The following is a 144,179-nucleotide window of genomic DNA, read 5'->3' as shown; positions in this document are numbered from 1 at the left end:
TGCAGGCAGGCAGGATTATGTAGCTATTATTATGTGCAGCAAGATGATTGAAAGCCTAGGAGACCTTCTTTTAGCAGGTCAGCCCCAGTGGTGCCAGAGGTGTCCATAGGGATTCACATGCAAATAGCCTTAGAAACGACTGATGGGGATGAAGCAGGGGAGAGAGGAATTGCTGTTGACATGGCAAGGTCCCACATATCCATGAGAATAAAGACAGCATAAGAATTGTACACATTTAGACCTTAGCATTATTCATACCCATCACCTCTCGCTATTGTAGGGAAGCAAACCACAGCCAGTGATTCAGCAACACAGGCCCTGCATGCACAGCACTCCTGCTGAATGCAAATGCAACAAACAATGACTAATTTCTGTTCAGCTTTGTGCTCATTCTCCTTGGGAGAGAAACTGGCTGTTCCACTCACACAGCATAAGTGAAATATTTTCTTCTGTTCAACACTTAGGAGTGCAACCAACATTTTTAAATTGTTCTGCTCTTGCTACAGCCACTATTCACAGCTACAGGAATACAAGGATAAACAAGCAAGGGATCCTGTTTTGTAGAGAGACACACTTAAAAGAACATTAGTTCAGTCAATTTTCTTCCCTTATGACAGACATTCCTTGGGATGTCTTGAGGTGTATCCTTTACAAATGTTAAGCCTTTATTATAAACCTTGACCACAGATATAGTGGGGGATTTCCTGGCTTTTTGGCTAATTTAATAAATACCTGTGGTGGGCAAAACTAAATGTTTGCTGCCAAATGCTAATAAGGAGCAAAGGACGTTGATTGAAAGGGAGTGCAAAGTAGCTGAACAAAGGCAGGGACTAATGGGGAATCCCAAATTGGAAATAACATTTACACTGTTTTTCCACATTTAATCAAGAAATCTACATGGGTACTACGATATCATCAATAATTTGAAGCCTTCAGAAAGAGACATCTGGCATCAAGTTAAATATTCCTGCCTATCTCAGCCATGAGAACCAAGATGCCTGTAGGAAATGCAGGGTGAAATTTTAAAGCTGATCATAATGGTCTAACTGGTGTTCACACCTTCTGAGCCCCTCCTGAATCCCACAGCAAAGTCTGGTGTACTTTTTTTGTTTATGCTAATGCAGGAGTCAAGAGGCTGCTAAGGCATTTTGTTTCCCTTTAGCATTCAGCAGGCTCTCCCTCTGCCTTCTTGATCGAGCAGCAGTTCATGTTAAATCAGAGGAACACTACAGTAAAATTCACCCTTGGGACAGGTATAGGAAAACCAAGCGAGAGCATCCAAGAGAGCTCTGGAAAGGACAGAGTGAAATGAAAAGGCATTTGGATATCTAGAATGGAAATCCAAAAATGGAAGCTGTAAATATACTATAACTACAAGTGTATATCTTCAGTTTACAGCTCTAAAAAAACCTCAGCAAAGTTGACCTGATCTATGAGATCCCATTTCTTCTGCAAAAAAACTTCATATAGAAAATTCAGAGGCAAACAAAAGCAGTAAAAACCACCAAACAACTGCCATATTTGATTTGGAAAAAAAAAAAAAATCATGCCAGAGGCAGATAAAATATCAGTTTCCAAATAAAATAAGACAGAAAGCAATTATTTTTCATAGCCACTAGGAACAGGAAAACAAGAATGCTAGCTTAATTTCCAATAAAATTAAATACTAGAGTGAATTCTGAAGGCACTGAGAAAGGGTTGGAACACAAAGTTAAGACTAGCTAGGGAGACTGGAAAATCATTCCTGAAGGTTTTCAAGAGCAGACACCAGCAGAATGTGTTCTAAGGAGGGCTGAGTACACTTGACCTCGCACTAGCACAGATTAATTGGTCCCTGGCATTCCCCCCAGCACACAGCTCCAGACTTTGTTGAACAGACAGAATAGGAACTGTCTTATCTAAAGAACAAAGCAAGTTTCTGTTCTTCCTTTTTCTTCAAGGAACACAATATGCCTACCTCTGCTATCAGGTTATCTTTGAAAGCAGTCAGCAAACTATGGCTACTTTCAACGTTGCTGCTGAAGAAGGGAACAGAAATTTCTGCTGTAATTTGAAGTCATTTTCTACCACACGCTCCTCCTCATTAATCAACAGAGAGCTTCAGTGCACACTCATACCATAAATTTCAACTCCTTTTTGCAAACTTTGTGGAGAAACCTTGTGAAACACTCAAGTAGTTTGTTTTAAATAAGGTGTGGCTCTTTAGCAAGTTCAGCAAAAGAAATCATGAAAAAAGAATCGGTAAATTTCAGTTTTGCTCCACGCAGCTGGCCCAGGGACTGGGGTGTCATCTCTGACATGGATATGAAAACTTAGTGGAGGAAGGATCACACACAAAAAAAATTTAAGTAGTTTTAGCTTTCTTTCATGAAGCTAATCACAAACCTACAGTTTATTAAAAAACAACAACAATAGTACTGTTTGTCCTGCAAGCAGCAAGGAAGGAGCAACAGAAATAGTTTATACTATCTTGACTAACTGTATTTGGGAGGGAAGTTCAGGCCCACAGTGAAGATAAACAGCTCTATTCTAAGCTCATTATTTGTAAGCATAAAAAGGAATCTAAGTCATTCATTTTCTGTCTCTTTTATACACTTTGAAGTTACCCACACCATTTTGGCCTGTGTAGAGTGGTATCCTGCAGACCTCTTTGTATGTGCATAGCATTCCAAATGACTTCTTCATTACAAAATTCATTTTCTGTCTCATCCAAACCAGACCTTTCAAGTTATTCTTCCAACAGGACTTAAGATATAACATGACTGAAGTTATTCAGCAAAACTTGCACATTCCTTGCTGCATATATCAGGGTCACCAAGAACATTTGCTTTCCCTTTTTGCATGGTTGCTGCAAGCAGATTTCCCAGAACTTTCCTGAATAACAAGTGTTACCTGTTGATTTCATCCCTTTTCCTGCTGTTTTCCCTTTGCACTGACCTCCTGCCCTGTCACTCACAGCTGGTGTGCATTTCTTTTGGAGTTTCAGCTCTGTGCCAGCTCGTTTCCCTATGTTAGGAGTCAGCCTTCCAAAAAGTCCTTCCTTCTCCTGCCTTCCATGTCCTACTACACCTTCATTTCAATCCCACATCTGTCCCACCACTGGCACAAAGCATACCAAACATGTTCAATACACAAATCACAGCAACCCACTTTATAAAGTTCCAGAGTAATTAATATTTTTAAGAATCTTCTCTGCAACGAGAAAGAAAAGCACACATGAAAAAAATCCACTTACTTCCAAAGATTCCTGAATTCCAGTCTTTGTGGTTTTAGAAATTTATTAACATTGGAGATTTTTTATATTTGACTTAAATCACTGAAACTCACCATAATACTAAAACATTTGTTTTATAGGTTTATGTGGTGAAACACCTTCTGTGCCAAACAAGGCTTCTACTCTGCTGTAAACACGGCCCTGCTAGGCAGCAGATCCACTCTGTGGATTGTTTTCAGTTCAGTAAGCATCAGGAAAGTCAGTACTCTGACAGGATCAACTCTACTCTGATCCAAATGGCATCAATCTGTCCCAGCCTTAAAAAGTGGAGAGGTCAGTGACCTGGTAGAAAGAATGCTAAAACAAATGTCATGACTAATTAATTAATTGATGAAGAAATTTATAGCAGGGGAGTGAAGGATGTCAAGTACACAAATTATCCAGTTCCCATGTGAAGGGGGACATGCAACACCTTAACTGCAAGTCCCCTTCAATATAGGCAAGTTTTAGCATGATGCATTCATATTTCTCATGAGTATCCTCAAAAATAAATTAACATTTATCCTTTGGAAATAGGAAAGAACTGCTTTGTTCCTGCACACCTGTCTCTAGCATATATCTGCTGTCAACACACCGGATGTATAAGGTTTTTATTTTTAACCATAAGCCTAAGGTGGCAATGGATGCTTTCAGAATGATGGGCAAACAGCATTCCATTCCTAGGGGAGCGGCCACCTCTCCTAACAGGGCTCTGGATAATTCAATACCTGGCCCTGTAATTAATAGGGAAAAGAGGTGAAAGACTATCCTTTCCATCTGAGCCAGTCTAGGAACTGGTAACTCATGATGCCTGCATTGAGTGAGGGTTTCTGTTGACAGGTATTAGCCAAGAACTCTTTGGCATGCAGGCATGAGTGCCAGGAGCATGCCTGAACTTGAAGAGAGGGTTGCCAATAGTAATTCAGGACTAATTTATTTACATCTACACCTCTCTGGAAGAAAATAAGAGATTATCACTTAAATGATGCTGCTTCACTTGAAATCAACAAACCTGCTTTGGGCAAAGAGGCTTGCAAAGCTTCATAGTAAAAACAAAAGAAAGAATTCACATTCCTCTACTGTGCCAGCAATGAATACAAATAAAGGCAAAAAAAAAAAAATACCCCAAAACAGAATAAAGTTGGAAGATCTTCTAAGTCTGAACTGCTGCCATCCTACATTTAGAATGAATCATTAGTTTCACCTAGGAAGAGTTTAAGAGTTTTGTTATGCACACTAAACTCAATCTCACATGGAGGTCTTGGGGAGACTTAAGCTTTGTGTTCCCTCATGCTTGACATCCTAGCAGTGACCCAGATGCCTGAACAAGCTAATATGGCCACACTATTGCTCCTGCTCATTTAAAAGAAAATGCTTTAACAGAGCTTCCACCAAGAACAAGACTCAAACCCCGTTTCAGAAATGAAGCTCTCTTGCATTTCCAGCATGGGGTACAAGCTCTGGGCTTCTCCTTCACTCTCAGCAGGGTGCTGCCGTGATGCTGAGCAGGAGGCCCCCCAGCACACCCTGCTGCACTTTGTGCAGGGCTGTTTACACCCAGCATGCCAGCTCTGATCATTTTGCAGCAAGTTGAGGAACATACATTTCCCTTCAAGCCCCAGCTACTATATGTGTTGGGTTGAAAAACCCCAGCAACCCTCTAACAGTGTATTTCAGGTTTACTGCATCATCCAGGTGAGGGAGATGCACTGAAACCGTGCAAAGCTCTTGGGTTGCCAACAGTACAATTACCAGACAAAAGACAAACGTTGTGCTAATTACGTGTTCCCTGACTCGGGAAGTTGCAGCTTTAAGGACAAAACCCAAACAGCCAATGACTCAGCAGGACAAGCTTCCTGCCAGCACACAAGAGCTGGTTTTCCTTAGGACCCTGTGCTTTAAATGGTCCTGTCCCTTCACCTTCAACTCTGAAATGTTCAGCTCATGAACCATCAGGGAAAAATTTAACCTAAGCCAATCACATACACTTGAAAAGGCACATTTGTTTGCTAGGTAAATGGTATATGCCTTGTGCTAGGCTGTTCATTCACTGGCTTTACAGGATCTTATTCTTTGACTCAGAAAAAATCATTCCTGTTAGCAGAGAACAGCATTTAGCAAGAATGACTACACTTCATACAGGAGATAAGTAGATCTTCTGACAGGCCAACTGACATGAAAACAAGTAATAAATTTGCTGCAAAATTAAGTCCCTCTGGATGCAGTGCCTGAGCACATTTGCTTTGTAATTTATTTTGCTAATGCATACAGAATTATTCAAGCTTCAAGATTAAGAAGTGAGGTTATTTGTTTGTTATTCTCATTACACCTGTCTTGATATTCTTTTCATGAAACAAAGTTCCTAAGGTGTTGATTCATTAATTCTTACTCAACTATCTCATGGTAGCACTCTGGGGAGTATGGTCAGGTACAGAGTCCATGGATCCCATATCAGTGTTTGGAATGGGGGAAAGCACAGTGCAGCTCAGACTACACATTTTCATGAAATTCCTAACTCAGTTTTTCTGGTCACACAGCAAAGAAAAATGATGTCTTCTGCCACAGTTCCTATGTATTCTTCCCTGTGTTTCTGAGATGCAGAGCAGAAAACAGGGGGGAAAATAAAATAAAAATGCTCCAAGCTACTGCCTCAGCACCTTAATAAAAGGGAATAAACCAATAAAAGGCAAATAAAAAGTAAACACACTTCAATGAAGTCTGCAAAAACTTTTCAGTTTGAGCCTCAGGGGTTTGTTTGCATGTATATTTTATAAAGAGATGGCAGAGTAAGTTTGTCCACGTGGACATTCAGAGTAAATTAAAAGCAAATACTGAAGATCATTTAGGAAAAGCAAATTTTGATGCAGTAATCCCAATATGTATAGGACTTCCCATAGTTACCTTATCCAAAACTGAAGCCTCAGACTACATGAACAGCCCTGCTGAAAGGGACAGTGAAAGCAAGTCAAGTGTTTTTCTGGAGTATTATCTAACACTGAACACTCTTGCCCAGCTACCCATGTGATTTATCTGTCTGATCATAACAGCTCAGCTTTCAAATATCAAAGGTTTTCAAATCATTCTTAGGAAAGCAGCAGCAGCAGACCAAGGCCTTTTCTATAAAGTCAGAGAAAATACCTTTGGGAATAAATGATCTTTCCATGGAAAGCTGCTCAGAAACCATTCCAAAGAAGGAGCCCCATACTTTGAGGCTTGCAGCCTGGCTCTGTGCAGCCAGAAGCAGATCAAAACCAGTGACACCAAAAGGACTCTGATGGCAATGATTACTGTTGTGTGGGGCCAGACCACCAACTGAAGCAGTTTTAAGGGCCAGGAGAGAGAGATGAGACACAGAAGCTGAATCCCAGTGCTGCAGCACAGCCCTGCTCAGGTGCTCCTGCCAGAATTTTCATCTGTGTATTCCTCCCCACCTCCTCTTGTTTCCCTGTGTAAGAAAGGGACAGGATTATGCAGTGAGCTCTCTCCTGGCTGCAGGGATGGCTAGAAGAGGTAGTGTGCACCAGGCAGATCCAGCACAGGGCAGCAAGGGCAGGAGCTCCTGGGCTCCATCAGCAAGTTCACACAAGTGCACTGTCCAAAAGTGCCGTACACAGAGCTCTTCAGCCACAGCAGCACTTCTGACAACCAGGATTTCACCAGCACCATGTCTGGCTGAACACTGGGAAAGGCTTTCAGCAAAACCCTGCTGGAGTGGCACTATCAGCAGTGGCCTCTCAAGGGAGCACACTGACCTCCAAACTTATAGTACTGTCATTCAGACCCTATGGTCCTACTCAGGTGAGTTAGCAAATTGCCCTCTTCAGGTGACTACAAAAGAAAAAAGGGATTTTTTTGGTATTTTTTAAAAAAATAAACATCTTTCTACAAGTATTAAATTGAAAACATGTTTCTATGGCGAGGGCTGCTCTTAAAAAAAAAAAAAAAAAACCTCCATTAATTCTTTATCAAAAGAAAACATTTTCCAGGCACGCCCGAGATATTGCAGAAAAAAAAACCCTTACTTATCTACACAAATATAGCAGGAGGCCAGACTCAGGAGTAGAAAACATAATTCTATGAAGAGAAAACTGTGCATTAGAGGATTAGAGATACCTATAGCCCTTATAAATTGCAAGTATGTAAGAATATATTCAGCCTCCTGAGGTTTCCAGGTAGCAGAAAACAACTGAAGCTATGCAAATCATTTTGGAGCCGCCCTTGATATACATTAGTCCTCAATGCAGCACTGCTAATTCCATTCTGCTCTAATAATAAATTCTCTTCAGAGACTTTAACTTTCCATAGAAAATTAATCAAAATGTAATATGTATTCAGACTCCTGGTAGCATGTTTGCATATGTGAGATTAGGCATACCAAGATCCTGCAAAATAAAAGAAACCAGCGAGTTTGGAAATGAGCACGTGTCTGTGTTACAATCCATTTGAGACAGACTTAGAATGAAAGCTAAAAAATTTGCTACACTACAACTTTCCATATGCATTGAATTGGTGTGTTTGTTCATTTTGCTCATCAAAACATCCCCTAAATTTGATCTTTCAGAGGGTGCAAGCACTGTCATTGACACCCATTAAAAAAGAGAAAAATGAGGGAACAGTCTCCACACCACAAAAAAACTAGAAAGGGAAAAAATAAAAAATAAAAAAGGAAAGAAAAGCCAAACTCCTTCTCTAGGAAAATCCAGAGCAGTTAAATAAAAGATTTCTAGTATAAGAGAAAGTGAAAGCTATCAGGTATAGCTATGCCATGGTTTAACCACAGCTGGCAACTAAGCACCCCACAGCTGCTCGCTCAATACCATCAGTGGGATGGAGGAAAGAGAACTAGAAGGGTAAAAGTGAGAAAACTCATGGGTTTGTATAGGAACAGATTAATAACTGAAATAAAATGAAAACAACTAATTATAACAAAATGAAGACAACAAAGAGAGACAAACAAAGCCCAAGAAATAAAATGAGAGATGCAAATGAAAACAATCACTCAGCACCAACACACCAATACCCAGCCAGTCCCTCAGCAGTGGCTCCCCAATCAACCTTCCCCCAGTTTTATTGCCAAGCATGATGCCATGCAGTATGGGATACTCCTGTGGTCATTTGGGTCAGCTGTCCTGGCCATGCCCCCTCCCAAATCCTTGTGCATCTCCAGCTGCTCAGTGCTGGGATGGGAAGCAGAAGCAGCCTTGGCTCAGTGTAGGAACTGAAAGATCCCAGAATAATCACTCCATACTGACCTACTACATACAAATAGCTCCATACCAACCACTATGGGGGAAACTGACCCCAGCCAGAACCAGCACCAGCTATCCAATATTAACAACTGTGCCTATCTTGCCTCATAGACCCATTTTTGCACTTTTCATGAAACTGCCTCCCTCTACACATATATAAACACATTCAAACTATATCATCTGTCAAGAATTCAGCTATCTGTACTTCCCTCAGTTTGACTTTTCTGATAACTATAACAAGGATGCTGACACGTAACCAAAAACAAACAGCCACAAAATCCCCTCCGACCTTCAAGCCATCCTTTGAATTTGACACTGAAGAACAGGTGGGAACTTTGGCTGACACATGCCCCAAATAGTCCATCTTCAGCCATAAGGAACATCTGCCTCACACCTGCATTAGGTGGGAGGCAGTGCCCTTAGGAAAACAAATAGGGCAACAGGGGAAAGTGAAAAATTAACTCATGAGCAGAGGTTTACATTAAAGCAATTTTTTTTTCTTCCAGAGCTACAAGAAGTATTAGAAGAGTCTTTATATTTTCCCTGTGATATCTGGCATTGGCTACTGTCCATCTCAAAAATACGTAGGAGAGAAGCAAAAAGATATATCCTAAGAAGTCCTCACCAAAACCAGAAAGAGACCTTGGGAAAAAGTTACAGACACAGAGAACAACAGACTGTGTGTGGGGCGGAAAGGCTGAAGGTCACAAAGTAATTTCAGAAGAAAAAAAAGAAAATAAAAGAAAGAAGCAAATAGCTGATCGTCATTGAGCAGCACTAAAGAGCAGCTAACAGCTTCTGGAGGCACCTCTGGCAGAGAGCAGTGCTGCCCCAGGGCAATGGACACGAGAGCTGACCGGGGACTTGTGCGCTGCTGCAGAAGCCTGGAGCCCCCTCCCTGCCTGCAAGCAATCAACAAAGCAAAAAGGCGCTCTGGCAAAAGCCTGCATCTGGGATGCTGTGCCTGACTGCCACCCCCAGCCCGTGGCTTTGGGCTCGAGGGAGTCTGTGGGAGGGAAGCACGCATCCCTTCCCTTAGAAACACCCACTGCCCGCTTCGTGGAGACACTATTCTGAACACACTATCTGATAGGAGCAACCATTTCCTCGGGTTCTATCCTTACCTCTTCACTCCGACAAAACTGAGGTCACTTTTAGGTTATCCATAACTCTATAGAAAACGTCTTTTGCAATACTCTAACCTCTTTTTTAGCCAGATGCCTCACCACTGAACACCTATAACCCAGGGCTATTGAAGAGTACATTATCACAACAGACAAATAACCACTTTGACCTATCCTTCTTATCCACTTACTGGAATGATTAAAAAAACAAAGATGGATAACACACTCTAGGCTTGGCTCACTCAAAGTATAGAATAGTATGATAAGGATTAGTACAGTCTACAAGAAGCTAATGTTGAATTTGTAACAGTCTAATTAGCTGCAGCTTCAGCCTTGTGAGGATAAGTAATCTAATAAACATCATAACAGCTGCAGAACAGCAGAGCTACCCTGACTAGGAACCATCCTGCTCAAACTAAATCCTGCTCAGAGAAAATTGAGTGTTGCATTGAATGCAATTAGCTGCCTCTTGATACTGGTTTTAATGAAAAAATGACAGCTGCTAATCCATCGAGTAAATCTTCACATTTTCAGCTTTCAAAGACCCAGGACTTCGTCAAGCTTGAACTCACAGTCTTTCCTCCCCACATCCACCCTCCACATCTCCTCCAGCAGTGATAGGTTTGAGAATCTGTCTTTACAACTTCCCTGAATAATAGCTAGCAGGGCTGGGTTCAAGAGCAGGGTATGTTTTTGACCAAAGAACTAAAACAGAGAGAAATACATAATTTTCTGTGCCTACACCTTCCACGGACACATCTTGCTATCATTGCAAGTTGGGTGTGCTCTTATTTTATTCAACATGAAGAGATAACAGTAAGATCCTCTGTTGGTTGCAATTGATAAAGTTCTGAAGATACTGCACAAGCTCTGTCAGGCTAAAATTGTTTATAAAATCCCAGCATAAAATAAGAGTAGATATCCAGTCCAACCTCTGTTAAAGTCAGGGAAAGTCCCCTGCTCACATCAGTAATTTTAGAAATAGATCCTACTGTGAAGACAGTAAAGAGACTAAGCAGAGTACAGTGAGGGAGTGTTCAAGTGTAGGATCTAAGGTCAACTGATTTTGAACACAAGTTTAAACGAGTTTACTTGTCATAAACATCACCCATCAAACCCTTTGCTAAAGAACATCTGCCTAGATTTGCAGTTCTGTGCTGCTGGAGCCCTGCTCTGGTCTGTGCAGCCCTGTGGTCTATGGGCCTGTGCTTGCAGCTCATGCTGCTCTCAGACAGCTTTCCTGAGCACAGCTCACTGCTGCTGTCTTGCATAATACACTGCTGGGAGGGAATACTGCTGCAGCTTGATTTTTATTAACACACAGATCTCAGCTGAGAATTGAGTGACACAGGGCTAACTCGTTACTGATTAAAACTTAGGAAACAAATTATGAGCTCAAAGTAAATTATTAAAAAATAAAACCCCACTAAACCTAATATTACATCCTAGACAGTTGGAAACTCTTAGCTGGAGACACTGAAAAGTATCCAGCATTGAGAAAACAAACAAACAAAGCATTTTCCACCTTCAAAGCCCTTATACCATTAGTGAAGAGACTTTTCAGCTGCTCAAGCAGATAAGATGCTAGATAAACTTATATTTTAGGAAATTGAAAAATTTTTACTCCACAGTTTTTCACAGTACTGGACTAAAAGAGGAAATTAATTCCCTTATGCTTTCTATTTTTGTTGGCATATCCAAGGCCTAAGGTTGTGTATTTAATCAGACATTATGAGACCTGCACCCTCCTAGAACAGCAGCTAGAGACAAAGCAGAAATTACTGGAGTGCCTTATAGTGTTTGAATTATCTTATGTCATTAGGCAAATGAATTGAGGACTTTCTGTCAAGATTATCTGATGAGGCAAAAAAATCCACAACAGAGCCTTATTCCTGTAGGAGCTCCACAGCTGTCTGAAGTATATTCCTACAAAAGGGACTTTTATACAGACTATTCTTACACAGCTGCTTTCAAGGATGTAGTCAAGATTCCTAGGTTTATCAAGCCAATGCTCAAAAACCTGATGGGTACCAGGTGCAGAGTATACATTACAGCACATATGGACTCCTCGTGGTGAATTATTGATACCTAAAGGTTTTACCTCACTGATTCCCATAGCCTCAGCCATTTTTTAAATACATCCTGTGTTGCTAGAGCTGGCCTGCAGTTTGGCATTGGTGAGAAAACAATACACACTCTCTGACGAACACGTACTAAATTAGTTAATATTGTCACTGTTTATACAAGGCTGTATTTGTGCTGCTGTATGTGCTAGCACTCAGACTGTGAATAACCCTAATCTGTTTCAAATTCAATTACTTAGAGACTTTGCAAAATGCTGCTTATCAGGCATTAATACTTCCCTATTCTTGCTTCAACACCTGCGTCACAGCTTAGAAAAGAGCAAGCTGAGCCAGAGAAAGTGAGAGTCACGTGGGGCTGCAAAAGTCCCACGGGACTACCTCTTAAGTCTTCATTCTCCATCCCAAATCCTGGTTTGTTCAGCCTTAGGAGATCCCTCAAACATTTGAAATACCACAGGGGCTTTCCTAATTAACCCTTGGTTATATGATTATACATAATAAGAACCTGAAGGCTTCATTTCTCTTAATTCAGACACCTTCAGGGAGACCCAAATTCCATTTCTCTCTTCCAGGAGCTGCTGGCAGATACTAGATAATGACTCCTCTCTCTCTCATCTAGCTCTTGTTGGACCTGCCAAGAGCAAACTGCTGCTTTGCAATCCAAACAGGTCTCTCACAAGGGCAGAACAGGCCCATGAGAGAAAAGAAAAAAGAGCTAGAAAGAACTATATATGAAGTTCTTTTGTTTGTGTGTTTGGTTTGGGCTTGGATTTTTTTTTTTTTTTTTTTTGGTGAGGGGGTGGTGGTGGTGGTATTGGTTTGGGGTTTTTTTGGAAGAAGTAACATCTCCCTACCACTCCTGTGACTTTACCATCCATGCCTTTCTGAGGAGGGAATGCATAGGAAATAAGAAGTCCTAGAGCTATCTGTGCTGTGGACTAGACCAGCTAATTAAACCTTATAGACACTTAGAACTGCTCTAAACACACTATCTGATAGGATTTTACTTATTGCACTTACAGCAAACTTTCCTGGCCAAAAAAGAAATCAAAGACATCATTAAAAGGAGCATCAGAGGCAATTTGGTTACAGCAAGACACTACTGATGGATCAATTGCCTCTAGAACAAGTTGCTATCCCCACACTCAGTGAGCAGAGTCTCAATGAGACAAAGCCAGCAGAAAAAGAAATCCGATTGTTTCAGACACAAACAGCTCTGCTCCTTCCTAAGAAAACCTAACTAAAGACAAAGGCTCAGTTTTACTGGTAGATAATGAAACACATTCAGAATCAACTGCCAGAAGCAAAAGTTACTTTTCTTGTCAGGATTAGGAAAAGCATTAGTAAAATCAAGGTCATTCATTAGGGTGGTAAAACAGCAGCAATATCATGAATGTGGGATATGACTGCTTGAAGAGCAGTCAAAACTCATTCTTCCCCACTGGAGTAATCCCTGAGAGGAAAAGAATTGGGTTGTATGTCAGCAGCATGAGCAGCTGGAAACTATGAGGTACATCCCTAACAGTTACATTTTACATCAATTAAACACCTTTCATCCAAACCATCTTACAAAAGGATGAAAGAATTACCATCATTTTACAGAGAACTGAGGAGAAGTGAGGAATGAAGACTTGGTGTATAACTCACTCTCACTCGGATGGCAGACAGGGATCTGTTTGCACTGCATACTGCAGGCTTCTGCCAAGGGGATGAGAGTTTTTTCAGTTCATGTGCCATGCTGGAGAAGAAGTGCCTGCATGAGCATGTCAGGACAGCACCAAGCCCAGCCCAGCAGAGAAAGCCTTTCACCATGACTTTGTAGCCTCAGGCATGGCCCTACCTCACCTAACATGGTCACCTGGCTTTAAACCAGAAAGTACAGGCAGGTTTGTGCTCATGTGTGCCTTTGTGTCAGATGCTGGAGGAGGAAGGGAAAAAGAGATTTACAAGCCTGACTCTATAGAAATTAGAAATTAATGACAGCTTGACTACTAAGTCAGTAAAAGCCAGATGTTCACCACAGAGCTGTGACTCACATTAACAGTACCCAAAGTCACTTTGTGCTGTAACATGCAATAGGCAGAGACAAATTTCCCATTGCACAACCTCAGCCACACCAGAGCCCAAGAACAGCTTAGGTGTTAGTCCTCTAGCATAAAAAATTGCCAGTGGCAAGGGTCCTTCTCAGTTTTGTTCCAGACTCAACAAATATGCACCTGCACTGTTATACCAGCAAGGTTATTTTAATTTAGAAAGTCAACTGGTGCTCAAATGGACTGACCCACTTAGAATGCAAAAGGCAGATCAAGTTTATTGAGTAAGAATGTGCTGTAAGAAAAAAAGCTTTCTAGAGCTTTCTGAGAGAAACTCCTGGGTAATTATCAAGGGAGGTAGATGTTCTGCTGCTCAGGAAGCTGAGCCCATTATAAAGGAAAAGAAGTCCACTAAACATAATAAAAGGCTATTGTTAAAAGTCGCTGTGTAAAAACAAAATGAAAGCATCAGGTCACAGGGTAGGAGGAGTGGCTCAAGCACCTGGTCCCTACTAGGAATGCTATTTCCTAAGAATTTGCAACTATACACTCAAAATGAAGACACTCAGATGAACTATCCTTTTCTGATAACCTTCTGTTATAGTCTGGATAATTCCAATTAATTTTTTCCTACAATTCCCTTCACATCAACAACTTTTTTTTTTTTTGTTACATTGAATTGTGTCACCAAAATATCTAATTTTAAAAAATGCACCACCACTGGTCAGAGAATAGATGTGAGATCTTGGCATCAGTGCTTAACCTTGATTTGCACTGACACCAGGAAAGAGTTCAAAGCTGCTCTAATGCAATTTACAAACAAGAACTCCGTTGTGGTTAACCCACTGTGTGAAAAGAGGCTGCTGTCCTCAAAAGAATAATGTTATCTGAGAGAGGTATGGCGACACAGCCAAAAACTAACACAGACAGACATTGTTAATTGTATCAACTTTCTGCTAGACTGCAACAATCTGGAAAATATGTCCCTATTGGCCCAAATATTTTTGAGCCATACTAAACTTCCCCCACTATGAACAAGAGCAAAAAGTATTTCTATCCCAATAAAGGGTGGGATTAGATTATTATTTGCTTACAGAATCTTTCATATCCCAAACTAGCTGCAGACCCATAAAAACAAGCCCACATTTTCAGAAGGCAAAGACAAAACACACCACTGCTGCTATGTATCCCTGCCAGGGAGAAGAGTGTTTGTGATTCCAAGGGCAACAAAGGCTTTTTGTCCGGGCACCCTGTGCATTTTGCCACGTGTGCTATTTGGAACGACACATTTCAGAGCAGTTCAGAGATGCCACGGCCCATCACATCATCCTGAGTCACCTTGACATTTCTGATTATGCATTGAGATGATAGCCTCAGGGCTATAAACCTGCTTTTTAATACATTATTAATGATAATGGCTGTTAGAGACTGCACAGTCCTAATGCCTTGCTTCCCTCTCTGAAATCTAACCAAAGTATTGTGTACACATAACACAATTACATGCTTTATATTAGGTGTTTCAGAGACTCGAGTGTCTCAGCACTACCTGGTGCCTGCACAGCAAAGTGTGCCTCAGGTTCCCAGTTCCCCTTGCTCTAGGAACCAAAGGACAAGGGAGCTAACACAAAGGCACCAGGACTATATCGTCTAATACAGATCTTGGATGGGTTTGTTGCTTCAGTTAGCCCTGCAGTTGCAGAAATAATCTAGGCAATGTACCTATTCAACTTCTAGAACAATATGTTTGCTCATCTCTCAAATTGTACACAGAATGGAAAAGTAATATTAATAGACAATAAGGAAGCTTAGCTTGGTTAAAAAAAAAAAAACCAAAACAAAATCAAAATAAAAAATACCCTGTCTGAAGATTGCCACCAGAGTCACTGGTGGTTTGCAAAGACAGCAAACTGTGCTGGAGCTTCATTTTCTTTGCATGAACAGCAAGCTCTGAACATATCCTCTGATCTTTCCACTGACCTAAAAGATGTCCTTCTTAAGGGCTGTATCCACACAAAGAGCAGAAGGACTGTGTAGTTTATCCTAAAATTTTGGTCCCACGTGACGTTGTGCCCACACACCTCACCCTAATTCTACTGATGAAAAAAGCTTGAAAATAACCTCTTCCCTGTAAGAAAATCAACAGTACTGCTGTTGACTCTTCTAAGGCTCTTCTAGCCCACCACGTTTTCCTCAGCTTCCCTGTTCATGAGGAGGAGCAGGGAAGCAGTCCTCAGTGTGCTTTGCTTAGCTGAGGACAGTGATACGCATCTGTTTGATGTGGAACTTCCTCTAATGACCTGCCTAATTACGTACGGAAGCCAATACACAGCTGAGTTTGGGTTGGTTCTGGTTGTCTTAAGGACTACACTAAACCAAGGTCAGAAATTTCACATACATCCCTTTTTCTCAGTACGTTAGTCCAACCTACTTGTTACAGGCTGAAAGTCCGAAAGTCTTCCATTATCTCCAGGAAGCCGGTGCTATCTGAATATTAGCAGCGTTACACGGATATTCATCTCATGCTCCGATAACATTGTTATCTCCCCAGCTCCTCGCTGCAGAAACAGGCGCTCCCGCTCCTGCTCAGCTTTGCACATCAAAGGCAAAGCGACAATAGCGCAGCTTTGAAGGAATGCCCGAGCTGGCCAAGGTTCAGAGCCATGAGCAGACAGACAGACAGACAGAGTGTTCTGTTGTTCTGTTTATCCGTGCGGGGCCGCTCTGACTCAGCGCAGCGCGCTGGGAAAGGAAACGCGCTCCCACCTCCGAACCCCACCAAGGCCACGCTTGCCCTGCTCCACGCTGTCACAGCAGAGGAGGAAAGGGGCACTGCCAGGATGAAGAAAAAAAAATAAAAATTTAGACAAGGTCAGGGAGGAGGAAGGAAAAAAAAACAACCCAAACCACTTGGAAGAAAAACATTATATAGCATCAATGCACTTGACTCTTTCTTTGACCTCATGCTGACGCTCGTCTTGCACAATTCAGAGGAGCGAGCGGAGGCACACACGGTCCCTCCCCCTGCAGGGAGCTCGGCAGGGCCATGGGAACCCAGCCAGCCCCGGGACCCGCCCCGAGCCCTGGGCAGCTGCAGCCGGCAGGGCCCGACGGGAGGGGCAGCCCCGCGCAGTCCCCCAGATACACGCGTGTGTGTGTGTGTGTGTGTGTATGTGTGTGTGTGTGTGTATGTGTGTGTGTGTGTGTATGTGTGTGTGTGTGTGTGTATGTGTGTGTGTGTGTGTGTGAGTGTGTGTGTGTGTGTATGTGTGTGTGTGTGTGTGTGAGTGTGTGAGTGTGTGAGTGTGTGTGAGTGTGTGTGAGTGTGTGTTTGCATATGCACGTGTACGCACCATTGTTTGTAAACTACCTTTGAAGACCTCTGAGCCACCAACACCACAAGTTCATTCCTTCGGTGTGCTTTAAACAGATGCCAGAGGTCAGGAATATGAAGTTGAAATATGAAGTTCTCCCGTGTTATTTCAGAAAGTCTCATTTCACTTTTAGACAGGTTTTCAGATATTCAGCTATGTTTTCTTCCCACTAAAGTACAGTATTTTTTTACATATGTTATGCAAGCAGAACAGAGACATGACTTTGAAAGCAAGAAAAAAAAATCCAAAACAAAATGGAAACATTAAATGAGAGCATAACCACACATTTCCTGCTGCCTGCTTGTGTTTTACTGAGAACACCACTTCTCAGGTCTGGCTAATCAGCATTCATCAGTAAAACAAGATATCAGGGGGCAGTGAGAGCCCTAGAGGTGTTTATCTTCCTCTTCTCTGAACCGTGAAGCTTTTCAGAGAGTATTTTCACAAGACAAGAGAATTGTTCATGAGTATCTTGTAGATCAGCAGTGTGATTTGGGAGCGACTGCCAAAAAGCACAAAGGACAACAGAAATGCTGCATCTCTCAGGATTCTCTAGCCTTTCCCTATCTGTCCACTTGAGATCATTGTGACTTTTTCTTTTGTCCCATATCAAAAAAGAATGGCCTGTTAATAGGTAACAAGAATCTGGAAAGATTTTTGCAATGCTATAAATAGCCAGAGCCGTTCTCCAGCCAGCAAAAGCAGGCCTGTGTTTATACCCAGAGAATGTAGACAGAGGAAGATAATGGTTTGTTTTGTTTAAGGTGGAATGGCTTTGGCAGTGAACAGTTGCATTGTTACTAATTTTATACAGTTAAATATGACAATAAAGTCTTCAGAGTACATTTCAAGGGAGTTACAACACAGACTTGAACACGTCTGAAATAGAGCTTGTATATGCAATCATCAACAAACACACGTAGATAGAGCCACAGTGACTAACACTGACAGGGTGCTTCTTTTATTTGCTTGGTTCTGCTGGGGCACACGACAGAATGGTGAGTTTCTGAACCTTGTGTTCATGCAAGAATCTTGCAGAGCTCGGTTGGATTAGCACATTGCACATATTTACACTGGAGTAACGTTACCTGCTTGTAAGTCTGCTTCTGCATAATGCCCAGCTTCCTCTACTTCAAACCACTCTTGTTCTAGTCCATTCACCCCTCCATAAATGCTTGGCACAGTTTCAGTTCTCCTCCCTCTCCCTTTTCTTTTTTTAATAGGCTTTGTCAAGTCTGCTCCTAAATCTTCCTGTTTCACTTTGTTTCAGGGTCATAGGTGAGGTGGTTGAAATTAAACAAAAGAAAACCCAGGAGTTACAGGTCAGTTGCTTTTAGGTAAGACTCATGAACTCAGAAACAAGGAGTTGCAGCTCAGATAACAGCACACTTCACGTAAACTATGCTCGCTTCCTGAAAGGAAGGGGACACACAGTACTCTCCCTGCAGCTCCAGGACTTCTTGCCATAGTCCCAGCTTTGACGAGCTCTCTCTCTCTCCCCAGAGATCCAAACTGGCCAGCTCTGCAGCGTGCAGCATGCCTAAGGCCTGTAAAAATGATTATATAATACTGCAGTACAATACTCTGGAGAAGGCAAGAAAAACACCACCAACCACACCAGAAGTCTGTTGCCAGAAACAGCCCATAATGAAATACCACTCAGTGATTTGCCCCCAAACTGCTGCTGTTGGGAGACAGCCCCTGCTCTCTGGTGCAGTGCCTTGCCTGCCCCAGAGGGGCTGTGCAAGCCTCCTGCATCCCAGCCCAATCCAGGCACATACTGTGGATCCAGACTTGGACATCAGCTATCCCCTCCTCACTTCCATCTGACAAGCCACACACCCTAATCTCCTACACAACCAGAGTACAGTGGCATCAGACTAACAAAATTTGGGGGCTAATCTAAAGCAATGTTACAGTTTAAGATTTAAATTCAATCCTCTTAATCCATTTTATACACAAACATAAACTATACCTTGCCCTGCTATGTGTGTGTGTACTCACTCATCAGTGCATGCAGCTCTTGAAATGTACATTCAGGAAGGTGTACTGTGATTAGAGTAGCCCTAGTTAGAAACCTCAGTGGTTAACTCTGCAGGAACACATGCACATTAGCTGAGGAGTAGCATTGGGTTAGTGCAGCTACACGGTTTCTCCTCAGAGCTGACATGACCTGTGCTGCACCATGTGGACATCAGCCACCACAGAGCTCAACAGAAACTCTGAGCTTCACTTCCAAGACTGGGCACACCCATGTGTTGGCAGGTTGATGAGGGCAAAGTACATACAGATAAAAAGGCTCTCCTACTGGGGGGTGCAAACTTCAAGGGTACTTGGCAAAAGTCAGTAAAACAAAGTCACATAACTAAAAAAAATCTTTAACTTCATAAAGATTAGTGTTCATTAAATCTTACTCTGGAACACTTTAAGGCAGTGATTGCTTGTACATATGCCACCACTTATTCAAATCCATTTTCCACAAATCAGAAGTAAAGCGGTCAGATGTACAAGAGATAAAAAACATCTTTTGCTTTTGTTACTCTGGCTGAGATGCCACTCTGAAAATAAAAAGATAGGAAAAAGAATAATCAAAAATCACAGTTGGTGGCTAAAATTTAATTTATGTTTCCAAATGGAGGTCCAGAATATTACTTAGGTTTGAAGAAAAAAAAATTAAAAAGAAGGGAAAAATAAAGCTCTGGACAATACATTTTCTTTTCGAGGAATCCTTAATCAAGCATTTTCCTTTGGTTTTGACAGTGTTCAGAGGGCTTGCAGTATTGAGCCCGAAATTACTCCCTCACTAAGCATTACATCAGCAGTAATTTGTACTCTTACTCTAAGATTTCTAGTTTGTTATCCTACTAGGGATGACAAAGCAGGTCAGCAGGCATGACTAAGGGCAGCAGATGCTAGACATAATACACTCCTGGCTAGAAACTGCCATAAATGGCACACACCAATGTTTAATAAAAATATTGCTTCAACATGGGAAAGTACAACACTAAACTAACATGACTTTCCAATAACAAAGCCATACACTGCAGACACTGCCACTGTAGCTCATATGACATGGGTAAAGTTCACCTGAACTTTTTCAGTGGTTTCATCCATTCTGTGTTGAAGCAACATCTTTTTGAAAGCAGGTTAATTATAGCAGGATTTGACAAGATTTTAAAAAGGACAGAAGACAACTGTGTGGGCAAAAAGCAATTTAAACCAAACACCACCCACCTACACACTGCAGGGAGACCTGTGCAGGCAAGAACTCATGGAACCAGATCTCAAGTACCAATCCAGGACAAGAAGCCAGTTGAAAACAAATCTGACTCCATCCACTTATTTTAGCTCCAAACTAACATTGTGTGTGACCAGTTCATTACTGCATGCTGGTTTTAGTTCACTGATTTTCAGAATTAATGTGAAATGGAAAGATTCTCCCACAAGCCCAGTAGCCATCTGGTGCTATTGCTGTACTTCATGAAAAATTCATTGCCTTTTTATCATAGTCAGCTATTTCAGTGATTGTAGAGATTTATGTTTTTAAGCAGAATATTTTATTCACTATTGATGTTTGCAAATCTGCTTCAGCATCACAGTTCAACAGATTATGTTCTTTCTGGCTTCATCCTGGGGATTTCTAGCAGCCTTGAAGGCAGCAGAAGCTGTAAAAAAGTCAGTTTTAGTAATAGATTTATAAAATGGACGTCACAGTGTTGTCTGTTTTCCCAGGCTAAATAAAGCTAAACTCAGTGCCAGTGAAACATGCTCAAGCACTAAGAGCCTCATTACAGCTCCAAGCTCTCATTCAGCCATTCATCTCCAACAGAGCTATCTGTCAAGTAACACACAACTGAGTTTGATATTCATTCTAGCTCAGAGAAATTTTATTTTTCTTCCTTTATGCTCTACTTGCAGGAGATTCTGCAGCCAGAAGCATTTCAGCAGGCTGTACAGAGACCAAAACCAAGGTAGTGGGTTAAGGAGTGCACAGGCTAAACCCCTTCTCCTGAGAGAAGCATCAGCAGTGCAGTCATTGCTTCCTGGACTCCGAACCAGTCATGGGGAGCTTGGCTGGAACACCCGACCTTCCTCCTGCCCTGTACCACACCAGTAGGAGCTGCCTGGGCTGTGGCTTCTGAAGCCCTTGAAATTGGGCTTTTTCTTCCCTGCTCCTTCAGGCTAACAGGAATAAGGCCAAAAGAATTCAGATAATGTAGCCCAACAATTCCTTTAATCAGAACAAATGCTTGTGAGAGTTGGCAACACCTGAAGAGTGGGCGTAGAATACACCCCCAACAATTCAATGCACAACAGGCTGCAATAGGAAATAGCTACTAAAACTGAAAAGGAAGTGAGTGAATATTCATAAGTTCTCATCAAAAATAAGATTACCTTTAGCAGTCCCTTTACATACCCACAAATCCCACACAGTACTTCTGTCTCAAGCACTGCAAGTTACCTCAGCCCTGGGTATTCATATATGCTGTCAAGGTATTATTTCTGAGTTTTAACCTTAAAAGTATTTCTTTTACTGAAGCAAAGTCCCAAGCAGGTATTTTACTTTGTTAGCTTTGAAAAAAACTAAACTCATCTGTGAATGAGTCAGTGAAATGTCACAAAAGCACACCAAAAGAAGAAGGTTTAAGGAAACATGAACAATGCCAGTGTACATGGAGGGTCCTAGAGAAGCTGAAGCTGCCTCAGAGCCAAAATTAATAAAAAAAGTGTAAGAGGAAGCAACAAGGTCTTCTCCTGGCACAGAGTCATAAAAAGAAATTTTATAGAAAATGTGTTTTTGTTGCTGAGTGGGCTGGGGGAACTTGGTGCTAACAGAAGCAGAAAAGGCCTTGAAAGGCCAGAAGAGGTGAGGTTTGATCTCTGGCCTTTCTGGTTCCTCTGCCCAATGCAAGTGCCTGGGAGAGCAGACTGAAAATCTGTCTGGTCCAATGGGCCCATGTGGCACATGAGGCCAGTGAGACTGCTGGCCAGCACCACTGAGATGCCATCCTCAATTGCCTTCAAAGGCCATGGCACTTCTAGGAGGGCCCAATTACTTTAGAAATGCAAAAAGGTCAGATTCCTCTTCAAAAAGGATTGTACTGGGAAATCACAGACTTCATCACAGTCCCTGAAAGACTGTGGAGCAAGTCTTCAAAGCCATTTCTAAGCACAATAAAAATGAGAAGGTCATGGAGAACTGGCAACGGGGAGTTACCAAAAGGAAATAAATGCTCAACTGATATGATCTCTTTCTATGAGGAAAAAGGTGCCTTTAAACAAAGAGTAGTAGATATCCTTTAGCTTGGCTCTCCCAAAGCTTTCCCAACAGTCTCCCTCAGTATCCATACCAGCCAGGTCAGTCCTGTGGAATGAATGGTTGGCATATCAGGGAAGTAGAGAACTGCAGGACCATTAACTGGGCTCAAAGAGTCATCAGAAGCCCTTGAGTCTCATGGGGAGGGGTCAAAGCAAAGATGGCCAAACATTAGCCCAGGGTACCCCTTCATATTATCTCAATCCTTTGAGATTACAGAATAGTTGGGATTAGAAGGGATGTCTGGAGATCATTTTGTCCAAGTCCCCTGCCAAGGTAGAGTCATCTGGAGCAGGTTACAGGGGAATGCATCCAGGTGAGGTATGAATATCTCCAGAAAGGGAGACTCCATAACCTATCTGGGCAGCCTTTTCCAGTGCTCTGCCATCCTCAGTGTAAAGTAGCTCTTTCTCATGTTATGGTGGAACTTCTTGTGTTTTATTGGTTTTGTATTTTAGAGATAGTCACAGCTTGATTGGGCAAGGCTCTGAGCAGCGGTACCCAACTTCAGAGCTGGCTGTGCTTTTAGGAGCTGGACCGTGCATCCTGCAAGAGTTTGATTCAAGGATCAGGAATGCCAAGATCCTGGCTTTTTTTGTCCAAAGATCAAGAAGATACCCCAGCACAACCTCACATGAAGTTTCTTTCACCTAAAGAAGGGAAGAAATAACTTGAAGTAATATTTTCAGAGGCACTCTGTTCTCCCTACTTGTCGTTTACTTTTTGAGATAAACTCCAGTGTGTTGGAGAGTTTAAGCAGAATCCACAAACATGCAGAAGAGATTATACTGCCAAGTTCAAAAGAGTAAACTATGCAAACTGCAGAACAGCTTGAACTTTTAGCTTTCCTGCACTACAGATGATTGCACAGCCAGGCTCTAGCTGCTCTGTTGAGCTGGCTTTGCAGGAACTACCTACATGCCTAAACAAACAGTAATAGTAGAGACGTAAGAGCTCCCCTGCCTGTCATTCCAATAAGATCACCTGACAATGCACTTACAGGCAAGCCAGTCAGCCAAACAAATCATTAACTTGAAGTTTCAAGTAGCATGGAAGAGACTTTCTGCTTTCAGCACAGTTCTTTCCTGGTCAGGGCAGAAAGAGACCACGGCCTCTCTACACACACAGCAGCCTTCACACAATAACATTACTGCCAACTGCAATGGCATAAGGCAGGTGGCTGCTTTAGTTATTGCTTTAGGCTGCTGATAAACCATTTCCCAGGGGAGGGACTGCAGACACTGCACCTGCATGAATTCTCACCGACTACTAACACCTCTTTCCAAAGTTAAAAGCATTAGCACAGAAGTGAACATCAACAGAACTTAATGAAATCTCTCATTTTCTTCCTGTACATCCTCTGGAATTGCCTTACCCACTCCAGTCTCCAAGACAAAAACCTAAGAGTAAAGAGGCTTCAGTATGGTTGTCTAAGGCATTTTCATTTTGTGGCAAAAAAAAAAAAAAAACAACCCCAAAAAACTAATATAATATTCAAATCACTTTATTCCCATTAGGATAGGTCTCATTTAGATGTTAGCAGTAGGAAACCTCAGAAGGCAGAGTAGCCCCCACGTTTTGTTTCATTACCAGTATGATGTAGTTCCATCCCACTTCTGAAGGATGGATATCTTACATGAGCCCATACAGCACACCAGTATCTGCTCACTGCTCTCTTCTTCCCATTTTCTATCATCCTGTATTCCTCTAATTCCTAGCCTTTTCATGAAATTACAAGGCTGAGTATTGACATTTTGGTCTGTGTTTGCATAGCCCATGCACAATTATGTGCAGATCCCTAAATAGGTCTTAAGTACAATGTTCCTACAAATTAGACCAGTTACATCAACTAACTGGGACAACACTGGTCCTGTTTCAAGTTCTAATATACTTGCAGTCTCAATTGTAAGAACAAAGACTCCAGTGATTACATGAATTGCAATAAAATCATATTCCCACACTCTGCACCTGAACTTCTCTCTCAAACAAAGGCAAACAGTCCGGCTTCAAGAAGTGAAACCAAATACAGTCAGTGGCCAACTAAGGACAAGAGATTTCACTCAAAAACCCCTCCAAAGGAAAACTAATCCTAATTCTCATGAGCCTGAGAGTGCTGTCTCCATCAGTGCCAGCCATGGTTGCTCATTAGTATTCCCAGTGCTCGACAAGTTTGGTTAATAGCCTAAAGCTCGATCTGTGATAGGCAGTATGTACTTAACAAGGAGATAGCCCACAGGCTTCAGGGGATTGCTGATTTCTGCTCATGCTGTAGCAGGCCCACAGACTTAATACAGATGGAAGGAAGGAGATAGGATGTGGTTCTCCTTAGCTTACACAAGAGAGTCTTTCTGCTTAGAGGGCATAGAATAAGAATCTGAGTCAACATTTGCTGAAAGGGGTGGAAAGGCTCCCATCCTTTTTTGCTCACCGTTTTTCTCCTTGTCTCCATTTCTAATTCAAGGCTTAGTGCAAGCATACGCAAATGAGCAAAATACATATTTTTGGCCACTTACATTAAATCAGACCCAGTTCAGTTTTGGCTTCTTCAGTTTAGTTCAATCTGTTATCATATTGCTCTGGTTGAGAAAATCAGTTAAATAGCTTTTTGCTTGCTGTAGGTAGATATTTCAGGCATCTAGCTCATTTTTAAAAAGAACATTTTTTAGAAAACACCCCCTCTGCACACACAATTTGTTCATAATATATTTTTAAGTTTGTCACAAGAAAGCATCTTCCAGTGCAATAAATTTAAACTTTCACTTTGAAAGGGTCTTAGCTAAATTGAGACTGTTCACAAAAAGATAAATATAGGTTTTAAGATAAACACATTCCTACTAGAACATTCAGTCACAGTGTTACTGTAGTAACAGTCATACATACTTGCACCTCCTCACAGCTAAGGAAAAATAAGAGATGGATGACTGTCAGGCAAGTGCTGAAGCAGAGATCTCGGATCACATCCAAAAAGTGGTCATATCAGCTGAGGTGGCACTAAGAAGTGTGACTGATATTTCAATAACTCACTTTGGTTTTCATTAAGCAAGGAATGCTGATTAACATAATTCAGCTGCCAGGTTTAGTGAGCTAAGTTGCTCCAGAATCATTTCCTCAACCTAGAGCTGCCCCAGCACACAGTGCTGGACACCATTTGTAGTCATTTGCATCAGACAGAGCAAATAGGAGTCCAAGGCTCCTGCTACAAGTAGTCCAGAGCCTACTGCATGTTCAGATACAAAGAAAAGACAGATTTCCTCAGAATTCAATTTAATTTCGGCAACAAAGGCTATATACTATTACCTGTCTGTCTGGAGCAAACTAACCAGAATTAGCTATTTCATCTACACTGACCAAGTGTGCAATGCCCACAGTTTTTCTAGAAGTCCAGCTTCATTATTTAGTTTTGTTCAGGCTCCTTACAGGCCCCATTTGCCTTTGAAACATGCAGTGCTTGGTCTGTATAGAGCAGACCTGGGCTATTATAGCTGCCTGACCTAGTCCTGTGATACTGATGAAAGGACTTTGCCTTTGCTGTACCCTGGCATGTGCCAGAACAGACACAGTATGGGGGCAAAGTGTCCATCATTTCCTCCCAGGTGTGCCAGAGTCACCCCAAGCACAATCCAGAGGGTGATAACAGACTTGGGCAACAAATGAGTCTTGGAGGCAAGCCCCAAGCCCACTGTACACAGCCAGGAAGGCATGTGGTGGAGGTAGAGCAGCGACATCAAGACAGTAACACATCAAGGGAGCAAGTCTTTGTAGTCACCTTGGCAGATGACAGGCTAAAGATGTTGGAAGGAAAGAGATAACTTTTAAGGCACTGACAAAGGCTCCTCCATACATGCAAGTGGCTATAGCAGTGCTAACAAATGCACCAGCATTGGCCCCATATGCCTTCACAAACTTTGGAAGGAAAGAGACTTCCAGATAACATCTAGTTTCAAGCATAAGTGACAATCTTCCCTTTGAAATTAATCTTTTCTAACTGATTATCTCCATTAGTTTATATGATCAGATTCAGATTATGTAGGATGAGAAAGACCCACTAAGATCACAGACATACATACCCCAAGATAGACTAGTAAAACTGGAAGATCCTTCCTTATCTGCAACTTCATGTTATGAGTAAAGGTTTTTTTATTGTGGTATAATGCTTTAACTTCACTTACCTCCCCAGCAAAATTATACCAGCACAAGCATTTTTGTCTGTTGTGATCACATCCACAACACCAGCACACATAAAAACAACGCCAAAGTGTCATTCTGCATCAATGCTTTGCCAGCTGAAATTTCAAAGACGGAAGCACAAAGTCCAGCATGTAAGAGATATAACTACATCCTTGTTGGATCTTCCTTTTTGATACCCATTACACCCATCAGAGAATGATTGCTGGAGAAAAGATTACAAAAAGAACAGGTGTATGAAATACTAACAGTGCAATGATAAGACTACAGCTGGGGACAGAGAGCAGGCAAGTCTCCCACGAGAAGGAGAGAGGGAGATATTCCCAAAGGCACTACTGATCCCTTACATTTGATCTTATCCCCCACATCACAATCTATGCATTGTTTTTGGCAAGAGGACAGGTAGATGGGGAACAATTTAACTTCTCTATCAGTGGGATGGTTTGGCATGGTACAAGAGGCACGTATCCTCACACCTACAAAGTTGGAGGGCTTAGCAGAACCACCCTGTTTGCTTAACAAAGTGACGTAAGCCACACAACCACACAAGCACAGCCTTTGTTCTTTCCTCCAGCTATCCCGGTTTTGCCTCAATGCCCTCCTACTAATTTTGAAGTCTAGCCCAGTAGTCTGCAAACCTTAAAGCAGGTACTGCATCTTTTTAATGCCCAGATGTGTTCTGACTAGGAACCAAGGGTAGCTAATCATAATAAACCTGAATTTAATTGTTGACAACTAGAATGTCCCTAGAAATGCCATGTGTAACATATATATGGTTTACCATTAATAAATTCTGCTTTAGGAGGCTGAGCATATTAGGGAAATGATCATGCCCTACAAAGTATATATGAATATCTATTTATACCAAACCATTAACAGATGGTGTTGTACTACCATAAGTTCAATTCCTAATAGAGATGGTTTATAGATAAAAATGATGAAGCCTCCTATTGAAGTGCTGAGGACACGCTACTCTTGTTAACAGGATTATGGCATCTATTAGTCAATTCCATTGAGGATAAATTCCTGATTTCTGAAGTGTGACAGAAAAAACAACTACCTCATACAAAACAGACTAAGCAGAACATAACAGATATTTACCTGTACATCACAAAACACACAATTAAGGTAAGGAGAATCATACCAGTTCTTTTTTTTATTATTATTATATATCTCAGCAGGCTTGTTTTCAGAAATTTCAAGATCTTTTGTCATTCTGCTATCCAAACAGACACAGAAATCACAACACAGTCAGCCAGATTTAAAGGCAAACCACATTCCTCAGCTAAGACTGTTTTGTCTTTAGATAATACAGCAGAACATCACTATTTTATTTTTTTTTTGTCTAAGTAAATTTAGAAAAGGCAAGACTGGGTGGAAGCCTATGAGGGACCAAATATGAGCTGTGATTGTATTTATAAGACAATGAATACATTACTACTATTTTCTTGTATTAGCCCAGGTGTCTGGCCTGATGGGCAGCACCAGACAGGCAGCACCAGAGAAGGCAAGTGGCTGAGCCCCAAGCTGACTGGGCAGGGCACAGAGGGATGCTATGGGTGGCAGACAATTCCCCCAGGGAATTCCTTAGCCAGGGGAGGCTAAGGAACATGCAGCATCCAACAGGGACAGCCCAAGCTCATAGTGCTGTCACAACAAGTTGTTAATTTAGAAGGGAATGAAAAGGCTGAAACTTCCTTAAGTACACACCCACCCATCTTTAAACCCTAATAAATCCCCACACAGGAAGTGAGCCGATGGTTTACCGCAACAGAGGGAGCTCCTCTGCGTAAGCCCCAGTTTATGCAGTCACCAGAGATAGAGAGGCCTCAACAGTGAGTCACCAGTTCCCATGGGTCAGATGTGACCAGCAGGACAGACAGACGCTCTCTGTCTGCCAGAGCACCTCCTGGTGCTGGAGTGAGAGCACCCAAGGCGCTCAAACCACCTGGAGGTAGCAGCTCCCAGGCAGCAGTTTGACCCAGCTGCAGCAGCCTTGCAGTACGCGGCTCTTTTCCAGCCCCAGGAGCAGCCACTGCTGCCTCTGCCTCATGGGCTGCCCCTCCAGCTAGGGAAGGAAGAGAATGGCAAAGCTCTGGTGCCAGGGGAGATCAATTGCACCCTCCTCTCCTGGATTACTAGGTGATCTAATTACTAATCAAAGAATTTGACAGAGGAACAGTAGCCAACACTGTCATTACTGCATCTTTTAAAGAGTTATTTATATCCATCTCAAAAGAAGCTACAGCTCACTTTAATCTGAAAGGAAAATAAACACCATCTGAGCCAAAGAAATAATGTCTCACTTCAAACATTCAATTCAAAAACTTAAGGAAACTGGAAGTAAAAATGACATTTTGCTTTATTATCACCATAGGCTTTCATACACATCTAAAATTCTCTAGCCAAGACCTGAGTTGAAGCTGCCAGTAGACAATATCTACTAGATTTTACAAATATCACTTCATAAACTGAATGAAAATAATTTCACATCAGAATTTAAACTGCAATATTATTTAATTTTTCAGAAACTTAGAGTCTTTACTTTGAGAATGAAAAAAATGCCACCAGTACGCTGCACAGTGATATGACAGAAGAAAAATATCAAAACAATATTCATAAGAAACTTTTTTAGATTAAGGCAGACACTGTTAAGAACTAAGGTTCATCTCTTACTTCTGCTTAGAACAATTCCAGCTCATTACTTCCATGATGACAGCCAGTGAGACCAATGAAACCTGTCTAGTCTAGGAAGGCTTCCAAGTCAGTAACATTTTTTTTCAGCTTTTACAAAGGAACAAAGTACCATTTCATTGAAATATGTTTTGTGCACGTTGTTACTACTCAGCAAACATCAAGGCCTTGATTTCATGACCCAGAATTCTTCAGCAGCAGCACTAGTTTAAGGTACTCCCACTATTCATTCCTATCTTCTCCACATGACTCCCTCCCTCCAGTTGTACTGGCATGGAGTCCAGCCAGCTGCAGTCTGAATTGAGAAACTGGCAGATAACCCAGGAATTTCACAGAAGCCAGATCAGCTCACTGAGGGCCACAATACAGCTGCACAGGTAACGGTGCCAGCACAGCTACAGCATGCAAATCAACATTTTTATTGAATGCTTCATACCAAAGAGCCAAAGAATCCAGTTGTTTACATTTCTGAAAAACTTTTAAACTCTTCTGCTTCATCCTACACATATTCACAAGTCAGAGATTCCATTTACAAAATAAAACCTAGCCTTAATACTGAGTTTAAGAAATAAATACACCATAATCCAAAGATTGAATAAACCTCCCAAGTTACTTTTAAAGACCATTAAAACCATTGATAAGGAAATGCTAATACTAGAAATAACACCCTTAAAAGATGGCAAACTTTGGTTACAGGATTGTCTTTACCCAGACAGTATTCCCTGGGAGAAGCAGCACTCCATTGGATTATATCCCTTTTGCTTTATCACAGGGAAAAATGTAGAGACTGTTAATATTTGGAATCCACAGACAAGTTTGTAAGAAGAGACACTGAAGTAACTTGCCACAAAAAGACCATTCACATGTGACAAACCACAGAAATGGCACTGTGTTGTGTCGAAGCACTAGGAAAAGGTGTCAAGTACACACTGCCCAGACCAGACCTCTCCACATGCCTTGGATAAGCAGTGAGTAAGAACAGATCCATCTCCTGCTCTTACAGAGAATGCGGAGCTCACAGATAAGATCTGTAAATGTTTCAGCCAGAAGCTGCAATAGGACCCACTGTTCAGGGCAAGGCTTGGCACTGCATTTCCAAAGGAAGTGCTTTGCTCCAGTTGATTATGAGAAGGGCAGAGGGGCAGGGAGGGGGAAGGGAAGGCTGGCTTGTCCCTGCCAGATATCTCTAGCTGAACACCTTCCAAAGTGAGAACAGTTTATTGTCATTTGCAAATATACCCCAAACAACAGAGTAAGACCCACACGGAGCTGGTCTCCAGCCCTGCCTGCTGAGGAGCTGGGCAGAAGCATCACACCAAATACCCCATCCCAGCTCCTGGTAGCGCCTGGAACACCTCAGACTCCTGAGTCCCACACCCGAGGTGTGGCTGTTCCACGGGAGCAGAGGACTCTGGACCGCCGGGTTTCCTGCAGCACGTGGGCTGTGGCCGCACATGGAGCACTGCGCTCCAGGCACACACGGGACTGCCAGGAGACCCAGGCCATGCTGGGGAAAGGCAGGACAGCCTGGTGTTACCTGGTGTCAGAACCCAGGACATTCCTCTGACTGGAGGACTCGAGACCCTGGCAGGTTTTCACCAAAGACACCCGTGCCTTCGATTTTAACCCATGGAAACAATTACCAACTTCCTGTGAGGAGTTACAAGCCAGAAGGGTTTGAGTAGAATGATAGTGAATTTATCAAAGCGTGAAGAAAAGTAGAATTCTGGGGTTTTAAAATGGGGGTTCAGGAGGCAAGATGGAGGGATTTGGGCATGTCCTGTCCTTCCTCCTGCTTCTTCTTAGCCTCCGTCTTCTGCTGTGATGGTGGTGCTTTTGGGTTGGTTTAGAGTAGAGACAAACTGTCTAACATAGGTGATAGGTATTGGAAAATTATTGTAAATAAAGTACACATAGTTTTTAGTATAAAAAGATAACACCGCCCCGAGGGCGGTCAGTGTGCCACAAACCTGCTGAACAGACCTCAGCAGGTCAGAAAAAGAATGTAATAGATAAGGAAAAATAAACAACCTTAAAAAGCAGAATCAGCGCATCTCAGCTTCTTCTTCAGTCGCTGGGCTGGGAAAAAAGAGACTTTCTAACACCTCGGGGTCATCTCGACCTCAGAGACCCTGCCAACCTGGGATTTACCCTGGGAAAGGGCAGCACTGCCGGCCCTGTCACCCAGAGGGACTTCCTTAGGATCCCTACTCTCCCCATTTTCCCTGGAGGAAAGCATACACATCCATTTGTAACCAAAGCCTGCCCAAACACCTACCAGCCAAAGAGTTGCCAGTGAAAGTATCCAAAAGGGAATCACAAGGAATAGCCACTGCTTTTTCCATATTAACCTCAGCAAAAAATAATCATTTCACCAAACCAGCACAAAGAGAAAGAGAGCACCATGGTGCCCAGGAAAGTCATAATCAGCTCAAATCACCAGCAGTGATGCCACCCTACCAATAGTTCATGCCAGAGTGTCTGTAATCCCTTTGCCCAGGAGGCTTGTGAGCAGCATGGCACATTTTGGAGCTCACAGGTCGGATGAAGCCTGTGGGTGCTCAGCCAGAGGGGAGCATTGCTCTGCAGGCCAGAGACACCCACACTGACAGTCTCTACCTCTAGACACCCTGACAGCTGACCACAGAAACACAGCAAAAGGCTCTTTAAACACAGTAACAACAAATTAATCACTAAACTCCCCATCAAAATATTTCTCAAGAGATCCTATCCTGGTTTTCCATTCCTTATGGAAGAGTAGCAAGGTCACTGCAAATACTCTCAGCGTTCTCTTTGAGCTTTAAAAGGCAAGAAAGAGGGAGAAAATTCAGAGTTCTGCTTGGATATGGGGGTAGGGTTTAAATCGAGCTTGTCAGAGTTGCAGTACAGTACATGGATGGAAATGCATTAGAGTCCAACACCAGCCCTGCAGGGGACAGGAGTCTGAGACGTAAGGGGGAATACAAAATTGGATCCTCACTCACAGGTGACCTGCTGCTGGCACTGAAAGAACTTTTAATTGCTCTGAAAGAACTTTTAATTGCTCAGAACACACTGTTTGGGGGAGTCCCACCACGGAGCTGGGTAAGGCAGGCTCGCAGAACTCAAGCCATGCCAGAGTTTGTTAAAAGGAGGGTTTCTGGCTGCCTGTAACAAGCTCTGGCTTTGCAACAAAAGTAACCTAACACCTCCATCAGCTCAGCACGCTGGAAAAAAGCAGCTCTCCTGTGCTTGCCACCAAGCTCACCACCAGCCCTGTTCCAAACTGCATCCATGGAGCTTTACTGCTGAACTAAACGGCTTGATAGAAAGAGTACAACTCTAGCTCACTTGGAGCAATGAACAAACCCCTACCAAAAAAAAAAACAAAAAAAACCAAACACACAAAAAACCCCAAAACCAAACCACAAACCAAAAAAAAAAAAAAAAACCCCAACAAAACAAAACAAAAAACACCTCACCAAAAATGCCCCAGCAAAAAACCCACAGCCCTCACTCTATGAAATGTTACTATTACCAAACAAAACTTAGAGTCACTTGTTAGGTGAAGGGTTTTTTGGGCTTTTAGGGTGTTTTTGGTGTTTTTGTTTTTTTAATTGGTTGGCTTTGTTTTTTTTTTTTTTAATTTTCTTTTTAATTCACTTTCTTTTTTTTAGGGTGGGGGGAAGGAAGGGGACGGTTGTTGTTGCTTTTTTTTAACAATAATTCCCAAAAATTGTCACATCTTTTTGCAGACTGTATTTTTTTGACTGGGTTAAGTCTTTGCTCCCACATCTCTACTTTCATTTTGCAACAATTAAAACATGCTAAAAATAAAAAAAAAAAAAATCAATGGCCCAACAATCTCTATTTTAGAAATGTGATGAACGCTTGCTGGGTTCAAATCGTAAGGAAAAAACAACTCCTAAGCACTCTATTCAAAACATCCAAGTGCAGCCTTGTTGGTCCTCTAGTTCTCTGCAGGGATATAACCCCTGCACCACTCTCCTCTTCTTCAGAACTGAAAACTCTTTGAATGCCGGTGCAACCACTTACTAATGCTGAATTTGCTATGCTATGCATTATTAATTCACTGCCCCAGGCCTGAGAAGCAATAGATAAAGGTTTTCTAAGCACATCTGCAGTGGAAGAGAGAAGGAGAGCTAACAGGAACAATGCAGGTTTCTAACAGGAGACTCAGTTGAGTTTCGATGTCTTCACAACCCAGTTTAATCCACACAATACACAGAGGGAACAGGATGTTTAGGGAAGCAGATAATATCTGCTTTGGAGACTATGTACAGTTATTTTCTCACTAGAGATAACTGATAGGGTGTCATAGCACCTGGTCTCACATCAGAGATAAGCCCCCAGGAGGTACACCCTCACTGTGCTTTCACATGATGATAGGATGATTTAGGGGATGCAGAAATCCCCATAAGCCTGCACAACTGCTTTCTTTTAAGATCAAGCAATCACTTCAACAAAGCAAAGTCTCACGCTTTCCCCAAGCCTACAAGAATACACAGTGTGCTCCATTTAGTCATTTGCTAAACCTCATAACACCATACCCTAAAATCTCTACTTTTAAGGTATCCTTCTCCCTCTACCCCAGCTTCCAGCATTCCAGCTGAGTTATATGTAATGAGAAATGAGTTCTATGTAATTCCAGAGTATCATCTGTAGTGGATTTTCAACCTTTCAGACAACAAGAAGTTTGACCATTATGGATACATTAGAAAATATTAAACTACCACAACTTTCACAACTAGGGACAGGGAAGCCCCCTTTTCATATCCCCTCCAAAGTTAGGGATTTCTCACAAGAAAGGCTTTCAGTTACTCATACCTTATTAGACAGAAGGAATCTGGAGGCACCACAGCAGGTTATGGAGCTTATGGAGCTCTCTACTCAATACTGTCTCTATGCTCGGGTCAGCCCTAAAGACCAGCTACAAACTTTCCTTCAGCACCTCCCTCTCACCCTTTAATGATTTCAGGCTGATTGCCAGGAGCCTTTCTGTGGTCACACCAGAGCAATTGCAACTCCCAACATGTGCAGAAGCAGGTGCAAATGCTGCTAGACTCAATTACTGTATCAATGAGTAGGTGGGGATCTACTTGCATTTCCAAAAAAAAAAAAAAAAGAAAAAGAAAAAGAAGAAAGTTTAATACTTAAAAGTTTTTCTAGATGATTTTCCAGACAATAGTTATGTTGCACAATTATACAGCCTTATCTCCCACCCACTGAATTTGATGGAAAATTTACCTTTGCATGTACAAGTAGCTTTACTGAGACACTGTAAGAGGAAGTAATTTGGTTTATAATTTCTCTAACAAAATATCTGGACTGTGAAATGTAGTGTTCATGGTAAATAAAACGTTTCACTGCACTTTGGAAAATAGATACTATTTCATATCCTGGTCTTTGTATATTCCTCTACAAAGAGTGTTGCCATTGGCCAACACCTAGAAGCACTGGGGTGGGTTTGCTAAGCTCAGCTGCCGTGGATTGACACAGATTTCAAATGGCAGACACCTGCATTTTCCAGCAGAGGAGCTGGCACAGAATTGGGGCTATCATTTCAGATATAAATATAGACAGTTGGTGTAAAAGGCAGGTGTCTATATTTGACTTAATCAGTTTATGCTCTCTGTAGAGCAGAGAGAGAAACAAGCCACAGCACAGGATGATTTAGCTGACCTCCCTCAGCACTCCTGAACTAATATGAATCACACCCTAGACAAACATGTTTCTTCCCATTAATTCTAAAAAGACCTAGAGATGCCTAAATTGAAAAAGAATACTTCATTTTTATAGCTGTATTATTAAGTGTCTTGAATCCTGACTGCTGTGCCTGTGTTATACTAAAAGCACAGCATTTCTTCAGCAAGGATATTATAGATGTGGTAAGCTTCCCACAGGTAAATAAGAGAAAGAAATCAGGTTGAGTGGAACAATTCTCTAAAACTGACCCTAAGTGCTTGAAGTGAGCAAGGATTTTCCAACACAAAGTAGATAATTATGGCCATCCCACTGAAAATGGGATTTGAATGGAAGGAGGAAAAAAAAAAAAAAAGTGGTTTGTTTTTGTTTTTTAACTCTAAAGTTTTTGTACCTATTATAAAATTGGCTGGGCAAAGAGAGACTGAAGAGTATGTCTAGTCTTCTGAGCAGATCAGTGCTCCTTGGTGAGGAAGAGTGCTCTGTGCAGGCGTGGACGTGCAGATGAAATGGATGCAGAGGAAGAATAAAGTATTGCAGATTCAAACAGTTGGATCCTTCACCCCCTGTGCAGAGGCTTAAGTGAGTCCATAAGGAAAGAGCCAGAAGTGATTTAGGTCAGACTAAAGCTATGATTAATACAGGATTTCTGTACTAGTTCTGCCTTTAAGAAAAAATAGACATCTATGCAAGATACCATACCGAGGCAAGCTATGCCCTTAGTGACTCTCAGGATAATTTCAGGGTTTTCTAGGAGCGAGCAAACATCAAAAGATTCAATACTTCTATTGAGACTAGAGCCTGCTCCTTTTTTTTTTTTTATTAATGTTTAGAAAACAGCCTGGAAATTTTACAATCATGGGGTTTTTTTCCACAAGATGGAGAAAAACCTGCATTTGATTTACTTCAACATCACCACTGTAAATGTACTTTGTAAAGGAGAGGACTTCAAATTATTAATTAAAAAAAACAAAGGAAAAGCATGTTCATCTTTCTGTTCTCTGCACATGTTCAGTTTTACAACTGTTACTGCACAGAAATAGCTCTACTGACACTGATGAGAGAATTTCACTTGCTGTGAGTGAGCTCTGCAAGTCTGTATGATGTGTGTAGGCCTGATTTGCAAATGCTAACTATTGTGACTTAAAAAAAAATTTCAAAGGTTTCCATTTGAAGCTGCAAGTTCAAACCATTTCATTTCATAAACAAAACTAACTTTGAGATAGAAGTAGCAAAACACAAACTTCTTTTTTGTTTATTTACATTCCCCTCTTATATATATATATTTTTTTATTTAATGTGGTAAAAGGCAAAATAAAAGAGTACCCTGTGCCAAGTTTCAAACACGTATGAAATTTCAAGGCTTATTATGTTATTAAGCTTCTGAAATAAGGATTTGTATTTATAAAAAAAGTGCTGACACAACCTGCACTCTGAGCAGTGGTAATGCCACCACCAAGAGCACGGTTCCCATGCAATGTGAACAGCCCCAGATCTCCTTAGCCTAATAAAATGAAGGATTTAAAACAGAGGAAATAATTTCCAAGAATCATATTTCTGCTGTCATGTTTGCAGTCACATTTGGGTTTGAAAGATGGGAAAACACAAATCTATTTATATGTTCTCAAGTTACACCCACAAAACAGGATCCCAGAGAATTCTCACAAACAGGGTTTGCAAGAATACAGCAGAAGTGTGTGTAGGTAGATGTGGGTGACTGGATGGATTATGTATGTAATCAACATGTAAAGCTCTGTAATACTGGAAATAATAAATTGTTGTGAAGGGGTAAGGGTGGAAAGTGCATTTTACATGGATTATCTGCCCTAGTTCCTGTTCTTATTTTTGGAAAGCAATCAGCTCTTCGTGAGAACTCAGCACCACGCTGAGCCACCCTGGGGCTTTTCATGGCCCAGCCCTTCACTTTGCATTATCATCTGTTAGCAGCCACATCCTGTGCAGACTGATTCATTACAGCCAAGAAAGGCTGAGAGAACAGGAGACCCTCTGAACCCTGAGGTCTGAAATCACACTATCATACTTCTCTCAGTGCACTATATGAAATAAAGCTACTTTTTCAAAGGCATTGCCACTCATTTTGGTAATTATTCCAAATAAAAGCTTATTTTAAGACAATATGTTATTTTAACTCAAGATCCTTGCAAATCACTGTTAACTCATATGCCTGATTTGGAAGACCATATGTTCATCCCAATTTAATTTAGACATAAAACCAAATAATTTTGACCACTTTTGCTTAATAGCTATGGTCAAACTCAAACAAAAATCAGGTAATCATAAACTGAACTCATATACTGATACTGATAGTATATTCATACTGCTTATGAATATTTATTCATTGATGTATATGAAGTACATTATTATTTTCAACTATGGTAATATTTTTGTTTTCTGTGAAGCTGAGTGCATGCAGTCAGAGATAATAAAGTATGTTGAACTTGTATTTTTAAACTCTAAAATGTATTACTTTTGAAACAGTATGATTTCCTGATGCATAACTAATAAACACAAATATGTTGCAAGTCAATTGAAAAATCTGAATTAGTGTCACAGTTTATTACTTTCCTTTTCACTGTATTTCTAAATATCCTAATATCTCACAGCAGTTTTAAGCATGTATTTAAATGTAAGAGCAACTACGAGATTGTTGCTTTACACATAGATGAAGACACTTCAGAGATAAAATGACCAATGGATAGAGGCTGGGCTGGATGTACTAATCTTCAGTCTTAAACTTCCAGTTTCCTGCATTAACTCTGTGACTTTAATTTAAATTCTTTGATGTATTTGTTTTAAAGTTGCAATGCACACCTGAGTCTTTGTATAGAATTTTTTCTGCCTCCTCTCATGTTTACAGCAATAGCAGGACAAAAATTAACTCTGTTCATAAGCCAGTTCTGTGACAGAGTGGCAGAAACACAATTGCTGAACCATGTAGAAACACAGCTTGCTGGTACCAGTGCTACCACAGCAAGCAGTGAGGGATGTGTATTGATGTGGCAATAGGAGAGCTGTCAGAAAGCATCAGTGTGGGCACAGTCCATGAATCCCATTTGTCTCCTGTGTAACATGACTTATTACAGCTAAATTACAGTGACTTTAAATGGACAAGTCAATTTTCTAAGCTAATTAAAATCAGGGAGGCTAGTACTTCTAAGGTTAGCAAAATTCAGCATAATCAAGAACAATGGAATATATATATATATATCTGATTTAAAAAAAAATTCATTGGCTGGAGTTCAAGGGGAACAGTGCTACTAATAATCCATAGATTGCCATTTTACTGTATCCCTTATAACAGGAACCAAATAAGTATAAACTGTTTGCAGAGACATGGATATGTTTCCCAAAGAATCAAGGTTCTATTAGAAACTAAATTGACCACAGAAACACCTCAAAACAGCTGAAAACATACATCATAGAAATATATATATATATTCAGAAATACTGTGGAGACTTTACACCTTTTGTCTGCAAACTGTTTAAGGCATCTTAGAGGTCATCATGCAACTGGTGTCAAGAGAACAGCAGCCCATGCTTCAACAGCATACAATAATTCTAAGATCAGCATAGTTCAGCTAATGCTAGAAACAAGAGGATATTTTTAGAAAATTTCCCTCTTAAAGGTCACCTTCATCCCCTTAAGCCTGCTTTACAAAAAGACTGGTTTTACCTAACCCAAGTCATTAAAGCAGAGGTGAACACTCTTGATCCTCTCCATTCACAAACTCATCCTTTTGATGCCCAATTCATTCATGTTCTAATATCAAAACAACCTGTTAAAGCTTACAAGGCAAATGACACTGAAACAGGAAAGGGATGAAGATGTTATGCTCCAAAGGAAATCATCCTAAATTACCATTCATAAACTGGTAACAGAAGATAAGTGGCTACAGGGTTGGCTCTGGACCACATGTAGGGTCTGAGGTATCAGGCTTCACACCTTTACTTTGTCTGACCTAAATTCTACCATTCTGGTATTTTTAGAAAGAACCTTGAAATGCAGCAGCTTGTGAGCCAGCCAGGAGCCCTCAGCACGTTTAACAAGGCTCAACAGCCCTGCTAACTTTCTCTTATGTCAATTGAGATTAATGCAGTGATTAGGTGACTTTCTTAAATGAGGTATTGTTTCATTTCAGCAATAGGAAAGCTACAGTGTATAAAATAATAAAGACTTTGAACCAATTAAGCAGTCTAAAATCATATCTATTTCCCTAGGGTTCAATGTGTCTTTAAAAGCTAGGAAATCACAACAGTTTCAAATCCTCTCTCCCTCCACACACCCCACAGCCAACAACTGTACTTGACCTTCTCCTTTCTAACTATTCTGTCATCTTTAGCTCTTAATTCTAGTGGAGCAGCTGTGTAAATATAGCCAGAACTAAGAAACCATAATCTTCAAAGCTCAGGGATTATTCTCTCTTACTTTCCTGAGCTTTTTGCAAGTAGGTATTTAGCCTGGAAGTACTGTCTAGCCTCCCTGCCTACTTTTTCGCCTTAGATTTTGGGTTTGCCTTTGAGTAAAATCAGTATGTGACTACTCAGTCCCACGGGGAGCAGGCAGGCAGCATCACCCACCCACCCACCCAGAGGCTCTGGGCTCATTCCCAGCCAGCACCAACAGAATGGGACACTGGCAGGGAGGAAACTGAAGTCCTTCATGTGCTGTGTGGGTCTTTGGTCAGCTAGATCTACAAAACTGCAATTTTTCTTTTTTTTAAGATGGTTTAAGAAGACTGACTAATGGTTTGAAGAAGGGCAAGGCACCAGCTATGTATTGGTGCTTTATTTTGTTCTCAGACAGGCAGGATGACTGTGGGAGCCCACATGACAACCCCCAGCACTAGCCTGCTGTGAAGCCAGGCTGTGTATTCCCCTTCAGTTTATTCACACAGCTCTGCAGTCTCATAGTGCTCCTAAAAATAATCACAGCCTGCAGAGCAGCATGAGGGGCAGGCCTTCACATATACCTATGTCAGTCAGGATTTAAAAAAAAAAAAAAAAAAAAAAGAGCTTTCCTCAACCCCCAGACTAAACAAACAGCACCCTACACATCCCTCCCAGCAGCAACAAGGGTTGTTTTGGCTTGGGGACACAAATCTATCAGAGCAGACTGTAAACTGTGACCCTCTCAAAAGATGAGTCACCCAGCAGTAAAGTGAAAACACTGATCCTAAAAGCACTGATTCATGCCTAGATTTCTCTCAGAAGTTAGGCAGCATTATGAGCACACATTTGCCAGCCTTCATGCACTGCAATCTGACAACTGACTCACAACTGCATGTTAGGACTAGTGCCCTATATGTGGGGGATGCAGGTCGACTGTGTTTTACACACTCTGCCTTACCAAGGCCTTTGTAGCATCAATTTGTAGTATCTAAATCCTCCTTCCATGTCAAGAATGACACTCACCTCTCAAAAAGTTTCAGCCAGACACTAATTAACACTCTGCTATTAGTAAATAAATGATCCAAGATACAGAAAACATCCCCCAAGGAGACAAAACTGCTTCACTCAGACCGGCTGAGGTCCAGAAGGGCTTAGCTAGCCCCCACCTGACTGCTTCCAGCTCCTTGATGGTCTGTGACCACAAAGTCCTGGGTAATGAACTCCTGCAGGCCCAGAGTGCTCTGTAAAGGCTACAGAAGCACCCAAGTCAGGCTGGGAAGCATGGGCTGGCTCTGGGTATTGCTTTCCACAGAAAGGATCAATCGTGTCTCACTAAAACATGAAAATTTGAAGAGCAAAATGTTTCACTTTTTTTTTTCTTTTTTCCCAAATATAAATGCACATTCAGTACAGTGCAACTTAAAAGTGATCTGAGAACCTGGAGCCTCATCATCCCATTTTTCCTAGTTGAAACAGTCTGATGCTCACACACAGCTATGCAGCTAGAAATCAGAGACCTGAAGGCTGGTTAACTGTGATTGTGTATAAATAGCTGAGGCAATGCTATGCAAACTTTCATGAGCTAAAACAAGTGACAAGGTGACAAGACCTTATAGCTTGTTCAATAGCACCGATTCAGATGCAATTCCTTACCTCCTCAGAGAAGCAGGTTAAGATAGTCACCTGAAATCCTGCAGAACACAGCGTTCATCTGTAGCCCTTTGAGCAAAAAGCATTTTCAATTTAAGATTTGTAACTCCAGCATTGTAACAACATGACACCTGCTTATTCAGCTACTCTGAAGATTTTCTTACACATACCAGTATTTAGGCCAGAACCAACAATTCATCATATGGAAAAACGTGATCCACACCTGGCAGGACCGTGCCAGCAGCAACTCAATCAGTTCAGATGCTGAATGCTCTCCTGCAATCACTGTTTTGTTCATAGTTCACAAAACACTTTCAGAGGTAAAGCTACCACATTTGTATACTGTACTCTCAGGACTGTCACTGTAAAATTCCAGCAAAACAGTTGTAATACAGATAAAGGCATAGCTTGAATTTAAAAATCATCCCCTAGAGTCTTCTACTTCCAAGTCCATATTAACACAGTATAACCATGACATTTCAGAAACAGTACTCTCCACCTTCTCTCACTTTTCCCTCCAGAGTGCTAGAGTACAGATCTGTCAAGTCTTTGTAATTAAAATCATTCACTGCTGTTTTTATGCATAGAAGAGTTGAGAGAGACTGCCACCAGATAAAACACTAGGATGTTTAATATGCAAAACAAAACACAGTTGTTTTTTTTCAAGCAGTATGCCTTTTCAACTATTCCCAACAGAAGCCTCATGAGTACTGAAAATGGAGCAATTTGTATTTGGTATCAGTTTGTTTACCTGGTACAAAGAGCCAGCTTGCCATCTCACCTTCCTCAGCCCAGGAGCACAGTGCATCCAATAGGAAGGAAAGTATTAGCCAGATTATACCAGTTATACACCAAATTCGTAGGACTCAGCATCACTAATACAGCTTTTTCCTCAGGACTAAGAGTAACCAACATTTTGATGTGCCATCAGTTACACAAACAAAAATGAAAATATCAGGGTTTTGAGAGAGAGTATTCTGGTATCTGGGTGTTCTGGTTCAAACTTAAGCCATTTTCATTTGCAGGCTAAACAAAGTTTTTCTTGTCTACGCTTGGGTCCTGAAACTAATTAGAAGCTTGCCATATTAACACATTCTACTCATTGCTGTAACTTCCCAGAAGAAAATTCACCCAAGGCTTAACTGCAGATGAATTCCTCAGATAGCTTCAGATACACAAGGCTAAAGACATTAAATCAAGTACCACCTGAGAGTACATGTGATGTATGCAACATTGCCTATTTAGTGTTGCACGTATCACAAAACAGGCTCAGCTCTATACAAGATGTTTCAAATTGTGCAAGAGCCATCACTTTGGAAGAGTCATGGCAGCAGGTATTTCTTCCATGAATATAAAGACATACCATTGATCCAAAGTTTTCAATGAGATAACTCCAGTTTCTAACACTGTGACATTTATAAGCCTCACCACATTTTAAGACTGGTTATTCAACAGAAATACTGATTTGAATAATAGTAGAACTATGTGCACAGAGATTGATAAGAAAGTACCACTGCAGCACAAGAAGTCAGACACCTTCTCTCTGCAGGCTTGTTTTCAATTGTTTATTGAGGTTTAAGAAGTCATCCACATTTCTATAAATATAGACATTACTTGAGTAAGTGACTTACAATGTCACCAGTGCAGGTACATATATAACCAACATACAAAAGCTCCACTGGAAGCTACTTCAGTTTATTCAAAAAGGACCAAGATGTCATAAAAAAAACAAACAGCTGTCACTTTCAGTTATAGAAGACACTAAAGTGCATTTTTGGTTATCTCCTGGTCGAACAGCTGCTGGTTAAAAAGCTTGATTTTTTTTTTTAACATAGCTAAATTACATTGATTGACATTCGGTTTGTAGCTGTCATCCTCCTGATACATGGCAGCAGGTAAGAAAAATGTATTACTTTGCTGGTTGAGAGGAGGAAATTGATTTTGCTAGTTTCTACTTTTTTTTTCTTAGTCTGGTATTTCCAACAAAAGTTTAAAGATAATCTAACATTCTGATGAATTTCTACAGCACCACTAAAGTTAGTCTTAAAAATCCAGGCTCTGCTTTAGCCCTTTTAATTGCTAACCAAGTATCTAAAAAGTCACTTGAAGCTCTGTACCAGTAAGAAAAACTACCCTCCCTTTTCTGTCAAGCACTATCCTGCCCAGTTAACACTGCACACTCTGTAAACAAGAACAGCTTAAAGCATAATTAAAGCAGAACACAGGCCCATCTTGAAAATCTTCTTCCCCCTTTCCCTCCCCCCCGCCCCCACCCCTGGTAGTGTCTAATGTTTGAGTGTATAAAGCATTATTACATTCCTAACCACAAAATACTGTAAGAGTCACAACAAAAAAAAAGCATACGTTGAAAGTGACATAGCAATACTGCTTTAATAAAATGGGATATTTTGGGGAGATACAAGATGTGCTCTGCTAATTATAACTCCATCTTTACCTCATTATAAGTATGTTATATTGCCAGGAAAGTCACCAATAGGGCAAAGAATGCTGCACTGGTTAGAACCACAGCAGCCAGAGTTGTTCTTTATAGCTCCTTTACTGCAATTCACTGACTTTTGATACTAGGAGGACATAAAACTCACCATTCAGAAATAAATTACTAATTTTGAGTAACAGTTTAAACCTGATTAGCACTGTATAATGATGAATGGCTACTTCTAAAAAATAAGAACCTTATATACCAAAAAACATGCTATATGTTGAGAAATCACTTTTTCATGCTCCATCGTGTTGTTTACAGTTTTTACTTGTCAAAGTCTTTCTTTTACCAGTTGAAGAATCCACAGCACTTAAAATTTCAAGTGTTTGAACTGAACGTGATTCAATTTCAAAAAGTGCCAAATTAAAAAAAAAACCTACACATGTAGCCAAGCTTTCATAAAAATCCTCAAACAAGGTAAAAAACCAGCCTCAACAAAATTATGGGTTACTAGCTTCATACATGTTTTTAAAGCTGTATAATGTTCACCTAAGCACTCCACTTACGAGCATTAGAAATTTAAAAATACAGAACACCTTCAATGCAAATTGCTTGCAGAGGGCACCCTCAAACATATGACTACAACACTAAGCAGAAAACCCTCGTTTTATTTGGCTATTTAGACATCCATGTCACATATACCCACCCATCCATTTCCTGATAGCATTACATCATCTATTAGGGCTTCTGAAATAATACAGAGCCAAAAAACTCAGAAGAAACTAGTTAAAAAAAAATAAAAATCCACAACTGCACAGCCTTCCTGTACACAGTAAGGTTGTGCAACTGATTGTTCAACGTAACTAAGCTTAACGGCATCCAAACAGGCAGGCCTGGCTTTGGAAGCTGTCTTACGTCAAATTTTGACCATGTAACTACTCTAAAATAGAAAGGTCAAAAAAGAACTCATCTCTTCTTTTTCTGCTGCCTCAACATTTTCCTTCGCTTAATTATCATATCATGTAGTTTCTCTAGTCCCTCTTTAAGTCCGTCTCCAATGATTGCACAGGTAGGCTGCAAATGCCAGGGCGTTGAAGAACTCAGCTCACTCATTGCTAACATTTTCTCTATTTCAGAAAGGGAGAGAGAGTTCCTCAGGTCCTGCTTGTTAGCAATGATAAGGACAGGTACTCCTTGATTCTCAGATATCCTAGTAATCTTATGTAGTTCTGTTTTGGCCTCCTCCATCCTCTCAACGTCGACGGAGTCCACCACAAACACGATGCCATCGGTGCACCTTGTGTACGACTTCCACAGCGGCCTCAGCTTCTCCTGGCCGCCCACATCCCAGAAGTGGAAAGTGACCGTCTTCGAGTTGCCTAGCGTCACTTTGATTTTCTCCGTATTAAATCCTTTAGTGGGGACAGTGTTGACGAACTCATTGAACTGCAGTCTGTAGAGCACCGTCGTCTTCCCAGCGCAGTCCAGCCCCAGGATGACGATGTGAAAGCTCTGGAAGGAAGGCAGGCTGGAGAGGATCGGCGTCTGGTCCGAGAGTCCATTCCCCATTGCCAAAGGGAAGGTGAGAGCAGGCTGCCACGAGCAGAGGCGGCTCCCGCGGCTGCGCTCGGATCCTGCCAACGACACAAGCGGCCTTAGAGCCCGCTCCGCCGGCGCTGCGCGCCCGCAACGCGCCGGCCACGGCGCCGCCGCCCCGACTGCGGGGGCGGCCGCGGGCAGCGCGACGCGGAACGCCACACGTCCCCCGCCCCGCCCGGAGGCTGCGGCCGCTCCCGGCACTGCGGCTCGCCCGGCACCTGCGCCCCTGCCGCCCCTCGCCGCGCCCCAAGCCTACCGCGGCTCCCTCAGCGCGGGGAGGGGCGCGCTGCCCGCCACCCCATGGCCACGCGCCGCCGCTGCTTCCGCGGCCGCTTCGCTGCGGCTCCCGCTGCTTCTCCCGCAGTCGCTGCTGCTGCCGCTACTGCTGCGGCTCCAGCTCCGGCTCCGGCTCCGGCTCCCACAGTCGCTGCTGCTGCTGCTGCTGCTGCTGCTGCTCCCGCTCAGCTCCCGCGTCTCCCGCTGCTGCCGCCGCAGCCTGCTCGACTCTCCCCTGCATCTGGTGGCGGGGCGCCTCCCAGCGCGCGCCTAGCCCCGCGCGCCCCTCCCCGCGCCCTCCCATTGGCCAGGCCGCGCTCGTGGGGCGGGGACCGAGCCGCGCTCCCCCTCGCCCATTGGCCGGCGGCGCCGGCCGCTCATGGAGAACCCGAGTATCGTACCGTCCGCAGCCGAGCGCTTCGGGCCGCAGGAAGGGGCCGCTCCCCGCCCACGCCCTGCCTTGAACAGCCCCCGCTCCTCCTCCTCCCCCCCCCCCGAGGCGGAGCCGCTGCCTCACGCGGCCCGTTCGGGGCAGGCCGGCGCGGCCGCGCCCTCCGCCTACGGCAGCCCCCCGCCCCGCGGCGGGCGGCAGCGCCCCTCCGGCGGCCCAGCGCCCCGCCCCCTCTCGGGAGAGCGCGTGTTCATTGGGCGCGGGTGCCGTCAATCCACATCGGTCCCGGCCGCCCTGGGGCCGGCTCTGCTGTGCCCCGCCCCCTCTCCACACCATTGGGTGTAGGTGCTGTCACTCTAGCGCGCCCCCTGCCGGCCCCGGGCGGTGCCTCCCCGCGCACCTGCGCCACTGCCCGGGGCGCGCGGCCCGGCTGGGGCGGGAGAGCTGAGGGCCCGGGAGCGCCCTCGGCACGGGCGGGCTCGGAGGTGCTTCTGAAATAAAAGTGCCAGCCTGGCTCTGTGCTCCCATCGTACGTGCTGTATGTGCCTTTGACCTGTCCCCGCGAAACCGGAGAGACTGGCCGGGAGGGGCCGGGAATAACATAGTGGGTGACAGGGTTCTGATGGACGCGTGGCGCACAGGGATGGCAGCAGTGTTCGGGTCTGAGTGAACACGCACTGGTGCCTGGCTAAGAAAGGTTGCAAGAAAGATTCCCACAGCACAGAGCCATGTTAAGTAATCCTGCATTTTCATATCTCAGGCAGATTGGAGCAGTGAAACGTTTCCCAGTACTAATTACGAATGTCTGATAACACATTGACTACATTTACTGTTTCCAGAGCATACAGGTGTTAGAGGAGGCCTGCAGGAGGATTGTTTTCTCTCAGCTCTTCTTGCTGCCGTACCATGGTTCTGTTCCCGCCACTGCTCTAAGGTTCACTTAGGCCTTTGCCAGTGCAGTTTGTGCGGCTGTGCCAATGCAGATGGTCACTGGGCCTGTGTTGGGTGCAGCCCAGACCAGTGTGCAACAGCACACAGGAGGATCAGAGCAGAGCATGCTGCAAAAGTCTTCATCTACAGTCCTTAGATAAAAATTAATACATCAATCTTTACATAAAAGCATATATTTAACGGTTAGCTAACTCTACCAGTCCAAGTGTATGTTTTTTCCATAGTTAGTATCACAATCATAGAATCATAGAGTGGTTTGTGCTGGAAGGAGCTTTAAAGATCATCTAGTTATGGCCCCGGTGTTGCCACATTTCTCTTCACAGAGAAAAGGCAAGACACAATTCTTCCCAAGGATTTCTGAGATTCACATTCTCTGAACCTCAGAGAAAGGGAAAGCACAATTCTTATCGCTTGCTGTGCCTGTGTTGTGCCAAAGTAGAATGGAATATGGAGATTGTTTATCCAAAGTGAGGATGTTTCCTTGGCCTGTCAGGGCCAAGAGTGTGTGCGTGTGTGGACTGTGCAGTTGTGTGCAGGGTTGAGTGCTTGGCAGATTCAGTTTTAGATGTATAGAATACTATAGTATAATAAAGTAATGAATTAGCCTTCTGATATCAGTGGAGTCAGATGCATCATTCTCTCCCCTTCGTCGGAGTCGCCTTTGATTTGCGATACCCCACTGCTGTGGGCAGGGACACATTTCATTAGAGCAGGTGGCTCAGAGCTCCGTCCAACCTGGCCTTGAACAGTTCCAGGGATGGGAATCCACAGCTTCTCTGGGCAACCATCCAAATCTTAGACCAGCTGAGCTTCAGTAAAAGAGAATGGTCATTTTCAATATTAGTCTTGCCTTTTTGTCTAGAGGACTTCAAGATTTCTTGATGTGGCTGCTGAAAAGGGTTCATTTACAAGAATATTCGGACCATCATATTTCTTTTTTTTCCCTTTGAAAGCATTGTAGTCCATATTTTACATCACAGGTAATTTTATGTAAAAGAGAAGTAATTGAATAGTAAAGGGACATATAATAGCAAAAAAAATTCCATCGTGTGCTGTAGGCAATGCTTCATGTTATTAAAGTGTTAAGATACCCATGCTAGTTGTACTAAAAATAGCAAAATTCTAATTTGCTTACATCTGAGATTAATATTTCCCTGCTTTTATCTTTGCTCATTATTTACATCCTGATCTTGCAGCTGATTCTTTTTGGCCTGTTTGTATAGGAAGGTGATTTTACATCTATGGAAAGGAGAGGTAGGTTACTACCCCTAAGGCCAGCTGGTAAGGTTTTTGATTTGGTGGTATTTTACAGTACTTTTGCATAACATAAAGAACTGCATAGCATACAATGTAATAGAAAAATATCTATAGTGAGAGGAAAATTGGGGCTTAATTATTTAATGGATGGTTTTCAGTAATTCAAAATTGGGAGGATATCAGCTAGAAATACCTTGTTAAGGAATATTACTGCAGATAATAGATTTATTCATAAAGTTTGACAAGCTGAAATAAATCAAATTGACCTTTATCTCCACGTACAAAATTAACTATCCCCTATTTTTAATGGAAAAATAACCCTATTAGATATTATGGTCTCCTAAACCTTTGTGTCTGATTGTTACCAAGGTCCATTCAAACTTTAACACAGCTTCCTAATAATACATTTTACAATTAATTCCATGAGAATGGATCTTGGCTAGCTCCTCCCCTCATGGAAGGTATTTTGATTTTGACCATAAGATGCATGAGGCTGTTTTTATCTCTTGTTCTGCTGAAAAGCAGTCAATACATAATATTTTATTGGAAAGGGAGGGATAAAGAACTGATGTTTTTTTCTAAGGTATAACGTATCCAACACAGTAGGTGGGGAAGGAATCTCATAAATCTTGTAAAAAAAGTTTTATGACATCAGGGAGGTCATTTAAGATTGGACAGAAATTAGTATCTTCAACATGAGCATTCCTGTATTTGTAAATATATACATGGAAATAATCTGTGCTCTCCAGAAAATGCCTGGACACTCCCTACAGTTAATTTATCACATTTACCTGTTGTAACTTGCTATGAAGTGAATTATGATCTCTCTGGGGCTGAGACTATTTTTCACTGTAAGTCTTCTTTGCACCTTGATCTTAATTAATGCCTGTAGGCACTTCTGCAAAACAGCTATTAAATAACAATCCAAATGGATCAGCTCCTCCCATACACTTCATGCTGCTTTAGAAGTCAAATGAGCAGACTGGGCAGGTGTTGTGGAGTAATGCTATCTAAATTAGTGGGAGTGTAGAAGAGTTGACACATTCAACCTCTGATAATTGAAGGCAAGGCTCTGATTATCCTGTAGAAGTCTTGAATGAAGGAGCTGTACAGAAAGAGCACCTTTCACACTTTCCAAGAGTGTAGCTAAATGGGAAGAGTGGGCTGTTCTTAGATGACAGCAGAAAATAACTGCAAGATACATGTAAGAGGAAACAATGGTGAAAGGCTCGAGCCACGTGCAGAATTTTCAATGCAGAATAAGGAGGTGCCTAATTTCTGTGTACGGGTAATTTCACATACTGATACTTTTCTCATTTCCTATCTAATCTCTACAGATCTGAGTTCTTTCTGGCTCAGCATTCCTTAGTTCATGAAAACAACTGCAGCTTCAGCTTCTATGGGCTAAAAACCTTCTCCCCTTTCCTGTTTACGCAGTGCACCAGTGTAAATAGTAATATATTATTTTCTACATAGGTTTCTTACGTATGTGCTATAAATACTTTCCACTTAGAAGAGGGCAGGGCCAGGGACAAATCATTGTGTTTCAAGAAAAAGAAGCAGTACCTGTAAAACATGCATCTTCTTCACTATGATAAAGTAGTTTGGTTTTTGGTTTTTTGTTTTGTTTTGTTTTGTTTTTTTTTTTTTAAATTCCTTAATGGCCTGGGCATAATTTTGGTTCAGGGCAGGTTTGAGGGGGGCAGGCTTCCAATGCTGCAATTATTAACTGCTTCTGAGAAACTTAGATAGTCCTTATTAGGGATATGGACCATGAAATTGGTTGAAGTGTTGCCAAGAAAGAATTGGCTTACAGTAGAAAGATAAGATTATTGGAAATTTTAATATTATTACCCAACAGAGACTTAAATTACCTTTTAATACATATCACCTCCTTTACTGCAGGAGCTGTCTCACAGTGCCCAGATAATAAAAATGCAAAGGATCATCAAACATCTACTTGCAAGGTTGTGTGTATTCTTCATAAGAAATCATCTTTCATATGGAAATAACAATTCATGGAAATTAAATCTAGCAGTTCATGAGAGGTTTACTGTAGCAGGACATTAAATCAGAGATTTCATTAGTGCTGGTCATTTTAAAGTTAAATTCCAGTCAAGTAGGTATGACTCTTGTTATACAACCACATCTAGTGATGCAGCAAATGAGAAATTCCTTCCAAAGCAAAGATGGTGGGCTTGAATTTCCTTGGCCAGATATGCACCATATTCCGTTTGTTTTCATTAAATAGCTTCATTCTGAAGAATAGGCTAATGGCATTTATTATCCTATACCAATAGCTAATCACCTTAGAGTTATTTTTTTTAATAGCACCACATGTTATGTGCAGCAAATTTGATTCAAATCAAATAAAAAATGAAACATCAGACAAATGATCCTGATGCCATGTACTGCAGATGCAGAGGGATGTGGCCAGAACTAAAGAGCAGCAAAAGACAGAAGCAAATATGAACAAATGCTGAAGGAGGGATAGGAAGGAAGCAGCTGCATCACAGAGCTGAATTAGTTGCCAGACACAAAGGAATGAAGTCGTAGGAAGAACAGAATTATTGCAAAGACTCTGCACTGTCAGCTACAGGTAGCTGGTCTACAGCAATGGGATGCCTACCCCCATCTTCATGAGGGAGGTGTGTTAGCAGCCTCACACCACCAGTTATTGCTGCTCCATGTGGAAATCAAGCAGATTTCTCAATGTGTATGAAAGAGAAAATCAATTGCATTTCAGTACAATGTGGCAAACCTAGGCAACCTAGGCTGGGGTAATATGTATTAATGTTTGTGTAATAGCAATAATGTTTATTATTACAGTAGCCAACTGTAGGTCAGTTGTACATTCAAAAACTGAAGTTACTTCTCTTCAACTATACTCTAGATCTCAGAGCTAAAAAAGTACTGCTTTGAATTGTTACATGGTTCTGAAAGTATTGCTTTGAGTAGTTGCATGGTACATAAAATATTACAGCAGTTTCACCATGAATTTTGAAACCCCCTTAAAAATGAGCACTGCGAATTAAATAGCTGACAAATTTCAACACAAGTTTTTGCTCTTAAGACTATCTCTTAAATTGATGTACAAAATTTTTTGCACAAAGAAGCCTTTTATCATCTTTGCTACATCTGCTGAATTCTTTTATGATAACTTACCTGGTGGATTAACTACTTTGCTTTGATTATTCAAAAGTAGTTGGTGGTAGAAAATCTAATTTATTTCCTCACAATAAATAAGCTTAGAGCAGTAGGAGATGGAGTTGCTGTGTGTAGAACAGTTAATTAAACTTACTGTCATTTCATACTTAACCTTCACATGAAGTCTAACATCTGTATTTTGCTACTTTCATTTTCATAAATAAACATAATGCCATACAGCAGACTAACAAACAAAAAGCCTCTTCTGATACTGACAGTGAAGAGTTTGTTGCATCTTCAATTCTATTCAGGTGTGTTAGCTGAAAGAAAGCTGTACTAGCTCATAAATGTTCTTAGTCACACTGAGCAAGTGTTGGCTCAGGGTAACTGAAGTTTTAACCTCCGCCTTCCAAGCTCCATGAATTTTGGTTGTTTCATGCTCTGATGGGATGGCTGTAATGGTGGTGACTCCATGTTTGTGGAACACAGGGAACAGCCTGACCACTTTGTGTCCATGTGGTTGTACAAGAAATGCACCTTCTGTGGCAGGGTGGGACAGCAGAAGGGTTGTGCCCAACAGCATCTTTGTGTTAAGGACTTGTGTGACAAAACTCTCAGCCACACTGAGTGTTCATTTAATAGCAGAGTGTAATTCATAAGGGTTTAACATAGATCCCCTCTTCATATGATACAAAGTTTATAGTCACAAAATCCAAACCTGGACATAGGATTTGTTATGGGGAAGTTTTAAAGAAGAGAAAAAAGTTGGTTTTTTTTTTACAGGAACCCCTGGTTTCCACTCCTCCTTCACTAAGAAGCTGGTGCTAAAAAACACCCAGCAAATATGTTTATTAAATAAATGAACAGAATACCTTCTACTTTAATCCTTCATTACATGAGGTAAGACTTCATCATGAGCAATTCCAGTGTTCAATGTGTGATACTACACATGAGCAAGCCTTGGTCTGCATGTTTTCTTCTATAGTTGTATACTGATCAAAGACTTACATTCACCTCAGCAACAGGTTCCCCACTTCCTACCCCAGGTTTGTGACAGCACTTTTGCTTTTATAGGGTTTTTTCCCCCTCTGAAACTAGTGACTTGAGTCATCACACTCTTTTGCTTAGAATGTAGTGGTAATTCAGTGCTGCATTGAAAATCTTGCCAGTTAAGAGAATGGCTTCCAATATCTTTTTTAGTATTGTTTCCCCCAGAAAACCTATGGGCACTTTAGGGTTGTCTTTGGGGTTTTTTTTAGTTGGTTTGTTTTTTTGTTTTTTTGGTGGGGTTTTTTTTTTTTGGTTGGTTTTTGTTGTTGTTGTTGGTTTAGTTTTTGGTTTTTTTTCTATGCCAGAATCATTCTAAACAGTTTAAAATTCTATCAGGCTGAGATTTCACTATCAGCTGCAATCTTCTCACATTGCTTCCTTTGAAAAGGGTTGCAGAGTTTTTAAATATAATGCTTTAATATGATGGGAGCAGTTTGCAAGCATATTAAAAGTACTACAATTACAAATATAAGAGCAGCATATTTTATTTTGCCCCTGTATACATGGATTTAATATGTGAAGGTATTTTCCCAGCTCCAGAATAATAATGGAAATGTTGGTAGTATAACTACTACTGTTTGAAATGTTGTTAGCACAGAGTAACAATGAAGGAAAGAAAAAACTGCTATTAAATATTTTTCTTTTCTAAAGAACTATATAAATATTGTATAACTATTTAACATGTATAAAGCTGCTGACATTTGCTGGAATTGTAATAGATAGGAAAAAACAAACAGACCTTGGACATCACAACAAAGAAGGCTTTTCTTTGGTAAATTTGTATCTCAGTTGATTTTCTGTGGTGGAAAAAAAAGTTACAAGTTCTGACTGAAGCTTCTGACTAAGTGTTTATGGGATGAAACATTCATTTAAGCCAGTTCTTTCCCAACAATCCATCTGCTTGCAACAGTTACTTATTTAAAAGCTATGCTTTGTTCTTCAGGTGCTGCATATATCCAAGAGGAAGTACCAGGACAGGAAGAAGCACACAGCACTCAGTTCACAGAGTCAGAGTTAGCATATGGTTAATGAAATGCTTAAATGACAAATATGGTGCACTGAAACCTGCCATGAGAGCATTTCAAAGATAGTGACAAAAAATAAAGCACTGAAACTCCACTGATTTGCAGGGACTGGCCTGTTCCTGTGGCTGGCTGAAGCAGGGAGCCTGTGCCTGTGTGGTGTGCACATCTGGGTCTTGGATGTGTTCCCACCATTTTTGGCAACAACTGAGAGGTGATGCCCATCCAATATACAGGGTTCACTGTGAGAATGAGCAGGCTGTTCATCTGTAATAACTTTATGTAAATCAAGCTAAGTGCACACCTTGAAGAGGAAATTCAGTTGCTCATCTCTCCTAAAAGGCACAGCAGCAGTAGAAACAGATTTCACAGAGATTGCACTGCATGGAAATAAAATTTTATGGGAGATATGCCTAAGCTCCCAGGAGGATTGTGAAAAATCTAAAGTCTCTGCTTTAGTGTATAATAATGTGGGTAGTACAGTGATAATGTCACAGCTCCTTGAGCCTGGTGCTCAGAGGCAACAGCTAAGAGAAGTCCCCACTGGGACAGTGAAATATACCACAAACAATTTGTCTGATGTTCTCCAACCACTGTTTGGTAATTTATCAGTGCTTCTAATAATAGGAGCTTGTGAGTGCTGCTTATAACTCCTGGTCGCATACAGAACAAATAGTATGGAATGTAACTACTCTCTGGCTTTCTGAAAGCATCTTTCTTATATGAGTGAAAAGAGAGACCTGCTGGCTCCCTAGATAGAGAGGAGGGGTTTATTTTTATTTTTTTAAAGAAAGAAACAATTTATTATTAATTTTAGTAGGATAACTGAGTTCAAATTAGTTGTAATATCTTTAATGAGGTAATTAATTGATTAACAATGTTCCTGAAGAAAAACAACAAATACGTGTTTTAACAGATAAATTAACTCAGTTTTTTTAAACCACAGAAGACTGGAGAAGCTTACTGAGCATCTGTGCAGCCCACTGGTCTCAATCTCTGCAGTGCTTGCTTTGCTTCCTACCAGAAGCCTTTCCCAAGCACTTCATTCTGGCTCTGTAGTTGTGAGGCATTTGTGAGTTTTCAAAAACTGTGTCACTAGCTGGATCTTTAACCTGTCTTTTTAGTCAACAGGCATCTGAAGTGCACAGTGAAATGTTTCATATGGCCCAGCAAAATAAAACATAAATTTGCACTCAGAATTATGTATGACCCAATTCTTTGCTTGCAAAGAAGGTCATAGTTCTGAGTGGCTTTTCATTCAGAGGCTTCCCAGGCACTAGGAGTTTTGAGCTAAGACTCACCTGTGTTTGCCCCTATTCCAACACAACAGCACTCCCAAGTGTAGTACATGCAAACCCTGATATGGCAGGTCCTACAGCTTTGCCAGCTGGGTGGCAATTGCATCCAGTCCCTGTGCATGTTTGGATTTTGACCAATATATTAAATTTTGTTTTGAAGCAAGAGGGTGTTAAAAATCAGCTTTCCAGGAGGGAATGGAAAGAGCAAATACTCCTTTGCTTTGATTTCTAGTATGAAAAATAAACTTCAGTCAGCAGAATATGAATGAGAGCTAAGCATTCTAGATTGGATTTTTCTCAAGCCCAAACAGAGTTGTTTGGCTGCCAGTCATAAGAACTACAGAGTTTCAGTGCCTCCAAAGGAGCTCTTTCCCCCCAGGGACATGGATAGTTTCACCAGCTAGCCTCAACTCTGGCATGAAGGTTTCAGTCTCTTCCATTGAGAAATGATGGGCACCTTATACTTAAGTACTGGATATTTGTTGCAGTTTCTAAAACTTAAGCCAAATTAAAAAAAAAAAAAAAAAGATAATTCTTCTCAGTTACAAGAGTTTCAATGTGAAATCTGAGCCTATTACAGTGTGCTTTAGCAAAAACAAAACCAACCCTTATCCTAGGGAGCTTCCAGGTTTGTATTTATGATTAGATGAAAAAGAGGAGAAGAAACAAACTAAAGAGAGGACGATGAAAGAATGGTTTCAGGGAAGACAAACACTGTGTGGGTGGGGAGGAGTAATTTCATCTCCTTGCTCAGCTGTAGTCTACATTTTTAAAATCTTATCAGCTCACCGTGTCTTCTTTTTAAGTTAACAGCAGATCTAAAAATTACTTCAGTGAATGCAAGATTAGGCCTACTGCTTGCTAAATGTTAAAAGCTAAGTCACTTGAAAATTGATTTGAAAGCTAAACCCGGGGGTGTTAGGCAGAAAGCTTTCTTTCACATCCTAGGTTTCAATTCTTGGAGGGGAAAAACAGTAAACTCACTTTGAAAACCTTATAAAACCTGTCCCTGCAAAATCGTTTTTGCTTTCCTCTCCCAGGGAATATGATTCAAACAAACCACATCATACATTCCAATTCCATAATATTGAAAAAGAGAAACCTTTCAGAGAATTCGGCACAGCTTCTGCCACTAGAATTGTAAACTCTCATAAAACCCTGGCAAAATACTAATTTTAAAATGCACACTTTTTAAAGCCTTTTGTTAACATCACAGCATTTTATCAGAATGTAGGTTTCCCATTCTCTGGCTCTCATGGCCACACCACACTACTTAGCAGGATTTAAACAAAGTAAGGAAGGCAAATAAACAAACTTGTGGAGGAACAGATTGTTTAGCTGAGATTTTAACTGAACTCCAGTGAATGGAGGCAATACTGCAAGAGGCAGCAGTTGAAGTGCTGCAAGGGTAAGCTCTGCAGTTTTCATCTCTCTGAAGCCTTCCTCTTCACCTCTCCCAGGACTGATCATAGAAGATTAAGAGTCCAAGCAGGACTTCTAGGGAGCAGAAGCAGCAGTGGGATACTATGAACATAATCAATTTTTTTTTTCTAATTGAATTATTTTATTCAAGGCCTTTCCACTGCTGGAAAAGAAAAATCAAACAAATAATACCTCCTTATGAAAGGAAAAAATAAGCATGGACATATCATAAACAGAAAGAATCTATTCAAGGAAGTCTTCATGCTTTGAACATTTTGTATTTCAGATGGTATATGATAAATATATGATACATACAGCACATGAGTAGATGAAACCCCAAACTAAATCTTCAGAGGAAGCATGAGAAAGCTTTAAAGAGGACAAATGGTTATATCCCTTCCTCCTGGCTTACTGATGGAAGGCCTCTGAAGCCATAGATCATTGTGTGAAAGGCTGTTACTAAATCTGAGAGATTCTGCCTGCTGAGGGTCACTTAAAGAGCCCTGCCCTTCTGCTTAGGGACACCAATATCTGCACAGTCTTTCATCTCAGCACAACTGTAGATACAGGGATTTTCAAGTTAGCATCACTGCACTCCCTGCAAATCATTCATCTTTGAGTCCTTGCTGAGGACTGATTGAAGTCACAGCAGTCTGGCACGTAAAGCACATATGTGTTTCTGTGGTTTTCAGACCTGTGATAAGTCAGAATTAAGATAAAACAAGAGCCATCAGCTGCTACCACAGAGGCTTAACTCCAAGCTTTCACTGGGCCAGCATGATGAAATTGTGTGAAACCAAAAGCAGCAGCCAGCAGACATTTGTTGGAGAACACAGACAACATTTAAATGCAAAACCAAAGCTTCAAAATGAACAAGAAATTTGGTAATCTTCATCCCTCCATCTGTAGTCAGTGAGCACTTTTTGTTTCTCTCAGTTCATACCATTCTCAGTTCATTCTCTCAGTTCATACCATTCTCAGTTCAGTTCATTGACTATGGACAGGACTCATCGTGCTCAGTCTCTGGATTGAAGCCATGTCTGTTACCCAGTATAATTCAATAATAATGAAAGAAAGATCCAGTACATTATCAGCACTCACAGTCCTTAAGTCAACCACAAAACACCACTTGCCAGAAACAAAATGAGCTGCGCTGCAGAGAGGCCTCATGTTTTAACAACAGCAGCAGAAAAGTTTCAGGACATGGGAGATCAGACAAGATGCCATCCCTTTTAAAAGCCAATCTTTTCTTTTTCCAAGTTGAAGTAAGAAGCACCTGAGGATTTTGCTATTTCTTTGTAAACACAGCAGAGCCTTATCTTTGCTTCATACTTACAATCCCCAGAGCAGTTGCTCCCATCCTGGAGAGGAATTTTTATGGACCTGATGCAGATACACCCATAGTTACAGCTTTAATGGAGTGTTAAGGCTGAACAGGCGAGGATGAGAGATCTATTTTAGCTTATATTGTGTTATACTATAAAAGCTTTACTTCTCAGTTGAGCTGGCCTCTGCCCTTCCTCTGCTGCCCTAATGCCACAGCTGGTGGAGCTGCACCCATTCTTCAGCAGGTCTCTGAGGCACCACACTCACCTCATCTAATCCTGCTCTGAGCAAGTCTCTGCATCCTGGCACCAATAACCCAGGCCCCTGTCTGGATTATGAGCAGCACCTACAAGATGACAGTGTGAGAAGTGACTTGACTAGGTCAGGCATTGTACAAACACACAGTATAAGACAGAGCAGCTTAAATAAACAGGGAAAGGATTGAGGAAATCCTTGTTTAATAGGTAGAGAATAGGACAGTGAATTCAGTGATTCACTTCACACAGACAACAGGAAATACAGGTACCAGAATCCCTGTTTGCTGCTTTGAATATCAGACAAGTTTTCATCACCTTTCCTCACACAATCTTAAAAAAAGATCACTTTCAGCCTCTGGAATTCACACATGGGATTATTTGGATGCTGAAGTGCATCTGCAGATGCTAAGATGGGACTGAGTCTGGCAGCAGAAGGCTGCCTGGGCCTATCCAGAAGGAAAGGAGGGGATTGTTAGTGGGCTTCTTACCTGTTCTTGGTGGTAGGACATTCACTGCCACTTCTTACCCAAGTATAGTAGGAGAGTAGCTGGTTAGTGTTGGGAAGGACAGCAATCTTTGGTGCTGTTAGAGATGAGTGCACCCCACTCAGCTGGTTACATGGGGACTCTGATGTGCTGCAAGGCCCACTGCAGGAAACCTGTGACCTTTCTGAGACACCTCTGTGAAAATCTAAGCCTCGAGGGAAATCTGTAATCTTCCAACCAGCGGTCTGTATTAATCACAGTTGTTTCTGTAGCTGCTTGTTCTGTAGCAAGGGTATCAGACAACACAAAGCATGGTGAACTGTTGGGCAAGTGACACTAAAATTACCTGATTGCATCCAGCCTTGATATTAGTATTGCCAAATGCTGGGAAATCACCCTGAGTCACCTCTGTGATATCTGCTGAAGAGCAGCAAGGAGACCTGTGCTCTTCTAGCACCGTTAAGAGGCTTTTTTAAAGTAATCAGAGCATGGCTGCTGCGTGTGCCTCTGGGCCTTTCAGTGGGATACTGTTCCAGTCTCCCCTGCTTGCTTCATGCAGCTGATTTTTGAGGCAATGATCTGCAGTCTAACAAACAATAAAAATCAATGCTTTCACTTGATGCTTTCATTTCATGTGCACGGAGGCCCAAATTTCACTGCTGGCTGATTAAATGTGGTGGTAAAATGTACAGTGTTGTGGTTCTCAGCACACCCTTAACAACCCTTTGAGAACACTCACAGGGTGGAAGTGTGCATGTGTTGAAGAAGAAGCCTGATACAGACTGTTTCACCTTCTGCTTGCTCCCCTGGAATAACTCTGCTATTATTAAAGAAAACAAGCTTACACAATATGCTGTTCTGTAGGGACAATTTCTTTCCCCTGAAATGCAAATATGCTATAATGTCAAGAGGAAAATGACAAACAGAAGGAGAAAGGCCCAAATAATAATCTGTTAATTTTATGCCATGGTGGGCCTCCTAGTTCCCATTGGTCAGCCCTTCTCCTCCCTGCATCTTGGAAGCTTTCATTGAAGTGAGTGTAATATATTCATTTTCAGCATAAGGTAATGGGCTAACAGGAAGAGAAGGTCAAAGTAGCTTTAGGCCAGTCAAGAGAGGATGTAACTAGGCATTAAGGACAGGTAGTAGATTAAAGATCTGATTTTGTTTTCAGAAGTTCCTTTGATTTTAGCATCTGAACTCCTAGCTGTAAGAAGGGAAAAGTGTACTGTTTCTTTATCTAACAACAACATTATTGTCTTTAAAAAAGAAAATGCAAGGATTTGTAGAGTCATTACAGCAAAGTATTATCTAGCTCTGGTTTTATTGGATAATAATTTTTTGGCAGTTGGCATATACTTGCATTTGGCTCAATTAAGCCATAAAGGCAGAACTTCAGTGAGATGCTGCTGAAGCACTTGTATCCTAAAGCAAAGTTTGAAGGTTTTTTTCTGAAACTTTCCTATAGAGAAGTCAATTCTGAAGAAGATTTTCAGTCCATGGAAAAGAATAGCTTTGTTTGGGCTAATTTTTTTTCTTTTAAATTCTTTCACATTCAGTAAAAATGAAGACTACAAGAAGATTACAAGATTAATAACAAGAAGTGTTCCTGTAGCCTATGAAGATGTCTAAAGATGTCTGAGAGCATCTCCGGCTATAGTCTAGTGAGCGAAATATTTTCTGTATGATTCCTCAGTTATCCTGTGAGAGGAAACCATAATCCTACTGTCTACCACCTCCCATCACCAGCATCTTCTTGCTGCAGTTGAAGCCTGTGTGAGTCTGCACTGGCAAGAAACCAAACCATTCAATTGAATTTAGCTGCATTTAACATAGTCATTTACAGCAGATCTAATTCTATATAGCACTATGTGCTATGGTCAAAATGGGTATTTAGAACAATGATTCCAGAAGCTGACTCCTGTGCTGTGCATAATCTGTAGTTATACTCTAAGAGCATGGTATTTTATGTAATATGAATACTACATAGGACTATAATGTCCTGATGGTTCTAAGGATTCCTAACACCTTTCTGCTGCAATGAAATAAAGATGAAAAATGATGCTGTGTTTACAACCAATAGAACATGAATGCTTTCTGTTTGGTAATAGCATAATGAAACTCCTAAATCAGAGTCTAATTTGGCCATTGCAAGTAGAGTGAACATACTATTACTGGGTGATAATACTGCAAGACACAGCTTATTCTTGACTGAACTTGACTGTATTCAGATCTGCAAAATTTTTTCTATTATGAAAACAAGGCAGATAGGTTTGATATGTGTATTCCTTAAGTTAGGTGCTTAAATATTTTCTTGAAAACAGCTTAATCTTTAACATTTCCAAGCACTCATAGTCCATCCTGTCTGTCCTCCCTCATTCTCTTCTTCTCTCGAGGGGAAGAAATACATCTTTGTGTGTACTGCACATATATTATGAAAAATAAACTTCCTCACTGGCAAGCAAGCCCAAGAACAATGTTGCAAGCAGCTGTTGTGCTTAAAGCCCAATGGAGAACACTGTTCCCTTATGAGCTCTCAATGCTCCTCTCAACATCAGCAATCAGCATGCCAGAACAATGTATTACAAACTCAAAAGCCCAAGCCAGGAGACCACAAAAGCTCCTCTGTCTTGTGTGAGGGAACTGAAAAGAGGCTTTCACAGTGCTGGAGAATATGCTGGCAGACTCTGCCAGTTCAGAGCCCTCAGTGTCCCGGAAGATGTTTATGTGCAAGAAGGACAAATCTTGTCTAATCCTTGGTTCAGAAGCTACTATAACTGTTATTTTTTAAAAATGAGAAGAATCATATGTATGTGTTGAAGACAACAATCAGATAATTTAAGGCTGCTCAGTGGCTGAGGCATTGAAAAGGTCTTTGTGCTCCTTCCAACAGGAGGACATCTTATCTACTCTCACAAATAAGAAGCAAGATGCATCCTTTAAAAACAAACATAAACCTATTTCCTCCTATTTTATTACGTAGTTATTTCTGTACTCAATTATTTTTGCAAGCAAAAAGTTATAAAACCAGAGAGCTTGATTAACAACAATGGTGTTTTTTCTTAAAGATGAAAATAACCTAATAAGCACCCAGTTCTTTGATTTTCACTTAGGTTTGTAATTGTCAAGTTGGTGAGAAGAGTTAAGCTTCCATTGGGTAAAATGGCACCAAAGTCAAAACAAGTAACTTCTTACTGCACTGTCCATTTAAAAGGTTTTCAGGAAATCTTTCTAGACTCAGTGGAAGCACTGCCCTACAATATGTCAGAGAGAGGAAGATCAGTTTGGCATATAGAATACTGGTTTTTGTAACTTTATTTTAAATGAAATGACATTCAGATACAGCCCAGCTATATTAGCAGACATTTAAACAAATGTTTAAAGCTAACTCCTATAATTAATCTCTTAGCTTCACGATTCTTTTGTCATTGATATTATGAGCTCAGACTAAATTCACTCTTTTGCATTACCCTGATTTAAAATCCCAAGCATGTTAGAAAATACAAAAATATCTAAAATTTCACTTTCCAAACAAACTTATATAATAAAATAAAAATAAGAATAATAAAACTGCTGAAATGCTGTCATTAAAAAGCATCGATATGATTTACAGCTGTACAAATTGTTGTTTAAAACAAGCATTACTGGGTAAGTGATCAAAGCAGACTAAAGATCTGAAGAAGTTTTCCCACTGCCCTTAAATTGATTTTCTTCTGGCTAAGTTACAAATAAAAGCCACTTTGAAAACATACTTTTAAATTCACCAGAATAAAAAAAAAGCTCAAGTAAGTGTGCCTGAGAGAAAAGACAAGGCCATATTCCATGGTGCATACTTACATTCCAAATTCCCAGAAATGCTACTGAAACCAGGGGTTTCCTTGCTTTTGACATGCTTGATATTTGTCTAACACCTGCAGATAAAATTAGAAAGACATCCTGCACCTGACAAGGTGAACAGTCTGCATGCTGAAGAAGAACTGAGCATTGCTGAGTAAGGCAACTGAGGTGAAGGATGGCTTAAGAGCTATCTGGTTAAGGCAGAGGATATGTTTTCAAAGCTGTTACTTCTGCTTCCACTTCAAAGCACTAGTGCACTACACCGTGTTTAAGAGCTTTAGTTAAAAAGACCTGGTGGAGGTGGAGCTGGTTCCGAGATAAATCTAAAGGAATTCATTACAATACTCTAGACAGTCCCTCAAAAAAACCTTTCTCAGTTTCATATTCTGACAGTACTCAGTCTAAGGCTCCACACATATATGGATTAACAGGGTAAATAAACCTGTTAAGCACAGCTTTCTCCAAATATCCATCCATATTTTCCCCCTGTGAGCTACAACTCCCACTGTGGATCAGACATTATCTGAAATTTTCAATGAGTGTAGCAATATGTGGGCCTAATAATTAAATCAGGTGCAGTCCTTTCCTTGAAATGGATAGTTTTATTCCTCTCTCGGGCCAAATTCTGCACACTATTATTTTGACCTTAATCTAAAGGAATTTCTGTGGCATTAGTTTGGATTTTTAAGTGAAGACAGAATTTAGTCCATTTTAGCACATTAAAATAAACTGATCCACAGCTTCTCTTTAAAGAGAATCAGGAGATTAAAGAAAATGTATTTCTTTCTTTTAAGATTAAAGATTGGTAGCACTTTCTGTATTTACTACTAGAAGTGCCCCACTCACCCCGTTTGGCCAGTTTACAATTATAATTTATCCTTCCCAGTGCTAAGGATTTCTAGGTTATTCACAGAAATACATCAAAGCTCAGGAAAGTGTAACAACAGATGCATCGTGTTGTTGCATAAGCTTATGCTTAAAAATACTAGAAAGTAGCTGGGCTCTGGTCATTCTTTGGCTTGAAGCTGGAGTCTCTTTGGAGAGATCAGTTCTTCCATCTGTTTGAGTCCCAAGCCAGGAACCAGCCTGTGAATGTGGGGGGTTCATGCCCTTGCTTCACAATGACAATGGGGGTTCCCTTATCTCTGCCAGAAGGATCTGTTTCAATATAGCGTTTGGCTAAAAACAGAGAGGAAATAAAACATGGAATGATTAGTTAATTCCTTTGGTATAAAAAATGCATTAAAAGCCACAGTGAAAGAACACAGGGTTGCTATAATACACTATTCAATTGATTATTTCAAAGGCAATGAGAAGATCAGGTAAAGGCTGATTTTTCCCAACCAGCAGTAAAGGAATTTTCCATGAAGGTAAAACAGAGGGATTGCTTTTCTGAGCAGTTTGTTGCCATACAGCTGGGTTTTGGCTCTAACAGGAGAAAGTGTTTGCTGGTGCTGTGAGTATGCACAAGCTTTGTTCCCAATTTGTCCATGTAAAAGCCAGTGAATGTAGTTTCTCTAGATGACATCTCAACATGACATCAATACATATGGAAACACAGCCAGGTAACCCCAGCTGCTCCAGGGAAACATGCAAGGGTTTTCAGCATGAACTTTGTCAGAAGTTCAGCTATATTAAGTCACACCAGGGATGACATGTGATTTTTCAAGGAGGTACTGCCACGTAAATTGTCTTGATTTGTTCTGTTTGTTCTGTAATTTGAATTTCCTCCTGCAAATTTAACTGAGTGAAGGGTGGCACTGTAAGGACTTGCTGGCAATCCTTTCTCTAGATACATTGTTGAGGGTGAAGGTCAGTAGGGACCTGCTTTTAAATTCCTTCTTCAGTGCAGTTACTTTTCACAGAGCTCTCCTACATATTATTTAAAAAGCTCTGCAGCCCAATAATGCTATTTTGATTAATTTTATCCTTCATAAACTTACAGAGTTTTAAATGTGCATTTAAAGGTGAAAATAGTCATCTCCTGTATTAAATCCTAATAAGCTCAGCAACACTTTGAGACACTGTAAACATAACTAGATTTCTTCTACATCATATTTTCCTCTTCGTTAAGTAATATTGGTGCTACTTCACTCAGAAATCTGCCAAATTCATTTGATTTACCTGATTTCACAGATTCCTGTCGCTCAGTTTCATTAGCATCCTTCCCAATCCAGATGAAAACCTGCAAACAGAGGAAAGAGATAACTCCCCAGGCATTATAAGGATGTTGTGTACAGCTGGTAAAGTACAAAATAGTTGATTCCTCTAGGAGAAAGAATATATGCTATGAAAAGACTGTAGAGATACAGAACTCTCACAAACCACAACTGATGTTTTCTTCTCCCTTGTGAGAAAGTATAGTTTTGCCCTCTGAAATCTCACTGCTCTCTATGACACTGGAAGGCCAGACCTTTATTCAGTCTGATGATAGGATCTCTAATTAGCTTTAAAAGGAAATTTCTCTTTGGGTGTCTCTCTGGCTTGAGCTCTGTGTGCACATAAACACTTGTGCCCTGTGACATGTGCTACCCTGGGTGACTGCTAGATAGCCAACTGGAAAACCCAGCAACCAGAGCCTTGATCTGCAATCCCCCACACACTTTTTTACTTCTCTCCAGGATTTGCTTGGAAACGAGCTACATGTCCCAAGACTTCTTATCTCAGTAGCTATGTCCCAACTACTTTCCATCCAGCTCTGTCCCACCACCCCCCATCACTCCTTTTCACATGAACCATGGACATTCCTTCTTATTTCCAAAAACCTCAGCCTTTTGTTCCTTAAGGGTTAGGCTGAAGAAGACAAATAGGGTGTGGCCCTTTTCCTCTTTCCCTCCAAGAGGAGAGGAAGGGTAGAGAGAATATACTGTGAGAAACAGATGTGTTCTCTAAATCTGCAGTGAGTTTTCCTGTCATTCACAAAGGTCTCCACATTTTCAGTTTTCAGTGAACTGCACAATGAGATTATTTCTGTCACCCTCCATTCATTTTCTAGTATGAAGAAATTTTTGTAAGGGTCTATCTAGTGCTGGTCCCTTTCTCTACTAGGACTTTTTGTAGGTGGCCCCTGCTACAAGGATTTAGTGGATTCTAGATACATTTAATGAAATAAATTTTATTTTAAATTAATAAATTTTTGTGATGATGTCAAGAACACTATTGAGAACCTTTCCAAAACTCTGCTGGGGCTTATACTCTTGCAGCCTCCATTGGTTTAAATAAGAAGTGTCTGCCATGGTCTCACATGCTTGGAAATTCAATGGCATGTGTGAACACCAGCACATCGTACAGCTCAAAAAATATAGCTCCTTTTGGTATAATTTAAAGAAAACAAAACAGCTTCCATTCTGTCAAGATGATTGCTCCTCCCATCTTACAAACTAAGTGATTAAGAATAAATTATCCTTGTTATCACAAAAGGCAGTGATACACAACTCACCTGATCCCAAACATCCAGCAACATGACATCATCTTCAGCCAAATCATCCTGAGTGAATTCTCCTGGGACCTCTTCAATCTAGAAAGGATGGTATGTTTTGAGGGTGTTTTTTTTGCTTTTAATGATTCATCAAGGCATACAATTTTGCAAAGACCTAACCTATTTTTATAATGTTAAGAGCAGAGGCTGATGAACAGTTCTTTCGTCTCCTAAAGGATCAAACCCTAAACTGATTTGATGACTGCATTAAGGGTGTTTCTCTGAAACAAAACAAATCACATAATGGCATGTCCCATAAAATCAGCTCTCGGATTTTCAGAATTGGTAAGATATCCTCAGGAGAGGCAAAGATCTACTTTATAACTATTGACTGTTGTTAAGCTGGGACTGAGGTCTGCCAGAAGAAGGAGATAGGGAAATTTGAACCTTGAGCCAACCAAGCTGATACATTCATGCAGCTTATATTCATTAATTAGGAAAAGAAACTGCTTTGGTTTGCAGTGGGTGAGCTCAGAGATTAAATACACACCCAACCAAGCTTCCCAGTCACTTGACAATGGGACATTACAGTTGACTAAGCCATTGAGGATTAGTCCCCAAAGACAGACTGCTTGCTTCTTCCAAGGACATGCAGGAAGGCAGAAGGCAGTTTAATATTATTCTGTGCGAGAAGGAGAGATAATAATGGAGCTAATGGTTCCTACTTTTAAAGGATTGTCAAGAGTTTGGCTATGTGTGGTCATGTGGGAGTGCTAAAGGGATGATAACCAGATGGTAAAAAAGACATTGCTTTTCCCCACCCTGTGTTACGGTGGCCAGAAGGTCAGAGTGGTCCCACCTGCCTCTTCTGGGACCTCTAATGGTGGTGATTCAGTTACTAGAGAAATGCTACAGGAAAGAGGGGATTTCACAGAATTTGGAGGGAATTTAAAATAAAAAGTAAATCCATAGCTCCCAGCAGACTACTGCAGAGAGTTTGGTTCCTATTACTGTATTTCCCAGAAGTATTTTAGAAGCTTGTTAGAAGAATACACTTGCCTATTCTCATAAGATTTTGAAGTCCTTATTAAAGGATCCTATTTGTTTTATCCCTCTCCAAATGACTGGGCTCTGCCTTAAGGAGACTGCCAGCTATGTCCCCTACCTAAAAATGAGTGTGTCCTTGCCAACTGGTGACACAGCACTGCCCTCCAGAACAGGGTAAGTAATTAAGCCTGAATCACAGACTTAATACCCAGTGCATAGCTCTGGGCACTTCTGCCAAGGAAGTAGGTCTTCCTACCTCCTTGAGCACAGGCCAATACCTTAAAGGCATAATTACACATCTTAAATCTCTATGGAAAATATCAGATAGCTAGGGATTTTTGGCAAGCATTTCTTTTCCTTGCCACCACTGTCAAACACGTAAGGGGCAAGGCACTGACCTGCTCTTTCTCAACAAATTGATAGCAATCTGGTGATGCTCTGCAAGAATTAAATTGCTTTTGACTGGGCAAATTTTGCATCTGCAAGCCTCTATTTCCAGGCTGGAGCAGGCTCTGGATGCAAACTTCTGCAGTAATAATTATTCTGTTCATCCATTGCATTTGGATAGCTTAAAGCATCAAATGTCCATTCTCTAGTTCTTGCTAAGCCTGGCTAACTAAGCCAGATCCCCAAATTCATTTAATGAATGACCACTGATTTCCAAGGCAAAATATACCAGAAACAAAATAATTAAACAGAAAGTATCCACAATATACTCACAATAAATCTGCCTGTCTTATTAGAACAACCATACAAGCGAGGGGGATGATCTTCAGCCTTTGTCAAGAGTTGTGATGAAGTCTGGTAAGTTTTTTTACCTCCAAGTGCTTTCCAGAATTCCTCTAAAATACATAATATATAATTTATCCACCAGCTGATTTAACATTTGCTATTTTAGCTTGTTAGTATTTCAGAAATCCCTAAAAAATCTCTTTTCTGTCTCAAAGATGAATGACTTTTCTTACAGTATTTCCTGCAGTTTGTCAAAATACTAGTATCAGTTGCATACCTAGGAAGAATCACAGAGTTATAGAATGGCCTGAGTTGGAAAGCACCTTAAAAATCATCTAGTTGCAATGCCCCTGCCATGAGCAGAGACACCTTTCAGTACATCAGGCTGCACAGAGCTCCATCCAAACCCTCCTTAAACACTTCCAGGGGTGAGGTGTCCACCACTTCTCTGGGCAACTTGTTCCAGTGCCTCCCGACCCTCACAGTAAAGATTTTTTTTCTCTAATATCTAATCTAAACCTACTGTCTCCATGCAGTGCTGTGTATTCTCAGCTGTCTATTAGCAGCCATGTGGCCTCATACGAACCTGGTTCCTGGCCTTCATTAATCTTTGCAGTCTGGCATTTGAGAACATTGGCAATGTACTGAGCTCCTTGTTCTTCTTCTTTACTTGCTCCTTTTCCTACCCACGTGTAGCCAGAGTTGTTTGGCAGTTTCAGAACAAAGACATCATTAGAGTTTAGTGACACTGCGTCAACATCAACCTAGATAAAAAAAGAAATTGTTTTATTCTTCAAATCTTCAGATAATGTAATTACTATTTTGCATATTTATATAAAATGTGTAGACATGTTAATCTGCTATGCTTTTGGTCTTCAGTTCTTCCCTAGTTTTTTACTGATACAAATTAGATTTAAGACAGGGAGCTGACTTGCAGGGCAGAACTTAGGACTGTTTGCAGTAGCAAAGCCCATCTCAAAGGAATTGCTGACTTCTTGTCTGTTCTTTGTCAGCTGACTGTTCACTGTGTGTATTCTTACAGCTCCTCTGAGTGATGCAGACTGATTCCAGCCAGCTACAGCATATTCTCTTTGGTTTATTGGACAGGTTCATCTAATAGAGCAGTGGGCTGGAGTGGTATTTGGAGTTCTGTGTTCCTACCAGATACGACTACCCAACAAGATTAGTCAGAGAACCTCATGGCAGCTCTATCATTTCCTACTGGGAATGGTTGCTTTACTTAGCAGGTGGCCTTACCTCTGCAATCCTAGTAATGGATGCCAGGTTCCTGCGGATTTGGAAGAGTCGTGTTGGTGGAGCAGGTTTCTGACCTTCCCTCCTGGATGTCCCATCCTTGTAGACTATGAGTGGTTTGTTTTTGAACAAACTCAGTAAATGTGCAGGCTCTTTGCCTTGACTGACTCGGATCTGTAGATATGTAAAGAAATGAAATAAAAGAAACAAAAGGACACACGTGGTTATTTTTGGTCTTTGCCGAACAGCTATGGGGATCTTAGCCAACAATGCTAAGTATGTTAACAAAAACGAGAAATGGCAAGCTGAAAAGATCTAAAAATACAGTTCCAGACATACAGAGTTAAAGCATTTGTGAGATTTTTTTTGTCAATCACGATGACACAAAGATAAGATTCAAACTTCCAACACAATATTTAGCTGATTAAAATGGCTGCTATAAAAATCACTCATTTTCAAAAGAACTGTCATTTCATAGTGTTTTATAGAATGACTTAATTCTCCTGAAAAACTGTCTTGAAAGTTTAGGTACCCTGTATTTAAGCAGAAGAGAATGGTTATTAATTTTATTCATTTCTATATGTATTTTATCTGCCAATGGGATGAAAAAAGTATCATGAATTTCTCATCCAGAGCGTAACATGGATGATGAAAATGAACTTCCATTACAGATGTAAAAGATGCTACTGCCATCTAAAACAAACACATTGAGCTATGAAGAATGATTATTTTTAAGTTAATGTATGATTAAAGTTCTTTGTATGCAACCATTTAATTTTCCTTTATAACAGTACCACTGGCCAAGGTAGAGGGCTACAAATCCCTGCCTTCATTCCCAGAAAGAAAGGGAAAAAAGGGAATGAGACATGCTGTGTAGCCAGCAGAGGAGGAGAAATGGAGAGCCCTCAGTGAGGCCAGGGGCAGCTGAGAGCCGGGGTGCCCAGAGGAACAGCTGCCACTGGGCACAAGCAAGTGTTTTTACTTATTTCAAAGGTAGATAGACTGCTGCAGTTGTCTGGTAAGGATAACCTAGGATACATACACTTGTAAGGGACAAACTGCAGCAGGATTCTACAAAAGGGAAAACAAAAACCTCAAACCACAAAAAAACCTCAAACCAAACAAAAACCTCAAACCACAAAAAAACCAAAAAACAACCCAAACAAACTTAAAAAACCCCAAATGACCCAAACAGCACAGTAAAACATATTCTTGCAAGCCCAACGTTTTAACAGTCCCTTGTACTGATGTGCCATCTAGTGACCACACAAAATAGCACACTTAAAGCTTCCAGATAATGCTGATCGACATGTCAGGCACAGGTAATATATTGTGTCTGTTTGCATAAAAATGCACACATATACATACGTATGTGCATATATGTACGCATATGGATATGTATACATATACATTCCTAAACTCATTGAAGGCTGAAAGTACTTTTAAGTATCATGTCTACTGCAGTGAAATGGAACTCCTTCAGCTTTAATAAAAACACTTTCTAAGCACCTTAAACAGTAATATTGTTAACAATGGTAGTAATATCGTTATTACTTTAAGATTAACATTAGCCTTAGGTATGAGGCAGGACCACATTGTGCTGGACACAGTCCAAATACAGAGCACTTGTTAGGAATATTTCAAGCTGTAATTATCTAAACATGTTCTAATCCTTCCTTAGTATAATTCCAATCAGAATCATAACTGACTAGTGGCTAAAAGTTTGGGCTACCAACTGAATTAACTCTACCTTGGTGGGTGGGGGAAGCCTTTTGCTTTTGTAATTAAGAAATGGGAATCACAGAATTATCTTCTGCTGCCTAGAAAATCTCTGCTTGTCCCTTGTCATCTTACAAGTTTTTCTGTGAAAAGAGACCTCTCAGCTCTTCACCTACCTGTCCCTTCTCAGTAGTGATACAAGGAGAACACACCCAGTCAAGCTAAAGACTAGCTCATCTACTCAAACCCTTTAGTTGCCAGTGTCCTGTGCCTTGCTTTGCACACCCCATTTCTGCACATGAGGATGTGTATCCTGCTTTCATGGAGCTGCAAGCACTAGGGGACAGGAAAACCCAAGTTATGTTTCTCAATGAGGCAAGGAACAGCCAGATCCTGTTGCACAATTCCAGTAGGCTTTCCTCTTCTGTCTTTCATGTGGCTTTCAGTTCTCCCAGTTTTGGCCTTCTAAAAGTCAGGTGTCTTGTCTGAGCTAAATATCACAACTTCCTCCACAATCAGAAGGAGACAGGAGAGCTCCCCCATGGCTATTGACTTGTGACACTCTGCATGGAGTGAGTTGCCCTGGACAGTCTTATCATTCAGTCTGCACTGGGATATGCACAGGGTCTGTGAGTCTTGGCAGGACTGAAACCTAATTTTAAAACAGTGCAAATCAAAGGAAAGTAAAGGCAGTTTTAGGTTCTGGCATATCTGTGTTCTTTTGGACAACTGCATACAGAAAGGACGATTCAAATGGGCAATCTCTGGCAAATTTAACAGAATCCCATGGTGCTTGGCTTGATACAGACCTGAACAATTTGCATTTCTAGTCTTTAAATGCTAGCTCCTCCTTTCAATTCTTATCAAAATTTCCATGTATCACATGCTCTGCTGGATTTTATCCACAAGAGACTAACCTGCACAGCCTGATCATTTAATGACCGATCCAGCTGAACAGTCAAAAATGCAGAAGCAGTCAGTTCATCTTTTGTAGCATGGGCTCCTTGCCTGAGGAAGACAAGGAGAAAGACAATGGTTAAATTTAGCTTCAAAGTAACCCAGAGCTTGTGCTGTATGACAAACTCACAGTGAACAATCTTACATTTATGTGTGTTCTACTCAAAAGGACAAAGTCAACATAAAATAATATCCACACACTGCAGGTCTGTGCAAAGGCAGCCAAACATACCACGTGTAGATGATCTTCCCTCTGGGGTAAGTGTAGAGGATAATGTAACAGTCACCCCCATAGAACTGTCCGTATGTCTCAGGTCCCACAGGAACTCGGCCACTGCTTTCCACCCGCCAGATCTGAGGAAACAGGGAAATCACTGCAGATTGCTGAACTGCATCCTGAGACTCTTCACAAAGTGTTTTACTATCTTATCCCTTCAGTGTCCTTTCTGTTCCCAAGTGTTATTGAATAGATACAGGGAGGATTATTCATGAAGTAGGTAAATACATCCTGAATTAATAAGGACCATCCACAAGGGGCTGCAACACACTTCTCTTTGTCTTGATGCTTTTTTCACACATGATCACTTCACAACGCCATGATGAACTTTCTTAATACCTTACAGTGACAATATGACATGGGACAACATTATGATCCATCATAAAACTAACATATCATTTTGGAGAGGCACACTGCAGTCAGGTAACGTGGCGTTAGGTAGATTTCTTCCTATTTAATTCACTACAGCCCAGTTCAGCAAACAATTGGCTGCTCAAGCCTATGGACCATCCCAAGTGTGAGTGTTTTCTAGAAATCTAAAAAATACACTGATGAGAGTGTAGGTATTCATCCCTTCTTTTTCTTCCAGAAGCCCAACATGTAATTTGCATGCAACAGGCCATGTTGATACAATGCCATGCCAGCCCTTTGTAGTCCAAAGATAGTCCTGAAGTGGGATATGAAAAGGTCTAGAAAGACTGTACAGTCATCTTTTTCTCTCTCTACCTTAGAGACACTCTAGGGACAAATAAGGTTCCTCTAGAAACCAGATTGGATACCTACATAAAGACATGGAATGGATTTCTGATTCCAAGCGCAAGTCTTCCCATTCCAGATTTCAAGCTGAAATAAGCCTGAAGTTTCTCCTTTAGACTAAGAATCTATTTAAAGTAAATATTTACAAGGTATTGTGTAAGGGGCAATATTTCTGGTGTTTGATTTCTATTGATGACTTTCATAAGCATCAAAAGAACATTCCACTAATAGAGTGCTAATCTAAACAACAGTACAAAAATTAAAACACAAAGTAGCAGATTTTCCCATTACAAGTAGCAGAATAGATAAGATAAAATTTATTAAAACATGAAAATTACCTCCACTTTCCCTGAACCATCATCTATCATGTTATGCTGGGCAGCCATTTGTGGAGACTCATGTAACTTGGTAGCATCAAATTCAATCTGCTCAATTTTAGCCACTCTCTCTGTGACATAGACTTTGCCAAAGCCATTGCTTTGATCTTTATCCTTCCAGTCTTTGAAAAACTGTTTGAACATTGGTGTTTCACCTCCTTCGGGAAGGACTTGAATCTGAAATGAAGGAAGACACATGAAACAGAAGGAAAACAGAACTGACACAGTTACCCAAACAGAAACTTTTCTAGATGATATGTGAAATATTGCCCTTATGTTTTATAAGCCACTAAAAATATTTTTTCTGCTGACTTAAAAATGATGTGTTTAACAGAGCTCAAGCTCTCTTGGTATCACCTCCACAAATAGATCGCACCTGTGTGTTGGCAGGATAATTCATCTGCTGTATGAATTGTTCAGCATTCTTCATGGCAGCTCTTCTCTCTTGAGGGTTAGCATTTTTGCCTGATTAAAACAGAAGGATAACAGTACATGGAAAAGGGCAATAAGCTCACAGAACCTTCAAAAACAAGTAATCCTCAAGCCAGGTTCTCTTTGACATTGCTCTTCCCTCAGTCTTGAATAAACACAAATGCTGCACATAGCATGAGCAAGAAGATTCTTGTGACGTTGAATGGCCAAAACAGTAATTTGATAGCTTTGGAAACAGTTAATTTAAAGGGAAAAAACAGAAAGAGAGAAAAAGGGGGCATTTAGTGTTTCTACAAGAACAAAAACTGGTTAATAATACCTGCTTGGCTCCAAGTACCCTGGGTCTTTTTTCTGACTCTTCCTTTGCTGGGCTGCATTATGGTCAATAAAGCTGAACTGCCTCCACTTCTTCAGGCAGTGCAAAAGAGTAAAAGAAACTCCTGTTTTGTATAGCCGAGCTTTGCAATTTATCCATTTCCCTATCCACTGCTCCTTGTTCAGCCTTGCTCAGTGTTAGATGAAGTCTCTGTGGGATTGACACTGTCCATAGGGTCTGTGTCCCAGCAGGCTGCAGTGGCTAAATTCCAAAGACCTCACAGTCTAATCAGGTGCTCTGATAAGGTATACATTTGTATCCCATTTCGAATGAGACCATTACCTAAGTAATTCACACTTCTCAGTTTAGCGGCCTGAAGGTTTCCTGCAGAGATGATAGCTGCAGCCTCCCGTGCAAGGGTGAGACTCACAGCCTAATAGGGGTTTTCCACACATTATTTTTACCAGCAATAGCAAAGTGAGGATACCTAAATAATATTTTATTTATTTTATGCCTGACTCTGTTGGCTTGGTTCTTCTAGGAGCTGTCATATAGAATGACAATTGGGAATCAGGGGGACAGACAGACATAAGCCATCTGAGCACAGTGCTCCCCAAATGTTTACAAACAAAATGCTTACAATGCCTCCTGGACTGACTTGAGAGACTTGATAAATGCCTCAAGTAATTATTTAGTGTTGCACATGGTAAAACAAAATAAAAATGCCAAAGAATAATTAATAAGCTGCCTCAGACCAAGAAAAAAAAAAAAAAAAAAAAAGAGCACTGGATTGAAGGGCAGCACTACAGCAATCCAGGTGTCAAGACCTAATTCCACAGTAGTAGTATTCTTCCCCAGGGAAACACGCAGACAAAGCAATTGCCAACTGATGATACCTCAGAGAAATATTTGCAAGAAAAAAAAGAGATATTAAATTATTTGCAAGCTTATGCTTTTAGTTTATGCTCTAGACACGCACCTTTCAATTTCACACCTCCATGGCGTTACCTACCCAAATGGAATGTTCAGTGTCCAGATTTTGTCCCAGAAGATAGGGATTTGATGACAGTATACAGAACTCATAGAATTATTTATGTTTGCTTTGTACTTGCCATTTAGATAAGCATTTAATCACCCACTCTTACAAATATTTCAAAAATAGGGTCCTTAGACAAGATTCGGTCTTGAGGTCCTTACACAAGTGAGTAATCCTTGTCCACAGCCCGTAGCAGGGAAGAGCTGTGTGCAGGGTACAGTGCCTAGCCAGTATTAAATTCTTGTTAGTGTCCTAAGGGTGTTGTGCCAACTCCTTAGGGATCTCTGCATAGCTTCTGCATGTGCAGTACAAGTGACCTCTCACCTTTCCACACAAAGATCTTCCTAGCAGCACCGTTGTCCAAAATGAAGCACTCCTCAGACAAAAGCATAGCCATAGAGAAGGGGTTTTCCTCTGCTACCATGGACACCTTCATGGATCCACTCGCATCTGACACCTGAGAAAACAGTAATGTCAAATTTAGATCAACTCTGGCTTTTATAGACAAATTAATTTCTGAAATTAGTATAAAAATCAGCTGCCATTCCTATATAACTGGCTAAATGAAATTGGTGTACTGCTGGGAAGTAAAGTAAGCTTTGTTTCAGTTCATTTTACATCCAATAGAGGGAGATGTATTCTTAGTTTTAGGGAGTTTGTGGGATCCTTGCCTTGCAGCTTCTTAAAATAAATGTTTCTCGTCCACTGGAATAGTCCCTACTGCCAAGCAAATCACACTGAAGCCAAAGGCACATGCACATGCTGAACAATAGCATTTGGAACCATAATAAAATAGTCCTACACTGACACTAACAGGTAAATTGCCTATATTTATAACCTGCTGTTCTTTAACTGGAAACTCTAATGTATGACCTGTTCCAGAATCTGCTTTGTAACCTCTACCACCACTGTAAGTTCATGTAGACTTTTAAAACCTTTTAAAAATCACTCCTGTATAGCTGAAAAGACCAGTTATTACTAGTGAAAATAGATTATTACTATTGTAATTACTTTTCTATCAGTCTTTATTTCCTTTCATAATTAAATGTTAATTTTAAACACATCATTGTATCTTGCATTTTATATTACGGAAGTACAAAGAGGAAATTACCACTGCACACAACAAGTAAAAATCAATCATTATACCTACTTTGAGGGCTCACCAGACCTGTCCCCTGCCTTTGATACTCACTGCTATACTGCAACACATTTAAATCTAGCTAACAGAGCTCTGTTAGCAGGAACTGTGTACTTACACTAATTTATCAGATAACCACAGAAATTTCAGAGACTTTTATGATTCAAAAATTAACTTTCCCTTCTCTAGTTATGTTTTACTTCAATGCTCCTGATCATATATATATATATATATATATATATATATGTGCAGGCTTTCTTCTTTCCTCTCCATTTTGTTCCCTTAAATCCCTGCTATGAAGAGTAATATACACCAGATTTTTGGCATGAAAGGAATAACGAATGTGAACTAAACGCAACACATAGACAAGTATGACTACAAGTGGCTTTGTAACAATGATCACATCATACAGGCTTCCTGTAAACCCCACATACACCTCTGTATGGGCAGTGGAAAAATCATGTGAGAGGCAGGGAGAGAGGTGGCTCTGTCCTGTGGTCTGTGTGGTGCACAAGCTGCAGAGGGAGTGACTCGTCACCTCTCACACTTCACAACAGCCCCAAAGTTAGTGCAGATGGCACCTACAGGGTCACACACATGGGGATCCAGTAGCACTCCATGCTGTCAGAGTGTGCCACCTGCTAGCCAAATCCTCCTTGTTAAGTGATGATGGGGAAAGGAATAAGGTTACAGATAATATAAAATATAATGAAACTTTTAAACTCTGCTAAGAATAGTCCATCTTTTAAACTCTGCTAAGAATAACTAAGTCATATATGACTACTAAAAGTCTCCCTGTTAAAATTAAGAAGAGAGGATGATTTAAGAGCAGTTAACTCTTCTTTGACCTGCAGTGCATGGTTCATAAGCCATGCTTAACTTGTTTCCTGAGTATACAGAAATGTAATCCATTTTTTCCCCTCAAATTACCTGGACTACCTTGATTGACATCCTTTGAGAAATTTGTTCATTGGCTGCAAATAAACTAAAATAAGAGCAGTTCTGTAAATGAAGCCAGAACTCCATTTATGAGGAAGGAATGAATAAAAGCATGACTACTGTTGAGCATACCTAATTAAAAGTAGATAAATAAACAACTTACCATATATAGTTTAGCACTTCTCCTGTTTGTGATATCAGCCAGCTCATCCTCATCATCACCACACTCAGGGAGCTCTGGCTTGTTCCCTAAAACCTGTATAAGAGAATAAGAAATTCAGTGAAGAAAGAGAGTAGGTGCTGGAGCATAAATATCTGTACACTGATGTATTGTTGCAGAAATCAAATAATTGGGATCATCTTTATATATAAGACAATCTAAAACCAAACTCATAAGTAACACAAACATACAGATAATTTTTAAAAACTGTGTCAGATCTCCAGTAACTTTATGCCTACATGATGTCTGTTCCTCAGGACAATTTGCTGGCTGTCTATGCACTACAAAATACACATAGAAAGGTGTATGCGATCCTGTTCTATGTGTGTGTTCACCTGTCTGTCTTCCTTTTTTCTTCCCAGTAACTTCTGAACTGTTCTCAAGCACATCTTGTAATTTTTGGAATGACATTACTCTTAGAATGTTTAACAATACTAAAATTAAAACTGACGGAATGAAATATATCAGCTGAAATTATAAAGTAATTAAATTAGTAATATAAAATATCATATGATGAGTTCATTAATCTTAGAAGTTACAGATTCTTAATCCCATTTTAAGGGGAAAATTTAGCTAGGATCTTGAAAATAATTTATGGGGTGAGAAAAACATTTTCTTGCTCTACCAGTAGAAAATCAATTTTAACTACTGTGGTAGTTTTACACCATGGGCAATATTATAACAACTACCACTATAAGAAATTTACAGAGGTTCATCAAGAATATGTTAGATCAGGTAGTCATTATCAAGTCCTAGTTATCCTTTCTTGATGATCTTTCCCTAATGACTCATATATGTGGACAGATCCAAAGGTTACATACAGAATATTATGGATTCCTATGAAATTATGTCCCAGAGTGAAGGTAGTAATTGATACGTCTGAGAGACTAAATATTAACATAAAGTACAAGGGCAGTGCCAGCCTCCTGTGAACTTGTGCATTATCTGTATAAAATGCTGTGCAATATAATGTGGAGCCATGGGAAAAAGCCTGTAAATATTTGATAACAGGGAAGCCCAACAAAGAATACAGCTGCAAACAATTTGGAAAGAAAAACAATATAGAATAAATATTTAATATAAATCTGCCATCTGTGGAGTTTTCTTACCTGGTACAGTCAGTAAAATAGTAAAATAAAATTAAAATGGCCTTTTCATATGTGATTGTTGCAGTTTAAGCTAGTAAATTTTATCTGCAACTCATTGAAGACAAGAAAGCAATGTCCTGTTTAAGAAAGATGTTGCCCATAGCTCTTCAGTAGCTCTCAGTCAGCATGTCCTGAATTTACACTACATGGCTGCAGATTTACTGCTTTATAGGCCAAGTTGGCCTCCATGTCCACAACAGAGTGCCACTGTACTGGTGAACAGCTAGAACAGAAGGGCATATGCAGTTTACTGGCACCAGGTTTCTAAAAATGTTTCCCTCCCTACCTGTCTTTGTAACGCCAGGGTCACAAAACTGCCAAATAACAGGCATACATCTTTACCTGAACAGACACTGAACAAGTTTGTGGGTTCTGTAATATCTGACTTTCAGTAACTAAAAGATTCTTGTTAATAAAACTCCCAGAAGTTTCTACTCACTAGTGCTCTGTTTAATTAGGCATTTACAGCAAAAGAAAAAAAAAAACCCAAACCCCAAAAAACCTCCAAAACAAACAAACAAAAGACCCAAAAAACCCCACAAAAATGTTGGCTTCTGACATAGTTAAAGTCAGTGTTTTCCCTTGCTGTTCCTATAGAATACCTGTGGCCCCACAATTATTTTGCAGCATCTTTGTAAGTTATGCATGTTGATACAAAATCCCTTTTTTTCTTTTAACTATGCAAGTGTCATTCTGAATATTTCAATGCAAATAGTGCCTGTTGGTGTTTGTGAAGGCACCTTGACAGAAGGAGCCTCTCTAATTACAGCAAGGTCTGGGTGCTGCATTCTAGTGGCAATTAAGGTAAGCAGCCCCTATAATTTAAAAATTGGGTTTTAAATTTGGGCCCAGCACAGGTTAGATTGCTGGCCTGAGCTGTTGCTGTCTCAAAACCAAATGCAGAAATGTTTTTCTGAAGTAGATGGAGAATTATTGTCAGACTCACAAAGCTGGTCTTAGGAAATCTCAATTCATGGGTACTACCACAGGGAGAGGGGTTAGAACCCCCTTTGTGCAGGTGCAGTCATAGATATGAGACATTCTAGTTCCAGGGAAACCCCTCCACAACTCATTACACAGCAGCTTGCACAGCAGCTTCTCTGGCCAAATAGAGCTTCTCTAGCCCTGTGCTTCAGCACAGGCAAACAGAAAACACAAACTATTAATTTCTGTAATTCTTTTTCTCAGAAGAGCCCAAAAACAAATGGAGAAGGGCCTTGAGAGTGTCCTGTTCCGCATTTTAAGTCAGAGTTGCTTGTAGATCTTGGCATTGTGGTGACGCTTGTTAAAAAGGACAAGACATGCTTCTCCTCCCACCAGGTACGAAAAGCCAGGACTTGTGAGGAGGGCTGTGCAGCCAACACAGCTGTCAGAAAATGCTTTGAGCTGAATCACTAGTGGTACCTGCATGTGTTGGTATCAAAACCTGAAGATGATACAAGGTTAAATGACCTAGGGCCTGTGAAGGCACCAACTGTGAAGACAGGTAGCATACACACATATAGATATACTTACTATATAAAGTGATAATGTATGAAATATATATATAGTCAGTACACATCTGTATTCCTAGGAACAGTTTATGCAGCTTCCAACATGTATTTGTGGCCAGTTTGTCTTACAGGCTGGAGGATGAGACAGATCGTGGAAGGAAAAATTCCATACTTAAACACAAAGCATGAAAAAATGTTGAAATAATGTTCTTTCCAAAGAAATGCCTTCCAGAGAAGTTATCTTTACTACTCCTAAGGCACACTCCCATGCTATGCCTCCACATGTATATGATGTCTGCATGTTATGAAAATTAATAGTTTTATCAGTAAGATTACAAAAGTACTGAAACAACAGCTAACTGCTATGCTGAAACTGGGTTGTATCATTACATAAGGACCTGCTGGCTGAGCTGTAGCTCTCTGGGGCACCTCCCTTTTTACAGATAATTCTCATGTGATGGATCAAAAAGAAAACAAATCACTCCAACTGAGACTGCAGTCATAGGCTCCCAAAGCTTTGCAGCAAGGTACCCCAACAGGCCATTTGAAGGACACTGGGTCCTCTGATACTTATATACATACACTCTTAGTTTCATACAAATCTTATGGCTGCAATTTACACAGAACTGTGCTCATACAATAATTTCTGCAGACCCAGAGGAGCCAGGCTGCTCCTCTGGGTCTTGACACCATATGGCCCAGTGTGCTGACAGTCCCAGGCTGGCTCTCCTGCATGCTCTGAGGTGTGAGACCCTGACTCACAAACATGCCAAGAACTCAGACCCAAAAATCCAACCTACACACCTGGAAATAGCAATGCCCTTTTGGGTACACACAAGACAACCTAGCCACACTGCTCCCCAGATGCCCAACAATCCTGGCAAATTGCCCACCTTAAATTTCATAAATGCACAGTTGGACACAAAGACATTGAAACCGCTTTTTAAATAATCATTATTATTATGTTTATCATAGTATCAGCAACAGCAATATAAAGAGTAATCAGGGGCCCTGAAAGCATATCCATGCCCCACCTTCATTCTTTGGGCTTAGCATTGTTTTAGCAGAAGTATTCATTAACTCCATAGCTTTAGATCTTGTCTGAAGGCATATAACAGGAAGTCAGTCTGCATTAATCTTAAAATTTTGGGGTTTTTAAGCTCTGTTAGACTTCTGTGTTGACACTCCTAGGTTAGTACAAGACTCCCATTATGCAAACCAACAGAACATCAGTTCCTCTACAATTGCCCAAGTTCACTTGTGGTAAATGCAATGTAGCTTATCCTGCCTGCAAAACCTGTTTCATATTTGCATGAGCATAAGCGCTTCTCTGTAAGTATCTGTACCCCCTCAGATAAGTGCAAAATACTGAGGCAATGCTTTTACTTAGAAGTGAAACTCCACCCTTAAAAAAAGAACAGAAGAAATACAGACAAGAAGTTTTTAATCTGAAGGAATGTGACAAGGTAAATAATTTAAAGTCATTAAAAGAAATTTGGCAAGTATTTTCTTCATAACTGGAGAAGCCAGCTCCGCATCATAAAATAGTTGATATTGATTTAATGGGAGCAAGAAGTTTAAGGAGCTCAGTGAGGCTGAAAATCCACCTAGGAAAACAATACCTGCACAGCATGTCAAGTGAAGGTCAATTAAGAAAGAAAACCAGTTTTATACCATTTAACTTGTGTACACTAGCATTGTGTTTGATTTTCTTCTTCATATAAACACTTTGGGTAAGGTTTCTGGGACTGAAACTGAACTGTTTGTTGTGGCTGTGATCCTGAAGATCAGATCTCAAAACCTCTCAAACTCCCACCTTTATATGCTTAGACCAATAGAAAGAAAAGCAAGAAATTGACACAGCTTAAAGCTGCCTAAATGACATTTTATTACTTAATACTTTTGGAAAAGAGTCAGGGTAGTAGCTCATAATTTACTTTCCTGTATGCTTTGACACAAGCAAGTATATCCTGCTCCCCAAATTCAAGGTACACGTGTAGGTTGTGACAGAGAATAAAGCCACTGTGCAGGACTACAGGCCTGAAAAACAGACACAGAATGAACTCATTGGTAGATAATGGTTTAGATTTTTATTAACCTTCAAAGCAGAGAAGAATATCACAAGAAACATCTCTCTGAAATAAGTATTGTCTCAAATATATACTAGAGCAGGAAAAAAATCCATCAGAGAAAGGAAGGGATGAACACAATGCAGGCCAGTAACCACCTGGCTGACTGACCCTGGCTCCTAGCACAGAGGATCATCAGGCAAAGGTGGCTTTAGGCCTTCTCTGCTGAAGTAAACAGCCACAGCTTAAATTCTAATTGTTTGGGGTTACTGGTCCCTCTGGTAGAGCACAACCACTGCTGAGGATATTCTGAACCAGACAAAAATGACTTTTGACATTTGTCAGATAATGAATAACCAAATAGGCTTATTTTACTGGTTTTTGTAACCTGGAACTCTTCCCATCAATTTGAACAAATATTCATTGTCTTACAAAAAAATTACACTCCCAATAGGAAAAACTTCTCCTTCACTGAACTGCTCACAGGGCTTCTGCCTGAAATGGCCTCTCACTAGCAATTCCAGCAACAAGAGATCTCATTACATGCTCACCTGGAGCAGGCAACCTCCCACCCTCCTGAACACAGATTGAAAAGAAGATGGAAACAGCCATAATGCACTGAGAAGTGGGCAAAACGATGGTTTATGTTAACAAATAGTTCTGGCATGCTGTTAGTTTCCAGGCATTTACCATGTAATTTATCAAAAGGACTTTCTGGCATTAAGGTCTAAATCTGTTCTGTGGGACTTCAGATTGATATTAAACAGCAAAACACATCAGCTGCTCATGACACTTTTGATGCATAAATTATGGCCTACATTTTTAGCCAGTTTTTGTTGTCTCAGGAATTTCAAATGCAAATCATAATTTTTCAAAGCTCTGTCCTTAACTGCCTAAAAATAGGGCATTAGGCTTTGGCAGCTTTTAATAAGATATTTTCAACTTTGCATATCTGTCTGGGATAATTTGAATATAAAGTCTTTATTCACATGATAAGAACATTCTAACATTATTTGGCTGTTCTGTGAAACTGGCCATGGATAACATGTTCACAAAAAGGTGTCTAGATCAGTCTTGAGAGCAAAAATTTGATTTTTTTTTGATAGTTTGGCTGCAAGGTAAAACAGGCAGCTTTCTGTCCTGCTGGCACTGCACAGCTGGCAGTACCTAAGCCAGTTATTTACTTGAAGACTGGGTGTGCATGAAATGAGGAAATCCCCAGCCTACGTTATCTTCGAATATCTGGGTTTTAGGATGCCTCCAAGATGAACAATGATCCCATGCCAAAAGAAACCAGGAGGGTGAAAGGCAGTAACTATGAAATGCTTCAGTCTTTTTCTAATCATCACTGCTGCTGAATGAACACAGGAAATTGAGCTGTTCAGCACTTGCCTACCTGCAGCACAATTAAAAATAATCTAGTCAATCACCTCCACATCTTTTTACATTTATACTAATTCTTTCTACCTAAATTTTTAATCTCACTGCTTTGTTAACATCATCCTCTGATACCAGAAGTAGTATTAAAAATATGGGACCCAAAGCCTGCAGACACTTGCACGTGTACTTGAGTTGCCCATTTTTTCTGCTTTATTTACCTCATAAATTGAGGTACATACTGAAGCCTTTGCAGCTTTGCAGATCTGTTTGAAGGCCTTGTGGATAAAATATGTGCTACGTGACAGTGCATGCTTATGTGTTGTATAATAATGAAATAAATCAGTAACTAATGCCAACAGGGAGCCTCAGCCATAAAGAATATTTATCTGACAAAACCACAACACTCCCAGCTTTTCATTCTTTTAAGTGCCTCCGGTTTTGCAGCTGGTCCCAAGGCTGTGGCTGGACCATACCAATATGGGAGTGAAAAGAGGAGTGTGGCAAACACTCCATGAAGCTTGAGCTGGAGGCAGCAGCCCATGATTGGCAGGCAGAGACCCTGCTAGGAAATCAGTGTTCCCAAAGGATGCACAGCAGCAGGCAGCTGTAACACATCAGGGTGAGCAGAGGAGCTGCAGCAAGGTGTTTCAGCACTTAGACCATGGGAAAAGCCACTCGGGGCATTGGAATATTTTTGGAGTGCAATGCTGGCTGCATTCACAAGCTCAGCATTTCCAGTCCCATGCAGCAAACAGACCAGATATGGCAGGGGAACCTCCCTGACATGACACTAAACTCTTTGGTCCAAGACAGAGCAAAGACTGGACTCTAATGTTTAAGAAAGCAATTCAGAGAGTATTTTGACAGATATTCTCTAATGACTCCTGCTGATGCTTGAAATAAATTAAATATTTATTAGCACAGAGAGAGCAGGAATGTTCTTTTCACCTGGTTGTCTAGGAGATATATCCTGCTTAGCTCTTTGAAAATAATTTCCTCCTGCTGGTTCAGGTGCCCTCCACTAACTGATTTACGTCTTTAAGTTCCTACACATCCTAAAATTCTGTGTAAAGGAGCCAAAATGTTCAGCTATGATTTACAGTTCTTCAGAGTTAGAAGCTGCAGCACTCATTACTGCAGTATTTAAATCTTAATTTACCTACCTTTTATTTTTAAAGGTAAAGCCAGACAGTATCAAAGTCATAAGCAGTTGTGTAAGCAGAAGACCTGGCCCTAACAGCCTGTTCTGCGGTACCTGCAATAATTATATTTACAGATTTCCTCAGCATCACACACTGTGGTGGTGAAAATACTGAACTAATCCCCCAACACATGGGATGCTTTCTTCCATATAGCTGTGCTTCACTTTGGCCCAAAGAGAGGATTCTTATTCCAGTTTTACATGGCCTGGACAGCAATCTGTGCACATGCGGAGTTCTTTTAAAAAAAACCCAACAAAATCTACGAAGTTTTTCCTCCCTAAGCCCTTCCTGCACTACAGAACTTTCACTACGGAAAATTCATAGGCAACCTTGCACACAGACCCCAGTTGCTCTGCAAAGGGCTGGGAGGAGACAAACCTGCAGAAAAAACAAGAAAAAATACCCCTTCAAGGTGCATTTCTGTTAGAGAGATGCAGGATGCCAGGAAGAAACTATCTCAGAGCTTTTTATACAGCAAAGAAAATCTACCCTTTCAGGTCCTCTCCATGAAATTCCCCTGTTGCAAGGAAGTACCTTGAAATAAGAGCTAACAATCCCATGTGGAGATAAGTGCTAACATCTCTTGTCTTTGGCCTTCTCTTAATTATGCTCATTTAATAAGTGAAAATTATAGTACTTTTTCACCAAGAGATTTCTTGATAGTATAGCACAGAAAGGAAAAAAGCCATTACAAACTCTATTCATATTCTAACATGTAATTATAAGATTATAATTGATTTATGTGGTAGCCCTGCGAGCTACAGCTGCTAAAGAAGGAAACATAACAAAGATGAGTGGTTTTCTCACCCACAAGAATGCAAATGAGACACATTTGATCACAAGTACTTCCAGGAAATCATTAGGATCTTAGAAATTCCCTAAAATACCTAGTTTAGAAGCAACTTTCCTAGCATAAGAAATTAGGTTTTCAACCACCTGCTAGTAGAGCTGTTCATAAAGAATTTAGCTCATGCCATGCAGTGTGATACACCTGAACATTTTCTTTCTGAAATTAAATTTCTAATGCAGGCATTGAAATCCGTATTTAGAGACTTAATTAGAAGCCTGGCTTACAGATGTGTTTGCCACCTGCAGCTCCTATTCAGTTCCCTGTCATTTAAGTAAGTGGCTTCAGGCAGCCACGACTGAAAACTGCAGCTTGAAGAATATTATGGGCAACTCCCAAGGTTTAGGAAGATTCTCCTTACCAGCCTCTACCATTCTCTGGCCAAACCCCTCTTTATCTTCTATATGGGTCTGGGAAAAACGCTGGGCCAAATGCTCAGCTGGTGCAAAGCAGCTAAGATGTACTGGAATCCAGGCCATGCAAGTTTTGTCTGAGTTGTGTTAATTTAGTCATTTAAATGTAAATTTGTATCAAGGAAAGGGACTGTCCTTAATGACGGAGATAGGCTCCATTGCTGTAAACACAGAACTCCTGGTTTTGACAGTTTGAAACTGGCACCCTGAAGGGCAAGGGGTTTGCACTTTGTACCCACTTTCACAGCCCATCATAAAGCTTAAACAAACACTGGAATGCTTGGTAAACTGCCACTCCTCACACTGAGCAGGTGTTGCTATGAAAGGTGCACAGTCATGTGTAAGATTTTTACCCCATAGGTTTATTCCCCTGGACTATTTTGGGTTGTATCCGACAAACTGATCAAACTGACAGGACCCAAATTCTTGCTGACACCTACCTATGCCCAAAATCACTCCAGTGAAGCAGCATATTCGTGTTCCTGAGGGATAAATTTGACCCATAGTTTCAAAGCAGCCTGAGAAAACTGTCTGTTCATTTGAGTAGCCAATGCAACTACTAATAGAAACTACAGCTAGTAGTTCTGCTACTTTCTGTGCATTAGCTTTCTTAAGTCTTTGTATTCTCAAGAAAATGTAGTTGACTGCTCTGTGTGCCTGTGTTACTGAGTCTTGGCACTGGGGTCTGGTACAACTTTCACTGTCCTTCAATGCCCCTCTCTCAAGGCATTCATTTTCCTTTGTACATGACTGTTCAATACTGCCTCTACCCTGGGACTGAAATTCATTTCTAGTATTTATTTCACAAAGTTCCTTGGAATAATGTCTATTTTTTTCCAGCTGTCTCAATTTAGATGATAACAGGCAATTTTGCTTTACATATTTCCAAAGCCATAGACAGGGCTTCATTACTTTTCATATTGGGCATTTTTTTTGGTTGTGAACAGGTTCAGGCTGGGGCCTGACAGTTACATGCAGTTCAGAGCTTATGAGCATTTGATTAAAACTGTACAAGCTACACAATTAAACAATTGTTTAATCCCTAACAAATGCCTGGAGTTTGTAGTCCACAAAAAGTTAGAATAAAATATTATTCTAAAAAGTTACCCCTCTTCCTCCTCTTGCATCATCCATCCCACTGTTCCTTCACTCCTCTGTATACAAAACAAACAAACCTCCCCTTAGCATGACTAAGTTCATAATACAACCAAAAGCAAGGGAATAAGAAGGAACACAAATGTTGAGAGTGGCAAAAGCAGCTTTTGCTTTTGCAGAGCTGTGATGACAGCTCCTGCTGGCTCTGGGAAAGCAGCAGGTACCAAACCAGTACCTTCAGCAGTGGGGCACGTGCTGCTCTTCCAGCCTTAGGTAACGATCCATGTGACAGAGCCAGGGACTGCAGGAACCTGCACAGCTCCTTAGAGCAACATGTCCTTGCACTCTCACACCCACCTACATGTCAAGGCAGGCCTCACTTTTCCCCAGCTACCTCACTGTGCTCCATGCTGTCCTTGGAAATGATCTTTGCTTTGTAAAAAATAATTTTTAAGGGCTTGAATTTAGTAAGAAAGGAAGAAGTGATCCTGCTCTTCTACCCATATGGGCAGACATCTATCCAATTAATTTAAGGGTTACTGGAGCTTCGTGTTTTCAACATGTTTGCATTATTTGGGTCTTTAGAGTCTAGAGCCTCTGTAACTTGCATTTGCAATGCACTCTTTACTGTCTGTGCTCTTGGGATTTTATCCACAGGGCTGAGTTAGCAGTGCATAGTGCTGCCAGTCCCTTTCCAGCTACAAAGGTAGGAAGGTGTGACTGCCTGTAATATGATCAGACCATTCACCTGTAGTATTTATTCACACCACAGGCAAAAACAATCATCACTGGATACAATGGCACTCAGCAATTCTCATGATTAATCATTGCTTAGGGGCTTTAAAGAAAGAGCAGAGAGGAGAAAGGCTGCTCTACCAGCAAGGAGGAAGAGGTTCTCCCTGTGGCTCGGTGTTTACACCAGCTGAATCTTTATACAAGTATTTTATGAGAGGTTTGGACCCACCTGCTGTAAGGGCTCTAGAATACTCACAAAAACAGGCACGTGACAACTGCAAATGCTGAGTAAAGAAAAGTGGCAGAGCTTTATGTTTAAAGGCAGAGGAGTGATTCCAAAGATGCATACTAACAAGATGATTCATTTTCTTGTGGTTTTGAACCTCAGCTGTCACAGTTCTCAGGTTTCATTGTTCTCAATCATGAAAATCAAAAACCTTTACAAAACCACAACAAAACGTCTCAGCAGTAAAAACCACAGCAATCATATAGTACCAAGAGTTGCAGTTTTAAGGGAGTCATGTGTAAGGGAACAATAAATTCTATGAATCAGACAGGCTCAGAGAAACAGAAGCATCTTGAAAAGTGTTAGCTGAACATGACATATTAAGTAGAGGGAGCAGATGCAGGCTTAACACTTAGTTTAGGTAGAACTCAGTCTATCCTACTTTTTCATTGGCTCTTATACCCTGCAGACTGACACAGCTGCCCAACATACTTGAAATGTACCACAGGGAGATGAGTCTATGTAGGCAGAAAGTACGGTCAACATAAACATATTTTAGGGTGTCTAATATTTCAAATTACACAAATAGAGGAAAACAAATATACTAAGACTTTCTCCTCTCCTCTATTCATCTCTAGAGTTATGATACCAGATGAAGGGATTGCTGCACAACAAATGGAAGATTGGATGCTTTCCATCTTTCCCTTGAGTGACTCAGAACTGAATGCTTCTATGCTTCCCACATTACTACAAGCACCCTCAGCTTGCTGGCTGACTAGAAATCTTCACAAATACACTAATTTCTGATTCCTTGTTTTTCTAGTTTGCCATTACTCCACAATATTAAATAACGAGATTATGGGAAACTTTTTAAAATACAGCTTCTCCAATTTTCTCTTCTCTTCAAAATTAGAGCAGAGATTCCAACTAGAGTAAGAAAATTGTCTGTCCTGAGCTTGGCTGCCAATTACTTTGGCTGCTCTCAGTCCTCAGTGATCTCTTGGGAAACTAAAAGCAGCACTGTGAGATCCCTGCTTACCACTGCAAGCAGTGAGAAGGATGAGTATCAGCATCAGCACAGGCAGCAGCTACCAAACTGTGTCAAGCATTGCTAAGATCTGTTTTTGGATTGGTCCCATGAAGGTCAAAAATTTCCAGTAACACAATTCAAACATTCAAGTGTAAGATTCAGCAGAATGGGTAACTATTCAGCTGCTTACATGTGAAAATCAGAGCAGAGTTGGCATCTGGTGATTTTTTTATGTTCTGTTGAGACTGGTGACCAGTCACAGCAACAGCAGCAATTTGTCCAAGGTGGTCAGTTTCTCTTTTAATTTTCCAAGGTAGCAACCCTATACAACACTGCTTCTTTAAACCTGCCAGTCACTACCTCACCTAAATTTACCTCACCCAAATCTGGCACCTAAAGCCAGATTTATGTATCTGGCTTCACTTTCCAAACATGGAGATGAAGCCAGATAACAAATACCTCTGATGTGCACAGAAAACTTCTGCCTTGTCTTCACAGTCAGAGTTCTAGTAATCCCTGAAGCATCTTCTGAGAAGCTCTGCACTCCCACTGCAAGTCTGAGCTTCCCAGACATGCTGTGTTTCCAGAGTGCAAGCACAGGATGGTCACTGTGTGGCCTGTGGTGGCAGATGAAAAAGGGCTTGCTGCTGTCAAAACTACTCACATACCCAGCTTCTAGTGATGCTCCTTTCCCAGGGTGAGTGAGCTGTGTCTTGCTGGTCTGCCACAGCAATTCATCCAGTCCTACAGCAGCTCCAGACAGTTCTCTCCCATGGGAAAATTCGAGCAGTGCAGCCTCTTCCCATTGCTAAAAATGGTAGCTGGGAGCAGTAACTGCCTTCATCAGACAAGTTCACCTCACCCACAGCACCACAGCTCCCAGCAGGACAGTGGGCTGGCCAGGAAACACCTCCTCATCACAGCACAGCTGCCTCTGATAATCCTAGAGCAGGACAGAAGTGTGGCAGGGTTAGTTCAGCCAGCCTGTGTCTTGCCTCTGAGGTGGGGTGCAGGCACAGAAATTTTGCTTTTCTGTAGGGAGTCACAACTCTGTGGTTATGGAGCAGGAATGAGATCAGTGTTGGCTCTTTCTGCTGGTACTCATGATGGGTATGTCAGCCCCTGCCTGAAGCATCTACTGGCACTACATGAGCAAGTTTGGCCACTGATATGAAAGCAGATTTCTAGCTCACAGGAAGGGGAATCATTCCTGACATTTGTCAGAGGAGATAATTTTAGGACATCTCTTTTTGATTTCAGTGGCATACTGGATGACAAAATGAATACTTAAAGTATGTAATTCTTTTCCACAGAAAATAAATCAAGCTTTTTCTAAGAAAGCTGGAGATGCCAAAAATCCACCCTTCCTGATGTAGAGGGAAGAAACAAACAACAATGTTAGCTCAACAGCAGTTAGCCTGGGAGAGTGTAACAGCAAGTAAAGAGACAATTTTGTGGAAGGAAGGAGAAATCCAAACAAAAAGTACCAGAAACTGGAAACAGTTTGAGCAGGAATAAGGATAAATAAATTTTAGATGTTTATGAGGTTAACTACCCTCCTGACTTATTAGCAGCACATTTCAGAGTGGACTGGGACAGCCACAGCTGAGCTGCAGACCCTGTTATAGAAGCAGCACATACAAAAGCAAGGATAGCACGATGCAGAATAGAAAATAAATCCTGACTGCAGACACACTCACTCAAACTGGGCTCATCACAGTGGCAGCAATAAAAGCAGTTAATCTGATTGCATTGAACGACCCATTTCTGTTCCCTCCATATTCAGAATCCTAAAACAGAAGCAGAATCTTCTTCATACACTGCTGTGCAAGTGAAGAAAGAATTTATGCCCCAATACAATAACAATGCAGTACAGGATCAAAATGCCACCTTGGTGTTTTCCTGCTCTTAATCATGTGTTGAGGTTGCCACAAAACAATAAATGGAAGCATGGGAAAGAGATGCAGGGGGAAGGGCAGCATATCCCTTCCCCTCAGAGCCTATGGAGGGGGATGGCAGGGAGGCAGTCTGCAGCTGGCCCATGTCCTCACTGGGGTAGCACAAAAGTCCAACTTATCTGCACCTGCACCATGCAAGGAGCAAAGGGAGCTGCTCTGATCAGTGCTCCCAAGTCACACATGAGTGTACCAGAAGCTCCATTCAGAGCCTCCAGAGGTAACCCCAGGATGGGCCTGGCAGCAGCAGCTGTGGCCAGGGGCAGGATCCCAGAGCCACCCAGCCACAGCTGCAGCAGGATGCAACCCAATGCTGTGATTCAAATCAGGAGCAGGAGGTTGCTCTCTAATTGTCAATCTGTGCTCTTTTCAAAAGAGCTATACATGTAAAATATGCGACACGGCAGAGCCAGTGTGGAAAGTCTGTTCAAGGAAGTAAAAAACCAGAGCATTGTTTGCTTGGGTTTCTTCCCTCTTCAAAAATCTCTGGTACACTGTGTGCCACCTTCCCTTCTTCTGAACGTGGCCATATCTGTACTCACACCCACAGGAGAAAAGGTCATTGCAAATATGGACAGTCCACCCAAAGGGGTCCCCACAGCCAGCATGGCCACGGGCTGGTGGCTCAGCACCTGTTTTGCTCTCAGGCAGTGACCAGTTATGCTGGATATGACCACACTGAATGAAAGCAGCACAAAAACTAACTGCACTCCTGCATGCACCATTAGCTTTACTTCCTGAACTTAGTATGGACTACAAGACAATATCCTAGCTGTACATATTCCATTTTATTGAAGTACTGCTTTGTGACCCTGCTTCCCTCTTCCTTCTCTTTGGAGAATGAATGGAAGAAGCTTAATTTAGGACACAAATGTCAAGTGCCAATGCTTTTATTAGTAGGCCACCTGTAACAACACATGAGTGTTTGTTAACTTTTAGAGATCTGAAAAATCCATAAATTGGGAATTTTTCTTCCACTGTACTTTGATCAGCTCAGTTGTGATATCTGAAATCTGGGGATTTAAAGTAAATTGTTAAACTTCCTAAACATATGAGGAAGGGGCTCACTGGGGTTACTAGAGGCTAGGTGCATATGATCTTGAAGTATGCAAAGCAGTGTGCTTGGCCCCCACCCAAATCAATATGCAATTTGCCACATTCTTTTACTTTCTACACACAGTAATTCTGCATCTTTGTTTGGTGCTGTCCCAAATGGATGCTCCTTCTTCACACAGAGCTGATGGCATGCTCTGGTGTGAGGCATAGTGTTAATTCAGTCACTGTACAGCTAACTCAATAGAGCAAAAATTTATTCTTGCAAAAGTATTCTCAGATGATTCATTATCTTAGACTGTAATGCCCAAATAACTTAATACTGCCTGGGTAAGGAAGGAAGGAAAAGGTATAGACTGGCCTACTATACCATTTATCCAGCATCACTCATAACATCAGCCCAATCTGATTTAGTTCCTGAGCTGCCAGAACTTTTTATTCACGACTATGTCAGCAACAAGTTTGCACATTACAGTACCTCTATGAGGTGCTCTGGCTCACTCCCTTCTTCCACAGTAATTAATTTGGACCTTCCATTTCGTTCGTTGTCCCGAATGCCAACAGCAACCTGTGTGGCCTTCAGCCTCTCGTACTTATTGCATGATGAGCCACACCACTGATAGATCTCCTGAAATAATGAAAAGAACACACACTTTAGCAACAGGATTCAACACAGCAAAATTATGGAATTAATTTCATTAATTATCCTACTGGATCTAAAATGCCAGAACAGTCAATCTACATCTTTCAGAAGTACTTTCTAGAAGAGAGCTGCTCAGTCACGTAGGTATTTGGAGTATCTATGACATCGTCTTGAAGTGCACCAGGAGAGATTTAGGTTGGATATTAGTAGAAATTTCTTCATGGAAAGGGTGAGTAAACATTGGAATGGGCTGCCCAGGGAGGTTGTGGAGTCACATCCCCAGAGGTGTTTAAGAAAAGACAGGATGGGGCATTTAGTGTTGTGGTCTTCTTGACAAGATGGGGCTCAGACAAAGGCTGGACTCAGTGATCTCAGAGGTCTTTTCCAACCTATTTTATTCCATGATGCTGTAATATGCAAGATATTTACATAACATAATTCAGCTTCCACATAACTAGGAGATCACTAGAGCTCAGAATAGTCAGAGTTTTGGTTTGACTGAGTTTCATCCCAATTACATATAGAGCTTTAGCTAATTAAAGAATCAGGAACTCCTAAATTTGTTACTACAAATTTTATACATGTCAGTTCCTCTTCTATGGTATTTCAGCAGTGCTGGTACTCACCTGTGTAAGAAACAAATTCATTTCAAAATCTCAAGGAAGAAACAGATTGTATGTATTACTAAAACACAGTTAAATCTTTCAATCCAGATTTTATTTGCTGACCTTTTGCAGAATGCAGCATGTTCCCAGGGCACCTCTCAGGAAAGGGAGACACCAGAACCAGCCTAAGACAGGTCACCTGATTCAGCCAGAATCTAAAATCAGAAATCTAAATTCTTTAGTCTGAAATGCTCCAAGTTCTGGATGAAAAATAGGGATTGGCAAAACTTGAAGCATTTCAGAACAAAGAATTTAGATTTGGTCTTGATGAAAATTACTAATGAAAGGCATAGCATAAGCTGCAGGGATGCTAGAGGCTGGGCTGGAAGGAGCAAGTCCAAGGAAATTACTCATTTTGGCTGGTTGTTTCCCCCACCTTCTCCTGGAAGAAGGTAATTTGCTTCTTCACATGATTCTGTCAAACAGTACAGCAATAAAGGTACACAGTTTTTCTCAGTTTTAATAAGGTTCAACTGGTTTGTGTTCATCTGCAATGCAAATTTTAATCAGAGCCTTCACTGAATAAATTACTTGGGCTTAGTTTTATGTTGCATATACAACTGTATAAAACTTAAGATTTCAGATGAAAATCTGCTTCATAAAAAGAAAAAATCAAGTTATTTCTGCTTACCACTGTTGGTCTTTAAGAGTACCTGAAAGGGTGGATTGAGATAAGTGAGGGATGAAGCACAGCTTCTCAGTACTAGCAGATGCAAATTTTTAGAAGACAGCTAACATTCACAGCATCTGCATACAAAACAGAGCCAGTAACTTCCAACAGCTACTTCTCACCAGTGTGGACACAAAACACCCCACAGTGAGATCTCAGTGATCTCACTGTTCCCTTCCAACTTCTCTTCCCCCCCTTCAAAAGCATCTCTTCAAAGACAAAGTTTTAAGCTTTGTCAGGATTGCACCACAGATTCACAGAACTCTATCCCTTTCAACTTGCAGATGTTATGCAGTGAAAGCTGTGAGATTTTCAGCTTGCCTTTAACAACCTGACTGTAAGCTTAAATTAAAAAACTGCTTCTAAGTTCTCATTTAAATACTGTCAGTTTACCAAGCATCCAGAATCTGGAGACCTAGCTGGTGCCAGGTCTGGACCTGATCTTAAATCCAACTTTCTATGTTTCCCCAGGAAAACAAAATGCCTGTTTAAACTTAGGGAAACAATTTTCTGAAGAACTGAATGTGAAGAAAGTAAAATGTTCCAATCTGAGAAGATTTTTTAATACCTTTGTTATTGCCAGGCACTGCCTCAGCCCTTTTCTGCCAAATTCATGGAGACTTTCCACAACACAGACTCCTCAGCATCATTCTCATCTTGGCCTACATCCCACTAATCGAGCTTATTTGAAACAGGTATTCTTTATTTCCCATAGGAAATAGGGAAAGAGGTAAGAGCAGCTATTGCCTTATCTAAGTGTTGACGTGGAGATGGAGGTGGAGATTGAGGTGGAGATTGCTCATTCAGAGAGGTTGGAAGAGCAGCTTCAGTTGTACCCATTGGCCTTCTCTTGTTTTTTTGGTAAAACTGGTGATAGAACCTCAAACAAGTAGTTGCATCTACAAAATGAGTATTTTTGCTGTACTGACCACAAAGGATATTGTGAGACTTGAACTGCCACTGCAAATTAAAAAGATCTTTACTTCTTGGACAATAAATTCACATTTTCTTTTCTTAGCCTCTCCTAAAGGCCCCACTGTACCCAAGTTATTCCACAATCACAGTTATTCTCCCTGTCTGCCTTCAGCCAGCAAAGGACCAAACTGAGCTCTCCTACAGTCCACAGGCTCTAGGCTTCAAATAAACCTAAGGAAGGAGAAAGACCTTTAAAAATGTACAGTCATGGATTTCAGATTTTAAAACTGCAGGCTTCATTATTTTCCTTAAAAATAGTGTTCCATGTTTTCTTCTAGTGCATAAACCACCACTTGAATCAACAAGCAGTGTCTTCTGAAAACATTCTTGATCTGGAGATTCACAAGCTTCATTTTACATGGTTATTTGAAAAATACTGATTTTAAAAGCTAGAGAAATAATCATCTGTTTCTTTTTAGCACTAGAGAATAAAGACACTATTCTTTATTAAAAGCCTGAAAGTTAAACTTCGTGTACTATATAATCAAATAGAAGGACATGAGCAGCCACAGGCCATGAAAATGTCCCAAAATACATAATATGGAACGTATTTACTATGATCACTAAAATATCTTAAGCATTCAGTGCTAGAAGCTTCCAGGAGCTTGGATTTAATTAATTTTCTCTTCTGAACTCAAATAATCTCATTTTCAATGTATCTAATTTTGAGGCCTCTCAGCAGAGAAGCTGAATATCTACAAGTTTGCCTTCCTGATATAACTTACCCATGTCAAGCTCTAGGCAGATTCAGTTTTTCAACAATTTAAATCCAGGAGAATAGTTTTAGAAGTTAAAGCCACTTCTTGAGAAGGCTAATATTTAGATCTGGATTTACCTGAAATACAGTCAATTAGTAATCTAACCATATCCAACAAATCATCAAGCTTTTGTGTTGTATTTTGTTATTCGTGTATTTATTTTTTAGACATATAAAATGCTCAGCTAGGGGCAAAAATGGTACTTTGCTTCAGCTCATTCACTACTTTCAGAATTTCCTAGCTGTACTACACCTTCACTATTTTTAGGTTTGCTTTGCTAACTTTATTTGGAATTGGCAGGTTGACAAAAAATGTTTCCATTAAAATGAAAACAGACTTCAAGTGTTCACTCCCCTCAAAATAAAAGAGCTTCATTCATCAGTAATTCCTGTGCCAAGCCCAGTTTATTTTCAGAAGTTTGCACTAGTAGTATTTACTTTTTTAAACCTCTTAAACAGAATTCTGAGAGAGATACCCTATATTAATGTATGTTGATACCAATATAGTATCATGGTGGGACAATTAACAGCTAAGGGCAAGAAAACATTGTAACGAATAATGTTGTAATGAAACTAACATTTTAATGAATATATTGAGTAATACTGAATAAATATAAAATAATGAGTAACACTGTAATGAATATAACCTTATAATAAAAAATGTTATAAAGAACACCAGTGACCACCCTAGAGCTCCTGAGTGAGGTTGGGAAGGCAAGCTGTGTTCATGCCACGCACACTGTGGTCAGAATGAGCCCTCCCCTCAACTGCACATTTTGGGGAAACAGTTTGGTCTTCCACCCACAGAGTGTCAGCATTCACTGCTCTTACTCCAAATAGCTTCTGGCCTTCAGAGTGACCTTGTGCAAGTCACATGAGATTTCTACAGCACATTAAAAATGACCCAACATTTAGCTTCTACACAGAGGCTGTGCGTCAGGATGACTATGCATGGCTCATGTGGAACCCTAGCAAGAACACCTTGGCACTTTTCCCGGTATGCAGGGGGACTGTGAAAGTACACCTCCTGCTTCCTGCTCCAGCCCCAAACGGCATGCAGAGCAAGAGAAGAAAAAACAAACAAACAAAAAATTACTCATTTCAGAAGTGACATAAAACTAAATTTTTCCCTTCCAACACATAGCCACCTCTGTATTCAACTGGCAGCCTCCTTAGTCTGGAGGCACATGAAAATATACTCTCTTTTCTAGATCTTTTGCGGTCATTTCTGTGGATCTTAGCCAGGACAATGATAGGAAAAGCCAAGAAGCTTAAATTCATAAAGTTCTTCATACCTATGGACTGGAAAGTTCCCCCTCACCCCACTTGGAAAAGAAAAGTAGCTGCACCAGAGATCATTGTTTAAGCTTCAGGTGGACTGGACACACATGTATCCACAAGGATTCAGTTAAGTTAGTTTTCTTCCTGATGTGGTAGGAAATCCAGATGTTTTGCAGCTCCTGTTTATTAGAATTAAGATTATCCTGGTATTAACCCCTTAATCCACCGTGGTATAGCAAAAGCTATTCCTAGTGCATACTAGCAAAACAGGTTTGAGAGGAAAAATGAATGTATCAAGTGCATGACTGCTATATCTGACTTATTTTCAGTCTGAAAATTTGTTCCATTTGAGTCAAATGGGACACTCCAAAGACTGGTTACAAAGACACTATTGTAATTTTACTAGTAATTTTGATTTTTTTTTTTTAATCCAGAAAGTTTTTCTCTAGTCAAGCATGCCCTAAACATGCAAGTGTTTCAAACCTGTAGGTCTCTTGAAATATCTACTAATTTCCAGGCTTCTACGGTAATTGCTGATTTGCATTCTCTTACATGAAGAGATATTAAAAAGCTAAACAAATTAAACAGGTTTCAAAACTCTAATTAGAAATAATTTGTGGTGAAACTTTCATTTAGGTAGAAAATAACAGTGAATGTTAAAGTCTCATTAACCTTAAAATATCAAAATAAACTTTAAATTTTCATTACAAAAGAACTTAAGCAAAGCATCACAAGCTGTTGTGCCTCTATTCTTTGTTTGGAGGCCCTGAAACACTTTAAACCTGTCCACCTTTGCCCACACAGGAAGAAAGGCTAATGAGGCTTCTCAGGACAGGTGGGTCAGGAGGAGGAGAGCTGTGATGTAGGAAACCCCAAAAGAGCCTGCACTCACCTCCTGAAGGAAGCAGAAAAAAAAGCCCAGCAATGCTAGAGGCAGATGGAACACACACGAATATTGGCAAAGCTTTGTACACATCTTATCATGCTACTAACAAAATAATGGGCAGGCACTCAGCTGAGACTCTCCACAGTCATTAGTGAACAGCTGCTCTGATAAGGCATGAGATCCTTTTCGCTTGTTAAAAGTCCAGTTCTGTGATTAAACTTATTAAGTTCAAAGAAGAAATGCCAATACAAAATAGAAATAAATTGGGGAAAAAGTATATATATGAACTGCAAACAACAGAAATACTTCTAATGCCTTTAATTTGTAAAATGGTGGCATATTACGTTGGTATTTGTATTTCAAACGCCAAGGTTTTGGAAATAAAACAGATAGCCCTAAAGCAAGAGTGTGGAGCATTTTGTTTATGGGTTTGGTTTTTTTTTTTTTAAGTACAGAAAAGTGCTAAATCAAGAAAACAAAATCCACATGGTGGGGAAAATAACTGAATAAAAACAATTGTAATGCAGCGCTTTTTGTCAGTTGACTGACATCCAGGATTTTTAAGGAACTAACAATATGTATGTATTAAGAATGTTTGGATTCAAACAGATTAATATAGGCTGCTAAATGCATTTTTCTCCTTACATTATTCACTTTTTCCTTTCTTGACTGTTAAATTCTTGACACAGGCAAGGAAAAGATTCTTCTCATTTCACCTATCCATAAAATCTAACTTTGTTGAATCTGCAATACAGTGAACCATTGAAAGTTGTGGAGTTTTGATAATCCAAAACAAACTCCAAATTCATTCAGCCGGAACACCTCTGAGGCCACCATGAGCTAAAAATAAGTTAAAATTACTCGTAAAATTACAATAGTGTCTTTGTAACCAGTCTTTGGAGTGTCCCATTTGACTCAAATGGAACAAATTTTCAGACTAAAAATAAGTCAGATATAGCAGAGTCATGCACTTGGTACATTCATTTTTCCTCTCAAACCTGTTTTGCTAGTATGCACTAGGAATAGCTTTTGCTATACCACAGTGGATTAAGGGGTCAATACCAGAATAATCTCAATTCTAAACAACTGGAGCTGCAAAACAAGCAAAACATCTGGATTTCCTACCACATCAGGAAGAACACTAACTTCACTGAATCCTTGTGGATACATGTGTGTCCAGTCCACCTGAAGCTTAAACAATGATCTCTGGTTCAGCTACTTTTCTGTGCACAAGTGGGGGTGAGGGGGAACTTTCCAGTCCATAGAGTATGAAGAAAATGAAGAAAAATCCATACTCTGAATACTTACACTGAAGTAGGGGGCAAAAGGACGTTTTGGTTTTTTTTCCCCTCCATCTGATGACTTTGAGACTATAGCAACTTCCAGAATGCTGGCATTTACGCTGCTAGCTAACTGGTTCACAAAATTACAGAAAAATTAAGATGTGTGCTTACCAAGATACACATTTTATAGACAGAACAACATTTTAATGCTGTTAATAAGTTAATAAAGAACCTAATCACTTTAGTTCTTCAAGCTCAGCTACTTACTTGTTTGGCAGCTCCCTGCTGCAGCATGAGCAATAGTTTAACTCTCAGCTGGGGTAAACTGGAGAAGAGGTTAGTTGTGGGAGGAAACATGTGAACGGAAAACCTACATGAGTCAGTTGTTAGAGCCAGGGAAAGCAACTAAAAATGTACAGTGATGAATGGAAAAATGCAAGAACCTGCTCTTCCAGCCCTGTTTATACCTTAACAGTGACTTTGCTTATGAAAGCAATTAATATGCCTGTTGTGAGCTGCTTTATCCAATGGAAGAGAAGCAAAGCCACCTAAAAGAAGTAGTGAGAGAAGAAGATTACAGAAACCACCAAGACAACTGTGCTTAAGGTTGCAATGTGATGCTGAATCACACCCCATGGTCATAACCATAAAGCAAGCATCTCTTATCTTGCTCTTTAAAAAGCAGAAGTTACATTTCTTTTTGTAAACATAATTTAATCTACACCAAATTTCTTCACGTGTCTTCTTTTCTTCTTCGGACATACTTATTATGTGTTCTGTTAGGAACATACTGACAGATAGATTATGATAAAAACTCTAGTCTCATACTTTTGAGTTCTAACTTCATAATTTTCATTTGGATTCACAAAGCCCTTGAGAAATACATACATTGATTGCTATATAGCACAATCTGTTTCTAAGAATATTGTGGGCTCTTAGATTTCAAACCAGCAACCTCTTGGCTGTTTACAAATCAGGACCACTACAGGAATAGGAAGAATGGACAACTGAGTACAATTTACCTTCAAACTCCATTTAGCTTGAGCTGTAGTTATCACCTCTGCACTCTTCTTTTGGAAGAAGGATGATGTTCTGCCTGGAGAACTTTTATTGTACTGACAAAACTTTCTAGCTGCCATCAGGCCCAAGCTGAAACCTCAGTGGTAGTTATCACACACTGCCCTTCACCCCCTTATTTTAACAACTGCCCCTTCATTTCTTTGGGAAGGCTGAGCAGTGCACAGCTCTCTGCCTGCCCATTGCAGTCATCTAGCTCATGGCACTGCTGCTGCCCCCCCATCAAGAGATTAATCAGAGAGAGTCAAGTCTTACATTTCACAGAGCTTTATCCAAATACACACAGAAAGAATATTCTTGCTGGTCACTAAGGATACAACTTCTGACAGCCTTCCTACAGCTGAGTTGGGAAGCATTCAATAAAATCAGCTGATCAATTAATGTTGCTTTATTTTATTTTTACTCCCATTATTTCTGCTCCATGTTTTGATAATCACCCAAATTATTGACACATCTCAACATTCCAGTTCCATAAACAACCAGCATATGTCAATATACACAGGGTTAATTTCACAATACTGACAAGTTTCCTTCCCCCTTTAAACCAGGAAAATTGATAAAAGATATGAAAGTCTTTAGCACATCTTATCAGAAATATACACATATACAGTATGTTTACATATGCATCTAGATAAATACTAAAAAACAGCCTCAAAAACTGTGTTATTAACTAAATGGCACAGTGATTCATCTTTGCCCTTGCCTTCTGTGACCATTTTCCATGCCTGCCTGCTCCTTGCTGTTTTGAGAATTGTCCTGGTGATGAAGGAAGAAAAAGGACTGTGTCTAAGGGGAGGTGGCTGGAGGATGGGGTGAAACAGGGAGAGCTGCATCTGGAGGCAAAGGGCAGCACAGAGCAAGGCCAGGCAGTTTAAGGCCACCAAGAACTGTCAAACCCATCCTGGTGCCTCTCAGGTGGGATACCAGCAATAGTCCAGGACAGGATTGGAAAGGCCTTGAGGGGAAGCTGTATGAGGATCAGCTGAGGTCACTTGATCAGTTCAGCCTGGAGAAGAAGAGATGGAGGGAAGACACCACTACAGTCTACAACTTCCTCCTGAGAGGAAGAAGAGGGGCAGACACTGATCTCTTCTTTTTGGTGTCCAGTGACAGGACCTGAGAGAGTGGCCTGAAGTTGTATCAGAGGAGTTTAGGTTGTATATAGAAAAAGGTTCATCACCCAGACGATGGTTAGGCTCTGGAATGGGCTCCTCAGGGACACAGTTGCAGCACCAAGCTTGACAGAGTTCAAGAAGAATTTGGACAATGCTCCCAGACACACAGTTTGACTCTTGGGGCTGCCACGTGCGGGACTAAGAGTTTGGCTTTATGATCCTTGCATGGTCCCTTCCAACCTAGCATATTCTGTGATTGTGTGGCAGAAAAGAGCAGCTCCTGGGAGGCCTTGAGCAGAGCTACACCTGGACAAGATGCTCTAAGCAGTACCTGACAAAGGAAGGTGTGCCCCACTCGAGGCCCTCTCAGCAACCGCCCTGCACTTGTCTTGCCTGCCCAAAGGCTCCCCTACAGAGAGATTCCCAGGGTCACCAAAGAGATGCCATGGAAATCCCATGTAGGAAAAACACCCCAACTTAAATCAGGGTCTGGCACCCCAGCACTCTCCTGGGTCACTCCCTCTAAGGAGGATCACCACAGTCACAGCTCATGGTGTTACAGAAGCCTGCTTGACTGAAAGGTCTTCATGCATTCCCCACAGATAACAATTCCCCTCTTAGCACAGACAGTGCTTTCTCTGCCTTCTGCAGCTCTTTTCTCTGCCAGCCAACAGAGTTCAAAGGAGGCAAGATGAGACCTGGGCAGGGCATTTGAAGTGCTGTAAATGTGGTTTAGTAGCAGATCAGCCAAGGCACTGTGTGGGTTGTGCACATGGGACGTGGCCCCAAGGGATCCCAACCACTTTTAAGAGAGAGAGAGAGAGAGAGACTGTCAGGAGGCAGTTACAACACTATTTTTTGATCTGATTTCCAGCCAAGGTTTGACTCCAATAACTTTGAAGGCTGGATCAAGATAGGATAACCTTCATTCAAGGTCAGGCTGAACAGGGCTCAGAGCAACCTCAGCTTGTTGAAGATGTCCCTGCCTGTTTCAGGGGGAGCTGATCTAGATGACCTTTAAAGGTCCCTTCCAACCAAAACTATTCTATGATCTAGGTATGAGATAAACATCAGAACTTGAACTGTAAATATGTGAACCTAGCTTGAAATGCCCACACACACTTTTTGCTTAAAGCATTATTCCTGTAAAGGAGATTTTATTCCTATTCATTATGATCTTTCATAACTTTCCCTTATCTGTTCAAACCATGAGTTTAAAATACTGCAGTAATTGAGAATAATGGGAAAACTGACATAATTTTTTATTATATTAGATAAGCAGCTTGATAAAATATAACAGGAAATGGAGAGCACAAGCAATTTCTCAGTTCCATGGAGACCATCCTTCTGGTTAGCTAAGAGACTGGGGAAAGTAAATCTTGGAAATTTCTCATTTGACACACTACAATAATTTGATATTAAAAGCACTGACCATAAGCTCATTATTTTATGCAATTACTGCCCATTACTCTTAGACAATGAGTCTGCAAGTGGTCTGCAATAAATACCAAAACTCAGAAGCAACCCTATTTAAGATTAATTTTATTTCAATTGTTAAGTAATGGAATCTACTTTAGTGAAAATACTTTTTTCAAAGGAACCTTAAATTCAATTAAGAGCTCCTGTAAGGACTCATAAAGCCTCCCTCATTTACAATGGGCCTTTAGTCATGGAAAATGTCAATCTGAAGTACAATTATTTCAGTTTGAAGTACAGTTCTTATGAAACTTGAGCAAGGTTTCTCCTGTGACATTGTATTTTCTACCATACTCCTTTATTTAGAGGTACTTCACTAGACCTGTATATCATCATCCTGAACTATGTCACCCGTTTTCATCTCCCACAGGCATGGTCTGGTTTATGCAATAACCTGTGACTATGAATATCTTGATGCTAAAACACTCTTTTCCTTAACTTATCAGTACATCCAGAAAAACCCATCTCTCTTTCACAACTGACATGACAAGACCAAGAACTGTATTAGACATGATTTGACTGACATTTCCCATAGAATGGCAAAAAAAGAAAAAAAGGGATCTAGGTGTTGTTCACATCTAATCTTTCTTCCTGCAAAGGCACAGTGTTGCATTGCTGCTTGACCTCTGTCTTGTCAAACAGTGAATCAGAAACCAGTGATGTTACATGGTAAAAAAGTAAAAGGCTCCCACTGTACATTCAATATCAGGTAAAGACTCTAAAGCCATATTTCATTTAAATTGCTTAGTGAGAGCACTCTCCTCTCACCAAAAGGGATGGGCCCCAAGCTAAACATGTAACACTGCAACACATCCATAGTGCATTTCATCAGTGTCATTGCCATGCCTGCAGTGTGGCCTGAGTAATTACTCAAGGTCATCTGGGTAACTGCAGCACAGTAAGTGTCAGAACAAGTTGAATTCATGGAGTACACCCAGTTCTACACCATGTCCATGGAAGGTTGACTCCAGAAAACTCAAGCCCAATTACAGCCTGACTGCAAAAGCAGCATTATCTAGCAATGTTTAGTTCCAAACCTTCCATCTCCCATGTGTTAACTCTCACAGGGAATAGATGATTTGGGTCTTCTATGCAAAGTGACATTGAGAGATTACTTTGGATACTGATCACCATCTGAAGGCTGTGAAGCATAATAAAAATCAAAGATATATTGGTATCAAGTAGCTACATTGATTATCTTCAACTTTCACACTAGGGGACACTTTCAGAGAAAAAAGGAACCATGAATTCTCTTATTTCAGAGAAAATGCACACCATGAATTCAGAAGAGCCCATTTTTCAATAGGTCAGGGGAACTCTGAGATCTTGAAGCAGCTGACCACTTCCTTGTGAAACACTACAGTTAAAATCAACTGCAGATAAACTATTTCCTTTCACATGCTTTCCATTTATACATGTGAGTATAATTTCAAATTGGTAACTAGCATCCAATTAGTGTGGACTACATCCCAGAATCAGAAAATCTCCTAGAATCAGAAAATCTCATGTATTCTGAGGTGACAACACCACACTTTAAGGCATTTGAAGCAAGCAGAATTATCTGCTCCTATGTGTCGATATTCTTCTGTGCTGTCTCTACTTGTTTTCAGCAGAAAGCCTTGAAGCACAGGATTGCTTCTCAAGTGATCTCTGGAAATATTCAAGTAGTTTTATAATCACTTTTGCAGCCATTTCTTTAGGTTCTACTCTTATTATCAAAGTTTGATAATGCTCTTAAGAGAATGGTTGAATTTGTGTTCTGCTCTGAACTAGCACTGATCCCATTCATCTAGTAAAGAGTGCCAAAGTCAGACTGGACTTAGAGGGAACTGTTTAAGCTGCTCAAACACCAGTAGTGAAAAACCCCAGTGCCTTTCCTCTCTGGGAAAAAGAACTGTTTCTTGACAGATAACCTGTGCACACTTCAGGAAACATTTAGGGCAGTTTGAAACCTTTCAAGTGGTGTGACACTAAATACAATTTTCTAAAGCAGATTCTTTCTGCTGGTTCACATGAGTGACCAAAGTCAGTTTTGCATTTTAGTGGATGACTCAGACCTTGGAAGGGATACAGCTCTTGCTTTTCAGTGTTTTGCTCTACAAAATACTTACATTTCCCAGGTCAATAATGAAACAATCTCCTTTGTTGAAGCTGGTCCAAGCCAGGGGGACTTCTGTGGCTCTTACAACTCTCCGGCCCTTGATATGCAGCAGCCTCTGGGCACTCAGATCATTAGTAACAACATGATTAAATCCAGAGGCAACACCACCTGCCTGAATGAAACAAAACAAAGCAGTCAGCTTTATTTCAGCTTCATTTCTGCAAAGTTACTTTTTTTTTTTTTTTGCTACAGTTGAGGAGCTAGCAGAGGGAAAAAATAGCTTATGTAGCGAGAAGCAAGCCAAAGGAATGTACTGTTTAAGAGTGCTGACCACAGACCAGATAGACATCACTGCTGCTGAACTCTCAGGTGTGAACCTTTAGCCAAGGGAGCAGATATCACCCTCCTTCAAAGGGTTTTCAGATAAGTAGCAAAAGTAAAAGCACAGAATTCACAGCACTCTCCAGCCTCCTTCAGAGGATGAGATAATACTGAACCCCATTGTTAGGACAAAAGTCAAGGACTGAGGAAAAGCAGATAATATACGCAGCTCCTTTTGAAGTTTTTCAAACTTGAAGCTCAGAGGTTCAGGTGGTTTTAGTCCCTGGTTACACGTAGATGGATGGATAATTCCACAATAGCTTGCAATTTCATGAAAGGAATATTTGCAACTTAAGAGTCAACCTGGCAAAGAGTAGCAAACTAGTGGAAGTGAGAGCAAACTGCTGATTTACAATCTGAGAGTGTAAACATAAGCATAATCCTGTAAACTGGCTGGGATGTCTGCCTCTGTGAGGCAGCATTCTCCACTCCTCTGGGAGACCCATACCTTGTGTTGGAACAGAGAATGACTCTTGATATTACAAAAAGAATAAATTCAAATATAAAAGTTAGGGTGCATCACTGCCAACCTTACTTACGCAGAGTTAAAAGTTTGATTGTGTAGATACAGAGAAGTTACAAACCTCCATAATGGGCAGGAAAAGGCTGAATGAGCCACAGCTCCCAGGGCTTCTATCTACTATGGAGATATCCTCAGGAGATATATTACTTTATTCTTAAAAAAGCCCCACAGATGTTGATGCAAAAAAAAAAAAAAAAAGTTACTTTTCAGCTATTCAGCTTCTGGAAGTGACACAAGGACACTGACACTACACCTCTCCAAATGCTAAAATTTTTCAAAAAAAATTTGGGAGATTGTTTTTACCTACTTCAGAAAAAAGCTGCAGTAGGTGACTGCGAAAGCATAATTTTTACATTCAAATGAAGTTCTGGTCTTTTCCATTCTATTAATGTTTCCAACCATTTAAGCAAACTGGGTTCTGCATTTGAACAAAAATACTTGGCCTGCAAGACAAATTATTTCTGTGAGATTTAACACCACCCAGACAGAGTCCCTACTGTGAACTCTCTTAGACATGTAAGTATGAAATTCTAGGACAGCTTTATTTTGGGAAAAAAAAATTGGGAAAGGTTTTCACATATCAGAAGAGGTGCTGACAAACAAGCTGCTGCTCTCTGTACAAACACTGGACTCCTACAGTTTAAGATGGGTGGTTCAGATCTAAACCCACAAAGCATTTATAAACTATTTTTCAAATCTCCATTTACAAAGAAAAACATTTTATTTTTATGTAGGGAAAAATGTTACATAAAATTTCAGAATGTATTTTGACCGACTCTTTACCTTGTATTTAATTCCTCCTTTGAAGTAACCCACAAACTCAGTAGATTCATATCCTTGAATTTCTCTACTCTGCACAGGCTTTCCTCCTAGATAGTCATCCATTTGAACAGCAAAGATAGCTACAGCTGTGCTTTCATCCTGGGTGCATTCTTTCCCTGAAATAAGGGGAAACATGTCAGTAAAACATTAATATAATTTTGAATTCTGTTGGAGAAATTATTTCTGCAACAACTGGACACTGCCTTCAGCAGATTGTATAACCCATGTTTATGTGGAAACAAAGCACTGAATCACAACCTTGTTCACCACCAAGTAACATGATCTTCCAGACCATTTCTTGACTACTTGCAGAACTGCATTCATAAGGGAAAAAAATGGTGAAAAATAGTGAAGTTCACCTTCTCTTAGAATCTTCAAACAAAAGAATAATTTAATTGAGTTTAGCATGGCAAACATGAGCTGTAATGAGTTTTGGACTTTCAGCTGAAGTTCAAAGAAAGAAAGAAAGGTCATGTGAAAGGATTGTCTGGATGGTAAAACATGTATTTATTCTAATAACAACTCACCAAACCACAAAGCCAAAATAATTCAATAGCAGTCCTCTTGACACTACAATGCAAGCAAGATATTTGCCTGGTACAGCTGGGAGAAAGAAAAGCAGCTTTGGGGTTAAGATATTTGCTTGATGAGGTCACACTTTGTTTTGTACCTTACAGAGAGTAGCCTATTCCCAAGACTGTGGCAAAATAGCCTCTTGACCTGCTGTGCTGATGCCTGTACTTCCTGAAAACAGGCTGTATATTAAACTCAAGATTTTAATGCGAGCCCATACATTTTAGATGAATATTTTCAGCAGTTTTAATTGTTTCAAGAAAAGCACAAATAGAATAAAGTCTAAAAAACCAGGCTTCTCAGTAACTACAGAAAAAAAAGGAAAGGTGAGGCCTTCCATTTGTTTCTCAGTCACTCCATGATAGAACTTGTTATGTTCCCATATGCTTTTTCAGAACTGGCTACCACCTTAAAGTTGGTGGTAAAGTTTTGGAGGTTTTAGGGGTGGTTTTGGAGGTTTTTTTGTTCTTTTTCTAGATAGGGGTAATCATATGCATTAAGATAGATCTGTCTAAATTACTACTTGCAATTACATAACAGGGTTCAGAGTTAAAGAAAAATTATTTTTGAACAGAGTCAGAGATTAGTCAGAGACTACTTAGACCGGTCTCACAGCTGTTAAGCAATAAAATACTCAGCAAAATCCAATTAAAATAAAAAATCAAGTGAACATCAGTCCAAGCATAAGTTACTCAGGCTTGTAGGAAAACCAAATTTACCTTACAGTCTAAGGCACAAACTGCTATAAATAAGCCAGAGCATAAAAAGAAAAAAGAACAAGGTTTTACCAAACAGATCCTGGGTAACATGGACAGAGCTTATGACTTCATCTCTGGGAACAAGGGTTACAAAACAGTTAAAAAACACCATGCATGATTTTATTAAAGATACAAAGTGGGGTATAGCCAATCTCACTTGCACAAGTATTTTCATACTGGCACAGTGCATGCTGTTTCCATTAAGGATAGTTTCAAGACCAGACAGCTCCCTTAGGATTCGTACAGCTACTAAGGCATCCCTCAAGTGCCAGTAGAGACAACTGAGTCAGGATGTCTGAGCAATGTTAAAAGTGGATAAACCTGCAGCAAAACAGATCCACATTGATTGCTCGGCCATGCCAACAATGTTGATACACCCAGGTTAGCTTGCTCAGAAATTATCCAACCTCAACAGCATCTCAGTCCCTGTGAGATACCTGGTAAACAGTGGCTTCCCCACAGGAAGCTTCAGCATGGCAAAACAACTGTGGGGTGACTTTACCCCACTGATGCCAGTCACAGCTGAAGACTGTCAGAGCACTGAGGTCACAGTCCCATGGTCTACACCTTCTTTTAACCCATTGAGTGTGCCTAAGCAAGGAATTAGGAGGACCTTTCTCACTATGTAATAGGAAAATTTGATGTTGGGGGTCCTTTTTGCGGGTCAGAATCTGTGCACACTCACAGCCACCGTACATGGCTGCCACAGTAACATACCACAGGTGACAAGCAGGAGTAGGACTGCATCACCAAATGGCAAAGCCCTTGTAAGTACCTATGACCAAAGTCTGCAGTGTTTCCCCCATCACAAGAATCCTTTCTTTCCATCCCAAAGTCTGGGTGATAGTGACTGCTGCAGCTGTCCAGAGACACTTAGGCAAAGTCTTCAGAAAGACCCTATTGTGATTTTCCTCCCCACAGATTGCAGTCTTTGCTTACAAGGAAAAATTTGGTGTACATAACAGCAGCGTGAATCAGTTAAAAATACCAACATGATTCCACAGTTTTTGCGTGAATCAGTTAAAAATACCAACATGATTCCACAGTTTTTGCGTGAATCAGTTAAAAATACCAACATGATTCCACAGTTTTTGCCCTGAGTGTGAGTGGCCCTCCCAATACACCTTATTTGAAGTCCTGGTCTCCTGTTGCTAGCAAGTGTGCAGTGATGTTTGAGATTATTCCACCCCACTGCTGATGTATCTGGCAAGCAGGAAGGGATTTGCCCGCACTGAGCCTCCCTGCTGCCACCTTGCCAGCTGCACAGTAACAGTGGGTGCCCAGATCACCTGGAGCCATTTAGACTACCTAGACAGCACCACATCAGCACAACATGTGCATCAATGTGTACAACTAAAGCTCTTCAGCCACCAGCAATGAAGATTTAATTGCTGCAAATGTCAGTCACTGTTCTACCTTCCCTTCCCAAGAGCTGCAAACAGCCCTTACATCACTCCCTGTGATGTGTCTACTAGACCTTCACTAAAACATGAGTAGTTCCAGCTTCATTAACAAAGATCCACAAAACCAAACCCTGCTACTAATTAGCAGCACTGCTGACAGAAAAGTCTCTGCCAGAAATTCATTCACACTGCCATCTATGATTATACTCTTACCAGACACAAATACTAACATGCTTGCCAGCTGGAAAACTCTGAAGACATGCAAAATTCAACGCTCAAACATTTATGCAGAAACAACCCGAGCTTTATCTGCAATTATTTTTCAATGCAAAAGTACAATGCGAACTGCAGCAGCTCAAGCACGGTAATGTTAATACACCTATCTTTATGTGCATTCATTGAGATTATTGCCTACAAACACAAACTTGTTGGTGAAACAAGAAAAACGTAGTAAGTTTCAGGCAGCTAAACAGCTATCACTGTGGCAGGATGACTCTGTCGCCAGATGGGGAAGTCACACGCAACCTCCAGGAGATGGGGAAGTCACTTAAAACACAACTTTGATGTAAAGTGGGCTAGTCAAGGTGGAAGACATCAGCCCGGTTCCAATCCCCGCAGGCTTCAGTCTGATATTAACGAGGTTTTAAAGAAAACCTTGTGTCAAAAAACTTGATCTCTGTACCATCAGCAAACAAAATTAATCTAGCTGGAAAAGGCACACCCAGACGCTAATCAGGGCAACACCACAGAGAGATGGCCAAGAGGACATTTTTATCTAATGGAAATAAAGGCAAGAAAACTACTCATGTGAGTGAAGGCAGGATTTCACTTCAGAACTTCTGTCGGGTGCAGCCAAGATTTGCCTTTAACACTTCAGTACTTTCCCAAACTACCACGGCAAAGTGAACGAGCTTTCACCTTTCTGCCACGGCCCACAGTCCCACCCCTCAGTCCCTCAGCATCGGAGGCGATGACGCTCGGCACAACCCCGATCCTTGGCGGCAGCCCCACTTCTGCCTCCACCTCGAGTACCCCTCCGGGCAGCCTCGCACCCGCAGCCTTACTGAGAAGGGCGGGGAAAGCCCTGTCCCGGCTGCCCTGGAGCCCGGCGAGCCCCCAGCGGCCGGCCGGGCCCTGCGGGCTACCCTCGCTCCTACCGAGCCAGTAGTGCAGGCGGTAGGCGACGTTGTCCCCGCGGCGCTCCGTGCGCAGCACCAGGTACGCGTCCCCAACGAAGAAGTCGCCGTGGCGGCTCGGGGGCACCGGCACCAGCTCCAGCCGCTCGACGCGCCACACCTGCAGCCCACTCTGCCGCCCGGCCTCGGCGAACGCCGGCGGGAACCGCTCGGGAGCCATGGCTGGAAGTGGGGAAGCCGCGGAGGCTCCGCACCGCCCGTTTATAGAGCCGGGCAGGCGGGCGGGGCCGGCCCGGGGCGGGTGCGGAGGGATGCGCCTGTCCCACCCCTTCCAGCGGCACCCAGGGCCTGGGCGGGTGCGCCCGTCCCACCCCTTCCAGCGGCACCCGGGCCGGCTCAGCTGTCCTGTAGTAACTGGTTTTTAACACGCCTGTTAAACAAACTCTCCGGAATCCCTTTTGCGTCTGTGCCCAGCGCCGTAGCAGGGGTGTTATAAAAAAATCAGCCACCCTCACTGCAAACAGAGAACGTTCTCCTATTCTAAAATAATAGGAGAAAACCCCAGAAAAGACAAGAAAAAAAAAGTACAAGTGGGCTAATCCAGTGTCTGCGGATGTGCTGTTTGCTTCTGTAATTATCACATCTGCCTTGTATGCTGCTCATACCAGAATACAAAGAGTTTCTATAGCTTGCACTTGCGGCGGAGCGCTTTTCCACCCCCGGCTGGAATGGCAGAGCACAGCTCTCATTCACCCAGTAATCTCATTTCTTTTGTTCAATACTGATAGGAATCTTTCGGGGGCCGGGGGGAATCTTTCATCTGGGATTCCAGATGAAGCCCAGAATTTATATCAATTTCCCTTTCTTAGAAAATTAAAAGAGTTCTGCTGGTGTTTTTCCAAAACTGTGCAGCAGTCCAAAAGGTTTTAAACCCACTTCCTACTTGTCTGTCTCCTTTATAAATCTTTGGTACATCAACATGGCAATTGCAGTTTTCATTGCAATATGAAAATTATAGCAAATCACTGTTTTCCATCTGATATTGACAGGCAGATCAGTCTGGGTGCAATACAAGCAGATGCAGTGCAAGCTGTCAGTACATCAAAAGATACATTTCAGAAAGGGTTTTGTTTAGCTTCATCATCTTATCCACCTGGATGAGTTTTGAAGCTCCTAATTCCCCCACTGGGTTGCTCTATCAAGTTAATACAAGAAGAGTGCAAGTATCCACCCGCAGGCGGATCAGGGCTCCCTCAGCAAGTGGGAGAGGCACTGCCAAATGCAACAAAGCAGCTGGAGTGTGGGATCTCAGCACATCGTTCCCGATGTCCAGAGATGCCAGGAGAACCCTTGGGGGTCTCGAAAACCCTGGAATGTTGCCAAGAGTGCTTGGTGGCTTGATTTTGATCCATCCACAGAAGTAACAAGAGTCTGAGGACAAGAGAATCACTTTAGAGTACAAGGTGTAAAAGAGACACATTTAGAGGGTGAGATATAGACTTTAAGGTTTTTGGTACAGGGGGGTTATGGAGACAAGATGGAGAGATCGGGGCGTGTCTTGTCCTTCTTCTTTCTTCTTCTTGTCCTCCATCTCCTGTGATGATGCTGGCACTTGGGGATTGGTTTCTAGTGAAGGTGCACTTGCCAACATGGGCGAAAAGCATTGGGAAATAAAGGTAAATATTGTATACGTAGGTTTTAGTATAAAAAGACATGACCGCCCCGTGGGTGGTCAGAGAGTGCCTGTGACTGCCTGCAGATCAGACCTCTGTTGGGCAGACAGAAAAATTTTGTAGATAAGAAATAATAAACAACCTGAAGACCGAAAGCTGAAGAGTCCAGACTCGTCCTTTGCATCGCGCCCACCAAAGAACCACTCTACCCGTGTCGGGGCAGAGACAGACAGCCGGACCCGACACTGGAGAGCATCTTTGCTGGGGGGAAAAAAAAAGAAGTTAAAAAAGGACACCACAACTAAGAAATCTGTGTAACTATCTTCCCATCTTCTCTTTGTACTGTCTTGAGGCAACAGAGGACCTTGCATTGTGTATACCCACTATGATCTCCCATTTTGGTGGGCACCCTGTCATCAGTTTGCCAGACAGAGGTGCACAGCCACCCTCAGCTTTATCCTCACAGTTTAAAAAGGTAAACTCTGTGTGCTCTATTTTGTCTAAGGTCCAGCTGAACATGGTGCAGCTCACCTTAACAAGTTCACAGCCAAGCATTTTATCCATCATTCTGCCAGGGCTGCAGTAAGCCTGCTTGATAACAGTGTAATTCCCAAATAAATTACCTTTCTCAAAATGTTCATCATGTGAAGAAGAAAAAAAGAGTAGCCAAAAAATTCTAGCAGTTCTAGTTTCAATATGGTATCAGAAATTTTCTGAAATATTCAAAAGTGATTTCTCAAATTTGTCCTCACATTTATGCCAGTTGTTCTTCTGTTCCCTTTTACTCACTTAATTACACTAAGCAGTTTTTTTAATTGCATGCCTTTTTGCATTGTTGTGCATTAGTTTGCTTCAGTCAGCGAGGGTAGAACTTACCACATACTCTACAATTGTATGGGTTTACTGTTTCTTCTGAAGTCGTCCAGGTGAACTCGCTTTGCAATTGTGCTGTTTTGCCCACACAGGAGCTTAAACCAGCCCTGTGTTACACAGTTTCGTGTCTCCTTCTTCTGCTGTTTTACTTGTCTTGCCAAGATAAAATTGTTCATGCGCAGATTGCACCAGAATAGGTTGGTTAAATTTATATCTCCTTATTACAGCTTTAAATTTTAAATCTGGAGACTAAATACTGCTCTGAGCAGAATGCCTCTTGCTGGCATGAGATGCCTGCTGTTTGTTTAGCATTGACCATTCCCAGTATCACACACCAATGGACAAAGGTTAAAGACACAAGAACAGCTTAATTGCTTTGTCTCAGTGTCTGTGGCACAATTCAGACAGAAAGGATGTTAGTAGTGACAGCAGAGTTTTCTCATGCCTGAGTTAGTCTTACTAGGATTATGTAATCACTTAGTGCTGGCAGAGAAAAACTTGGATTGAAGTTTATATCCTAAGTGCCAGGATACTTGTTTGTACTCTTCAGTGTTAATTTTTGACTGTTTGCAAATCTTGCTTTTGCAATCTCACTTCTAATAAAAGTTGTACTGTCTCCTGTTGTGATCCATCCTTTTTTGGCAGCAAAAGTAAGGACTAACATTGTTAACATGACAGATTTTCAAAAATTTTTTAAATAATCAAGAGCTTTCTAACATGGTTAATCAAAAGTGAAATTTTAGTGAAATTTTGGAGTATCTTAAAAGTCGCACATTCAGAAAGAATATTTATAATTAGTTTTTATGTGCTTTTACATGTCCTTTGACATAGCAATTGAAGTGGAGAGGACTAAAAATAACATTGTCTTTGTGACTCAGAAGTCCTTGGTCAAACAGTAATTACTACACTCATTAGAAATTGCACTGTAATGGAATTTTAGACTACCTTAAGATTTCAAATAACTTTTTTCTAATTTACTAAATATTGTATCTTGCTGATAAACTAAACATGGCTTTCTGAGAAGGATGGCAAAGGCCTAGCAGTGCTTTAGCTTTGTAGTAGCAAAGAGAAATAATTTTGTGTCACACCTTTTCCTGGGGGGAAGGCCAGATGTAGCAGTTGGCTGCAGGCACAGCCCAGGAACAGTTACAGGGAAAAGAGGGAGCTTCCTGCCTGCTCAACTGCACTGTTTGAGGTATGGCCACCTTTAAATGCCTGTCTTTTCCCAAGTCCTGATAGATCACACAGGAGTGTTAGAAGATGTCTGTCTTCCTCATCTAGTCCTTGAAAAAGAAGATTCAAATATATTGAATTTAAAGCTTTGACTCAGGGAATTCAAGGATTTATGAAAAACTTGGCCATTTAATTTTGCTCACTTATTTCCATTTTGTTATATTGAATAAGGGATCTTTCCCCCTCAAAGTACTGTTGTCATATACTGCATATATGCAGAGTGTGTGTGCAAACACCAGCATACCAGAATACAATCCTGAGTTCCTGTTTTTACCCCAGTCAGGGGAAAATTCAAAGAAACACAAGGTGGGGTTTCCAGGTGACATACACAAGGAACCTAAAAGGGTTCCCAGAAGTAAAGCCCCAGCATCTTTCCCAGCAGAAATAACTTTCAGTTTACCCCAAGTCAAAGGTTTAAGTCCTTCTACAAAGCCTGACTTACACTTCTAGGAGCTAACAATGGAAGAAATGAAAAGGAATGAAAGGGGAGACAATATTTTGAAATGTCTCATGTGTTTCCTTCAACAAAGCTTATTTCTTCTTCACCTCCCGACCTCTATAACCCTACCTAAACCAGGGGATTACAGATGTTTGGTTTTGCCTCTAGTTTCACATAACAAAGTTTGCTGTGCATGGAGTATGTGTCAAAAGCACACTCTTGTCCAAACAGTCACAGAAGTCAACCTCTTTTCTCATCTGTTCTGTTGCTGAATTACAAATCAATAGTTATTTCAGATTTACCCTAAATACAGTAAGTCAGTTCAAAAATCTAAGCTAATTTTTTATTACAATATTCATGTAAAAAACAATGATTATTGATAATGTAAGAGCTGAAGGAGAATTTGTACACCTTTAAAAGCAATGTTATCAAAACAAACTGTAGAATTATGTTACCACTTGCTAATTCTCTCCATTCTCTCATCATCCTTCCATCCTGTGTGGTAACTCAGCTTCAACTGGAGAGAACATGCTGAAGAAAGACTGAAACCTAACTTTCCTCCTTATTGGCAAGGTTTGAGTTCTGAGGCTGCCAGATGAGAGGTATGAAAAACCTGGCATAAAGAAATGAAGTCCTCCTTTACCTTCAACACAGGAATCTAGTTTTAATCCTTCAAGTCCAGAGCAAATAAAGGGCCTTAGTGTGTAGCTTTGAGGCAGGAGTTTAAGGCATGTAGAGGGCAGGATCACAGCTACACTGTGTGCCCCACTTGGCTCCTACCTGCTTAGTGAGAGCTGTCACTAAAGAAGTGGCTTGTCAGGGACAGGCCATGAGGGATTTTCAGTGGTACCCACCTCTCTCACCTGAGCAGGCAAGGACACCACGTGCCCAGCAGCTGAGCAGCTCTGACTCTCCAAATACATCTTCCAGCAATGGGACTAAGTAGGGCGTGTAGAGAAAGCACTCTGAGTGTTGGCTTCAGTCAGAGAATCTAGGCAAACACTTTTGTCACGGGGATAGTGAGAAGTGAAGTGTTACTTATAAAATATGTTACAGCTCCCTGAATTTTTCTTATGTTGCTCCCTTGAAATATTGAATAAACAGTATAAATATTTAACCAATAAATTCTGATCTTATGTTCATCTCAAGCCACAGTATTATGGCATTATTTATTGTATTTCAAGAAGTCAGAGAGAAGGAATTGAAGCACTCCTTCACAAATCACCTATCTTCCAAAAGACAGGTCTCCTTTATGTTCCTGTGACATGACATTTCATGTGATGATTATGAGATTAGATAAGATTTAGAAAAATATATTCTCAGGCTCATAATTTTATTTTGACTATCTAGATAATGTTGCCATGATTTCCATCAATGGTTAATCATCCTGTCCACATTACATGCTCATTTGGGCTACCAAAGGAATAAATCATGCTGTTCTCTATGGGGCCCAGTAACTTTCACCAAGACCATCCCACTGACCCTTAGGTTTTCTTTTTTGTATTTAGATATAGTGGTCTCAAGTTCCATGGTGAAAAAGTTCCAGCCCTTTTCAAAAAGTTCAAATTTTAGTGAATCAGTGTATGTTTATTTAAACTAGAAAAATGGAAAGGCCATTCTTTATTGAGAAATATTCAGAAATACTGGCCAGAAGGTATTAGTCAGAAAGTTTAATTAAAATAAGACTATTTTGTATCAGGTGATACCTTTGATTATTGCTAGAAAGCCTCTTTCACATGCTTTTATAAATTTCCACAGTATTGCTGGGACTCAAGTGTACACTGCTTTGTGAAAAAAATATTGCAAAGAATGGAAATCAAACCCTGATTTCTGTATTTATGTAATTATTTACAAAAGTTCAAATACATAGCCTAAAGAGGGCTACTAGAAGGTAGTTACAGAATTTGTCTGCATAGACTGATATTCTGTAAATGTCAAAGAGTATGATTAACCATTTTGAATTTGAAAATACTGTCAATTTGGTCTGACTATGATTTCCTAATGATATTTTGCATTTTGCATATTTTGTTAAGAAGTGATAATGGAAGGTTCTTATTTCTATATTGCAGCTACAGGTTTGGATGCCTTAAGTTATTTTTAAACACTTGGAAAAGAGGGACAAGGAAACAGGCACACTGCCATTTACCATCAGTGCAGTAATTAAAGTTAAAAGCATCTAAGTAAAATTGAGGAAGAGAGAAGAGGAAGAGAGTTTTACTCAGAAACAAGAATTCAAGAACAATTTCAAGAGAGCACAGTCATCTTCTAGACCCATTTATTAAATATGCAAAATCCACTAAAGTCAAACTCTCCAACAAGAGGTTTTTTAATCTGTTGAAGGAGTGCCTGAAATATTGGATATGGCATTATGGAGAGTGCAGAGAACCCAGGGAAAACAATCTTCTCCATCTGTATAAACCAGTGGCTCTTCTAGAAGTCTGCTCACAAAGAGGGAAGGGGTAACAATCAAATCTATAGAAAAGTGGTAATAAGCAAAACTGATGGTAGCTATCTAATTTGAGGGAAGATTCCAGTTTCCTTTATTTAATTGCATTCTTAAATAGTAGAATAGTGTTTCCCTCATTATTTCCTTGATATTAACTTGTCTGAAATTAATATAGAAAGGAACAACCATTGTGCAATGTTAAGCTAAGATCCTCAGGAAAGGATCTATTTTTATAAGTTTCTAGTTGTAGGTGTGTTTTGAAATAAAGTCATTCTGAGATAGATTTTTCTCTTGCATGAAGACTATGCCAATGCATTTATGCATTTATAGGTGCTGGGAGTGAAAAGCAGAGTACTCACAGCATGTGCATCTTCTACCCCCATTTAGCAAGTAGTGCCTCTGAATTCTCACAGAAGGAGAATTCATGGTAGCTGATTTCAGTGATAGATATCCATGGAATAGGCCAGATCCTCTATTCCAGGCAAAAGAGTTGTAAGATTATTTAACTTCTTAACTTATTTAAAAGCTTAACTTCTTTAAGCTTTTAAAAATTTTCAGAATAACACAGTTCACTGCAATAAAATGGCTGTTTTCTAAATACAGGTATGGCTGTTTTCTAAATACAGAGTAGCTCCTCATTTTCATCAAATCTCCCACATAAACTTATCCTGGATTTGGAAACCATGTATTGAAACTAATTTTTTAAAAAACATTCATTAACATTCACATAAAATTTGAAACAGCTTCTAAAAGTTTGCATCAGTTTTTAATTCAGAGACCATGAAAACTTACCTAAGTCACTAGAATATCTGAAGCAGAAAAGAAGGAGAGAAAAAGAGGAAGAATTTCTCGTTTCTGACTTTGTGAAAAAAGTCTGCTCGAAGATTTCTTGGATTTGGTACACCATCTTGAAAAAGATAAACATTTTCTGGACTGTTCAAAGCATCCAGTTCTTACCAAGCTCATATAGGAAAGTGGTTATGCCTCACATTTATTTTTTTAAGCACAAGTGTACTGTTACACTTTCATTAATGAAAGTGGTTTTAAACTCTCCAAGAATAACACGTTTGAGAATTATGGACTTTATTACTGTGTGTCAGCATTTATGTATTAGCCAAGCTGCCAACACCACACCAAGATCACTAACAAAAGTCCTGTCACAGCATTTTAGAGTTAATGGCTTCAGCACTGCTTCAGTTTCAACGGGGCAGCAAAGCTTCCCTGATCAGCCTTCCCCAATTAAATGAGTCCTTTCTCAGACATTTATTGGGGATCTGTTATTGAATCTAACAGATCTGAAAGCAAAGTTCTCTGAAGAACAAAGGCATCCAAACATCCATTTCTACATCAGGGCATCAGGTTTATAAAATTAACTTCTTTTTTTCTGAGGTATTGAAAGTATCCTAATTTTCCCAAAAGCTGCTGACATTTGCAATCCTGCTGAAGGCAGCTTCTAAAATAATTATCTCATGGTAGCCCACGTTCAAGATGAGATCTTGATATTGCTCAAGAGGTCTACAGAAAGAGATCTATTTTAAATCAAATTCCTGTTTCAAGAGTCTGAGACATACTTACTGGAAACAAACCCAACCTCTTTGTTTTCTGATTAGCACTATAGCAAGGAAGCATGGAGGTGCCTTGACATTAAATGTTGACCTACCAACAAAACATTTATTTTGAAGTTGTTTTCATAAGTCTAAGTGAAAGAAAAGGCATGGAGGAATATATCGTTAGGCTTTTTTGCCACTCATCAGGAACAAGAGAGAAAGTCTGAAGAACACACATTTCCTATCATCTGAAGTCTGATCAGTAAATCATACATTTCCCTCAGCCTTAGTGCCAATGCCAAAGTTACTCCTATAGGAATCAATACACTTTCTCAGTACCTTGTTTTAAGGAGCCTATTATCCTAGAGAATTCATGTCCTCAGGGACACACTGCATTATCTTTGTAGACCCCGTTCTTCTGATTCTTCTTCCTATTTGATTGTCCACTGACAAAGGGCAGATACCAAATAAAATAAAACAGGGTAAAATGCATAAGTGATTTGAAACAGAGAAATGTGCAGTTTATTTACACACTCTCAATCCTAGCTAGCATTAGGCATAACTCCCAGAATAAATTAATTTTCTCACTAAGAACAGACTTAAAACCTAATGTGTCTGATATTTCTCATCCCCTTGTTTCCTTTACATTAATAATGCTTGAGAGACTGGAATGTTAATGGCAATGACTCAAAAGAATTGGCCATTTGCAAAAGCCACAGAGTGCTCTGCTGACCTGGGGCAAAGTAACACCCACATACAGGGAGGGTGCACCTCCACCACAGGGGCTACAAGCTGGGGTATGAGCCAGCTAAAGGAAGAGGCCAATAACAAGCAGATCCTGCATGGTGAGATAGTGCTTTTATCACTTCAGTGCTCTCTCTTGGATAATTGGCTCAGATGTGAAAACTCCTCTCTGGGGAAGTACAGGAACATTCACTCACAGGCCATAATTCACTCAACTGTGCTGATGAGAGGCAGCTGTAATGTCTTAGAAGGGGTAATAAATCATCAAAGACCCTCAAAATGTTACATCATACAGGGTAAAACTCCTCACCCCAAGAGGAGAGTATGTCAACCCATTCAACTTTGTGTTTTGTGGGCTTTCCCCATTCCCAATGGATAAGGAACGCCACCATCACTCATCAAAATTGCAACCAAGTCTTGCTGCTGGACCCACAGATGGTAACTATGTACCTTTCTACTCTTATCCTTTCTTTCTTTTCCCTTATGCATTTTCTTAAGTGTAATTTTAATGCTTTTTTATTATTATAGATAATAACAAAATGTCTACATAGTGCTTTCCATTGCAATCAAATTGTTCTAAAATAAACCCTACAGATATATATATTTATAAACATTGGTCATTCAGTGTCATTTCACTCTAACATACCCCAAGGGATCTATTATCAAGTACCTGGCTTACTGTCCCCTTCTGGAGCAGGTTATAACAAATACTGTATATACATGTGCTCCCATACAGATCTACAGCATTCACTACTTCCAGAATAAAACTGTTGAACAGGTATCAAGCAGCCTTTAGCTTTTCTTCCAGATCAGTAGTTTAGGTCTTTTCCCTGAGTCTTCAGTTTAACCTGCTAACTTAAATCCCATCCCACCCCCTCTGTGCAATGCTCTGAGTTCTCTAACATTTTCCTGTCCCCTGTTTCCAAGCCTTCTTTACTAGACCTCCCAGAGGCCAAACAAAAATGTTATCTGTATCCCGACCATATACTCCTTCCTATATAACTTCTGAGAGTGTATTTCTCAAATTTCTACTTCTAAAAATAAAATCCTAAACAGTACCACAAAAGAATGGGTGATGTCCAGGCTTACAAGACCTACAATGTTGCAAAACTGTGATATACTGTGTGATGCTAGGAAAACAAGAAATCAAAACAAACAAACAAATAATGCCCCCCAAACCCCATCACAATTAAGTTAATAAATAAGTTTATAAATTTTTGACTCTTTTTTTTTTTTTTAATGACATTGTAACAGAAAACTATGTACATGGACAGTGTGCTTGAAATTGCAGATATGGAAGGCACTTAAGGCTTTGCCCTTCCTGAATTCAAGAGCAGGATTTCACTTGGTCAATCCAAGGTAGCCAACATGACACACTTACCCAGCTCCTGCATGGTAGAGTTCACATTTTGCGTAGGCCATGCCAGCCAGCTTTTAAAGGCATAATCAGAGGGACATAATCAGAAGGACGGGTGCATATTTTAACATTTGTTCCAGTACAGGCCATTATATCCCCTTTCCTTCCTTGCCTTTTCCACAAGGTCAGAAAATTTCCTCTGTTGGGAACAGAAAATTCCTTTGTTATCGTTTGACTTTCTCTGTTTTTAGTCATTTTCACTAGTAACATTTTGTTATTTACTTTCAAAAGTACATAACCATCAACAAGAACAATTATACTCACAGGAAAAACACACAGGAACACAGCTTTTTATGGCTCCCCTGTTTTGACATTCCACTGGCTGTCAGGCAATTGCTGTTTTCCTATCCATCTCTTGAGATGAACATTCAAGAAACAACCATCACTGCTTGACTTCCATTTTCTCCAAATAAGCAAGGAAGAAGCAAGTGAAAATAACCTGTTTCTCTTTACGAAGTAAAAAATGACAGGCAGGGTCAGTTGAAGAACACGTTATTACAGAGAAGTTTATTTTCCAAAGCATATTTTTAGCACAACCTGCATGACAGACACTTCCTTGATTTACTTTTTCCAGCTAAGAAAAGGCCTCTGTGGAGGAAAAGTAGCACTCCAATGTTATAAAGCTTGATGTTTTAAGCAGTTATAGAATAGAGTTTCTGTGTTTCACACACTGTCTGTTGGTTTGTAACTTGAGGAAATCCCAGGGTACTGAAACTAAACTGGCTTTCTATGAAGAGAACCATGTACAGGCAGCCTGTAGCCACAGCTGCCTTTCCAGCTATGCACATGCCACTGCCTCTTCCAAAACCCTCTCCTCACAACTCCACAGCTCCCTCTTCTTTTCCCAGTCTCACCCTTGCTTGTTGTCCTTCACCATGGTGTGCACAAAATTCAGCCAGAACAGTCCCAGCACTTCCTGAGCTGTTACAGTGGTTGGTGTGTAAGGAAAAGAGGGCATTATTCTCATCTAAGTGAAAAGAGGAATCCCATAATATTTTTCATTTGGCTTCACTCCTTTATTTAGCATTGCACAGGTCTCTGTGTGTCTTTTGGGATGCAGTTAGTGCCTTATTAAAGACAGTCCCTTATTTAAAACAAATTAATATCTTTCTTCCTTACATGAACTAAATAGTGCAGTGTTAGCTAACTGCAGTTGTGTTATTAAGGTAATAAAATTACCCCACTGCTATCAGCACAACATGATAAGGTATAATTGCTCAAAGCAATACTCAATGGAGCAGAGAAGTATCTAGCAGAAAATTATTTTTTCTGTTTTTTCCAGTATATTAATTTTAATTGCAGTCAATACAAGATTTATTTTATTGCAAACCAACCCGCTATCTTTACTATCATTTGTAAATCAGGTCTCAGAAAGATTTTAATAAATAATTCTTTAAATGTAAGATTTTTAGTACATTGTTAAGTCGATTATTTTGAGTGTTTTTATGATTTTGTTCCACAGGAAAGGCATAAAATTTGGTATTTCAAAGGCTACTTAAAATTTGATGACCACCTGAATACTCTGGGTGTTTATGCTAACATTTTTAAATCCATGGGTTTGTCATGGAGGAAGGATATAGAAAAGTACATTTTAGTTGAACTTGGGCATAAATTCATGGCAAAGAATGTAATCAAAGTTACAGAAGTATTGCAAGATCTTAGATTAGAATGAGGAGTCACAGGAACACAGAATCAACTAGGCTGGAAAAGAACTTTGAGATCATCAAGCCCAACCTATGACCTAACACCACCTTGGAAACTAGACCATGACCCTAAGTGCCACATCCAATCTTTCCTTAAAGTCCTGTATGTAATCCAAACACCGATTTTAACCTGCAGGGTAATCATTCATGAGTTCCAGAAATCACAGCAGACACGGCTAAATCTAACCCAAAGTACAACAGTTTTAGAGATAACATTGAATTTGAAGTATATGGGGGATGGCAGAGGATGTACTGAGTAGACACCTTGAAATCTGTTTTATTATAAAGTTTGTCTTATGATAAAGATATATAGGATAAGTTCTATACATATGCAAAATACTAGCATTAACATCTTACAGAATCTACTGTTTTGTCTCTATAGAGTCAGTATGTGTGGGTGACAGATCTGAACATACTTTTGTGTAACACTTGCTCCTTCTGGTCATTTATGAAATCACAGTATTTACAGTTAACCTGTAAACCTGCTTCTTCCTTTCAGGATTTCAGAAAGTATCCACATTATCTCTGCATCAGAAAGCAGTTTCTAAAGGAACAATCTCATAGTGCTGCCTAAAACAAAGTAATTCACCACCATTAAGCTGGTTTCACAGTACACTGAAGGTAATGGAAAAATACCGACTGACTGGAGCAGATTTTAGACCAGTGACATTTTTGGTAATGGCTACTGTGCATTACTCATATGCTGGGCTAAGAGGTGTTCACACTGAAGTTGACTGTGTGCCCAAAGGCTGACATAGCTGTCAGCAGCACTTACAGTGCATTTTCACCCCCACAATGAGCATGCAAAAGTAAAAAGAATGAAGAGCTTTTGCCTGTATCTCTAACTGCTGAGGCATGAGAACATCACTTTAGCCAGCCCTTGATACAAAAACCACACTCTGCTTCCTCTGGGGTTTAAGAGCTTTGCAAAGTGCTTCAGAGGAGATGGAGATCAGCCTGAATAGCAAACATCTCTGCAGGGCAGTCTCAGGCCCCTTTGGACTCTGAGTTTGAGTGTGTAACAGGGGCACAGGTTGATGCTAATCTGAGGCCAACATGAAGAGCCTCAGAGCACTCTGCTCGGGTGCTGCACTTCTTGCACACATACCTATAAAAGAGTGCAATGGGCAATGATGCAGAGACACAGCAGAATGCCAGTGACACTGCTCTCCTGCTGGGCTCTGCTGGATGCTGCTGCCATGCACCAGGACAACACTGCAGTGCAAGCAGAACTGCTCTCTGGAGAGCCTCTCAATCTCCATGTTGTAATGGATCATCAGCAGCATTTTCAGATCCAGCCACTGCACTGTATTGGTAAGCCTGGGTGAGTAATGGGGGCTTCTGTCTGCACAGCTGGATAACAGCACTGCAACTGCCTTTCACAACAGCTACAGCTAAGTGTCACACCCCTGCAGGAATTTGGAAGCAAGGTATCTGTGCTGACAGTAGCAGTAATGCTCTTAAAGCTGCTTTGTTGCAAGGATGTGCTGTTGGAAGAACACAAAACTTTATACTTCTTCACAGTGCTCTTAACAGGAATAGTTGGGTTTGTCTTATATAGATATGGTAAAGGTACTTAGCATAAACAAAGTAGGTAAACAAAACAAGCCAGCATTTGAAAAAAACTCTCAGTTTATACTTTTAGGATATTTCTTATTATATATTTGGGAGTAAAGAGGATTATCCATGCATAGATTTACAGTAGGCGCCTTTGTTTCTTTAATAACTTTTGTTCACCAGGGTCTCCAGCAATTGCACTCTCCTCACTGCAGAGCAGCTCTGTGGTTTTTTCCTTACTCTAAGTGAAAGAGTAAAGTTGCCTAAGCCAGGAAACGAGTGTCTGTAACATGTCCGTGTGTCTCACTCTCCAGAGCAGACTAGCACAAGAGGCTACCTCCATCATGTTGGTCATAATGAAGACACCCACATTTTTAAAGATGAGGTGTCATGCACAGAGGTTAAAGACAAGTTCATTCCTCTTTTTCTCAGGAGCACTAGAAATACCTTCACATGTGTTATAAAGAGATCAAAATTACTTGCAGGAGTTTGTCTGAAATTGACTCTTCCCTCAGGCTTTTGGGGCAATTAATTTACCTGCTCTGTGCCTCCTTTTCTCTGTCTGTCAAAAGACCAAGTCAAAATCATTCCTTTGAAGGCCTTCCATGTGTGTCATTAGATTATACTCTCACTCCTATCACTATGGGGAGGTGCAGCTAAAACTTTATCATAATCCATTATTAGTATAGATACAATACTGCTATCTTATGATTAGGTCTAGCTCTAATAAGAGCTCCAGATCCTAACAACTGCTGAATTTTAATTTGTCCAGAGCCTTTCATTTGCCATGCACAGAGAAATCACCTTTTGCTAGCTGGGTTTGTGTGGCATTCAGGAAATTAGTCATTTACAAGCAGACTGGGGACTTCATCCTTTCCAAACTGAAAATTGGGGAACTGCAAATTTCAAACAATGTCTGGAGATCCATTGCAATTGACAGGAAGCTCTCTTGAACAAAAAATATGCACTTTTTTATTGTCAATATCTTGCATAATTTTTATTTTCAAGTGCTGCATCTGGGAAATCCTGGAGAAATGCCAACCTCCACAACAGCGCACACAGGGCCAGGAGACCCTCACATGGTGGACTCTTACTAGTGTCCCTAGCTATCCACAGTGGTATATAGCTTACTGTCTTTAGAAAAGGCAAAATGATCCAGTATGCAATTTTCTATGCTAGATCACTTCCTGGAGTCCATTTACCCTGCAGCTTACATACAGTTTAAGTCTAGAGATTTGTGTCCAAGTATGGCTCTGGATACACCTCCAAAGCCCTCAGCAAGGCAGACTATGACTAAAAAGTGCTTTCCCCTGTTGCACACAACATCCACACACACTGCTTAAAAAAAGGAATTGAAACTACCTGACTGTGTGGGGCTTTCAGCAGTCCATTCCAAGTAATCAGAGTCAAGAGAAAAGCAGATGTGTCTGTTGAAGGAAGAGGGAATGTATGAGGGTTTATTTTGGCACAGCCTGCTGATCCCCAGCTCCTGGGTGCAGAGGACAGGCAGTTTCCAAAGCAAGCTCATGATGGCACTCAGCACCTGTAGTTACCAGGAGCTTGATGGTCTGTGCCATTTCTTTTATCTCCAGATAATTGAGGGGCTGATTATAAAAAGAATTAGTGATTTGGACGTGTTGGTAAGTAATTTTTAGCAATAGTGAGGGGAATTTATTAAGATATAATAATATTGATTTCCATGCTATTTCAGAAACTGGGGCCTAAGGGAAAGAGGTCAAATACTCATTAATATATTGCACAAAGTGCATTAGTGTGTTTCTGCTCCATGCTGGTATTTACAGTTATATATTTATATGTTATTTTCTCCTCAATGCTCTATTTGTTAGTCTGCAGCGATGCAAACTGGAGCTGTTTTATAAGCAAAGATATTCTGGTTTGCAGATCTCTACATTTAAGAGTCTGATGTGTATATATAAAACATAAAAACATCCATCCAGCATCTGCATATTCTGAAATAGTGTCTTTGAACAGTCTAATACGGACATCTTGATTCCTAAAAATGAATTACCCCATGCAATACTATGTAATTTTCTGCTAAAGGCTGAAATAAGAAAGTGTTCTACAACAGACTATCTTTCCAACTCCATCAAAGCTCTCAACAAGAGCTAGAGAAAGACTCAGACTCCTAAAAAGCTAGAGGAAGTGAATGGTCCATGTCTCTAGATCTCCAGCACAGTGACATTTCCCTTAGGATATGCCAGATAGCCTCTCAAGATTCAAAATATTCTGAAATTAATATAAGTATTATTTTGTTATTATTGTCATTTCACAATATTTTGATGCAGAGAAAAGCAAAAAGTTTTCTTTTAATTTGACTAACCAGCAATGAAGCAGATTTAGGTGTCCAGGGACTACTTGGCAGTAGTAGCTTTGGATCCCACTTGCTTTCATGAGGCTTGTAGGTAAGAAATCTCCTGTCAGAGTGCTTTTGCTTTCCTTTCAGGGGTTCAAGTTCAGGATCTGAAAATATTAGGCAAACAGCATTCATAAGCTATAGGAAAAACTGTCAGGATTCTAGGATTTGAAAAGCTATGCTATTGGTTACCAGCTAGGATCCAGAAAAAGGAGCACTCAGACATATATAACAAACATTATAAGCTAAAAATATTGTGTCCATGGCCTTGCTATGAACAAAGCCTTGCCTTTGCTTACAAAGAAAGTAGTGTTTTATGCTACATGGTATGTATGTGTGTTTACTTTAATTTATATGTAGTTAATTATTTACAAAGAAGCTGTCCTTACAGGAGGTGAAGCTATAGAAACACTAGAGGGCAGGCACCCCATTCTGGACCATCCACCACAGCAGGAATGCAGATATGGACTATTGTATCTACAGTGAGTACAGCAGACATTGGACTTGACTCAGTTGCCTGGGAATAACCCCCATTACAAGTCTGAAATTGCAGTCTTATCAGAAAAATCAACATTAGCAAGCAGTTTTCAGCTAGTAATGCTGCTTGTATCAGGTGTCCTTGGACAGAAGTGTCTTTGCATGAGTGAACTGCTGTATTTTCTGTGATCTGAGTCTGTTATTTACAACTTGGAAGTGAAATTTCTCTCATACTGAAACTTAGGGGAGAAATTACTCTTTGGTCTTCAAGTTTCACCTAAGGCCACTTAAGACAGGTTTGAGGATGCTGTGCTCTTATTCCTGCTCCCTACTGTTGAAGTAGTGTTCCTAAATTCTCTAACACAATAAATGTGCACGTTGTGAAAGACTCACCCATGCTATGTCAAATACTGTGGTTTTAACTTCAGATTGCAAGGACCTCTGGCATAACACGACACAGAATTTAGTAAATTAGCTTCATACTGCATTTGGAAAAGAAAATACATTTTCACATCAGAAAAGCCACCATGCCTAGAACCAAGACAATTGCAGTTAGCTGTAGAATAAACTTTACACGTTGCTTTTAGGTAAGGTAAAAATACAGCAGCCCTAACCACACCAGGGCACCACCACAAAGGATGCCATTTTAGGGTTAGGTTAGGGGGTCTGTGGAGAATTTCCATTCTTGAGAGGAAATAAAATCTTAAAATAAGATCAGGAAGTCAAACAAACAAACAGTCTGGAAAGGATATATGATAAAATCAAATGCAATTGGGAAAAAAAATATGGAAAAGGAGTCACTACAACCAAGTTGGGTGGGATGAAATCAGGTGGAGTGAAAAGGACTGAAATTTGCTGAAATTATACACAATGAAATCTTGAAATCAGGAACCCAAGTGAAGTGAGGAGACAAAAGAAATGAAAGAAATGGAACACCATTAAAAATTTTTGAAACAAAGTGAAAACAATGCAATGGAAAGGGATGACATGAAGTGCAGGGAAATGGACCAAACCTTGTCAAATTCATACTCATTGAAATGGCAAGGTTTCATTTCCTTTCATGAAATGAAAGGAAATTAAATCTTGAAATCAGAGCAGAGAACAAAGTGTACAAACACTCTGAAATGGAGATACAATAAAATAATATGCAACTAAAAAAAGGAAATTTGGAAATGGAATGAATACAATGAAATGGTTTGGGATAACATGGAGTGCAGCAAGATGGACCAAGCCTTGCCAAATTAATCCTCACTGAAATCACAAGACTGAAATTCTTCATTTCATCAAAGGAAATAAAATCTTGAAATCACAGAACAAAGTGTAACAGCTTTCTGGAAAGAAGATATGATAAAATCAAATGCAATTAAGGAAAAGAAAGCAAATTTGCAAATGGAGTGAGTGTGAGGAAATGGACTGGAATGACATCAGGTCCAGTTCCAAGTATACTGAAACTTGCCAAAATGATATTCATTGAAATCTCAGCTCCCCCTTTCCTTGTGGCTTCTGAGGAAGGTTGGATGACTTACAGAGCTGGTATCTAAAATCAGGAGATTGTTTCAGCCATAAATCTTGTTGGCTTTGGATTGCTTCACTGCAGTTTGTTCCTATGAGAAAGGGCAGTCAAGGCATGCAAAAAATTTTTCTTGAGTTTCAAAGAAAAATTCTCTCTTCTTGATGGAAGATGAACATAATGGCCTGATGATTAAATTTTTCTTCTCAAATATTGCAGTCCCTGGCAAAAAGAAAAAGAAAAACCCAACACACACACATATACAACAATACATTTATTACTGCTTGCTACTTTCACTATGACTATACTTGTCTGCACAGTCCAACACTTTCACTGAAGATAAATATGTGGTTGCACTTTATTTTGTACCTGTGTTTAGATGAAGAAATACTGCTTTTTGGTTCTTCTTTCACTTCTGCAAAGTAACTTGATGAAGGAAACTCCTGAGCCTAGAGGAAGCCCATCAGAAGTCAAAAGCATCGATGTTAGGAATTCACACATTCATACCAGCCAGTAGGAACAGGAGCTCTGAATTTTAGTTTACCTGAAGTACTTATCACTATTTTGTAAGAACACAAATACACCCCTTTTTCATGTTTTAATTCTTGTCTCATTAAGCAGTACATGCCTCACAGGAGACTAAACCTGTGCACATGCAGGGCAGCACAGCAGGGTTTGAGGCACAGCTGGGAGCACACTAGTGTCACTTTGTACAAGTAGAAGTGACAAAAAGAACCTCAAGAAAGGGAAACGTTGAAGCTCTACTCTCCATTAATCCTGAAGCATTTTCATCTTTCTCTGCATTCTTGGGCACAGCCTGGACTCAATGTTAATTAGAGCTACCCCATTGGTACACACCCCACCCTAATGTGTGCCCAGGTGTTATGTCCTGCCATTATGTGCCCCTATGTTATGTCCTGCCATGGGCTTTCTGGTCAGCCAGTGCCCTGAGCTTCTTCCTTTTTGCCCAGAAGCAGAGGAAAGCCCTTTCCCAAGGATGCCTTTGGGCAGGATGAAGCTCCATTGGAGCAGCATTAACACCCTAAATAGGCAGTCAAGTATTTAGCTCTGTACACAAACTGGACACAGATACTACCTTATCCATGTTTCCTCTTTTATCTCCATGATCTAAAAGCCACTCCCAGACTGTTATCTTCCTTACACAAGAGCTCCTTTTGTGCCCTGAAAATCTGAAAGAAAGACATGGATCATAAGGGTATTGCAGCAGGCCCAAACACAATAAAACCAATTTTTTTTTCTACTCTAATATTCAATGCTCAGGAAATCTGAAGGAAAGCTCTAACATTACAACTTTTTTTTCTTTGTACTTATTCATTCTGAGAAGAGAATGGTTTTTTTCCTAAAAGAAGGTCATGGTCTGTTGTTGTTCTATTTCTCTAGAGTCTCATATTGTTGTTATCAGACTTCTAAAGTCCATACTTCCTCAGCATGTTCTTATGGCTGCAGATCTTCACAGCACAGACTCCTTCTTCTGCATGTTGTTCTCTCTCAGTTCAGGACTCCTCCAAGGCTCTCCCTGACTGGCTAACCCGCCCCCTTTTATCCCAGTTATCTTCATTGGTCACAGCTGCAGCCCAATTAAGGACATCACAGCTGCAGCCCATCAAGGACAACCAGGACCTCTGGGGCAAAGCCTCAATACAGATATTCAAATACATTTCCTCTACTATAATGGTCCATTGAAGGATAAGGGCATATGGAAATATGTGCATACCAACAAAGCTGTGTTTCTGGACAAGGATTTGAGTGCAGCTTACTGGAGATAAATCAAGTACCCACAAATTACTTCTGGAAGGTTACATTTCTGTGCTCCTTTTTTCAGGTGATTTTGGTTTCCAAGCCATGCTCAGCTGTGCTGTGCTGCCAAGACAGGTTCCTTCCAGCCCAGGCCCACACAGCTGGAACACTTCCAGCTGCAGCAGATCCCTGATGCAGGACAGTCTTTGGGAAGGGGCCAAAACTCAGGCTCTGCTTCACAGATTATGCTCAGTCTATCCAAACACTGAAGCACAACCTGGCCCCATTGCAGCTTAGGAGGAGGTGAGTAGGCACTTTGGGCACTTTGCTTCTGTGTTCTAAGGTGGCCCAGGCTTCCCATCAAGTGTGTGTGAGCAGTCTACAGGCAAACCAGCTGTCCCACCATAGCCAGCTGCTGTGTTTACCTCATAATAGAATAAATTTTGGAAAGAATTTGACAGTTGATTCTTTATACATGTAAAGTTTGTTTTGCAACTAAACTGGGATACTGGCAGACTGACTAGGCCAGCTTTAGGTCCAGGTAAAACAGGTACATGCCAAGGTCAGTGGAATGAATAGCACAAGTGCTTCCGTTCTTCTACTCTGTGCTAAAATTGTACTGTCTGAAACTTTGCATTGCTGTTGTTGCCATCATGAAAAGCTGATGTATGCACCTGCCCCTCCACAGGCATCAGCAGCAGAAATGTTCAGCTCTGCAGAGCTGCCCCCTTTCCTCTCCCTTATACTCCTCCCTCTCTGTGGTAATGTTAGTCCCACAGTCTGGAGGCAGCAAATTCAGAATTTGCCTATGTTCCCAAAAATACTCAAAACTGCCTAACACTTTGCAGAGATTGTATTAAAAGGATAACTTTTCTCCATTGCAAACACAGGTAACAGACTTCTAGCACGTTAGTTGCATGAATAAACATTTCCTTCTTACCTCTCAATCCTCTACCTATTTTCTCCAGCCTTAATTCCCTTCCTAAAATCAAGGGTTTGCACCCAGTGTTTCTAAAGCTATGCAATTCTATGACTCTCCATTAATTTCACCAGAGAAAGAAATTTGTGAACTTTTACACATCCCACCTCTGCCAGCTTTGTTACCATTGATTTTGATGCCTCTATTTGTATCTTAGAAACTGAAATTCACTGATGCAAAGTACCTACAGATCCATATGCACAATGGTGAAGAAAGACCCCAGAGAGATGCAGAGAACAGAAAAAATAGAGATATGACTCACCACTCTGCAGAGACAGGGACTTCCAGACAAACTTCATCTGCTGTACCACAGAAGGCTTCCCTTTCCTCTCTTCTCCAGGAAATTAAGTGAAGCAATGGACTTGCAGCACACACTTACTCAGGGAATTGTTTATTCTTCCATTGTACAAAAGAGATGGAATATACAGTCTACCCATCTGTGTTGCTAAGAAACAGGGTACTGTTGCCTTGGGACTTGATTCAGAATTCAAAAAAGAAAAGAATGTCTCAGTAGACTGCATAAATGCAGCTTGAAACCTAGCAACAAGGCCAGAAGTTCAATATGCTTCTCCTATATGCTAGAAAACAAAGGTATTAGAAGGAAAATATATGACTGAGGAAAAGAAACAGTAATTTGAAAGCAAAACAGTGGTGTTCTATCACCAATTATCCTAATGGATGAAACGATGTTTTACTAAACATACTTTTATGACCTGTAAGATCTGTGCTCTGGGCATGCTCATATTTACTAAAACAACTGAACAGAAAGGAGCAGCAGTATTTACCCCAGTATTTCCTAAATATTCATCTTGTTCAGTATAAGTGACTACACAAGAGTCAGCATAGCAGCAGAATTAATTTCTATTTGTATTTCAGTTTTCAAGCATTCTGCCAAAAGAACAGTTTAATAGTTGTTACACACACCTTGAAATGGTCATTTGAAATGGCCTGGATTGTATAATTGGGTGTGATTACTTAGCCACATACACAAGTATAAATTGAAAATACTTTATTCACCCTTTCACCTTAACAAATAGTCATTATGTGCTGTTGGAAATTACTTTGGTTCAACCAGATATTTCATTGTAAAACCTGTTCTCTCAGGTTGCAGAATGTCACTACACCACTGGAACTTTGGCCAGCACTCCAGCAGGGAAGGTCAAGTTTGAACTGAGTTATGGTTCTCAGCTGATTAAACAGAGCTCCCTTGGTTTTTTTTTTTTTTTCTTTCTGATGTTCCATCTTGAAATTATAAAGAGAAATTCTTCAGATGATATGACTGTGTACATAATGGATTTAACTGGAGATGAAGAAGGAAGCAAAATTCATAAATACAAATCACCTATAGCCACCCAACCGTTATCACATTTGTTCCCTTGTTTTTCTTCTTATAAAATATACTACTTTGAAAGCAAAGAAAAGAACAAAAGCTTTCATCCTTAAATATTTATAAGTTTACAACACTTCCATGCAGGTCCTTCAACGTTTATATTTTTAAATTTTTCAGAGTCAGGACCAAAAGACTATCTGGAAAAATACATTTTTTGTTTTGTTGGTTTTAAAGAACATTAAAAATCCTTTGAGAGGGCACACCTTTTTCTCTGTCTAATGAAATTTACATTTTTTTCAGGCTTTTAGCTGAAAAGGAGTTTGGAGGTTGTAGTTGAGCTTTGTGATAGGACTTTGTAGCTGTTCAAGTAAGAAGGATTTCACAGGGATCCCGAAGTAAATTATAAGATATAATTAAATGGTCCTTTGCACATTTATGCTGCTTAGATACCTAGTTTTACTGAAGAAAAAATAACATCAAACAAACTTCCTTAAGAATTTGAAGACTTGTAGTCCATAAGTCATTTGAAGAAATAAAATGATTTCTCATTGCCAGCAGATGGCAGCATGTTACTTACTTTGCAAAATAAAGGCGTTTTAAAACCTAGGAAAGCCCAAGAGTAAGCCGTTTTGCTCTACCCTAGAATAGCAGGAGGGCTTGACAGTTTCCTACACAAAACCACCTCATCTTTTCAGCTAAATATAAGCTGTTTGTAGACTTAAATAAGATTTAGGAGATCTTAAGAGTTCAAGCTGGAAAAAGCAGTAAAGCTAGTCAGGATCCCAGTCTGAGCTGCAGAATCGTCTTAGGGACAAGCAAGCACAGATGGAATATCATACCCAGATTTAACCTTGAAAACTGGGGCTGTAGCCAGCAGTATCTATACCTTTTACCTTGAGAGAAGGTATTTCAGGGGGAAAAAAAGATATCAAAAATCCAGAAAGAGCAAAAAAGAAAATAAAATCTTCCCATTCATTATTTCTAAGTGGTGAAAGAAAAAGGGGTGAAGTATATTTTTTTCAATCATGTTATCAGTCAAACCAAGACTATAAGGAAAACTCATCCCTTGACAGGACTATAAGCATGACCTTTGGAGCATGTTGTGTTCTTTGATTTTTTAGGGTTTTTTAAACTTTAATTGTTCTATGCTCTATTGATTCCAAAGAATCAGCAACCACAACAAAAAGAGAAAATAAATAAAGAAAAAAGGAAGTTTACTTTTGATTTTGAAAACAGATAATTCTTTTCACCACTTTCCAGCCTCTGTTAGAAATTGAATATTTTCTTTCCTTTTGGAAAGCTTCTCAGTTTCTTGGGGTAGTGACCTACTTTTTCCTGTATTTCTGTGTCAGCTAAGAAAAAAGATTTCAGGGCACTTGTTAGGGATAGGTCCTAGCAATACTCAAAAAAATCAGGAAGAAACACTAGGTGTTTCTGATTAAGTCCTTGCACTCATGAAGAATCTGTGTATGTCCACTGAAGTCAGTGTAAAGGTAATGTGAATCAGAATTAATTATTAAAAACCACTGCTGGAGCAATAGGAAGAAAGATTACATTACAGCAGTTTGCATTCTGCATAAAATGCTGATCAGTATGTGATAACAGGATAATATTTCATTGTTCCTTAACTAGGATATGCAGTGGTGTTTGAGGTTAAATGGGGGCTTAGTGTTCCCTTGCTATAACTCATTTAAGTAAGGAACAAGCCTACAGATTTCATAAATCCACTTCTTACTTCTCAAATCTTATTAGAGACTGAGTAGAATAAATCCTGGTTTACACTAAAATAACTGTTTCATTTCCCTCACTCTGAGTAGTTGTTCATCAAAGCAGGGAATGCAAGTCTGAAACATCCCAGCTGACTCCAGGATCAATGCCTACAGGTCCAGGCCAAGGTGACACATCCATTGTTGCTAATTAGTCTTCTTATTCAGTGTCATGCAAACATAGTTCTTTTGCATTTCAGTGATGGAGTTGAGAAATGCAGGCAGCTCAGAGCTATTTTAGGCTCTTCTGCACTGCACAAGGAGTTGTGAGGATAATTCCTTATCATCATTCCTTTCACAGAGATGAAGGAAAAATAGAACAGTCTCAAAGTCTTGGCAGGGGCAATTCCTATTTCTTGAAAATGTAATAAACATGAAAAACAGCTAGGATACCTAGAATAACAAACCAAACAATAACAAACCCGAAACCTTAAAACTATCATCAACACTTGTCCAATTTGAGTCCTTATAAATTTTTCCTTTTATCTGGATATGCCTTCAAACATCTCAATTATAGTTGATATATTGTAAGATATTGTATGACACAAAAATAAACGTTTCATCAGGTTTGACTGTGAGAATTACCACAAAATTATTTTTAATGGAAAATTTAGAAAGTGGAATTAAAATCATAAGAAAAATTGTTTTGTTTTTCTAATCCATTGTGATAGCAATCTTTTATGCTGCTGTTTCCAAATAACAAAGAACTGAAAAAATAAACACATAAGTCAGCAGTAGAAATAGCAAAAAAGTAGCAAAAAATTCTCTTGTGATTTGTAATGCCCTTCTACAGCTAAATTAAACCAGACAGCATTTTTCTTTCCTTTATACTTTTCCTCTCCAGTAGGAGCAGCAAATATAATATCTATATGTGTATAAAATCAGATTGTAAGTATTTGGTATTCTTACACCTTAAAATAGTTATCACCTGTACATATTTAGTGTTCTTACACCTTGAAACAATTATTATCCCATAATCTCAGTCTAAGCCAAGTTATGGCCTTAGCCTTCATCACCAAGTTCTAAATCCCTCACAAATAGGATTTAATTTAAAATTGCTGACCAAACCAAAACAGGAAATCTACAGTGCTGCGGTTTTGAGTCATTGCATTAGTTGCTGATCAAATGTTCTCTTTTCTGAGTTGGAGCTCAGTGGGATTGTATTCTCTGAATTTTGAATTAATAAAAAGCTAGACACTATAACAGATATGCACAGTGATTCAGAATTTATAGATTATATTTATTTGGTTAAATAATTTGACAGATAGGACATCCACAACTACTCTGGGCTGCCTATTCAAATGCCTCACATTCATACACAACAGAGAGTTTAATGAGTTTAAGCACAAGATATGAACTATGTATAAAATATAATAAATGTTCTGAAAAGCTACTAGTCTGTGAGGCGTTTATAGTAGTCAAAATTACAATGCCATTCCCACCTGCTGAAATAAGTAGGGAAGAGTGGGAAATATCTGTAAATAGCCAGGAAAACAAGGGTTTAATCTCTCTTTCCAGACCTTTAAACCTCACAGAAGTGCCTATCTGTATCAGATATTAATAACTCAGACTAACTTCCACAAATTAAGAGCAATGCATAACATAATAATCTCATAGAAATATAGCCAAGAACAATATTTCTTTTTAAAACAAGAAGCAGGACACCAGAAGAAATCCTGTTTCTTGATTGAGGTGCTCCTACAGCCAACTGGATTGTTGCAAATTGAATCCTGGGAATCCAACTGTCCCTATTCAATGTGCTCTGTCTCAGTCATATGAATCACTTCTGTAGCCAGGCTCCTAACCTGAAGGCATTACAGCACTATGCAGTATCGCTCCTAAAATATTCTCTTGGATACATCCTGGTGATTCTTCACACACCACTATCTTTAACAGGCTGCAAACTGGGCAGAGGAGAGAGTGAGCTGCCAGAAAAGCAAGAGGGAGTGGCCAAGTCCCAGAGAGCATCATAGGCATGAACATGATATGGGAGGAGGAACTGAGACAAGCCTTGATTAGCTCTACCTTCAGACTTGCAGACAGTGAGCAAGAGAATACCTACTGGTTCTGTCCAATGTGAATAAGTAGGGACCTATGATATTATGACCTAACAAATGTTCTATGCAATTGTCTTTGAAAGACAGTTTCAGTCATTATTTTGTTGTCATTCGCTAAATACAAATAATTTTCTGCAGGATGTTTTTACTATAAGGAAACTAATTTCTTAAACAGCAGACAAAATTTTGTTTTACTAGAATTCAGTATTTCCTTAATGAAGTTAATTCGTAATTATATAAGTCATTTCCTCTTACAAATTATTTTTCCAGTAATCCCCATATTTCTGTAATAGATGAAAATAATTATATTGGCTCTGCTGAATAACTTTAAGTCATTAAAGTCCTTTAGCTAAACATAGTTTTATGAAAGAGCCAAATGAACACTGTCTTTGTAATGAAGATCTGCAATCTCGAATGCTTCATAGTATAAACCATAATTCTACAATTAGAGGTTAGATATATCAGCCAGGACTCTTTCAGGTAAATTGACTAATGATTTTCCAACACACTAAATTTTAAACTGCACAATAAGGAGTTAAAAGTACTGAAGTCACAAGAGTCTTTGTTCAGTGTTTCAGAAGTCAAATCAAGTATAATTTGCATTACTACAAGGGTGTTAATAAATATACACTGCTTCCAAAGGCTGAATATAAACTTAAATAGATTGTCTAAATGCACTGCTCTAAATCAGATTAATTAATAAATGGAAATCATTTATTCAATCACTATATTATGTTAATATCTCACATTGTCTGACCTGCAATGTATTCACATCAAGGTGGATGGAGTTAGTTTTCATTATTCAATATGCTTACCCTCCAAAAATAAACCGAAAACAATAATGAGTCAGATTGATGTGAGCAGATCAGTGCATAAAAAAGGCAGGATTTTATTTATTTAGCAATAAAATAAATTTCAAAAGAAAATACTTATCTAACAACATCCAGATGTTACTTTTGTTCTCTTAAAATATCTCTCTGCCAAGCTTTTCTTGTTGTGAAGCATGTTGGTAAAAGCACCCTCTCACTTATGAACTAAACTTTTGTATTAAAGTTCCCTTGTGACAGAACCATGAAAACACAGAGCCTTCACCACCCTTTGCTGAAATGCCAACTTGTTATTCTATTAATTCTTTACAGTTTTATTTCTCCTTCTGTCTCTATTTTAGCTGTTCTTCATAACACATTTGTACTTTGTCCTATCAATTTCAGGTTTTTTTCAGAGAAAATACCAGATTCTACAAATCTTCCAAGTGAACATTTTCTCTGTCTGAGACTGTTCAATTTCAATATTTCCTTGTATCATCTAAAAGATGTTGATGTCACATGGAGCTGGTACACACTACTTTATACATGAAACTGTGCATCTACTAGAGCTTCATCTTGTATCCTCCTGACTTTTCTCTATCAAATGTCTCACATTAGTTGCATTGTTCTCACTGAAAGGAGGTACCACTTGTTAGAGTGATCTGCAATTTGATTATAACAGCAACACACTCAAAAATTTTTGCTTCTATCTACTGTTTTATTTTACAGCTCGTGCAGCAATTAGGCACTAATTTGAGAATGCCAACCTCATTGCTTGGGGAAATGCAACCATGTACATAAGAGGTTCTCTGAATAAATATAAGTTTAATTACACAGATAAGGGTCTTACTGAATTGAGATGCTTGTCCTAAAACATGAACCTGTGTGACACATGATTAAAACCTGCCAGTGCCCAGTACTTGCTGTGCCAAATCTGATAACACTGTTCTGTACTTGGTATCTGTGTACGTGCTCTGGTTCCAAATACATCTCTTGTAATGCAAGTGCAACACCAGGAAGAGCTGTCCACTGAGCATCTTTATTTCTATGACTTTATGAATGCTATTTGTATAAAAATAAAGCAGGGCAGCATCTTTGACACTCACAATATTTACAGTCAAAAAAGTAAAGTTAAAATTTTCCACTTCACACCAAATTATGGTACATGCTCACATTAATAGAGATCAAATAAAAACCAAGTTTCTATTATAACAAGAAGGTATGGATCTTGTATGGTTGGCTGACAGACAAACTCCCTTTAGTAAGGGCTGATACAGACAGTTAGACAGTAAAATCCAGGGCAGTGAAGCAAAGCTTACGAGTGAAGCCACAAGGAGTAACCCCTAAATCCAGATTGGGATGTGTCATCTGTCAGGCAAGGTTTATCTGGGGGTGTGTCCCTCACTAGACACAATTTGAGCTGCTGTTCTTTAAGCAAGAGATCAGCTCCAAATATCCCTCACTTTTAAAAGACAAGCAGTTCATGTTCTGGGGAGCTTCAAATATGTCCCTCAGTTAGAGATATTCTGGAATATTTTCCCAGTGTATTTCCCCAGTGCTTCATCTCAAAAAAATAGGTGGTACCAATGAATGCTAGCAATGAATCTTAGCAGTCAATGAAACTACTAGAAATGAGTGAAGTTATTACATATTAAAAATCACCTGGAAATTCATAATAGGCTTTATGCAGATCTTCTGTAGCACTGATTGATACAGCAGAAAATCAAAAGCCTCTCTGAGTTCAAATTGCTTTGAATCAGGACAATTGAATGTACAGATGAATAAGCTATTAACAGAGCTTTGAAGAAAAACAGCTAGACACTTCCATCTTGAAATGGAGTGGAAACACAATCATTGTCACAAAGTAAAAGGGAAAATAGAAGTTAGCAAAGGTGAAAGTGCTCTTTTATGTGCTTCTGTGCTGGGGTGTCTTCACCTGCATGACCTACATATGCACAGTATGCCTACAGAGACACCTGGCTAAAAAGAGATGTGAGTATAGCCATGTAGATAAGTGTTTTTGCTGGAATAAATATTAATACCTGGAAACCTTATTTTTATTGTTAGTACACTTTCCCAAGGATAATAGTTTTTCCTTCCTTTTCTGGAAGGAAAAATGCATTGCATAATGAAAGGGAATTGACATAGAAGTAGAGACACCAGAGAGTTAGAAATTAGCAGTGTTTATAGAAGACAATACATGGATCACAGGTCTGAAGGATGCAGAAAGGCCCAAAGTTCTTTTGGATTATAAATTTGGAGGGCATTGGTATAATATAAACATTCATAAGAAATACTCTGCCTAAATTGTCTGCCATGAGGAGGTCATGGGGGTAAAATTACAATATCTCAGGAAAGCCAGGATAAAGTTACAGGAAAATCTCTTTTGTCTCCTAATCCCACTCATAATGACAATCATAACTCATAATGACAATCAATTAATTTGCTGACAGACTGATATTGACTTAATTTAAGGATGTTGAGATAGATTATATTTCCACCTCAGAAAATGCCTTTTATTTTGGTCAGTGTAGTTTCCTGAGGATCTACTACAGACAGAGAAACTTGGAGCTGAATGGTATCACTCTGTCTCCAGCTGCCACCAAAGTTTACTGCTGGCCTTACAGGGAATAACATAGATGTTTTTCCTAATCTGTAAATACTGAAAAACAAACTAGAGATGGACTGAGTTTCTAAATCAGCTATTACCATTTCAAAAGAGGCACAAGAAAAGCCTTGTATTGACTTCTCATTTCAGTCTGTGGATAGTAAAATACCTGCTTTCTGCCCAATTTCCAGCTTTGGTGTCTAGGTCCCACAATGTAATTCTGACCTCTAACAAAACTGAAAAAAGTTAAGAGATTCAAACAAGTTATACTTCCTTTTGGGGTAGGGGTATTCTCTCATTTCCCCACCTCGTGTATGTTGCAGGATGCCCAGGTCTGGAGATATATTTTATTGATATGAGGAGATATGTGAAGAGGATTGTAACAGTGTGGTTAAGCCTCTGGAAAGGTCAGAACCTTTAGCTTGCTTAATTCACACCTGGCTCTGTGCCAGGTCCTGCTCATGACACATCTGCAATTTCAGATGTGATGTTGACTTAGAAATACAGAGCAGAGGTAGCATCCACCAAAGAACTTGCTGTGCATCCTCACGCCGTGGAAGGGAGGAAAGAAGGGTGGACTTGAAACCATAGTTCCTAATTCTTAGAGAAGTGCTGCAAAGGAAGGCAGTAGAAGAGCTCTTAGCTACTTCTCCTAGTGAATCATAACCCCCAAGAAATCATCCTTCCTGGAAGAGCCAGGAATAAGAGAATGAAAAATGAATGGGCTGACTCCATTGCTCAGCAAAGGTCATTGTCCTGCAAGATGGAATTTTGGATCCTCTTACAGAGGCTGTCTGCATATGAGTCATTGTAGTGATCTGTTTCCTGTGCCCATTACTCACCTCACAACTTCCCTTGTGCTCTTCCTGTCATGTCTGCCCCAACCAGGCATGCAAGTGCAGCAACAAGAATATGGGTTAGGTCTGAAGACTCTCTTTATAGGTCTTTATAGATTTGTGCTTAAAATCAGCGTATTCCCAGTCCACAACTTCTGAATTTGTGTTACATCTAAGTCAAATATGCTTCCCATGTGTTTACTCAGTGATAGACAGGAATCAAACAAGATAGCCTTGGAGATCCCACAAACATCTGTATCGACACAGCTGAATAGACAAGAGCTTCTTAAGCCAACCTATCATAAAATTATGGTTTCCCATGTCAGGAATTAATAGGCTTAATCAAAAAAAAAAAAAAAAAAAAAAGCATAGATTGTTTCCTCTCACACAGGCCTTGCAGCTTCCTTTCTATTGACTAATAAATCCAGAATTTCACACATTGTATTTCAGTTGAATATTCTTAAGGATTAGTTGCATACATAGAGCTGGTAGGATCACGGTTTTCAGTTCTGTGGCAAAACACAGGTCCTGAAATATATCTGGAAATCACAATAGAAGCTTTATGTTCCTTTAAAATGCACCACATTCTTTACATTATGTGAATTGCATAATTTTGAAATAGATAACTGTCTGTTCTTTCAAAGTTAGAAAGTTTTCTTATATCATGATCACTGGAATAGTCAGACCCTCCCTATGTCAAAGACCTTAAAATCAATTAATTTTGTTGAAAGATTTATGACAGGTCACTGGTTCAAGACTAAATTCAGTTCACAGTTGAATAATTCCTGTTCTTGCCTATCTGTGAATGCAGCTGAAATCCACATAAGTAAGCCTTGTGAACATCAGAAAAAGCTTTTTACTCCTCCATGGCAAAGGGCACTTCAAAAATTAGTCCTCAGTAACAAACAGCAGTGCTTGGTCTGATGTCAGACACCTGTTAAAAGAAAACTTAATTTGTGACAATAATGATATATCTGAGATTTGCTTTTTCAACTTCCTGAGGTCACTTTTTGACTTGTTAGCAAAGTTATAGGCATATAGTATGCCAAGAAAAATACTGTTCAGTACATAAACCAGCAATATTTAGTTTTGTATAAAAGAATTTGTGATATACTGAATCACCAATTCAGTATATATATTATATTCTGAATAAGGATATATAGTAATTAGTTTAATTACTATAATAAAGTTTGCTTTTTCTAATGACTATTTTCCAACTTGATTTACAAAATTTAACTGTGCATGTATTTTAATGCAAGGAAAAGCCATTCTGATTTGACCTCTTATGTAAATAGGTCTCAAGAACCTTATTTTTTCTTACTACCTATTTGAGCTAAGGGTTAATAAAATCATTTTATACTGCTTGTAATTTTCTGTTTGAGAATTTTTGGGTTTTCTCTATGGTGAGCTGTCTTAAGAAAAAGAAGTATCCTCCTTTACAAATGGAGTAAATACAATAAATAAAATACATATAGGATTAAAACAATATTGTATTGCAAGTCTGAGACAAAAATGGGAATGTTAAAATTTGTTTCCAAATTGAAAGCAGCTGTTTGTTTTTATGAGGAAACATAGAAGCACCACAGGTTGACATATAGCAGAAATAATTTAGATTGAGCAGAGCATTATACTAATGACACTACAGGGTTTCCAGAACTAGACTCACTGGATTTCAGTTGTCTCTAATATTTCAACACATGGACATTTCTAATGTCTCCGTAAGACATTTAATATCAAATATCATTGAGATTAAAATCTGCACTTTTTCACCAAAGCTCATCTCAAACAAAGTCTGGATCCCTGTTAGCATAAAATTGTAACAGCAGCCTTGTGGGGTTGCTCATTCACTTTGGTGTTTCCACCTGTAGTATCTGACTGTCTTACATCTTATTGTAATTCGGCACCCCAAAGTCAGGGTGTAGCTGCCTGCATTTTATTGAAAGGTATTTGTGACACAGAATGTCTTGGTCAGGTAATGTAAGTGGAAGCTTACATTTAGGTGAGATCTAAAGCTTTCAGAAAAATAAGGAATATATGCAGAAAAGTCTTGTTTCTAGCAGGAGTAATATGCTGCATTAAGAAAAAATGAGATGAGTTTAAACTCACACTTTCCTTGGTATATCCTCCTAGTATTGTCAGTCCTAACATGGGGTGCAGCAAATGTCTCTCTCTCTCTTAATTGTCCTCAGATGGCTTTCTTTGCTGAATTTCTAGAATTCATTTTTTGAACTCTTTTGAAGTCTGGTAGGCCAAATATTTGTTTTAATTACACAACTTTAAAAATATATTTTTTTTTTTAACTGGAAACTTGATTTTTTGAGCAAATGCCCTCTCGTCCTTGTTTTCTGAGAATGTTTTCCTGTATATTTTCTTCACCAGACTCATGTTTCATAAATCCCTAGCATGTTCCTCATATGAGTTACTTCTTTCCAAGCAGTAGAGTCCTGCTGTGGGACAAAAGTAATGCAAAGTCCAGGACAAGGGCCTGGTGCTTTCAAGTAAGTGCTCCCATAAGTATGAGCTGGACCAGGCTTGTACCTCATCCCCAGAACCAGAGGGTTTTCAGGCAAAGTCTTGTTTTCAGTGTTTCTCAGTGCCTCTAAGCTCAGTGCATCTCCTATGCAGAAGACTCTACGCATGTTTTTTGCTTTTAGACACGTCAGGCACAGTGCCACAGCCAGCACTGTACCAGCATTCAGCAGCACCCCAGGGTTACCTCCCTGGGGTTATCTGTTGATTTCCAGCAGTTAAGCCTATACCTTCTACCTGTATTCCATTAAGAAAGGGAAATATTTTTGATGGAAGCAGAGGTATTTCTGCTCTCCTGCTGGCATCATACTAACTGAAACATGAACTAATACTGAAATGATGAGGAATAGAGATTGTCAGAGTTTCAAGGGGCTGCTTTTTATGAAATGTTCCCAAAAATATTTTAAAAATCTAATTTCCATTTGAAATGTTTACATTTTGCATTGGATGAGCCTGATTCAGTGAAACAAACACTGTTTGTCTAACAGGATGTAGACACTTGCAAAGTGTCCTGGTAAAACAAACCCATTATCTGAGAATGATGAGGTCCATTTGTTAATCCCTCAGTCTTTCATCTTCAACCAAAGACAATGAATCTGTCCCAGCAAACACTACTCATTCAATGAGTCTTTTCTTTGGGAAAGAGGTTATACAAAAGGAAAAAAAACCACCTTAATCCAAACCAAACATTCTTATTTTATCAAGTTCCTTCCTGCCATTGGTGTCAATGTCTGTTTTCACTAAATAAAGATTAGACATTACTTATATAGGGTAAATGCAGAATTGTAGAGACATTTTCAATAAAGCCAGTGTATTTTGCATCTCAGGAGAGAAACTTATTCTGCATTGCATTTCAGTACAACTCTTCCAACTACATTGGTGGAGTTAGGGAGCCAAGATGTGATATATACCTGAGGCACTATCAAAACTTTTCAACCTGTACATAATACATAAATTTGTGGATCAGCTTTTCTAACATATGAGAAAAATGACAAATATGGAAGAAGCTCTAGAGAATGTAGTGATCAGTACCAAAACAACAAAGATTTAAAATTAGGTGCTGTGAGTCCAGGAGGAAACCAGTATATGCCTTTTGCCTTCTGTCTTGGTTTCAGGACACCTACCAAGACTTTGGGTCCCAGTGAGAGAAAATGAGCTCCACGAGGTAGCTGATTATTTGTAAAGATGGTGCATAAATGCCATTATAACTTCTCTGTAATTACAGTTTGTGATGACGTGATTATGATGCATTTCAGGAAGTGTGTATTAGCAAATACAGGAAAACACTTTCTGTTAGAAAAGAAAACTGGTCAATTACAGTTACAGAAATCCAACCATGGAGGAAATTATTCTAGCTTAGGTGTTCCTGACTCAGACATAACTATTGTGTAACAGGCCAGAATCAGCTGCTATTCTGGAGTCAGAAAACTGGACAGACCAGCACTGCTCTGGTGCACTGCTTTGCTGGGGTTTCTTTCTCATGTCTCTGGCCACCATCCTTACTGCACTATGCCCTGGCCCCTTTTGTAAATTAATCTTATATTTTCTGATTCTTTGTAAAGAGGAAGAAAATTTGGAAGGCATTGCACATACCCAGCAGTACAGAGCCATGCTCTAACACTTTTATTTAGATTTATTAAGATTTTATTCTGGATGAATGTGCATTAAAAATTAATAGAAACTGGTTCTTCATGTCTGACCAATCACACACAAGCATCATCTACAATTACAATTATAAAGAAGTATGTGCAAAAGCATGGAAGAAAATGGGCAATAAAAAATTCCCTGGGAAAAATGACAAAGTCCTTGACATCTCCAAAAATAAAATTTCTCTCTTTCTGAAAAAATGATGACATGAAGCATGGGCCTTTCACATTACTGTCCTTAAGAACAATAG

General features: G+C 40.2%; 2 protein-coding genes across 7 annotated transcripts; both read right to left on the bottom strand.

Moving 5' to 3' along the window:
• Positions 1-42,624: 42,624 nt before the first annotated feature.
• ARL4A (ARF like GTPase 4A) lies at positions 42,625-45,850 on the bottom strand. 2 transcript variants are annotated; one of them, XM_071429100.1, is made up of 2 exons: positions 45,790-45,850; positions 42,625-45,147 (listed from the first exon to the last, which is right to left on the bottom strand). In XM_071429100.1, exon 2 carries the CDS (start codon positions 45,080-45,082, stop codon positions 44,480-44,482), a length of 603 nt encoding a protein of 200 aa, XP_071285201.1. In that variant the 5' UTR covers positions 45,083-45,147; positions 45,790-45,850; the 3' UTR covers positions 42,625-44,479. The 2 variants fall into 2 exon arrangements, with proteins under 2 accessions (XP_071285201.1, XP_071285200.1); XM_071429099.1 differs by lacking the exon at positions 45,790-45,850 and adding an exon at positions 45,369-45,776.
• Positions 45,851-61,277: 15,427 nt separating this feature from the next.
• Positions 61,278-130,820, bottom strand: SCIN (scinderin). 5 transcript variants are annotated; one of them, XM_071429097.1, is made up of 21 exons: positions 130,613-130,820; positions 128,710-128,803; positions 127,983-128,062; positions 126,497-127,835; positions 125,594-125,733; positions 124,615-124,679; positions 105,712-105,866; positions 104,035-104,196; positions 91,574-91,723; positions 76,393-76,485; positions 74,477-74,609; positions 72,745-72,833; positions 72,330-72,545; positions 71,191-71,312; positions 70,919-71,009; positions 68,286-68,456; positions 67,615-67,792; positions 67,017-67,138; positions 65,271-65,348; positions 63,956-64,016; positions 61,278-63,010 (listed from the first exon to the last, which is right to left on the bottom strand). In XM_071429097.1, exons 7-21 carry the CDS (start codon positions 105,811-105,813, stop codon positions 62,877-62,879), a joined length of 1,902 nt encoding a protein of 633 aa, XP_071285198.1. In that variant the 5' UTR covers positions 105,814-105,866; positions 124,615-124,679; positions 125,594-125,733; positions 126,497-127,835; positions 127,983-128,062; positions 128,710-128,803; positions 130,613-130,820; the 3' UTR covers positions 61,278-62,876. The 5 variants fall into 5 exon arrangements, with proteins under 5 accessions (XP_071285198.1, XP_071285196.1, XP_071285193.1 ...); XM_071429095.1 differs by lacking the exons at positions 124,615-124,679; positions 125,594-125,733; positions 126,497-127,835; ... (1 more) ...; positions 128,710-128,803; positions 130,613-130,820 and adding exons at positions 118,171-118,277; positions 119,957-120,075; XM_071429092.1 differs by lacking the exons at positions 124,615-124,679; positions 125,594-125,733; positions 126,497-127,835; ... (1 more) ...; positions 128,710-128,803; positions 130,613-130,820 and adding exons at positions 109,642-110,913; positions 111,540-118,153.
• Positions 130,821-144,179: the final 13,359 nt, after the last annotated feature.

This window comes from Agelaius tricolor, unplaced genomic scaffold, assembly GCF_023055355.1.
Source record: "Agelaius tricolor isolate 1412-34295 unplaced genomic scaffold, bAgeTri1.0.p SCAF_6, whole genome shotgun sequence".
Lineage (NCBI taxonomy): Eukaryota > Metazoa > Chordata > Aves > Passeriformes > Icteridae > Agelaius > Agelaius tricolor.
Note: the sequence above shows the minus strand (reverse complement) of the source record. Positions and strands in the feature narration are given on the sequence as shown.

What these genes read in the sequence shown, in the direction of transcription:
- ARL4A (XM_071429100.1), bottom strand. Translation starts at nt 45,082, where the DNA reads ATGGGGAATGGACTCTCGGACCAGACGCCGATCCTCTCCAGCCTGCCT.
- SCIN (XM_071429092.1), bottom strand. Translation starts at nt 109,840, where the DNA reads ATGGCTCCCGAGCGGTTCCCGCCGGCGTTCGCCGAGGCCGGGCGGCAG. An exon ending in ATGGTTCAGGGAAAGTGGAG is followed by an intron (nt 71,313 to 72,329) that starts GTAATTTTCATG and finishes CTGTTTCCTCAG; the next exon opens with ATCTGGCGGGTGGAAAGCAG. An exon ending in ATAAGACAGGCAGATTTATT is followed by an intron (nt 65,349 to 67,016) that starts GTGAGTATATTG and finishes CATCCTTTCTAG; the next exon opens with ATTGAAGAGGTCCCAGGAGA.